Raw genomic sequence first — 143,372 nt, 5'->3', positions numbered from 1 at the left:
CTTCGTCTCATCGTCCTTGATACGCTTCATCCAGCGCAGTCCGAGTTACAGGACAAAAGTATAACCTTTACGCGATCTATTCACTCCTGATGGCAACAGACATCATAAAGGTACTATAAACGGAGACAGGTTTACGTTTCATTGAGCTGTATATATTCAGAAAGCACAGGATAGTTTTGTAAAGAAATGAAGCATTTTGCTTGACTCGCTCACTAGTGCTGTACAGCAATACAACCGATGTAACAAACACAGCAATTCATTTCTAAGGCCTTCACACCAATGTACGAGCCAGAAAAATGCAAATTATTCATCTTTGCAACATCATGGCCAGTTGTACATATAAGACAAATGATCCTTTAAATCGCTTGAATTGTTTTCTTTTTTGCTCTTGTAAAGTTTAGTTAGAGAGTAAAAGCCATGAAACTGCATTGCAGACGCGCGACACACATTCTGCCATGTCTGCTTCTGTATCACTGCACGCCATTTATCTGATGAACGGCAATATTACAAAAATATCATCTGCTGAAAATAATCACCCATCCAGATACAGATTTAGCATTAAGACGACACAAACAACGCTGGGTTTGTAACCGCAAGCGAATCATTGCCAAATGAGACTGCAACATTGCCTTGATGTTTGGATGAATATTTTCTCACAATCTAAAACTAAAATGCTGGTATTGAAAACATGCAGGCTTGAACCTAAAGACTTGGTGTAAATATAAAGATTTTCCTCGTGGGGTATTACGAGGCCACAACTATACACAAATGTTCAATAGAGATTCTGAAATAAAAATGTAATGAAATGAAGAAGCAGTGGCGTATTTTGAATGTCTCATGTCTTGATTTGATCTTCTAATGCTTTTTCTACATGTCGAAAAGCAAACTCTGTATGAATATATAGATGGCATGCTGTAAAAGTTCCGACAAGACTGTAAATATGGTGTTTTTATTCATTTTTAATTGTTCAGTGAATCTGAATTGGATGTGTGTTGTCTCTAAGACCATCGGACTTGCTGTAGACATTTGTTCCAGATCTTCGACTTCATATCAGCGGGGTGAAAAGAGAAACAGGGCCGGGTGAGGGTGGGGTGGGGCTGTCCATTTGCTTGTTATTTTGTACATTTTGTGCAAGAAATAAACTTGTCATTTACTACATTCAACATGGAGTTCTGTCGTAGCTTTTGAGTCCTCAATCGAAACGTCAAAGTATAAATGACAGCATTCTGTGTGCTGTGAATCAGACTCAATGAGTGTTGCTGTCCATGGTGCTGTTATAACAAAGCTGAATGAATGCTGTATAATAACTGATACGGTTAACTTATCAAAACATGTTTTATGCATTATGCCTTTGAACAACAACCAGCTACACATGTACATTTTAAAAGCAATATGATGAGATAGGAACTTGTTGCCATGATGTACAGTATACACTCAAAAAAAGGTTGGGTTATTTTTAAACCAGCGTTGGGTCAAAATGGGACAAACCCAGAAAAATGTTATTTTTGACCCAACAATGGGTTAAAACAACCCAGTATAGGTTAAATTAAAACCCAGTGGGTTGGGTTTGTCCCTTTTTAACCCAATCCTAGGCTGAAAATAACCCAGTATTTTTATTGTACTCACATCAAAGGTAACACTTTACAATAGATTTACAATAATCTTGTAGTTTCTTACTTTTAATAAAAGTCTCTGTTAAAGGAATAGTCCATTTTCTTAAAAGAAAAATCCAGATAATAGTTTAATCCCTGTCTGGGAAACCGCCCCTATATGTAATATGCACATAAAGTAAAGATTTTTATTAGATTTTTTTTTCTGATGTGGCCCTTGAGTAAGAAAACTTTGCACAACCCTGTTCCAAAACAAATTATAGTTTATAATTTCAATTTCATTCAATTTTTAAACAGTTTTTCCATTTTTCAGGGTTATTTAGGCAGGCCTAAACGGAGGCTTGGTGACGCACTTGAGCTACCGCGCGTGGCCCCGCCCCTTACACAATCACTAGCATCCATTCAGGTTGTAGCTGTAGGCCTATTTGAAAGTTAAAGGCGCTCTAAGCGAATCTGTGCGACGTCACTTTTTGTTGATGTTTGAACTGTTTTAAAAAAAACAGAGCGTAGCTAACTCCTCCCCCTCCCTTCCGTGCTTTCATGAACACACCCAACCCCCACCCCCAAATCCTTCTTGTCGTTTATTGGCTGGAACACTTTGTTTTGTTTCGTGGTGTTAGGTTTGGCCACTGTGTTGTTATTGCCATTTGTGGAGCCTGGGCTGCCTACAGAGACCGCATTTTTTTACAGTTTGATCAGCAGTCAGGTAGCAAGCAGATAGTGAGGAGATATTTGCTGTATGTAACAAAAAATGTTTTATGTCTTAAAACGCCTGAATTCACTTGGAGCACCTTTAAGAGAGATGGCAGATTTCCCGCGAGTGGGCGTGGTTTCAGCACCGACAACGAACACGCATCCAGCGTTTAAGAGCAGGGAATCATGCCCGTAACTTATTTTCTTTAATTGCCATTTTTTATACATCAAAGCCTGCTGGCCACATCTCTCACGTCAGAATCTTTCTAAGCAAATGTTCAAATAGGCGCTATCTTTACAAGACTGCAGATTTGAATATTATACATATATATTTTCAACTGAACTAATCTTAAAACTACACTTTGTGACCAAGAACCGGTTATATTGAGAAACGGCTATTCAGTCTATTGAGTAATGATGACATTTAAAAACAAACGGCACAAAAAGTGTTACCCGTCACTCAGAGCTTTAAATCCGTGGCGGAAGAAAGTAGTTCCCCAACAAAGAGGCTTTTAAAATCACTCCATTTGTTGTTTTCTAGTTTTCTTTTTTCAAACTTTCACCATCGAATTGTTGTAGAAAAGCATTGTCGCTCTCGAATTCATGTGATATAGCTCTATATCATCACAGCCACGAAGATATAGAGCTATCACACTTCTACTTGAGCGATATTGCTAAAGTATCCTTTTAGAAACAATGAAAACATTTATTCACAAATAGTCCGAAACAGAGAGGGGATAAAATTTAGTTGCTGTTAGAAAAAGGTGAGAAATAAAGGTACAAGAAGTTTTCACTGGGGCAGTACCTTTCAAAAGGGTCCCAATATGTACCATTTTGGTGCAGATGTACCTTTGATGTACCAATATGCAGCTTTTAGGTACTAAAGCGTACCGCCCCATGTGACAACTTTTGTACCTTCTTGGACCTTTTATCTGAGAGTGTGGTCTACACAGTCGTGGCCAAAAATGTTGAGAAATATTAATTTCACAAAGTCTGCTGCTTTATCTTTTTGTTGAATGTTACTATAGCATCCTGAAGCATAATTAGAAGCATTTTAAGTGTCAAGGGCTTTAATTGACATTACGTTTATGCAAGGAAAGATTCAATACTTGCAGAGTCGACACTTCTTGTTCGAGACCTCTGCAATTCGTCCTGGCATACTGTCAATCAACTTCTGGGGCATGTCCTGACTGATGGCAGCTCATTCCTTGTATAATCAATGCTTGGAGTTTGTCAAAATGTGTGTTTGTCAACCCACCTTATAAATTCACAATGGGATTAGGAGGTCTGGGGACACAACATTTTTAAGTTTTGTTCCCCAAGTAACTTAGTTCTCACTTTTGCCTTAATGCAAGGAAGGATGCTGGAAAATACATTTTATATCACCTGTTCTTGGGTTGTTGGAGATGCTCTCTTAGGATGTTTTTGTATTTTAACCAATAACTGTTGCAAAGACTAAAATGTTAGTTTGGAGGACTAATCTAATTCAAAGGGGTTTTGAAAAAGGTGTTTAACAGGATCTTACAAAACCACTGCCAGATTAAACAAGCAATTATATAAACAAGTGCACTTACGTACAAATTAAATCTTTGATGGACAGGCTTTGTGACATGACACATGACAACCCCACCTTAGAAGAGTCAGATGTGTTTTGATCATTCAAAAAATAAATAAAGTAAAACTATAAGAGTAAAAAAATCCCTATAACAAAGTTTAGAATTGTATTAGTTTTATATATGACCACAAGGGGGCAGCATAGTATTAACATTGCTAGTATTCTGTTATCTACTTATAGCCCTACAATAACAGGGGCCTCAAATTTGTATAGCTTCATTTTGGCCATTATTAAAACATTTGAAGAAAATATTGTACAATACTCGAAATTATGACTATTACCACACGTTTACGCAATGATGTACCCACATAGTTAAGCAATGGGAGAATAAATGTAATACTCAAAAATGTATCCAATAAAAATATATTTACCATTAATAAAAATGCCTATTGTTTTTTTGTCTCTTAATTAAATATGACAACTAGCAACAAGATGTGTGAGAACCAATGAGATTTGTTTGATGTTATCTATCTGACCCCATATATGAACTTAGGGGTGTTCACACCAAAGCTTTTAAACGGCAGGCGGATGCCGAATGCCAGCTTTCTTCAGCTGAACGCTTTGGTTGGTGTGATACTCTTGCACTGTTTATCAATTGTTGTTGTAATTGTTGGTTGTTGTGATATTTGTCCCGCCTCTCCTCCACTGTGATTGGATGGCCTATGAGAACTGACATTGGCGAGCTGAGCTTTTCACTCGAAGTTCAGCACGAAAAAATGCTGGCTTTTTTAAAAAACACTGCTCTTCTAATTGGAAACAATTGAAAACAAACGCCAGCCGTCGGCGTAAAAGCTTTAGTGTGTACACCCCCTAACACCTGTGTGGCTTTATGGATTGTAATGTAAAAGGTACACTTTACTTTTCTACATTTGTGATGTATTTGTTAAAAATAAAGAGAAAAAAAACTGCTTGTCATTTTTATACTATTAAGGTTTTATTACATTTAATAGAAATATGTATTATATTTTTATGGAGCCCCTAAGGAAAATTTTTAAAAAAGTTTTGTTTCGCGTGCGCACGTGAAACTATCGCGTTTAGTAACTTTCGCTTTCACGTGCGCACGAGATAGATTCAAGTGCACACGCGAAAGTTTCACGTGAGCATGCGAAAGTTTCACGTGAGGCGACAGGGCGTTCCACACTGCATGACTTTACCATAGGAAGAATCGCAGCTCAACTTTGTCCCAGTCCGCAAACTCTTACAACCAAATGCATGCGAGAAGTTACAAGGAAACACGCAAGGCCACGTGTGCAAGACCGAGTTCTTACATGAGTAGTTGAGAAGCTTGCCATAAAAATTGCATGTGCGCTCATTTGCGGCAAAAAAAAAAAAAAAAGATTATAAAGGGGAAAATGTTTGAGGAGACTCCTCCCTGAACTTCCAGCTGCCCTGTATGGTGCTCTCTCATTGGCTGTAGGTCATCGCTGATGTTATTTTTGGTCAGAACACATTTCACACGGCATGATTTTGATAAGATCGTGTCTTTGATAGTTCACACTGTTTGATTGTCACTCGCGTGAACAATACTGATATGCGTTCTGAACGCCCCTCCGCCGTCATCGTTGTTGGATAACTCCTCTCCTGAAGATCACAGGATAGCAAAGTGTCCATCGAATGAACACTTCAGGATCTTGACGGAAGTAGGTAGTCATTCCGGGACTTTTCGCCTACTGTTTTTCGAATACTGTAAATTCGGACATACTACTCGCCTTGCATACTGCTTTTCACCTACTGTATAGTATGGAAGTAGGCGGTTTCGGACGCAGCCCGAGTCTACATCGAATGTACCCTCAAAGTCAGAGTGCATTGTGGGTAAAAAATAGTGAACAAATGTGGGGAATAAAGTTGTTCGCCCCTGCTTCAGACGCCAAATATACTGCACTAGGAGATGGGAGCGGTTTCGGAGATACCCGAACAAGTCTGGCTTTTGACCTATGACGTAATCAGAACAACCAGAACTATCATTTACACATGCATTGTAAAATTAAATAACAAGGAGTTTCTTATTACCAAAATAATTTTTTCAGTATTTTGTAAACATAAAAGTGATTGACTTGTGATGATAAATATTTCATATGTAACCGATGATCCCGTTATAAACGAAATTGACTAGTCTAGACGGATCTGATGCTAAAGATGGGCATCATCCATCATCTCACTGGAGCCTCGAGAGCGCAATATTACAATGACTCACATCAGACCAGGATCTGCCGCTGGCGATATTTTTGGGAGTTTTCCAGGTAAATTCAGGAGCTGCCGGTCGGTTGACAGGTGTACAGCCAAGCTAAACAAACCGGCTCAACGCAGAGCAGGCCGTCCCACCCCAGCAGAAGAAAGAGAGGGAAGAACAGTGTAAGTTTCTCTAGCCGGAGGGGAAGGTCCTGCCTGGTGACGGTTACCGGCCGGTTTCCATGACAGGGTCGAGGTGTCATTTAACCAGCGCTGGGTCAAACTGCTTTGTCCAAATACTCTCTAACACGCATTTAAGTAACCGATGATGAAGTCGTTGTGTGCATATCCTTTTTCTATTGTTCAGTGTTAAACTTGGCACAATGTTGTAAAGATCTGTGGTTATGTTTCCCAACCGCCATCACCTGCCCGGTTCACGCCCAGAGCAACAGAGCTATTGCATTGTGTATCCAACTCAAAACATTAACAATACACAGTTGGTATTGTGAGGACATTGGGCATACATAAAACATATGACATTTCTCTATTTTATATTATTTGTGAATGTTTGTATATTAAATACTGTTTTTTATTAGTTCAGACAATATAATATATTTATTAAAATGTTTATGACTGTCCAGGGCCTGTCCTACTAAAAGGTCCTGCAGCAACACAAATGCTGTGGGTTCGATTCCCAGTAAAAACACATACAAAAAAATGTATATCATAAATGTAAAAAAAACATTTTTCATGTATCCAATATAATCCTACAAAATAAATGAGGATGCATTTCATGAAGCAGCATTAAGAAGTTTAGGAACACAACATTAACAGATCTGAAACTGAGAAAAATGCTTAAATTCATTCAGACCCATAACTGTCATTAAAACCATGCAAACTTTCCACACCAATGTGTTATAACATCATAACTCCAAGCAAGCACATTCATAAGAAAAGTAATTTTCATGCATGTTAAAGCAATAAACCTGTTACCTAAATTAAAAGTGCACAGGGGACATATATACATGTGGGTTCGAGTTTCTTGGACTTGCATAACATGAAACATAAGGTTGGACTATGTGCTTATGTAAGCAGTCTGCATGGGTTAGGGGGGTTGTGTATTCTGGCTGTCAGCACTGAAACGGTTAACAGTGCTGCAAACGGTTGCAAGCCCCTCCCACCGGGGCTCATTTGCATGCGAGGCATTTGGCGGGAAAGCCTCCTATGCTGTCTTTGTGCCAAAGCTCCTCCCTCGCAGCCGGCTCAGATGGCGGGAAAGCAGGCGCGCTAAACTGCAGCAGACCGGCTCTCTTGCCACTCCCGTCTCTGTCTCCCGCGGCAACGACCCTGCCGTACCCATGCAACCGGTGAAAACATTCAGCCTTGATCTAGAAACACACACACGCAGGCACGATCAAGCATGAAGAAACCCTGTACAAGCATACATTTAAAAGACTGCGGGATTGATGCGAAGATCAGAAACACGATGCAGCAGTCTGTAGAGAAAGCTAAGGGTTAAGGAGAGATCCTCACACTTGTGTTCGCGCCACGGTTTTGGCGCGAAACGCCCTGGGAAATAAAAGATTTGTTTGAAATGAGAAAAGAAATGAGGACACAAAAGAGACTGCTGAGCTGTTATTTAAGACGGATGACACACACAAACGCATACTGTGTAGTGCTTTCACATGGTATCGACATACAGTATATTGACATAGCTAAACATAGCCGGGCAAACTGATTAGGTAAACACAGAACAAACACTGTGATGTCTCTAACAAAAAATCTGCCTTTTCCCAGAGAGTCGTTTTTGCTGTGTCTGTGTTTATTTAATGACTAGGCTGTGGAATGAAGTGAATTTAACACATGTCGTACCTTTTCCCCACACTTTCTAGCCACAGGGCCAATGATGACACAACCAGATGAACCACCACACCTGTCTTACCTCATCAGGTACACATTCAATGCATCTCTACTGTCTTATTAAACTTTCACCTTACCCGTTTCTCAGTATCTTTACAGCACAACTCCTAAATATTCCAGGGAGTTTAGTTGCCTTCCAAAAATAAAACTTATTTATCTATCTGGATAATCTGGATTCATGTTCTGAAGCAAACATGAACGGTTCTCTCTCACGCTAAAACTCATGCCAGGTTTCTGGGTGCTCAGGTATTGCCACCAATCTTTTAACTTGGTTTCTATTCAATATCGATTAGGTAAATTTCATCAGTAAAATTGGCAGAGGCTATTTAAAATATAGACATTTTTCCAGCTAAACTTAGTGACAATATCAGCATTTTCTAAGCAATATGCCATTTAGTAGGTGAAAATAAATTATTTAATAAATAGGCTTTATGCCCAGCTGCACTACTTCCTGAACTTCAGCCAGCTCCTTGTTTCCTGTCTGAAATTATTGGACAAACTGATTAATCCAGGTGTGTCTGATTATTGTTGTTGTGACTACTGAAGTCAGGCACACCTGGATTAATCAGTTTGTCCAATAATGGCAGACAGGAAACAAGGAGCTGGCTGAAGTTCAGGAAGTAGTGCAGCTGGGCATAAAGCCTATTGCAATAAAATTTGCAATGCGTAAATAGTAATTAGATTCCATTTATATTGGCAGATATTATTTTCCCATTAGTATTTTTGTAGATTAACCGGATACAATAATAACATTACATTTAGTAATTTAGCAGAAGCTTTATCCAAAGCAAGGTAAACAATTAAAACACCACAAGAACAGCAATACATAAGTTGACTAATCAAGTCTAACACGGTATACATGTTTTTCTTTAAGTACAGAAAAGATAATGATAGAAAAAGATATTAAACTCTATTAGTAAGTGAGGTGTTGGAAGAGATGGGTTTTTAGCCGATTCTTAAAGACAGCTACACAGTCAGCAGATCTTGTTGTAACCGGCAGATCATTCCACAGATGAGGAACAGAACCAGAGGAGGTACTGTACGCGATAGTGATTTTTTCCATTTTTTGGGATGGCACCACAACCGTTAGCAGAGCACAGGGATCTACGGGGTACATAAGTCTGTATGAGCGAGTGAAGGTGGGGGGCGTGGTGGTTTTGAAGGCCAGGAGCCGATATTTTTGATGCGAGCTACTATAGGAAGCCAGTGTAACCTGACAAAGAAAGGGGTGACTTGCACCCTCATGTGTAAATTATTTATTATATTTATTAAAATTATTAAATTGATGTGCCATTATTGGGAGATTAAAAGCCCTTTCTAAACCGACCCCTAACCCAACCCAATAAATACTTTTTTCCTTAATAAACAAGTCGTTAGGCACTTTATTTCCATTTTTCAAACAATTTCTTCATTTTTATGTAAAATGAATGCCTTTTGGATGTGATATGTGATAGTAAAAAAGAGAAAAGAGAGGTCAGCAGTAGGCGGTTCCAACCAGCGACATCGCGTCAAAAGTTAAGGACTCATTATAGTTGTGCGTAGGTCCTACGGCGTAGCCGCGACGGCGTAGGTTCCGCGTCGGTTTTCATTTAAACTTTTGGCATCGTCGTCCGCGTCGACATGCAAACACATGTTAAAAATTTTGGGAGGTGCACATGCTCACACATCATGGTACGGATAACCTACCTCGTAGCTACAGGCTAGCGTAGAGCTTACTCCCCAGTCACATTAGCTACAAGAGACAGAGACAGAGCGACAGGCTACCATTCATTTTCAATGGGAGTGGCCGTTGCGCAAGCAAGGTGTGGCCAAAATAGACAAGGCGGCTATTTTTGCAAATGCTGAGCGATGCAACAAAGCGAGTACCAATCGGAGTGAAGGGGCAGCGTGAAGTAGGTCTGTGGCCGAGTCTATGAAAATAATTCAAGATGGCGGAAAAAGCATATTTCTGTATATATTTGACAAGTTTGGCATTTTATCTCATATTTTGTTACTTTTATCGAGAAATACATACTTTTAAATCAAATCCAAAAACATTGTTCTTGTAACTTAACAATACCGCTGAAGTGACCTAAGATAATACCGCTTTTACATATTAGCCAAGGAACGCCCATGTCGCTTGGTGTCGCTCACTTTTGTAGCGAATGTGACTGTAGGGTTATGCACGACTCTAATCAGGCTTAAGTTATCACAAGCTCTCCGCTCTACTGAAGCCGTTGATTTTAGAGTGTTTTTGTTTTACTTTTGTGCTCAAACCAAGAATTGGTGGGCGGAGCTAAAGTTAATAGCATTTGAAATCAGTAGATGCTATTAACACTCAGTGAAGATTTTACTTTTGCAGAAATTGAATTTATTTGTTGTACTGACACACTATTAGAACGGATGTTTTAAAAACAACACATTAATGTTGATTCTGGGACAATCAACACATTTTAACACTAAAATCAACACAAAATGACACATAATTTGTTAAAATTACACATAATGTGTTAAAAGATTAACACAAAAAGATGTGTAAAAAACGAACACATCCTTTCTAAGAGTGCACTTAAAACCTTACACGACACACTAGTTTATGCGGATAATCGTGTCATTTTGAAAAATGAGAACATTTGTGTAAATATGTTCGTTCAAGTGCAAGAAAATGTAAACCCAGTATTTGGACACCGTCTGAAGCCTTGCGATCTGGCGTTCTGAGATCGCGCACGCACAAAACTTCTCAAACAGTGTGTGATTAGCGCTTTCAGATCAGTTTTGTGTCCTGTTTGTTTGAATGTTTAATAGGGGTGTCAACAATAATTGATTCGGCAATGCATCGCAATGCGCGCATGCACGATTCAGCATCGATGAGGCAAAGTGCCATAATCGATTATGTCACTGTTTATTTTCTGGCCTCGAGTGGACAATAAAGTTGTGAAGTTTCAATTACTTCCGGGGGCATAACAACAACAATCAAGATGGCTGAGGCGGAGAGAGATGACCGTGATAGACGGGTAAATAAAAAACGCACCCTTTTCCATTAAAAGTGGACATATGGGCACATTTCGGAGCATACGCAAATGATAAACTTATGTGACAGTGTAGCATTGTTCACTCTTGCCCTGAACCATCAAGCACTCCTTATTATTGAACCAAAGAACCACCCGACGCGAAGCGGAGGTAAAGACGGCATTGCTTGTCTCGAAGTCTTTATAACTTATGATGTATTTTGTAGTGTGACAGTTTATACCTGCTCTGAGACACATCAAACTTGCAACACTGTATTCGCATCCAGCGGTAGACTGAACAGACGCATAAAACTCCTGCAATGTCTCATTTAAAAGAGAAGCAGAGTAGATCTCGAAATCACAATTCTTCTGTCTTTGGCGCAAAGTCACTGAAAGTGTTAACTGCCCATTTTGTTGTCTTTTTCGTATTGACCTCATCTTCGTCGTCTTCAATCTTATCCCGCTCTGCCGGTGTTAATTCTTTGTGCCGCTTTTTCTCATTCAACGTCTTCTCCAAGTCTTCTATTTCGTCTTGTGCCTGGGCGTATACCAATTAAACGATATGCAAAAATCATCAATTTAACCTACCTAAATAAACATGTGTCTCTCACTCTGTTTGCAAGTGTTAATATGGTTACCAATGTTTATAGTAGCGGATTCATTTCGAACTGTAATCAAACTGACTGAAACTACCTGTGCATTAAACGGTTTTAATGAACACCTTCCAGCCAATCAAAATTGAGTATTTAAACAGCCCATGGTATAAAACAATTTATTGTAACACTCAGTTAAGACAATATCATCACTCAGGTATAGATGCTATAAGCACGGGGCATAAATCCAGGTTAAGGTATGCCGAGCATTCACGATTATTAACTTAGTGGATTATTTATAATACATGCAGAAAGGAAGAGCAAGACTCTGGGGTATTGGGGGAAAACCAGTATTGTGTGAGTCATGGTGGGCGTGTCCTCCATCTGAGCCCCTCCTCTCATCCTGTGTTTGGGAAAGGGTTCAGCGGGCCACAGAGAAAACAGGAAGCAGTGGAAGAGAGCAACAGAGCGGCTCAAGAAGAAAAAACAGCTGCCCTCGGATTACATAACAAGGAAAGAAATTTGCAGAGCTGTAAGACTTTACACCAAACATTAAAAATGAAGGTGCTTCACAATGGCTAAATTGTTCCACCTAAAAAACCTTTAACATCCAAAGAACCTTTATGTGTTTTATGGTAAATAAAGGTTTTATATATATTATAAAAAAAGAAATGTCTCTTCTATGGCATCGCTGTGAAGAACCTTTTAGCACCTTTATTTTTAACACACGATTCAGCATGGATACAAGCGAGCCTGTGATAGCATTTGAGATGAATACTGTACCCTCACAGAGACCTTTAAACAGCACACAAACCAATTAAATTCAGATATTTCTATCTGAATACAGCCCTCTCTACTGTACTTCAGATATCTCTTTATTCACATCAGATCTGCTCCATGTGTCCTCCTCTAAATGTGACCTAGTCAGAGAATGAGGTAATCCACTTCACCCAATTAAATAACTGCTTTCCTAATCAGAAACAGTTCACCCGATAAACCCAAATTCATTTTCTCTCCCTTACAGAACGTCGCTCTGTTTGACTTTCGTTCCTTCATGAAGCTCAAAAGGATATTGCATATTTTGCACAACGTTTGATATTACCAAATAATTAAAGTATAAGATGACTAAACATTATGTAAAACACTGCCGGTCCTAATAGCTCATAAACAATCACAACACAGCAAGTATAAATGTGCGATTTACAATGCATGACTGAGATCTAAAAGAACAGCTGAGATTTAAGAATTGTATACAGTAACTGTAAACTTCACTTTTGTCTGTCCTTCACACAAAGCTATTATATTACTACAAAAAAATTGTCAATGTTGTCATGGTTTATACAGTAAGTATATGTAAATATATGTGACCCTGTCTGTGATATCCAGGCTAAAAAAAAATCGAACACATTGCTTTCTATGAGTATACGCACACCGGAGCCGAAAGGTGGCGCCTGTCCGCGTTGCCCAGCTACGACAGGAAGTTCAGGAAGTTGCTCACATAGTTTAACATTAAATAACATCATATTTGTCCTAAATCATTAACGATTAACATTGGCTGCATTTTGAAGCAGACGCTATCTGACGAAGCTCGCCCTATTTAATGTGCACTTCCGGTTTACGACACCTCAGTTGTCCTAGACGCGACACGACGCTGAGCGGCGCGGCCGGTGTGCGACCCCCTTTAGAGCTCCACTTTATTATAACAAAGTGATTTCATGAGAATACGAGTTTTTTTTACGTAAAAGTGTGGTTGTACATTTACACACACTGAAACGTATAATATCGACATGTTGACAGGACGTATGCGTTAAATATTGACTGCCTTACAGACGTACAGACTGAGATGTTTTATTATTCTTTAATTTTAAAATTGCGTATATTCTGAATTATTTATTTAAGACAGTTTACTCATTAACCTAATGAAATGTTCATGACTTTTAGAGAAATACACAATATTAAACAATACTACACTTTAAACCATAAAATGAATAATATTTCTGTAATCATTTAACCATTTTGTAATAACCATTTAGTTTGTTTGCCATGACAAACAAAAGGTGTTTTCTCGCTCTAAAAACAAACAGTGCTTAATAGCACTAAAAGTGGTTCTTGGCTCGTAATCATAGAGGAACCATTTTTAGTGCTATATTATATAGCACCTATGAAGAACCATACGGGGGTCATATAGTGCCACTGTAGCACCACATATAGTTTTATAGACTGTTTCAGCAAAAACAACATAAAAAAGCGGCTGTCATGGTCCGCACGTAACTTCTGGTAAACTCCGCTAAGAATAAATAACAACAAAGTTCTTTAAATGTAGTTTATTTATATAACAAGCAAAAAATCAAAACATAGATTACCTAAGAAACCAAAACATTTGTTATTTTCGACAAGGTATTTGTTCAAGAGATCAGTTTAGCAACTAGTCAGACCTTTAAAAACAACAAAACCGAAAGTAAAGTTTGGATCCAGACGTGTATCGCGCCAGCACACGTGCGTCCGATGAAACTGTCTATATAGGGCTGGGTATTGATTCAGATGTTCCAGATCGATTCGATTTCAATTCACAAGCTGTCAAATCGATTTGATTTTAATTCTCAACCCGATTCTCGGACTGTTTTTTATACTCGATTCTGGATTCAACTCAATGAATATAGATTTAATACAAATACTATATTTATAAAAAAGAACAGTGAACAGAAGATATTTAAAAGCCACACCACTATCGTCTTTGTCTGCTTGCGAAATCTAAAATGCTTCCATACCTCTGACCTTTTACGTGAAGATGGCATCAACGTCAATGAAGCACCTGAAACTGCCATTTTAAGCACTGAATGAATGAATGACAAGCTCGCCTCTCGCTCCTTGGTAACATTGCGCAAGGCAAAAAAGAGGGTGACATCTAGTGGAGAAGACTAGTAATTAGATTAACGTTAATCTTACGTTCAATGTATGCGGAAATAAAAAAGAAAAAAAAAAGAATTGTGGCCTTTGAGAATCGAGTTTGAATCGACCACGTAAAAAAACTATTAATCTAAAAAAAAAATGTTTTGCCCAGCCCTAGTTCTATATAGCACAATTTGGTTCTACACAGGTGCTTCATCTGTGCTATATGGCACTTAAAATGGTTCCTCTATGATTTCGAGCTAAGAACCATTTAGCACCGTTTGTTTTTTGAGTGTATGCTGTCGTCTTCTATGCAATAATAATTACATCAAAACACAGCATAAATTCACAAAAGATGTTAATTTTATTCACTCGCTGTAATCCACATCTTTAAAATTCAACAGATCCGAATTCAGCCCTTTATTTAGCGTTATGGATGCCAATTGACCGTAAACGTCAAATCGCGCATTCATTAAGCATTGACATTCAAATGTTGCGCCTCAAGAAGCTTTTCAACACATTGGTTTACGGCAGCGATATCAAACGCTCATTAGCTATTGCGTGCTACAGGTCAAAGATTTGCAACATTTCAGTCGATGTACTTTGAAATGTGCGCAATGACAGAGACAAACCGGATTAACGTTTACATAGATTAATAATTTTAATATTTCTCATTTTAACTACTTTTGGTACTGCTTTTGAAATTTCGCAATAAATAAATTAAAGTGATTACACTTGGTTACCTGTCATGCTTTTTATTCTAACAGTACATGATTTTAATAAACTGTTTTAGGTAGGTTTAGGGGTAGGAGTGTATTAGCGCCGCAAAAATATATTTTTAAATGTATATTGTTACTATTGTTACAAAATTTTACTACATATTTCTGTCCGTCTATTACGTTGAATATATAAAATAATACATTATATATATAAAAAAGAATACATTATATACAGGGCTTAAAATTAACACCCACCAACCTGCCAAATGTGGGTCGAGTTCTGCTGTGATGGGTTATGCTGCGTTCACACCAGCCGCGGTAGAGGCGTCAAGCGCGAGTGAATTAAATTTTAAGTCAATGTGAAGACGCGTTGATGCGCGTCTGGAGGTCTCGCGGCGCGAATGAGGCGTTTATCGCAGCGCGGTAGATTGAGCGTCTAGCGCGGTAGATTGAGCGTCTGGCGCGGTTCGCGTGAATGGTGCTTTTTGTGCATTTTGCGTTTGACGCAAATTTGCGGCTGACGCCCGAGTAGAAAAATTTTAACTTTAAATTTTAACATCGCGTCGCGTTAACCAATCAGGAGCCTGCTTGCTGCTGTGGCGACAGCCCTGCCCGGAGTCACTCATTCAACATGAAGGAACGCTTGATATTGTCCGTGAGCAGTCACCAGAGACAGGAATATTCTTATTTCTACAGACAACCGCATAGCACTTGCCCCACCCACAAGAAGCGGATTTCGCCTCTGACACGCATCAAATGCTTGCTTTTCCATTACTTGCTGAATGCATTCAAAATGTTCAAGCGGCAAACTAGAGGCAGTAGATGCGATTTTGCCGCCTCAAAAGGAGCTGGTGTGACCCCACGGTAAGACAGCCAAATCTCACTAGCCACTATGGCAGGTTGAATTGAATTTTTCTTGTAGTTTTCTTAAAAGTTATGTGAAATAATAAACAATGCGTAATGTGACACAGGGAAACTAAAACTCCCATGAGCACTCCCTGCACACAGCGCAACGTATGTATTGTAGCTGTAAAAACGTAATACTGCTACGATGATTAAATGTTGCAAATACGTCTACATTGTACGCTTCAGGATCTATATAAACGTACAAAAATACTTATTGTGTTTTTGAAAGTTATGTATTAACACTACGTATTAACACTGAGACCAGGCTGATTATAAAAAATATATATATTATAAGGTATTAAAATGATATGAGGGTAAGTAAATGACAATGTTTATTTTTGGATGATCTATTAAATTATTTGACACCTCCAGAAAACAAATTTACACCAGAGTCTCTGCTCCCCATTTTATTTGTATAGCACTTGATCCGAAGCAGCTTTACAGAAAATCAGTGCCTAATGTCTATAAGGCTCCTAAGCATAGCCAAAAGCATCAAAGGCAATAATCATATCTATCAGACTATACTACAGCAATATGTGCTCAAGGTTTAAAACAGCTTCATAACTGAAATACTTGATTGGTCAAGCAGTGCATTCTATAAAGAAAGCAGACGACTCCGGGCTGGATGCGCGCCAAAGTCAGCAGCTCCAGTGCAGATCTGGCCCAGAGTCGTCTGCTGTCTGAGCTGTGATTTCGTTTAAAAATTAAAAAATGGCTCCAAAATGATCGTGTGCTCAGTTCTGCTTCACTCTCACTTAATGAACGGCAACAGTTATGTGGAATGCGAAGAATGCTGACGCAAGACAGAGTTATGTGAGAAAGTGACTTAGTCATGGGGTGACATGAAAATCTGTAATGGGGGAGTGTTTATCCTTTCCTTTTCTTAAAGAGAAAGAGCAACTGAGGAAGAGAGCTACAATGTCTCTATAGGAAAGAAAGTCATTGCAATTTCAATCTACAAGAGTCCTATATACACCCTTCCCTTCTGACCTGGCTTTACAATACTTCAAAAAAAGGAATGTTAAGAGGCAGCGTAAAACATATTTAACCTCGGTTAAAGAGGAAACCACTGAGAGATCATTTAAGGACATCATCTTTATCTCTGCGAGAGATAAACATCTAAATGCTTAGACAGTTGACAGTAAGAAACAGAGAGAGACTGTATGTGTTGCTTCCTGTCAAACAAATCCAGAGCGAGTCAGTGGTGTTCAACAGGTGGTTGCTTCCTGTAAGGACTCCAGAGACCTCCTGCATTAAACCCAACAGCCTCGACAATACAAACTGACCACAGGGACAAACAGCAGCCTGAGAAATGCAAAAGTACAAATGGTATTACGGGAAGGAGGCTTTGCTCGTAAAAGACATTCTGTAGAAGCTTAGCCCAGGCTCGTGGTAGTGCATTTTACTGCACAATAACTATTCAGTATTTAGGCTAAACTAAAGAAATCTCTCAGTTCTTAACCTGCGAACAACAGCAGATAGTAATCACGTGCGCTCCAGCAGGGGTTTCCCTAAATGCGTGACGTCACGTAAAAACGATCAATTCCATACAAATCTACAGTATTTCCAAAAAGACAGACAGGAGATTTTGTGAGTGGCATGGTTTGGATTTGTGTTAATCAAACTTAAGTCGAAGTACTCCCAAAAGTGCTATTACGCCATAAAATATAGTTCCTCTTTTAAATCCGCTTAGAAAAGCGCTATGTTTTATTTTGTACCACCAAACTTGCTCGTATAACTACTCGTCTTAAATAGGAAAAACGTTGATGTGTTTGGTCACTTCTAACTTTATCTCTAAATGGTACCATTGAATGAATGGGGCTAAGCTAAATGCTATCGAAGCTTCGCAGCGCGCTCCAGCGCTTACGTGCACGCACACAGATGATAGTGGGATGTATCAACAATTCTTAGTTAAGGTAATAACATATTTTAATATTGAAAATGAGTAGACTATTCCTTTAAAGGTGTAGCGGAGGATTTTCTTGAATTTTTATAAAAGAACTGCCTTCACTTTTTTAAAAAAATGCAACTGCGCAACACTCCTGATTGACAACTAGGAGGACCAATAGTCTTGATGATCCACCCGGAAAAAGAAAATCCTCCGCAATACCTTTAATATCACGACAAACTATATATTGTTGGAAAGGTCTAAGAATGTAGTTTTCATATTTCAAAACCTTTTAGCAGCAATAATAATGCAGTTCCTGTAATTTATTCCTTTGTGACAAGTAGGGACGTGCATTTATGTCATTTTTTATTTCGATTAATCCATAGGTCTAAAAAAACGAGTACTCGATTAACTGGGGGCAGGCAATCAAAGGGGCGGGGCATAAACGTCATGGTGAAAATTATATATTTTTTTATTAAAACACTCAAATAAAACTTAATTTTGAAGAAAATATGACAGAAAAATTAACATACTAGATTATTAACAGTGATGGTAATAACAGCGTTACAAATAAACGGCGTTACAAACTGCGTTATTTTTTTCAGTAACGAGTAATCAAATAAATTACTGTTTCCCCCATTATAATGCCGTTACCGTTACTGACATTAAAATGCTGCGCATTACTATAATTAATCTCACTGAAGCGAGTAGGCTCTCATCCAGACATGCAATGTTTTTCTCTAGTGTGTGTGAGCGTGGTTGAGGGGTGAGAGACACATAACTGATGATGATTGGTCTCTGTGTGTTAGAGAGGGTGGGACAACCACATAACTGATGATGATTGGTTAAATTTCTATCGTTAGCCAACCAGAGGCAGGCAGAGTTCATACACAAACACAACACTGCACTGCTGCTCGAACTGTGCATAGCCGTTTCTCAATATGCGTTCTTGTCTGTACTTGCGTTCTTGTGGACTTGTGAATCGTCATCAGTCGCGGCCCAAGTACTGTTCCAATTCAAAGTTCGCATCAAGCCCAAGTTCACATAAAATCCCCGGATGTGTTCTTGATCCGCCCATTTTATCGAGGATGCATCAGAGGAGACTTGTGTGGACTTATGACAGCGAAGTTTCCCAGAATGCATTTCGCGTCAGGAGTTCGTTCTTCCCAGTCTGAACTTGCAAGTTCGAACTACGAAGGACACAAGTCCGAGTTTGGTGTACTTGGTATTGAGAAACGGCTCATGTCAACTTGGTGACTTTGTCGCTAGATTTAGCAACTTTCTAAACCCCTTTAGCGACTTTAAAAAAAGCGACAAGGACAAATCTAGCGATCTTTTCTGGTGTGATTGAAGACTGACGCGGGGGCATGTATCGCTCTCTCTTCTCGACGAGCAGCGGATGCTGCTGCTAGACACTCATAGGCAGCCCGGTCCTCGCCTGCAGTCCGCCCGAGTCCCACACCCCCAAAACGACAGAGTGATGGCAAGTACAACAAGCTCGAAGGTAGTGGTCGCAAACACAAAGTATAATAAGCACTATTTTTATACAAGAATGTTATGTAAGAAAGACAAGAATGTTTATGTAACGTGCAACTTATGCCGTGTAAGAAAGAGTCTCTCCACGTCTGTAATTCTGATAAAGCACCTCACATCATCACATGCTGCAACACAATTAGTGGTTTCTCTTTAGTAGGCCTGGCAAACTCGACTCCTTTTAAGGATCCGGGTTATTGTGAGTCACTCACTAAAGTGATCCGGGTTGTGTGAGTCACTTGAATCACTTGAGTCAGTATTGCTAAATCGCCAAGGAAACTCAGTACAGACCCACTTAACCGGCTGATCCACGCGACTCGAGATTCTCAGAGCCGGAAACATTGCAGACTCGCAGACCATGGGACTCGCTCTACAGATCCACTAACCGGCTGATTCGCGTGGATCAGCCGGAGCCGGTTAGTGGATCTATAGAGATAACATGCTTATAGGTTTTAGGTTTGGTGTGTATGGTCGACCATTTAAAAAAATAGGCCTAATAATAATAGCATAATAATATAGAAAAAAACTGTGTCCTGCTTGCAGCCCCCAGAGGCGGAGAGACAGTTCGCGCTGATCAGCCGGTTACGGATCAGCCGGTTACGGATCAGCCGGTTACGGATCAGCCGGTTATGAGTTGAAAGATTCTCGAGTCAGAGCAGATTCGCAGATCTCTCGAGTTTGCAATGTTTTCGGCTCTGAGTGAGAATCTCGGGTCAATTCGCGGATCCGCGGGTCTCTCGAGTCTGCAACGTTTCCGGCTCTGAGTGAGAATCTCGGGTCAGTTCTCGCGCAGATCAACCGGTTACGAGTGGATCTGTAGTTGAGCGAAGTCTCATCAATAATGTTGAAAGAGGTTTGTGTGTGTGGTGGCGCTGTTTATGGTTTTACATTGAATTGTAGTAGGACTCAACTGATCCGGGTAAATGACACTAGAGACTCGCGACTCATGAGTTAATTTAAAGATCCGGGTTAAAGATCCGAGTGAGTCGCGACTCATACAGGTCTACTCTTTAGTGTCCAAGTCATTAATTTAACAAATTTAATATTGGGGCATCCAAGTTATTTGATATATTTTAACTTTTTAAAGTAATGCAATAGTTACTGGTAATTAGTTACTCTTTTAATGATGTAACACAATTACTAACTCAGTTACTATTTTTGAGAAGTAACTAGTAACTATAACCAATTACTTTTTTAAAGTAACGTTGCCAACACTGATAATTAATGATTTAAATGTTTTAACAGAAACCTCTAACAGGAAAAGCTGCGTGATAAAGTGAAACTAAAGGGTTAATTAACACAAACTGATGCGCTTTCTATATGACGCACTCGACATAATATTAAGCCTTATATATAACATAAATGTATTATACAACGTGCATTTATCTGCACAAAATATATAACTTTTTCGGCGTGTTGCCGTGGCGCGGGTGCACGGACTTTATCTGTTTGTTTTTGAATCAATGGTAAAGTTACTGATGTCATACGCCGGTCTGCGTAGCTCAACACAACGTCAAACACGCACCCGGTCTTTACTACCAAAGGCGCTTGTAATGCTAACCAGACATCCAAATGCTGTCATAAACACACACAAAAATAATAATAAATAAATAAATAAACCCACATGATCATTGTTTGCGTGATCGATCATCGATGCCACGTACAAGTATTCAAGCAATCGATGGCAAGATTATGCAGCAAACCTCACAGCAAATCAACACAAACCTCAGTTTTTTATAATTTTATGTATTAAAAATAATACTTATTGCATTTTTTTATTTATTACAAATAAATGTAAAACACTATAAAATATATATATTTTCACCTCCAAAAAAACGTTACTGTCTTCTTTAAAACAAGACCAAAATTAGGCTTCTAGACAAAAAAAAGCCAGAGTTATATTAATTTGAAGGTGTACATCACCTTTTCACCACCCCCCACTCCAAAAGGGCCGCACCAGGTAAAGGGTGCAGACCTGCCGGTGGGTCCAAAACTACATCATCGCATTTATTTAAAAAAACTTACAAGTTATAGAGAACAATGTTTTCTTCAAAATAAGACAATTTTATTAATTTATTCCAAAGTATGTTGGTAGGGGACTTTAAATTCGGGCATGCCCAAATCTGCAAAAAATGGTAATTATACTGCTGATCAACAGTGATTGGATCACATTCAACAGATTTTCACACTTGCAGTGCGAATGGACAAATTACATGCTACATGCAAAAAATATGTGCTTTGACTGGTTTAAGCAGTTTGTTTTAAGGACAAATTAACCAGAATTTATGCAGTAGGTTAAAAGTCGAGTTTAACAGCAACAGGTACAGCCTGCTCTTTCCCGCTCACCGCTGCAGATAATCTCGAACATTCAGGGTGTGTTTGTTCCTAGGAAGCCGTTCAACTGTTTCTTTATGGTTGCAATCAGAGTTATGCAAATGTAGGCTAACTAAACAACCAGGGGAAGACCTGAGGCCGTTTTTAATGGACTGATACAGTTACAGGAGGCAACGAAGAAGACATTTAAAACACAATCGAAATAATTTTTCAAAAAAGACAAAATCGGCACAGATGATAGACAGAGAGAAACCAGTTAATGCTTCTAGTATTACCAGCTGTACCACAGGGAACAATGTTATGGAGAGCTGATAGTGGCCTCCTATCAAACAGATCTTCAAAGTTAGAGATGTATGCGTGATGGTGTTGTAAGGATAACCATGTAAGGTCACACCAGTGTATCACTGTTGTTGTTAATTTTGAGTCCGCTCCAGATATTTTGCATGACATTTAAGCTCAGAGATGTTTGGAATTCGAATATGGTGTATTTTTATACAATAACCCACAAGGCCTTCAGATGAAGATCCTTTATGGGTCTCTTTAGGGAATTGGTCAGACACATTCAGGTGGAGTTGCTTTGTTAACTGGTAGGACCTATATGGATCAAGTTCAAACCGGGGCACACAGAAGAGCAGACAGGCTGACGGCCAAATCAAACAAGGAAACGGGTCATGCAACCGCCCTGGCAACCTCCCTCTATCAGACTACAACACTTGTGCTTTAAGAGGAAAGCAACAGTGGTTTAAACGTACCCTAGTTTTCGCCCACCAAACAAAACTCAGTGACGAAATTAACGTTCAAACCAGACTAAACAGCCATCAAACACGCTTGGAATTTAGCTGAGAAGCATTTCAATGGCAAGAAAAACAATGGCACAAATTATAACCTTGAATGTGAACCGATAACATGCCAGACCTTCTGTAAACTACAGTCCTGTGTGTTTGGGTTAGGGTTAAGACTCTGATATCTGCTTTAAAATGATAACGTGGTGTCTCGTGGCAGAAAATAACGTGTTTTTACGATGACAGCATAGCGTTAATCACCACAATAGTGTCGAAAACATGCTGTTTTGGATATTTTGAATGTCAACACAATCCCGCATTACTGGCTCACAAACAAGTTTATGATAAAAACAAGATTACAAACGGCCGTGTTTGTCTACTACTTCATAACATTTATTACTACTACTGCCACCCACGTTAACTGCTAAAAAAAACTATTCACACTTTAAAGTAAGCATAAAACAGGAGCGAATGATGACAGTGTGCACCTTTAACATTTGGCTATCAAATACATTTTGCATCACGTCACTTTTATAGACAGCTGCTGTGGTGTGCTAGCTTAAATCGACACACGCACTGAACAAATGTTTTCGTAACATTTGTCAAGCGCAGTTGCATTTCTTACTAGCCGAGGCTGTGCTTGACTGGCTGTGAAAACCCGTTTATTAGCTGCATTTGTCAAGCCAGCACCAGATGGCCTGGTGTTTTGTCTAAGGGGATTAAGATTATCTTGTAGACTCTAAAAGAGAGTTTAACAGCGATCACGCTGCTTCTGTCTACACAGATTTAATCCAAACACCCAAACACACAGCAGACTTCACGCAAGAATCACACACACTTAGGCTCCCTTCCAAAACGTGATGCTTTGCTGTTTACCTTTCTACATAGGCAGCATCCTAAGCATCATAAAACCTCATACAGAAAGTGACCAATTCACAATATATATTTATTTTACACAAACCTGTAAAGTTTATATGCGGTTTGGCTGTTCGTTTGCACTACAGCATTTTGGGGTCCTAAAACGTTAAAGACAGAATCGTGAATTTGTGCTAATGGTGACTAACTTGTATCAGTCTTAATTTAAGTCTATAGGCATGATGGAGTATAACCAACACAACAAGGGCAGCCTACAGGACGGTGTTTGTGCTGCTCAAGATACTTTGAGTTTATTAAAAACACTTCTCCAACCATGTTGCGACTTTATACTCCATGGTCACTTATAGTAATAAATCTACCTCATCGTCCGTCTTAACAAAACCACTCAATGCTTTTGCCATCTTGATTGTTTGTATTTATCACTGTAGAAGTATATTTGCGCTGGCGTGTAGGGTTTCTTTACAAAGTAACATCATATTCTACTGGCCTAGCACGCGTAATACAGCATTTTAGTTGTTCGAGGATCCGTGCAAACTTGGACCTTTTTGACAGTGTCGTCATCTGCATATACATTTTCAGAAACAAAGAATAATCTTTTCAGTTTTTTGCTACATTATTAAATGTAAACGTACACTTGGGGGCGGTTCACATTTCGTGTCTTATGCACTCGCAAATACGTTATTTTCAATGTAGATGCACGAAAAACACGCTCAAATAGAGGGCCACACGGTGCGATAAGGTGTCACACGTTCTTTTTTTAAAGGCGCGCCAGCGCCGTGGCCAGTTGAATATATTTCAACTTCTCAGAGGTCCTGTACGCACTGCATATTCACTCAGTTGTCAGTTCACATTTTAATGCTTAATGCTGTTCTGTACACACACAGTTCAGTAATTTACGGGACTGACAACCACATTCTACAACCGAATTAACTCCTGCAAAATGCAGGTAGTGACAACCGCATTTACAGAAATTCTGCTTAGTGTGTACATAACCAAACTGAACAACTAGTAGTTAATCAAGTGCTTAAATGTGCATCATGGACAGCACAGGTCTCTCTTCTGAAAAAATAAATGTCTAGAAGGGGAAAAGTCTTTTGTATGTGCGGTGCAGAAAATGACAGAGGCACGAGCGTTTGCTGACAAAGATCTTGCACGAGAAAAACAGCAAACAAGAACAATCCAATAATAAACCAAAATAAATTCAAATGCTTTACCTCAAAGATCAAAATATTGGGGCCGGCACCTTCACACTTTATTAACACCAAAAACTTGATCGCTTCATGAGCGAAAAGCCTTAACAGTTATCCGCCAAAGCAGTATGAACGTACAAAAAAGACAAGGACCTGGCAACACTGCAAGACAATGCGTACAATGCACAACGCCAAAACAGAGGTTTATTGCAAAACAATGCTGTTAATTATTTTGGTCAAAGCTGTGAGTGATAAGCACGAGAGACGGCAGAACGTTGCTATGATTAATATGGTTAATAATTTTTTTTCTCCTAGGGTTTTTTTTAACCCAGGGAGGCAGCCTTTTTGGGCTTAACTTAGCTTCCTCTTCTTTACGTTACATTAGTAATACGCTCGCTTATACTGTTGAGTCATAGCCGCAGCAAATTTAACTGCTTATGCTATCGTGTATTATGTTGTGCTATCTGTCGTTTTTATGTGCTTTTCACTGCTTCTATTAATGTAAAGCTGCTTTGAAACAATTAACGATTGTGAAAAGCGCTATATAAATAAAATTGAATTGAATTGAATATGGGAGTGAGTCGTGTTCCGTACAGACATGAAACGAACATTTAGGGGATTCACTCCCGCATTTAAATGCAGTTCTCATTTCCGAAAGTTTGCAGTGTGTACGAGGCCAGAAGGACGCAACTGCACTGTAGGTCATGTGACAAGAACCAGCCAATCAGCTTCACCCTTTAAGTATGAACATTGGATCGCATAAACATTATTTATGTTTATCACAAAAAAAAAAATTTTTCCACATACTGTACATTTTTGTAGCTCCAGATTTTACCCTCTTCCCGAAACGCACGGATTTGAAAAACTTGGTCTTGTCTACATCACCAATCCAAGGAAGTAAACTGTTGCCTACAATCTGTGTGTTTGTTGTAATCCAAGAAAAGAGATTTATGTTGGAGACGATAACTTGCATCATCATTTACTTTGGGGTTTGTACCTTTTACATACAGTTAACATGTACTAATAAACACTTACACACCAAAGGAAATGTAAAATCGTGAATCGTACAATAGGTGCTCTTTAAACTCAAGCTGGAGGAACAGCTGATCATAGAACGAAGACACAGAACGAACAAAACTGTCAAGTTTGACACAAATAAAAGAAACAAGCCATGAAGGCTCAATGTTGCTTAGCGACAACACAAGCTAACAAAGCGAAATCGCCCAAGTGTGTGTTGGAAAGGAAGAAAGTGGAGCGGTTGTGTTAAGACAAGAAATGTGAACCGTCCCTTAGTCTGTCTGACTAAACTGAATAACCACAACGATGGCGAGAAAAACTGAGATTATACAAATGTTCATGAAATACATCTTTCCACAACCATGCACTGAAATTAACACATCAAAGACGGCCCTACGCTGTCAATCATAACTACATTTTCAATGCAAAGAAGAGTTACAACAGTGACTGACAGGAACATAAACATTCCAGAATGTGCCCACGCCTCTGAAAACACACAAACACACAGTTAACTGCGTGGTTAAAATATAAAGGTTCAAAAGTATGTTATCAGCGTTCTTGGTTTATGCAATGCATTATATACTTTAAGTGGCACTAATCCTCCGCAGTGAGGGAATGTGCTTGAAATGCAGTCAGCTGCTGGGTTATTACTTAGACAGAAAGCTGACCTTTGGTAAGGACTGCGTGTACCGACTGTTATACAGCACTTCAGAACAACATGATTCATTTCTCTACTCTATCATTACACAGACAGACAATAAGAGATGGAGACCGGTAGTGGGGGAAATAAGAGAAAAGATTAGAGAGCAAAAGACAAGAATAAGGAATGATATCGCCATTTAAGATGATATTCAGGTAATAGAGAAGAAAGGTAAGATGAGAGGAAAATAAAGAAGTGGTATGAAAGAAAGTAAAGGAGAGAGATAAGTTGATGAAGGGACCGACTCAAGCATGTCGGTTTGGTTCCAAAGGTTATCGGACCTTGATGGGGGACAGGAAGGGAAAAGACTGTGCCTATCTTTGACCCCTATTCAACCCACTGACATACATGTCAATCCCTAAAAAAAAGGACTGCAAGAGTTTAATGTATCAAAAAGTATGCACTAACAGAACAATGATAGTGTCCTTTTAAGCATTAAGCAAAGCTGGGATTGGCACATTCAAAAACATCAAAATTAAATCTTGAACAGGGAAAACTATGCAAATTAAATTCTGTGTAGTGCAAAAACTAAACACAGCAATGCATACTATGCACACTCCAAAAAAAGGAAAATGTTTGTGTTAAAATAAGCAGATAATTAATATCGATACTCCAAAAGTTGTACAAAAAATTGACCCGGCTGACTTACCCATTATTCGGTAATATGTATTGTGGATAGTATGAAAACAGGGTTTAACTGTTGACAGACTACAGTATGGTCAACAAACATTGCACAATCAAAGCTTTCTCCATGACTGAACATAACAAGCCTATGTAAACAAACTTGACCCAGTTCTCCAGTTTACAGCGTAGGTTAACTTGTGCCACTGAAACATTACATCAGCTGCTTCTCTTTAATAACACATGAATCAGCACTTCGGATGGTGAAAGGGAATAATTACGTTTATAACCAGCGAATAATTCCAGCACCAGATAAACAAACACACCCCACATTATGTCAACAGCAAGCCGTGCGTTCAACAGAGAGTGACCGTGTTGTAGTCTACATCAACTACAGCTTTAAACAGTTTAAACCCATCAACACCTAGTATGCTTCACAGATTTGATCGTAAAAGGGCAATGGTCAAAACACCAAGCAGGTGAACACACAAAGACCTCTACTAGCTAGCAAAAGCTCAGATATGAATTAGCTATTCCAGCCTGATCTCACAATAATTTGTACGTATTTTACGAGTTGGCTAATTTGTATGAATTCATACAGTGAATCGTACAAAAACATATGATTATCATGAGTAAAAACAATAATGAAACCTTATTAGGGATGCACAATGATTAAACATGATCGTTTGCAGGAAAAATGTTTTTGTTTACATCATATATGTGTGTTTACTGTGTAAAATAATAATGTACATATAAATACACACTGATGCAAGTATATATTTAAGAAATATTACATGTGTATATACATTTTTATATTTATATATATTTTATATTATATATAATTATAAACACTTAATATATAAATAAATATTTTTTTCTTAAAATTATATGTGTGTGTGTATTTATATATACCGTATTTTCGGACTATAAGCCGCATTTTTTCCCATAAATTGGCTGGTGCTGCGTCTTATAGTCAGGTGCGCTTTGTAAGTCAGTATGAATTAATTTTGGCATTTATGAGGCAAGAGACAACATTACCGCCTACAGCCGCAAGAGTCCTCTATATGCTGCTTCTGTATTTATATAATTCAATGGATTCAGTGATGTGGAATGACGAGTCTGCGAACTTCACGCTAGTTGGTTTGTTCGGTTAATTTAGCCTATTCAACCTTCCAGGTAAGTTCTGTATGCTTTGGTTTATCGTTTAAATAACTGATATTACTTTTAACGAACAGACATCTATTCAGCCTGCTGTTCTGTCTGCTATTGTTTAGTTAAATAACTTATCTTTCCAGATTAAATGTCAGTTCTTCGGCGTGGATTTTGTGAAATAATTTTCTAAAAAAAAAAAAAAAAAACGTTACATATTTGTCCACTGCGACTTTATATATGTTATTTCGTCTTAATGACGCATTTTTAATGATGCACTTATAGCCTACTCCGGTGCGGCTTATAATACGGTACATAATTATTATACACAGTAAACATACATATACGATGTAAACGATTAGTCGTGATAAATCATTTTGCAGCCCTAATGCCTAACCTTGCAACGCTTCTAATGCCAACGTCACGGGGCAAAAACAAATTGTACAAAAATGTACGAATGTGGTTGTTTGAATTAATACGAATTAGCTACATCATAAAATACGTACGTAATGCCATGAAATAGCGTTGCTGCATTGTAACCTACGCTGCAGCCTGACGCGCACCACCCCAAAAATGTAACAACACATCAGTTCTAAAGGGACGGTAAAAAACGGTAACAAATTTTTTACCACAAGTAAAAAAATCTGTGATATATAACGACTCGTTTCATACACTTTTCTGCCTGCGAAGGTATAAACCAAGATCATCAAAGTTGAGGAGCAATATTTACCAACTCAACAAAAGTCACTGTCTATTTACCTCCATCACTGCTGACCCTTTCCACCAACGTACACAACAAGCTGCTGCTTCTTCGGCTTTCGTCTCGAGTCGATACGGTGGATTACACCAGTAACATGCATTTGAACTCTGCCTACAAACTAGGGCTGCACGATAATGAGAAAATATGCGATATGCGATAGTTCTGTTGGTGGGTGCGATGGCGATATGGCTTGCGATATGTCTTTCTTAGAGAAATTATATTTTTATTTGCTTTTATTTTTATCATTTAGATAATGAAATAAACAGGTAATGCATATTCTAAAGATGTAATTAAATCTAATTCAGGCAAAAAAAAACTATGCTATACATGTGACGACAAACTAGTAATGTGTGACCATAACACAGTACTTTGATTTATTGAATATTTATATTAATTTCATAAATCCAACCACTCCAAACTCTTTTTGCTTTCTCTTTGACATGAACAAAGCTGAATGAACTTGTGAATATGATCCCTTTAAAGGGATTTATTAACATTGTGAGAGGTGTAGAAAGACTAACTTTATACAATAAAATGTATAGTATATTAATGATAGATAATGCAGGTCTATGGATTATAAATAGGTCTAAAGATTATAAAGTTGATAGGTTTGTGTAGAAGCAGTAAAAGTGCCTCTCTTTCTATTCCTTCAGTGCAATGGGCTTGGCATTAACATTGGTTATTTGCTACCATCTTTGTAGCAAACATTTTAGATATAAAAAGACGGTTCATTGATAATAATACTATAAACATGGGAGAAAGAAAGTGCAGCGCGTGGCCGTGATTTTATATAAACAAGAGTCAGTTTTCACTGCCATAGACCCCGGAGGCACGATTGAGACTGCACATGCGCTGTAGCGCTTTAGCGCTGACTGACTCTGTTCACGGCTGTTCTCTGATCGACTCGGGTTTAAACAGACCCGATACCTGAAATAATTAAAATGGAACCGACTCGGATCCGATTGACCTTTCAAAATATAGACCCGTGTCCTTCCGTGAAGACCTCTAATGGATACAACTATGATCAAGTTCAGGAACATGGAAGGATACAATGTGACACTGAGCTTTGCGTCGCACCCAATTCAGAGCACGCAAACGCACAGCGAACTCATCGGAAAAGACACAACGTGCTCGCACGCATACTGTCATTATCACGGACAAAAAGACAAAATTTGATGCCAGATATACGTGGCCGGTTGTTAATATACTTTAGAGAGCCGCCCAAGTAAAGTAAGTGTGTGGGAAACACCTTCTGATTGGTGTAATTTGGACAATCTAAGCATGCAACACACAAATGATAGACACGTAAAATAAATGCAAGTTATCGCAGCTCCCTGCGATATGCATATCGCACACACACTGATTGCGATACATTTTCGATATATCGTGCAGCCCTACTACAAACAACCTGCATGTCGACGCGAACAACAACGCCGAAGTATAAATTAAAAACTGATGATTAAGCCCTGGGTATTATGCGTACATGCACAGCCTTGAATAGTTTGACGCATGTGAATTGCGACAAATTGCAATACCTCTCCTGGTATACAAACTACATACTGCTGTACGCGCATGCACCAGTTACGCGTACAACGCGCGCAAGGTTTCAAAAATCTGGTGGTGCACATACTAATGTTGCGTGATATGCAACATAGTGGGATCGTCCTATCGTCAGCCTGTAAGATCCACGTATCACAATAGAATCAGGGGGCGGGGCAATAGTTTACTCATTTACCTATTTGTCTTATTTACTTATACCTTATTAATCGGAGCACGTCATTGATGCCCAGCCGCTCTGAAATTTCCTGCGTGCCAGGGAGGGGGAACAACACGTTTACTGGTTTTAAAACGCTGTCCGCATAAAAACCTCTCTAGTGCACGGAAATGTCAGAGCCACGCGTATTACAAGCTTAGGTGCGAGAAAAAGTCCAAGACGCAAGCATTACAAGATCAGGTGCAAAAAGGAGTCCGTCCCACACACATTACAAGCTCACAAGCTCTCCCTTGCGAGGACAATTTGCATGTTAATGTAAAACTGCAATGATAAAAATAAAAATAATAATTTGAACTATAATATGCAAACCTCCCAAGTATCGTCATGAAGGCCAGCTATTGGCCAAATGTCTGACTCTCGTCGATAGATGATATTCTCGTCTATCGGCACAACCCTAGTCATATATTACATGCGCAATCTTCTGATAACAAAAACTGCGTCATGTGCACTGTATGCAAGCCCTAGCGTAAGCGCCAAAAATGGACTATTGTTCGGTCTTTAGCATACAATATGGAGGATCCATCGTAGGTCTGACACAGAAGTATAAATCAGGCTTAAAGATGCATTTTAAGGGCGCCTAAAGAGCCTCAGAGTCTCAAAATACAGCATATCAAATTTTTAACCCGCCAAGCAGAAATTCCCACTGCTCAATGGATGCCGACATCACGGCACACCGCTGCAAAATAAAATTCATTGAGCTTTCAGTCGGATGATGTATCTTTGTGTTAAAAAGGAGAAAAGTAATTTGCAGTGAAGGAAAAATAACTATGGATTTAAAACTTTCTAATATGTACCCGCCCCTAAACAGTTGACATTCAAGGTAAACACACGGCAGATGACTTGCTTCCTTTATCCTTTCATCCTTGAAAACGTCTGATCTAAAATAACTGCTGTCCATCAAAAGAAAGCTCCGCTGAACTACAAAGACTCTTTCCCACCAAGCCTAAAATAAGACACACAGATGAGAGGCTGCCAGTCAACCCCGCTCCTACCGGAATTCACAGGCACCCGCTTCGTCCAAATCTCTGACCCAAATCAGTGCAAATGTGGGCCAGCCACTTACTCACTCGTACACTATGTAAACACACTCCCTTCCAGCTATTGTAAGTGTGATGTATATTTAGCCTGGATATGAGGGCTAATGAGCATAGGTTGCCATCTTGCTGAAAATCCACATTGCAGCACAGACCTCAATGCAAAGATGAGACAGAAAGAAAATCAGACAGAAAGAAATGAAGTAGTTTGTGGCTTTCAGCCAAGGACCATGAAGTTAAGTGCTGGTATGAGGAAAAAGTACCCTGATGACTTCACGTTAAACGTTTTTCTAACCCATTTCATTAGATAAACACACGTCTGCTGAGAATTGTAATATTTAAATCATAAAAGCTCTTTAATTACATAATTTCATTTACATAATTTATGCAATAATAGACGTCATTCTGTGATAAAATGCTGTTAAAAGCTCAGACAAAACAGAAAAATCATCATTTGTTTCTTTCTAAACCCACATGACTTCCCACAAGAATGTCATATAGGTTTGAAACGCAAGTAAATGACCATTTTAGCTGATCTTTTCCTTGAGTGTTTTGATTCAATTTCTTTAGTAAAAGCATTGAAACCAGAGAAAAGTCCCAATAAAAAATATCCAGAACTGACAATTGGGAAAAATATAATCCAGTAATCCAACAAAAGTGGCACGGAGTTCAGTCAGAAATGGGTTAACACCGCTTTGTGCACCCTGTGGTAAAAACTTGTTGGGCTAAGCCACGACAGCAGTGGAAAGACATCTGTCCAGCTCCAAAATCCAAAAATTAGTGGTAACAGGCGATGGAAAACCATCAAATCCGGGTGTCCGAACATCACAGACCCTTCAGTGTATTCTGGTCTTCCACGTGGACAGAGCAATGACTATTGCCATCTCCTGTTCATCACAAAGGCCAGAAAGGGTCTTTTCCCGAAAGATTACTATTGATCTTAAAAATACATCACGGTCCACATCAGAGCTCTTAATTTCTGGGCTCCATCTGTGAGCTTGACCCCATAAGCCACATCTGAGACGGGGGACTAGAGCACTGGGACCTGACTGTCACTCACATTTTCTGGTTTGGTAGGCTTAATGTCCTGTGACTGATCTGTGACCTGTTCGGTTTTTCTCCTTTTGCGGACTTGATAAAGATGATTTTTGGACTTCTGATGTGCTGGAGGGTCAGAAGAGGTCAAATATTAGATATTAGCTTCTTTAAGATCACCAGCTTAAAGCGATACTTCAGCCAAATATCAAAACTACCCCATGATTTAAATCAGACAGTTCATTGCAATATGATACAGTATCAATTATATCCGCCAGTGATGCAGATTTGCAGATACATAATACAGTTCTTCGATGCAATTACGTTTTGATTCGATTAATTTATCAATACTTTAATATTACGAGCCTAGTTTAGCTGTTACATTTTTTAATAACTCACAAATGCAACCAAAATATATACTCTTTAAAAAAGGCACAATCTTTTTCCCAATTGGGACATTTACAACAACAAACTAAGAAAACATTTTTTTTTTAAATAAAAGAAAAATAAATAAATGAGGGAAAAAAGTCTCACAAAATCATGCTTACGATGGCAACAGTCGAAGTCTTTAGTGTTTGAGCTGTTTAAGGATTTCTGCCAATCTGTTTGTCCAATCCATTTTCCAAATACAAAATATTTACAAACCCCTGATTTGCATCCGATAGCGTCACAACATCTTCTGCCTCTTACGCTGTGTTGCTACAACCGCTTTGTTGCTGCACTGCATTGAGACTAGCACATGAAAAAAATGAAAATGCGCACTTTGGCGGAAATACGTAGATTGACGTTACATCAAGAAATGAGGACGCGGAGAGTGTCAAAATAAAGGTACCTCTTATCGGTATTTTATGCATGGCATTCGATGCATCGTATCATTAGAAATGTAATTGATGCATCGATCCATATCGATTTATTTTTACACCCCTTTGATTTACTCACCCTCAAGCACAACCGGCGCAACGTCATAGAATGTTTCTGAACAGGTTCACGCCCACTTTTGGGGGAAAACAAATGAGATTTCCCATAGACTTCCATATAATATAGTGGAACAAAGCAACTTTCGTACATGGTTGCTTTGTTTACGGCAGGCGTAAATAACTTTAGATTAAACATGTCAAGTTATTATATGTCCACCATGCCTGTCATAGAGCGCGAAAGATACATCAACAGATTTAATTTGGTCAATATAAAAACATGTCCCTTTCATTCTCCCAGCGTCAAATTTGTGTAACAGCGCTATCCAGTGATTGCTCGAAATATCGCTAAACCAGTTGTATGGCTGGAAGGAAAAGTGCACTCAGTACTCTAAAAATAAAGACATACATATAAATACGAAGTAACTTTCAAATACGAAGTAAAATCATTTACCGGACTTCCCTGTTGACTCAATGAGGTACGAGTAAATGTCCGGGTAAGACACCTCTGGCCACTGTGTAGCGTTGTTACACAAATTTGACGCTGGGAGAATGAAAGGGACATGTTTTTAAATTGACCAAATTCAATCTGTTGATGTATCTTTCGCACTCTATAACGGGCAGGCTGTACATATAATTACACTACATGTTTAATCTGAGTGATTTCTTAAGTAATTTACGCCTGCCGGCTTTGTACGAACGTTGCTTTGTTCCGCTATTTTGTATGAAAGTCTATGAGAAGTCTAGTTTGTTTTCCCCCAAAAAGGGGCGGTGACGAAATTGACAGTCAAGTTCCCGGATGAGCCGGCAGTCTGTATGCGAGAAACATATGTCCATTATCTTTCAGTATGTCGGATTGCTTAAGGGCGAGTACATCATGGGGTCATTTTCAGATTTGGCTGAAGTATCGCTTTAACTGTTCTTGAAACTTACCTGTCCATTCCAAGTCGCCGATGATCACCTTATCGCAAAGTTCGCACATGTGATGACGCCGCTTGTTGCGAGTCTCCACCCCATCTACTCTGATTGGCTGGACGGATGGCTGCTCTCCCTGGGAAAGTTTCAAAGAGGAGGGGCTTACCACACTAAAACGTACGCCAATGAAAATACAAGAAAGGCGGAGAGAGTGAACGCGAGAAAGTCAAACCTTTTGAAGGCACTCCAGTATCTCTAAAGCAGGAGTCAGTACAGTAGTCTCCCAATTGGTCACGTCTGTCACATCTAGACCGTAAACAGGTGGCACATTGCTAGCAGGCCCTGAGGATTCAGAAAATAACACCACATTAATGAGTTTTATCTTGACTGCAATTTGCTCAAAGTGAGAATGGTTAACAATTGAAAAAAAAAACACTGAAAAAAAAACTGCTACACAAAATACAACTCATTTATAATGCAGAAATAAACATTCAATGCAGTGACAGAGAGAGAATAAGGAAGGTTGGTGCAGTATGGAGTGAAGTGTGGCGGGGTCTGCAGCAGTCTGAACCTGCTGAATCACTGCTGCTCGATAAACTCCAAACGCATTCTGATACTGTCAGCGGAGAATATCTCAGTTGACCCAACCCTACCCAACCCCATCCGCATAGCATTGATCAACCTACAATACGCAGATTACTTGAGGGTACTTTTTGGATAATACAATTATAAAATTATTCTTGTGTCTAGCTAATGGTGTAATTTATAATAAAGCATGTAAACCAGAAAGCAATTTTTGAGGTGCAGGTGACATAGAATGTAAAACTGTATTAACCTAGGCATAAATGATTAATAAGAGTTCTGTACATGGTAATAACATATTGTGAGCCTCAAACACTATTTTTTCCTCCTTATGTAAACCTTGTGCATGCAAAAGACTGCTGGAAAACAGGCCAAACTCAACATAACACTGACTGTCACTTTACATTTGAGATCTATGCCCCCCAAAATTAAATGAAACATTAAATTAAGTACAATGTTATGACAATGCTAAAAACAAAGTTGTGACTGCTGAGTTAGCGCTATATGCTAGTTAATGCTATATGCTAACGTTTAGGCTGAAGTTCTACTATTGACGTTACAGTTACGTTTTGCAGGTCCATACTGAAAAAACACAAACTTACCACTCAGAAACATCCAATAAAAATCTCCAAACGATTGAATATTCCTTAAAATCTGTATCTTCGTTTGATACAGACTCAAACATAAGGTCTGTTTGCACACACATAGAGTAGAGCTACTGAAATGAGCCGCTCTGAGAAACAGCCAATCAGAGCAGAGCTCAACATTATTATTCATGACCCTTCCAAATAAGGTTATAATACACCATTTCATTCTTAAGGCAAATCCTAGGGTTGTAAATGAACATGTAAAACCATCTCTGGATATTTTTTGCACTTAATAAAGCCACATATCTTCTATGTAGATATCAGAAAACAATTTAAAATATTTCAATGCATTCTTTGGCACTTTTAAAAGATGTCTAATAGCTGTCCAAACACAGCCCAAGCATCTAATAATAATAATAATAATAATAATTTTTATTTATAGTGCACTTTATACATGAAGGACATGTCTCAAAGTGCTACAGGTACACAGGTAAAACAATAAATCATAAAAACAATTAAGAGGCGCATAAGAACAAGATTATATTAAGAAAATGCAATAGAAAATAAATAGGTCTTTAATTTATTTTTAAAAATCTCTAAGGACTGTGGTGATCTCAGGTAGTTGGGGAGGGAATTCCACAGTCGAGGTGCAACCACCTGGAAGGCCCTATCTCCCATAGTACGGAGTTTGGACTTAGGGACTATCAGCGGAACGGAGATGTCGGATTGGATTATGACCATTGATTAGTTCTTTTAGGTAACAATGGTGCACTGCCGTAGACACACTGATAGGTAAGGAGACAGATCTTGTACTCAATCCTAAACCTAACAGGAAGCCAGTGGAGTTTATGGAGGATGGGTGTGATGTGCTCAGTTTCACGCACCCTCATCAGGACCCTGGCAGCACAATTCTGGATGTACTGCAGTCGCTGAATGCTACTGCCAGGGATCCCGATGAGGAGTGCGTTACAATAGTCAAGTCTTGAGGAGACAAGAGCGTGAACCAGCTTCTCTGCATCAGAAAGAGAGAGAAAGGGGCGAAGTTTGGAGATGTTCCGGAGGTGAAAAAATGAATTTTTACAGATATATTGAATGTGGGTGTTAAACGATAGGTGGGGGTCGAATCGAACTCCCAAGTTTATTATAGAGGATGTAAGTGGAATATCGTGACCAGAGAATGAATAAACAGTCAGAGGGGAGGATCGCAGTTGGTGTGGGGTCCCAATGAGGATACCCTCAGTTTTAGAGCTGTTTAACTGAAGAAAATTGTCAGTCATCCATGCCCTTGTCTCCTCCAGACAAGCATTTAGAGGGGAAAGTGATGAAACGGGGGATGTGGGGTCCAGCCTGACATAGAGCTGGGTATCATCAGCATAGCAGTGGAAGGCAACTCCATGCTTGCTGATGATGTGGCCCAGGGGGAGCATATAGATGGAGAAAAGAGAAGGGCCAAGGACTGAGCCCTGAGGCACTCCACATGTGAGTGTGTGTGGCCTCGAACTGGCTCCACCTAGGGTCACATAGGCAACTCTATCAGTCAGGTAGGAACGAAACCATTGAAGTGCTGTATGTGAAATACCAATATAGTGTTGTAGCCGATGGAGCAGGATGGCATGGTCAACAGTGTCAAAGGCAGCTGAGAGGTCCAGGAGCAGAAGAAGAGATGGAAAGCCCTGGTCAGCAGACACAAGCAAATCATTTGTGACCCTGACCAGAGCGGTCTCCGTACTATGGGCAGTACGGAAACCAGACTGGAATTTTTCATAGAGACTATGTGAACGAAGGTGATTATGAATTTGAGTGTCAACGACTTTTTCGATGACTTTTGAAAGAAATGGAAGGTTAGAGATGGGCCGTAATTTGATAAAATATCAGGATCTAGAGAGGGTTTTTTGAGCCGAGGGTTGATAAGTGCAGTTTTCAGAGAGATCGGAAGATAGCCAGTTTGCAAGCAAGAGTTTATAATGGCGGTGATGAAAGGGCTTAAGAGGGTCGTATTTGATTTGATAAGGGAAGTGGGAAATGGATCCAATCTGCACGTTGAGGATCTCATACTGTGTATGAGAGTCTCAACCTGTCTGTGTGTGGGGAGAATAAATTGAGACAGTATTGGTGCAGGAGTTAGAGGGGTCGATGGGATGATCTTACCAGGTATTAGGTTAGAGCGGATGGTAGTTATTTTTGTGGTAAATGAATCAAGGAATTTATTACACTGATCATCCGTGTTATTATTCTTTTGCATTGAATTTGGTGGGCTGAGAAGATAATTTATTGTTTTGAAAAGCTGTTTTGAGTTTCCTGGATTATTGTTAATGATGTTAGAATAATATTGAGAACGTGCCTGACTAAGTAATTTGGAATATGCTCTTTGATGCTCCCTATAGGCGATTTTATGGACAGTAAGCCCAGAGGCAACATAGCGCCTCTCAAGGACCCTCCCAGCTGCCTTCTGTCTACGCAGTGCACCAGTGTACCATGGAGCAGAACGTGTAAATGTAACAGTTCGTGTCTTAAGGGGCGCATGGACATCAAGTATATCTTTTAGTCCAGTATTGTATTGGTCGACAAGCGCATCGGGAGCAGAGTGATGGACGGACAGGGTCAGGTTTTGTAGGTCATAAGACAGGTGTTCAGGGTTAATTTCTTTTGTTTTGCGGAAGCAGATATTGTATTTGGGCTTAGTAAGTGAAGTCGGGACTGAAAAATCGAATGATATGGCATTGTGATCAGATATGCCTAAATCATGCACCTGAACATTATTGACAGGAAAATTTGTTATAATGAGGTCTAATGTATGTCCTTTTGTATGGGTAGGTACTGTCACGTGTTGTCTGAGATTGAGGGTGTCAAGAAGTTGTAATAGATCAGCAGTATATAAGCTTGTGGGAGAATCAACATGGATATTAAAATCTCCAAGAATTTCAACATTGTTTGATGTAGTACACACTGACAGAAGTAGTTCAGTTAATTCAGAAATAAAACATGGATGTGGTTTTGGTGGCCGGTATATGAGGATAGTTGTAAGAGGAATGGGTTTTTCACATGTAAATGCCAAGCATTCAAATGATGACAGCTTTTGCAAAGTTATTACAGACATGTGCAAATCAGAATGATAAATAACCGCTAAACCCCCTCCACGTCCATTACCCCTAGCTTTTTCCAGATATGAGTAGCCAGGGGGACACAATTCATTTAGTGAAGAATATACTTCAGATTTATGCCATGTCTCCGTGAGGCACATAATGTCAAGGTTCTGATCAGATATATAGTCGTTAATAAAAGATGCCTTATTGGTAAGTGACTGACAGTTTAACAGATCAATTCTAAAAGTTGAAGATGGTGTCCACTTTACCAACGAGCGCAGAACAGTAGAGTCCACTCCGTGTTTCCCAGGGCACCCAGTACCTTGTTCCTCCAGCAGGGGGCCTCGTTGTGGTTGGTCGCAGGTTTTTAGACCTGAGCCAAGAGCGCTCTGATGACGTGTCCGATGATGACGTTGGTGCGCGCCGGCGCTAGCAGCTGTCCAGAGGCTCGGGATTGAGCTCTCAGTAGTGGTCTCAGAGTAAACAAGGCGTCGACGCGACCCTCTATGAACATAGCGGGGTCGGCGAAGGATGCCTAGTTGCTTCAGAGAGGAGAGGTTTGATGGGGCACAGCAAGTGTTAAATTCCAAGAGTTGGTTCGGCAGGTACCGGAGCATGGTGGATATGGAAACCGTTGTGATGCTACTGTTGACAGCTATCCATGGATCCGGCAAACGTGGATGAATGGTGGATATGTACACCAAGAGAAATGGCAGTGCCCGTAGTAACAGAGAGGACAAATGTGGCATAAATTGGAGGTGAGGGGAGCCCATATGGACTGTAAAAGATTTTGTTCCAGGACAGTATCAGATGATAGCAACCGATTACGTTAGCCTAGCCGCAGACCAGCGCAGCGTCGGCAGCTACTATATTATGACTGTCCGAGGGGTTATACCAACAATATGTTCAATTTAATGAAGCCAGTCCAGATGACAACATCTCAAAACGATGAATAGCTCCAAATCGCTCAGCACTCCAATAGTCGCGGCAGCTTCAGGTAAGAAACATCCAGGTCTAGATGTTTTTTTAATATCCAGACAAATATGAGTAGGGCTTAATTTTGCTATCAGTAACAATCAGAAAAACAGCTAAAAAAATAAATAAATAAATAAGTAAAGTCAGTTTTAAGTTTTCCAGCAGGATGAGAAGCGGCGAACACACAGCGCCTGCGTCCTCCCCCCCTGCCGTCTAGGCTAAAACAAGGTTGTCAGTGAAGATTTTATAGATGAAAAATAAAATAAGTCAATTAAAAAAACTTGTAATCTTGTAATCATTGTTGACTTTGCTTACATGATGTAATATCACACATCTTGCAAGTAACCAAATTCAAAGTTATTGTATATTAGAAGTGGGTTACTCATAGCCAGACTATTTCGGGTCTATAGTTAACCTAGACGGTGAAATTATGGCTATTGCTTGCGGGCAAGTCTAGACTAGGGTTTTGTTGTGAAAATTTTTAACCTACAAAATGTATATTAATTGTTAATAGTACAGATTTACGGTATCTGCCAGAGTGACAATTATGAGCCATAACATAATTACAGCTTCATTTTATCGACCATAATTTCTATAATGGCTAATCCCTAAATCACTGGAGTGGAGAAAAGCACTTGGCTCAGCAATAACTAATAACTAATTTTTTCCCAGTAGCGTGGTCAATGAAGTGTCACGATGATCAACTGCAGTGGTTCGGCTCACTAAAGATTCATTACGCTCTTAAGGAAGTGATGAAGACGTGCAGTCTGAAGTTCTCTAAGGTGATAATCTGTTTCAAAGCAACATCTATGCAGTGGGATATTTTTGGAGCCAACAGTCTTGTCAAACTATATAAAATGACATGCGACACTTACAAATTTTGGTTGTTAAAATTATGTTAAAGGAATACTCCACTTTCATGAAAAAAATCCTGATAATTTATTCACCCCCATGTCATACAAGATGTATATGTCTTTCTTTGTTCAGTCAATTTTTTTTTGTTGAGGAAAACATTTCCAGATTTTTCTCCATATACCTGTAGTGGACTTTAGTGGACCTCAACAGCCTACAGTTTCCATGCAGTTTAAAAATGCAGTTTCCATTAGGCATGGGCCGGTAAAGATTTTGGCGATATGATAACCTTTAGCAAAAATTGCCGTATTGCCATTGCAACACTAAAATCTGTTATTTTCAAATGGCAGGTAAAAATAAAGCCTTTAAATTATGATATGCTTGCAAAAATATATCATATGTAAACATCAAATCACATGACTAATGATTTAATGAATTTGTATAAACAGCTCCCGGAGACGGTATCACAGAACATTTTAGTGGTTTTGAAACATTGACTGTTTAAAAACCATGGTATACCATAAAACCGGTAACCGGCCCATGCCTAGTTTCAATGCAGCTTCAAACAGCTCAAAATGTTTTATCTAGCAAAACGTTCAACATTTTTGCCAAAAAAGTACTTTTAAACCATAACTTCTTGTCTTGCACTAGCCTTGTAATGCGTCAGCATGACCTTAAGTATAATGTAATCATGTCGAAAGTTCTGAAGCTATCCTCATTTGTACAACTGTACCATGAAAGTGGACAAAGATGTTTACATAAGTTTTCCTTATTGCTCCTCACAGCCCCCTTTAGGCCAAGAGTGGTACTGCAGCAACAAACAACTATAATGCTGCATTTACACCAGCCGTGGTAGAGACGTCAAGCGCGAGTGAATTCAATGTTAAGTCAATGTGAAGACGCGCTAATGTCTTGTGGCGCGGATGAGGCGTTTGGCGCGGCAGACGCAATTCCGCCTCGTTCGCGCGAATTGAGCGTCTGGCGCGGTATGCGCAAATGGTGCTTTTTGCGTTTGACGCTAATTTTTGTCTGATGCCCGAGTTGACAAATTTGAACGCGGATTTTCGCGCCGCATTAACCAATCAGGAGCCTGCTTGCTGCTATGGAGGCAGCCTGACCCGGAGTCACTCATTCAACATGAAGGAACGCTTGATATTGTCCGTGAGCACTCGACTGGGAGCTATATGACAAACACTCTTATTTCGATAAAGACAGGAATAAAAATGACCTCGCTTGGAAGACTGTCAGTGAGGACATTGGGTAACCTGGTAAGTTGTAAATACACATTTCACTTTTAAGTCACGTGTCGTTTATCGACCTGCGCCATTTATTTTCCCCATAGTAAGGTAACTAAACAAACTGGTAACTCTCTCTATAAATGCACAATCAACATCAGCCGTCTTGCAAACAGACAATCGCATAGCACTTGCCCATCCCACAAGAAGCGGAATTTGCCTCAGACGTGCGTCAAATGCTTGCTTTAGATGTGCGAATGCATTCAAACTGTGGCAAACTAGGCACGGTAGAGACGATTTTGACGCCTGAAATGTGGTTGGTGTAAACACAGCATTAGCGTTTGAGTCAAATGAAGTCTGCTTTGCGAGGGTGTGTGTTCGACTGCGTAAGCAAAAAAAAATTAACTGTTTTCCAGCTTATAGCACATAACTCACGCAAATGCGTACTTCGGATAGTGTGCAATAGATCCAAATGAAACGTTTACATGCTTGTTTATTGCATACTCCACACGTTTTAACACAATTATGCTTGCTGTGATTATGAGCTTAATCACATTGTTTTGATCGAAGTGTTGTATTTAAACGAGGTAGAGTATAATTGCAATATTGCCAACATCTCAAATCGCATTATGAGGGTGCATGTAAACGTAGTGAATGATAAAGGTATATTACTTTTTTGGGGAGCTTGTTACAATGTGCCACAGGCATTTTGACAATTTTTTCACTAATTAAAGTTATATCAAACAACACTAGCACTTTATGCATTTACATTTATGCATTTGAAAACAACTTACAGTGCATTTAATCCTATCTGTATGTGCATCCCCTTAGAATTAAATCACAATACCCTACCAACTGAGCAACAAAACACTTTACAATAAATACAACTTTTTTTTAAGCAAAGCATGTAAAATAATTATGTACATAATTATAGCTTTGCTCTTTGGTGCCTATTAAAATATTATAAAGGACTATGTCTGTTACGTTAACATTACAAAAATCATCATTTTACAAGAACACTACTGATATTAGTTCAGTCCTTACATCGGTTTGCCTCAGGTGAACATTATGCAACTCTAATGTTTACATTTTAACAATACGTCTGTATTTTAAACAAACTCGACTATGCAAAACACTCCCTATTCATAACATATGCAAATTATACCTATACAGTGCATTGTCTGTAACTGTGGTTAAACATTTATATGGGGAAAAAACAAATTCTTCGACAAACGGTTTCTCTGTATCGGACAACAAAGGAACTGACAGTTCATATTGTATAAAGTACCTCAGCCAACTGCTGGAATGAAGCCAAACGTACTTTACTTCCTCATCATCCACTGTTTGTTGACAATTAGAACGAACACAGATAACACACATATCACTACAACATAATTCAATGCTTCCTGAATATTCATTGAGGCACCTTCAAATAAATAAAACGTTAACTAAAGCCCCTGAAATAACAACATTGCCCAACACAAATTAATATTAAATGCTTTTTATTCATGAAAATGTGCCTGTACATGTTTTGTATTGCCATCAAATCCACAGGTGTTCCTGTACACAAGAGACCAGCGTCCCAGCTGCCTGCTGTAAAGCATTTCTTTAACCCCACACGAAACCTTGTTGCCTCATGCTTGCCGTCACTCCCAATCAAAGACAGTCTGCGGTCTTTATGTTCCCTATTGTGCCTTACAAAAAAGAGAGGCAGCAGGTGGGCTCGCGCTGAGACACCTGGCCTACCTGAAACATGTGGGGAATGAAGCAGCACTTATCTTTTTATTTTCTTCACTGTAGCTCTTTTCTACTTCTCCCTCTCTCTCTTTTCAGTGGCGTATAGAAATTAGGCAAAACAGGGCAGTGATGGCCATCTGGAGGTAAACAGATGCTAAACGGAGGTCTTAACCCCTTCCCGAAATTCAAATCTCAGTGAAATCTAAGTAATCTTAGAATGGTTGTAAAGAGGAGAGAACAAGGGTTTTTAACCACTGCCATCTCAAATATCCGCCTTGGAGGTGGCGCCTGTGGCAGACAGCCGTACGGCTGCCGTCTTTTGAGGGTTGAAAAGACCCTTCGCTAACCAACTGACAGACCCTGGGGAGACTTCACAGTCTTCAAAAAACACTTTGAGGGGTCATACCTGCCGCTATTTGATGTCATAGAGGGCCAAGGGCAAGGGAGGATGAAGTGGATATGGATTTCAGCACAGGGCACCTCTGCTGTAATGTCGTACACCTGTAGGAGTTTGTCTAACATTGTTAGACATCTCAAAACACAACAAGTTGTGTTTTTAGTATGAAAATACCTTTAAAAAATTCACCCCAGATTGAAAATGTTATCATAAATCACTTACCTCCATGTCGTTACAAACCCATAAGTCCTTCGATTTTCTTTGGAATTTATTTTTAGATATTAGCACTGTCAAAATTAACGCGTTAACAATATCATGAAGCGACAAGAACACTTTTGTTTAGTTGCTTGCTCGTAGTCTGCTCGTGAATCCGCGAACATGAAAACAAAATGTTTATTTTGTTCAATAAATTAGTTAGTTTGGTTTTCTTTGCGCACAAAAAGTGTTCTCGTCGAATCACGATAATATTTGGGGCTGTTTACATGTTGTGCCTAAAAACGCGTTGAAAACGCTAGGCGTGTAGGTTCTTGTCACATGACCTGTGCGCTTGCGGCATTCTGAAAAGTTTAGATGTTTTGATATGTGATACGTGATACGTGATATGTGAACAGCCCCTTATTGAACCATTGATGACGCATGGACTTTTTCCTCCCGGTTTTCGTTAAAAATATCTAAAAATGTATCCCGAAGACAATCGAAGGAATTACAGCATTAGAACGACGCCAAACCTAACAAAAATGTAATTCTGGGGTGAACTTTAACTTTAAAGGTGCAGTGTGTAAATTTTAGCTGCATCTAGTGGTGAGGTTGCAAATTGCAACCAACGGCTCAGTCCACGGCTCACCACTCGCTTTTGAAATGAATAGAGTCATCATGTCATCATCGGAGGCACATGGTTAACAAAGTTTGTCTGTTAAGGGCTTCTGTAGAAACATGGCGGCACAAAATTGCGACTTGCATGCAAGGGGACCCCCTGTGCATATAGATAACACGTCTCATTGTAAGGTAATAAAAACAATACAGTACATTTTGTAAGGTCTTTATACACCACAGATAATATATTTATGTATATTACATTGCATTGCATTTCTGTCAAGAGATCCTTTTAAAAGTTACCTTTAAGCAAACTGGTTGGAGACATGATTGTATAGCCCCATGTCATTTTATCTGAGCTTTAGACATACAAGTAGATATTTGTGACTACAATCTCAAGGTGAAAATAGATATTTGTGACTACAATCTCAAGGTGAAAATGGAGTTGAAAGAAAACGGGGAAACGCCTTAAAAATAAAATTTATTCCTTTCATCTTCTCACAAAAGTTCAATAGGAAGCCTAGAGAGTTGCCTGACCATAATGTTACAACCTACGTTTTGTAACTCTCCTCATGTGAACTCAGATTGTGTAGCTGAAGGTAAACACAATGTGTCACCTTACACTATGCAGCAGTTTCTTCAACACGCGTTTGTATACATTAACACAAGCACGTCCGCACACAGGTGTTTTTTAGCAAGAAGGTAGTATGTGGAGTGTGGGGGCGTATCCAGATAAGTGTGTAGTGTAAGTGAACACTTTTGCATGTCGCACCTGTTGCGCATCCCACTCAGGTTTCCCCTATCGTTGACAAAAGACAGGAGGCTATTATTTAACGTTCACGCGGCCCCGAGAAGTGAGGTAAGCTGTCGTCACGGTTACCCCAAGCCGCCTGCCCAAAATCTCTGGAGAATCACAATGTAAATGGAGGAAATTGATCCTTGAACAGTGAGGATCAAAATAGCACAACTTTACCAAATAATTAAAAACACAACCATGCTAAAACACAAAAAACACCCTTAAAGGGGCCATAGCACAAGACTTTATTAAGATGTCAAATAAATCTTTGGTGTCCCCAGAGCACATATGTGAAGTTTTAGCTCAAAATATCATATAGATAATTTTTTATAGCATGTTAAAATTGCCACTTTGTAGGTGTGTACAAAAATGTGCCATTTTGGGTGTGTCCTTTAAAATGCAAATGAGCTGATGAAATTCAAACACTGATCACAATGATGGTGGTTTGTTGCAATTAAAACTCAATTGTGCTTTTCTCTGCACTAAATGGCAGTGCTGTGGTTGGATTAAGGGGTGGTATTATTATAATAAGAGCTCCTTATGACATCTTAAGGAGAGCCAAATTTCAACAACCTATTTTTTCATGTGCTTTATGGTTTACCAAAACTAAGTTACTGGGTTGATCTTTTTCACATTTTCTAGGTTGATAGAAGCACTGGGGACCCAATCATAGCACTTAAACATGGAAAGTCAGATTTTCATGCCATGGCCCCTTTAACAAAGACATACAGATGCGTGCATAAAAGCATTTGCCTCTGTATAGACATCATTCTGTTCCTGAAGCTCAACTGGTGGGGCAATGCATTAGCAATGCAAAGATCATGGGTTCCATCCCAAGGAAAACACTCAAATGCATGCAAGTCACTTTGGATACAAAAATCTGCCAAATGCATAAATGTAAACGTAATGTCAAACTGAGCCATTCTCAACATGCTCCGCTGTGAAATAAAGTAGTTTATGAACTGATGCAACCGAAAAACAGATAATGTTGTTGTGGTTTTGCATCAAGTCCAAACTATCTGAGGTCAGCCGCTGTGAAAAAGTAGTTTATGAACTGATGCAACCGAAAAACAGATACTGTTGTTGTGGTTTTGCATCAAGTCCAAACTATCTGAGGTCAGCCGTGGCCAACGAGATTTACATACTGATCTGTTCCATTCATATTGCTTCATAGTCCAGGTCAATTCACAACTGGACAGGCTCCATCAGAGGCAATAAAAAACAACATTTTTTAAAAGATTAGTTGATCGCCACCTGGAGGCCCGGGGGACCATAAATCCTAAAAGCTCTGCCCTCAATGACCTCAGCCGTATTTATCCTCAAAAGCCCCCAGGAAAGTCTCCAACCTCCTGCCATCTATATGAATTCCCGTCAGCATGCTAATACCTGCAGGATTATGCCAGTCAGCTGAGGGCCCCATGAGGCTCTAGGAGGTTTGGGGTGTGGTGGGAGGTGCTGGTAAAACCACTGATGGGCAGTCACAAGAGCTTAACCAGACTAAAAGCAGGTCAGGAGTCTAAAGCAACAAAGACTTGAGATGACTTCAGTACCACAGATCCGGTGAACCTGTTAAATGGAGTAATGGCTTACCTATAAGAAGTGACGTGAATGCAAGTCTAAATGCATCTTAAGTAAGCTATCAGAGCTATTGAGAGATGCACGGTTTATGATGGAAAACAATGCTTTGTGTCCCACACCACTACATTTCTGAAGGTGGTTCAAAAGAGAGTCTGGTACACTGTTCACTGTCTGATGAGAGAAGTAATTTTGTAAAAAGGCTCAATTCAAACAAACATCACATTGAACGGCTATATTTTTGACTGTCACCTAATGCGAACCTCCCTAGCGTGTAGGGACCAGATGCGTATGGAGGGACGCAGCACAACACTTAATGACCGCAGACTCTGGCTAATCTCATTAGGGTTAACAGGATTGCTGGTGGCTTGTGCAGGGATGGGGCAGAGGGGTAAATCCAGGCCAGAATCCAATGGAAACACTGAGATAATAATCATTAGAGTAATATTGTGAGGAACTAGAGAGATAAGGGTGTGAAGTAGTAAAGATAAATGGACAAAAATATAAGACACATGGCTATCCAAGCGCACACCCTCCTTTTAACCTTATAATCATTTCGGTATGTTCCAGTTCTTACGAAGTGTCCTTCAACCTTTTTCTATGGGTTAAACATCACACTGGATGTCACGAACACACACTTACATGCGCAGCTGTTTAGCCACTAAAGGGCTCGCCGATTTGTCTGTTGTCGGTCAGGGAGTAAGAGAACAAATTGTTCAGACTGACCGTGTATTGAAACACCCGAGCCTTACAACTGTTTGATCCTTTATCAACCCAAGGCCAGTAAATACTGAACCCTGAGCCTTGGAATTCAGCGGCTGCCTGTGAGGGAGGAGCAGCCTTCGAACCAACACACACTACATTTCTGCTACATTGTTTGTGTGCTTAATGGTCTGTGTGAGGTCCATCTTGTTAAATCCGACTGCGATTACCTGACCACTGGGCTGATAAAAAATGAAAAATGGACACCCCTGCAACTTCTGGAGGTGACTGAGGCCAATACACAACACAAGAAAGGGGCGTTCCTTAATCATTAGTCAATATTTAACACGCACCAGTGCATTTAAGACTGAACTATACAAGATGCTTCACCTCGCATTAAGGCAAGTATGTCTTAGAGCAGTGGTTCCCAAACTTTTTCAGCGTGCGGCCCCCCTTGAGACAGTGCATTCCTTCGCGGCCCCCCAAAGAAAATTTGTGACAAAAAACTATTCTAAAGCTTAACATTTTAATAAAAAAACATTAAATTATACTAGGGATGCACCGAATCCAGGATTCGGATTCGGCCGAATACTGGGCTTTTTGACGGGGTTCGGGTTCGGCCGAATCTTAGATTTTTTTTTCACCGAACCGAACCCTGGCTTACGCTACGCTGGTTGACGTCACGCGGCCATTTGAATAAGTGAAGTGAAGTGTTTACATGTGGACCGTTCGAATGTATAGGCTGTGAGAATCTGAAAATGGAACTCGTAAGCAAAAAAAGTTTTGTTTGGCAGTACTTTCAACCAAAAGAAGGCGATTCAAGTCGAGCTACATGTTCAATTTGCAAAGCCGATTTGTCTCGTGGTGGCAAGGACCCTAAGCAGTACACAACATCGCCGCTGTTAAAACATTTGCGTCTAAAACATCTGAAAGAATACGAGATGTGCATGAAGGAATCTACAGACAGCAGGCAAAATGCAGCAACTTCAGGTACGGCAGAGGAAGGACAGTCACAGCTAAAAACGTGTGTTAACCAGACGACCATTACTAGCTTTGCTAGCCCTACACCGAATAAACAGTGGCCCTCAGATCACACACGAGCTAAAGCCATTCATGCAGCAATTGGGAAAATGATAGCCATTGACTTGCAGCCCTATAGCATAGTGGAAGACACTGGATTTAACGAGCTACTCCATCTGCTTGAGCCACGTTACAAAATCCCCTCCCGGCGCTTTTTTGCTGACAAAATCATCCCAGAAATGCACAAGTCCATCACTTCCCGCATAAAAGAACACGTTGCCGAAGCACATGCTTTAGCATTTACATGCGACATATGGACTTGTGAGTACACTACACAGTCCTACATCAGTGTTACCTCACATTGGATTGATGCTGATTTTAAGCGCACACATGCTATTCTTCAATGTAAAGCATTCGATGGAAGGCACACCGCATTAAACATTGCTGATGCACTGCAAGAAAGTATGAACGCGTGGGACATACCTGTTAACAAGTGTCACCTGGTCTTGAGGGACAATGCTGCAAACATGCGGAAAGCCATGTCCGAGGCAGGGGTTCCAAGTGTTGGTTGTTTTGCGCACACGCTCCAGTTGTGCATCCACGACAGTCTTTTATCACAACAAAGTGTCTCTGACCTGATCGCACTGTCCAGGAAAACTGTTGGTCACTTTAAGCATTCTTCAAGTGCTCAATCAAGGCTTTCTGATCTACAGCAGGAGTTGGGGCTGCCAAATCACCATTTAATACAGGACGTGTCAACACGATGGAATTCAACATATTTGATGTTCAATCGTTTAACAGAACAAAAACGTGCCATAAACATATACGTGTCCGAAACAGATGGTATGCAGCATATTCATGCACAAAGGTGGACTCTGATGGAGGATGTTCTCAAGGTGCTCAGACCCTTCGAGGAGTTGACTCGAGAAATAAGCGGAGAAAATGCATGCATATCCACTGTCCTGCCAGCTGTGATGATGCTGAAGCGCTATGTCCACAACGAAACAGACGATCATGGAATCAAGCAGATGAAAACTCGCTTGCTGAAATCTCTACAGGATAGATTTGAGGGAAGCGAGCAGAATAGCCACTTAGTTGTGGCAACAAGTCTGGATCCCAGATACAAGGCGAAATTTTGCGGGAGTGACACAGAACAGTGTCGATCAAAGTTGCTTGTGCAGGAGGCTGTTTCGCATTTATCTGAATTCAACCAAGACGCATCTGCTAGGCCTACTACTTCAACTGAACAGCCTGAGGAGGAACACAACGCAACAGTTTGCAAAAAGCGATACTGTTCAGGAATCTGGAGTGGCTGGGACGATCTGTACCGTAGCAATACAGACTCAGGTGCTGACGTGGAGATAAGAGTTTTTTTCCCTTAGAGAGGATCCTCTTCAGTGGTGGAAGACAAACCAGCAGCGATTTCCACTGCTGGCAAAAATGGAAAAGATTTACCTCTGTGCGCCACCAACATCTGTGCCTAGTGAAAGACATTTCAGTACTGCTGGGGACATTTGTTCCCACACTGGCACCTGGCTGTCACCTGTTAATGCAGAGTGTCTTGTTTTTTTTTAAAGGAAACTTTCATTTCATGTGAAAAGTTAGAGGTTATTTAATTATGATGCAGGAGATGTGTGTGATCTTCCGTAATATTTTTTCGTTTTTGGCTACTGTTCTAATCGTAGCCTGGCCTACTGTTATATAAAAAAAGAAAAAAAACAGCCTACTATCCATGTTCATTGAATAAATGTTCAATAACAAAGTTCAGTTAAGTCACCATATTTTGATTTAAAATTTAAGAAAAGAAAAACACTTTAATTTGCATTGTTGCACTTTTATTAAAAGTTTTTGGTTTGTACTTGGGTATGCATAGGCTTGTTATTATCAAAATAGTTTTTTTCACTTGTCATCCTGGCATAATTTTGCCAATTTTTTTACAGTTAAAATAAAATAAAATAAAATGAGAAATACACGGCTGTGGACGTTGTTTGCTTCATTAATATGTTTTACTGTGTTAATGTAATAAGGATGCCAGTAGGATTCGGTATTCGGATTCGGATTCGGCCGAATCTTAAACGGTGGATTCGGTATTCGGCCGAACCCAAAAAATCTGGATTCGGTGCATCCCTAAATTATACAAAAAAGTAGTGCTTTTGGTTAGTAGCCTTATTTTTTTAAGTTTAATTACACAGAATTCATGATAAATTAATATATTTCATAAAATGTCATAAAACTGGGGCCCCCCTGGCACCATCTCGTGGCCCCCAGTTTGAAAACCAGAGCACCCCAGTAGCAAAACTAGTACACTCACAGATCATTAAACACTCAAACACAATTCAGAGGATTAGGGGAAAACTCACACCACATTGGACAACAGCTTAGTCACACATCAAATGGAGAGGAAGCAGTATCATTGAACCAACACTCAGTATTGTCATAGGTCTCCAAGTTACTAAATGGATCGTTCAGCTGGAGTGACTCAGGGTTAGATGTCTGACTTAAAGGTGCAAAGGCAACTCATCACTCGCCCTTTATGAGGATTAAACCAGCTATCTTCTGGTTACTAGCCCTGAGCTACGTTAACTATGACTGTGTGTTTCAGAGTTGCAGGAGACTTACTTTTGAGGAAGCGGTTGCGCACCCATTTATTCTGCTTTCGGGCGTAGCGTCGGGTCACTTGCTTGAGAGACTCGATTCCTGTGGGTGAAGAGATAATGTCACTAATATGTTAGGGTTTCGGTAGCACAATTAATAGAGTTTGACACTAGCATGGCCAAAGTAATAGGGTTGATGTGGAAGTTTGGCACTGGCCCGACATAGGGATGGGCAAAAATATACATTTGATTCGATCTTCAAATTATCAAAACAATATGAAGAGTTTGGTTCCAAAACGCAATAAATCCATTTTGACTAATTTCAGTAAAAACGTGTTTTCTATACCTAGAAAATGACAAGATGAAAACCACTATTTTCTGTTACAAACTTTCACATAGCATCTTTAGGTTATAACAACATTAAAAATTCAAATACATAATTTGATTTTGAAAGATTTATTTTAAAAACTTTTTTTTTCACATTTATATATTGAATCAATATATAAATGAGCATTCATCTTTACCATGTTATATTCATTTAGTTGACTAGGTATGCACTGATTAAAAAAAAACATTAAATGGCATTAATCAAAACACTTACTATCATATTAATAACACAGTCATTGCTGTGGTTATACTTGACGTCGTCGCTTAACATTTTTCACAGCGATCAGACGTAAAATGTTTTGGTCCTGCTCGATTTTCATTGGCTTTGCGTAAAAGAATGGAAAGTTTTTCATAAGATCCTCTGGGGTCAATGTGTTAGCTTAAGAGAAGCTTGATGCTGTCAGGAGAACAAGCAACCAGGATTTTCTCCCGAGTGCCTCTCGCGTAAATTATGAGATTTTGATGCCTTACATTTCTTTCATGTCACAAAAACCACCACAGGTTTATCAATGCCATCAAAGTATTATTTTGTTTTTGTTTGTTTGTTGATCACGAAGTACAAGATGAGGAAAACTAGGATTTCGTATATTCAACGCGCCGCCATTATTGTTTACAATGCGTGGAATGGTGCGCTGTGATTTGTTGAGCGGATTTATTGCATTCTACAGAAAAGGAGTGGCGTTTATTACGTTTTGGGAAAAAGGGAGACAAGATGACAGAATAACACGGCGGATATTGTATTTTGTGTAAAATGAAGAATTTACTTTTAAATACTGACCTGATACAATACTGATTTTGGCAGCAACTCATTTTTTTTGAATGCACGTATCGCTTTGAGATGCAAGGTGGCAACTTAAGTATGTAAAGCGCTCAGTCAACACCTTAAAAGAACTTTCAACAGCGGTCCCAGTTCAAAAATATAAAATGTCTTTAATTTACAGTCTCCTGCATGAGAAAGAGACGCCAACAAGAGAGATGGATGCATGCGCGAGCACTGCTTTTTTTAAAGTCTCCAAACTTTAAATTATATTATATTAAAACTCATCTTTGAGCATCATAATAGCATATGTAAAAGTTTTTCTGTGATAGTAATTTCTACGTGCTTTAAAGCTGCTTCAGTGCAATTCCCTTTTTTAGTTTACATGGATCTATGAATATGCAAATTAGGCTCCACCTCTACTCATCAGCACAGCTCTGACCATAGATATATGAATATGCAAATTAGTCCCCGCCTCCATCCTTTTGCACACGTAAATCGATGCCAATTTCAGTAGTTTCGGGCACGTAACTGCCAAGTCCAGTTTCACAATGTACATGTGAATTGAGCATTTGCAGCACCAACTGTTTTTAGCGCTGATGTTCACAGGTTAGACTATTTCACACTTCACGTTGACTTCAGTACGTGCGGGTTCAAATGTGATGTTACAGGTGTGTGATGCCGCAAACCAAAGGGCAATTTCAAACCACGGGAATGAGACGTCTTGGAAGTCTCAAATATTATAGATAACTCGTCATTGGTGTTGAAGATGAATTTGCACATGGTTTTGTATTAAAGCATTTAAAAAACACCACAGTATAAACAACAATAAAAACTTGCTTTTAACCACAGTGGAATCGATTATTTGCTTATAGGCATCGATACAGTAATCGCTCACATTAGCATCGCGATGCATCATAAAATTCAACATATATTCAACAGCAATAGTTCACACTTGCCTTGCACAAAAAAAGTGAATAAAACGTTGACCCTGAACAAACACGAGGCACTGTTAGACCTGACAGAGTGAGAAATATTTCAGACTGCCTGTCTGAGATTGTGTTTTCTCTTTTAAAACATTTCTTTAGGAAAGGTTTTGTAGCCAAACAAAATCAAGACCACTCACTTTCATTTGAAAGGACTAAACAGAATCCATCAATATTAGCAGACATTCAAGTTCAAGCTAAAATAAAGGTTTGATTCTTACCCTTGATCTTCAGTTTCTCATGCTCTTCCTGACTGATGTCTTGACTCGCCGTCAGATACTCGTGAAACTCTTTAAAGCCGATAGACTGGAATATGCCATGCTGATAATCCTGGCTGCAACACAAATCAGACAAACTAAGTTTCTAATTTTTAATAAATTAGTATCACTATAAAGTAGATTTATTTTTTTAACATTCTAGAATGAAGAAAAATATGCAAGCATAATAAAATCATAAATAGATGCCATCTAAAAAACCAACATGAAGGTTATTCATAGAAATTATGTTTTATTAGGGCTGGGCGATTTGACCTAAAATCAAAACCTCGGTTAATCTAACATTTGACATCGGTTACGATTAATAAACGATTATTTTTTGCCTCATAGTTCACTGACAAGGTTGGAAAGTTTATGGCACACCTTAAATCAGCCTGCAATGCAATTATTCACATTTTTCCCAAAATAACTGCATTAGCACTAGATGATCCTGCTGCTCAGTTAAACAGTGTTTGAGTTCTCCTCCATGTTTCGCTGTGCCACTGACAGGACGGGGCGGAGTTACGCAACATCACACGCAGCAGTTTGTTTTTAAAGGGAAAGTATTAACAGGATTAAAAACCGAAATAACCGACATGATAAAATAATGTCGGTTAGAGGTTCTGAATTTCGGTTTCGGTTATTTTTCGATTAATCGCCCAGCCCTATGTTTTATTACTTTCACACTAATCAGCCATCAGGTACACTGAGTACATGAGAGAATATGCAAACAGAGAAGCCATTGAAACAGGTCTTCTAGGGTCCAAAGAAATGAAAAATAACCCAAATCACTTTATACCCAAACCTAACGTGCATAAATTATTTTTTTTTAAAGTAAGACCTGAAATGAGATAAACCCCGAGAAAATTAGACTTGAGTCCAACTCAAACTAGTGGAATATTTTTATACCCGACTGGACCCGAATGTTAAAGCCACTGACGTGAAACCCCGTTGGTCTCTCATTCAATTTGGGCCGCTGCTCTATTTATTCTGATTTGTTATCTGACAACGACACCAAGTTAATCGCTAATGTGCTTTCAAAACTGATTGACAGGTCTAACTCAACAAAAATTAACCTACCGCCAGCAACACGATGTCACAAGTGCTCTTGGCAAACAGAGGAGAGGTTGAAAAAGGTCTCGATGCACACACGTGAGATAGTTTGGGTCTTAGGTCCGTTCCGCAAAAACACATTTAATTCAAATTACCCCAGATCTGGTGACACTATTATTTTACCCAACCTGTGTTTAAAGCACACGTGAAACTTTTAGACTAGGGCTGTGACGATACATTGCGTTCCCCATTAAAAAGACCTGCCTGAAATCGATTCTGAATCGCAAGGCTCCGATTCTGTGCTTTATGCACAGCTTGTGCGTGTACTACAGCTCTGTGATCAGTAGGAAGTCCTTATTAATCTAAAATCACTACGAGTTTAAGTCGTTTATAAATGTGAATTTAAAAAAGTAACACTCGTCAAACACAATCATTCAAAATATTTTTATTATCATGAAAATACCTGAAACAATCTGAAGAACAGCGATATAAATAATTCTTTAGACACTTCCTGGAATAGCGTTTGTAATGGTACTTCTTCTGTGGCACAAATGGCGTTTTTTACATGAGAGCGCCCCCTGGCTTTTTGATGTAGCGGCATTTCACCGCAATTCATTCAAATTCATTAATTGAGAAATCGCGCATTTGCAGGATTTATCGTTACAGCCCTATTTTAGACCCGAACCCGCTCGGTTTTCAATTTAAGTGGACCCGTAAAGACCTCTATATTGCACAAACTGTCCAAGCTGTGATTTTATCTTGTGCAGCATTTTCGTTTTTAGTGTGGTCATACAAATGGTCATGCCTGTCGCTGAAATCTTTTTGGGTGTCTCATCTGGTCACATGTACAGTGAGGAACACCCTGCTATTTTGCAAGTTCTCCCACTTAGAAATCATGGAGGGGTCTGAAATTATCATCGTGCATGCATGTCCACTGTGAGAGACATAGTAAAAAAAAAAACAGAAATCACAATATATGATTTTTTAACTATTTATTTGTATGATACAGCTGCAAATAAGTATTTGAACACCTGTCTATCAGCTAGAATTCTGACCCTCACAGACCTGTTAGTCTGCCTTTAAAATGTCCACCTTCACTCCATTTATTATCCTAAATTAGATGCACCTGTTTGAGGTCTTTAGCTGCATAAAGACACCGGTCCACCCCATACAATCAGTAAGAATCCAACTACTAACATGGCCAAGACCAAAGACACTAGAGACAAAATTGTATACCTCCACAAAACTGGAAAGGCCTACGGGGAAATTGCCAAGCAGCTTGGTGAAAAAAGGTCCACTGTTGGAGCAATCATTAGAAAATGAAAGAAGCTAAACATGACTGTCAATTTCCCTCGGACTGGGGCTCCATGCAAGATGTCACCTCGTAGGGTCTCAATGATCCTAAGAAAGTGAGAAATCAGCCCAGAACTACACGGGAGGCGCTGGTCAATGACCTGAAAAGAGCTGGGACCACCGTTTCCAAGGTTACTGTTGGTAATACACTAAGACGTCATGGTTTGAAATCATTCATGGCACGGAAGGTTCCCCTGCTTAAACCAGCACATGTCCAGGCCCGTCTTAAGTTTGCCAATGACCATTTGGATGATCCAGAGAAGTCATGGGAGAAAGTCATGTAATACTTTTTGGTCGTAATTCCACTAAACGTGTTTCCACTAAAAGTGGGAGAACTTGCAAAATAGCAGGGTGTTCAAATACTTATTTTCCTCACTGTGAATATGAGCACTATTACACTAGGGGTGGGCGGTATATTGAGTTTTGGTGTTATAACAGTATTTTTCCTAACGGGATATTGGAGGACAATAACACCTATGTTTTTGCGGTCTGAACAGGCCTTTGCAACAGAAGCTCTGCCAGAAATGTACACTGATGTCAGGTGTTAGCTTTCCGACCAGCTAGCCTGCTGAGCAGCTGTTTTTAAACAGGATGGTCTTTTTTATTACAAGGTGATTGTAAAATCTAACACGAGGCTTTCACTTGAATGTAAACATTTATTCCACTTTGTAAAAAAAGATATTTATTGTATATTGCAACTTATCCCAAAATCAGATATATAAATTTTGGCCGTATGACAAATGCTCTTTAAATAAGCTCAAAAGGTAAAATCGTAAAAACATTCAGAATATTAGGAGGGAAACACGGTCACAACATGGTCACTAATGCATCAGAACACCAGCCCGAAGGCAAAAGCCAGTCAGCTTGAATAAACAAAAAGAGATCAAGCGGTCACAGGGACACAGACAGCGTAGACGGGACGAGGGGGTGTCTATTGACAGGAAAAGGAGAGAGAGAGAGAGGAAAGAAGAGACAGTCAAAGTCTGACCTTGCTGCCTTGCGACTGCTACCAGTGTAAGGTGAGAAGCTGGGCGGAAGGACGGCGGATGCAGACAAGAAGAGGAGGAAGGGAAAAGAGAAAGAGAAGAATGACGTCAAGAGAGTGGAGAAAAGTGCTTGGGTGGCGAGTTTGCAGAGCAAGACAGTCTGAGCGGGACGTGGGGGGTGCGATCGGAGGGACGGAGAGCTGGGCAGTCGGCCACCGGTTCATTAATCACCAGAAGCCACACCCCAAAGCTGCCCAACCCCAGACACTGCTGTGTCATCAACATCCATACACACAGACGCACCGCAGTGCAGCCCATCCGCCAATATCCCTGCACAACTCAGCATGTGATAGCACTAACAATCAATAATTAATCATCTTATCAACCTAATATTGTTAATGCACTGGTAAATGCAGGACAGACCAAAGCAGCGTCGCATGATCCGATCTCAATCAAGATCCCATCTAATCCTTAGATTACGCTCAGATAACCTTATAGTACTTTATTCAGCCAATAAAAAACACAGCAAAATATAGTTTTTAACCTTTTCTTATATGTAAATGTGTTCAAATGATCATGGATTGATTGGATTATTGCAAATTCAGATTTTAACATCCACTGAGAAGAGATCCAGTTAATTAGGCCATGCGTTCTAATTTGCATACTATCTGTCCTAAATAGTATCCGAGATTATGTCCCAAACAAGACTGCAACTAACAATTATTTGTCAAATTGATTAATCAGCAAATTATTTCAACTAATCGCTTAACCTACCAACTATTATAATTATGTAGGCATGACCGTAGCAAAACCTCATATGTTGGTTGACAAAACATACATATACATGAAACACGTGAGAACCAATGTTTGTCTTATGTGAAGCAAGCATGCCGCCATTTCAGATCTAGATGTGTTTATAATCAAACATGATGTATTTATCGATACACCAAGGGTGGCTTGTAAAATATTATAGAGTTAAATATTGGCAAATTTTTTAAGTCCCCATATAGTCAATTAGTTTATAACTAACAACTCATCTTTGAGCATTAATAGCATATATAAAAGGTTTTCTGTGACAGCAATATTTTCATGCTTTAAAAAAGCTTGAATGTAACGCTACATCCTTGCCTCATTTAGTATAGGCAGATCTATTAATATGCAAATTAGTCCCCGCCTCTATTCAATCGCACAGCTCAGACCATAGATATGAATATACAAATTAGCCCCTGCCGAATTAGTCGCAACCCCTCAGACTATAGATATATGTGAATAGATGCTACATTCTGCACACATATCTGCTAAGTCCGGTTTCACGCAATCCATACGTGAACTACGTGCTTGCCCTAATTTTAGCGATGATGTTAACAGGTAACAGCATTCACACTAGTGTTGGGCGATATGCCCCATTTTGAGACTGTCCTATTGTCAGCCTTTGAGATCGCCGATACGCGATAGTATCGGGGGGCGGGGCAGTAGTATACTCATTTATTTTTTCATTTTTTACAAATTTATGACAAGTCACTTGATTGGTGGACAAAAAAAGAAGCAAGGGCAACACTGTCATGATCGCATCCTTCTTAAAACTGATGCCATTAATCCATCTGCGTCATTAAGTCCAGTTGCTCTAAAATTTCCTGCGTTCCAGGAAGAGGAAACAATGCACTGGCTGGTTTTAACCCTATGCGTGCGAACATCCTCTCTAGTGCAAGGAAATGTCAGAGCCGCGCATATTACAAGCTCATGTGCGAGAAGGAGTCCGAGTCATGCGCATTACAAGTTCAGGTTCTAGAAGGAGTCCATGCCGCGCGCTTTCAGGTCCGAGCAAGAGTAAAAGACGTGCAAGAAGGAATCTGCGGACGTTAAAAGCTCTCCCACGCAAAGTTAGGCCAACAAATCCTCTCATGCGAGGAAAAGCATGCAGTGCGCATGTTAACGTGAAACTATGATGATGATAATAATAACCATCGGCAACTATCGTCATGAAAGTCCGCTATTGGCAATATGTCTGACGATTGTCTATCGGCACAACCCTAATCGTACTGCACGTGTGAGCATCACAGAAGTAGAGCTAAAGCAGCAGTGCTGCAAACGTTTCAGCACTGACTCCATGCAGAATCCTTACATATCTAAAGCTTAAACTACTAATCCACTTGTTCAACTTTGATAATATGATAGGTTAAATGTTTGTGCCACAGGAAACCAACGCAATTTCAAATCGCGGGAATTAGAGATGTTGCGATGACGGAATTTTCCTAATCGGCATAGGAGGGGCTTTAGGGCTGGGACAACGCAAAAATTAACTCGACGCAAAATATGCACTTCCATTCGTCAGACCCAAAATGGCTCCGCCGTAGAGTAGTAGAAACGCGAGTGGCTCCAGTCCACGCCGGTTTCACACCGCAAGTGTGAGCGCTGCGTAAGCGGCGCATGTTTTTTTCAACGCCCATGTTAACAAGCATGCACTTGCTGAGATTGTTTCTGCGTCTGTTCTATGTTTGCTGTGCTGCTCACGCTCAATTAAAGTGACAGTGCTTTGTTTATGGTTTAAATGCTTGTGGAGTGACGCGAAAAAGTGTAATTTTACCATAAAATCATGAATGTGATGCCAAGTGTGTTTTAAACAATGATGAGTTTGAGCAATTTAACAGAAAGCAATGAAATACGTAAAAACACACTGTTGCCAGAAGACTGCGCTTTCAGTCAACCTCTGCCCAGCACTAAATTAATCCTCATCTATCTTAACAAACTTAAGAGAAAGAGATTTAATAATGTATGTGCTTCTTAAGTCTATAATTGTGTTTATATATGTCATTACATGAACTACAACAGCAAGAAAACAATGTGGATAAAACAAATCAAGTTATAAAAATTACAATAACCATCAAAAGGCACATTGAAGAGGTTTTGCTCATAAATGCATGTAAAATAAAGTAATGTGATGTTGAGATTTTTATACTGTTACTAAACTGCACCGTATGCAGTAAAAAGTATTTTGAAGCTTTAAGAGCAATAAACATATATTGCAATGTTAAGGAATTCATGTTTTTTTTCCATTCAGATATGTAAATCAACATCGAAGTCGAATCTGACTGATAAAATGAATCGTTTAATTAATCGACTTCTATCTGGGGTTAACTATTCCTTTAAACTGAAAGAAGTTACATCAGTCGTTTGACTTGCTCGGTTGCTTTGACTAATCCAAGTGTTATGTACATCTGTTACTGGATACAGTTCAGGATGTCAAAATCCCGGATTGTCATCATTAAATTATTGACTAAATATGGAGCAGTTTGCGGTTTAAAAAATTCAATTCATTCAAGGTTGCCTCCCTTTATGAAGCTTCAAAGTCAGACCTGCTGAAACCTCCATACCCCCCAACCAGCCAATAGAAGAACATCAGGCAATGAACCTGCTGGAACACGTTGACTGAAAAGGTTTGATGTGCAGAACAGGTTCAGCCTGCAAAACTTCGCTTTCTTGTATTTCTAACAGTTAAAAAACAGCTGTGTAGCTATTGTGTCAGTCAGCATGAGTGAATTAAATTTCACAGTTCAATCAGAGGTAATACTGACTAAGGATTAGTCATTGTGGAACATCTGACCCAATTCAAAACACCAAATAAAGGATCTCCAAGAACAGCAAACATCAATGCTTTTTGTTCATAAAAATCTCATTTAAAAATGATCTTGTTTCACACAACCAAGATCTACCTGCTCTCTTTGATCTTCTTCTCATTAAAGCGTTGATGAAAATCTTTCAGCTCATCAATCAGCCCAAGGGACAGCATCTCATCCACACGCTTGTCCAACCTCTCATCCAAAGCTGCAGGAGAGAGAAACAATTAGGAATTGAATACTGAAACATAAGGAAGTCCCATTAAAACGGCTGAGCTCATCTCCTACAACTGTCTGATTTTCATACCGTCCATGTCAGAATGTAACCAAAAGACGCAGGGGTCACGAAACCGCAACGGACCACCGAGACAATCCCCTCCATCCTGTCCTCGCTGCTTCTCCAAAAGTCGGCTGTGTGGAACCCCGCTGTTCATGTACACCTGCAGGCTCCTCGCAATCAAACAAACAGCTGTTAAAAATCTGTTTCATAGCCAAAATATTAAATGACTCAAGGCAATTCTGTCAACAATGCATATTTCAAATGCATTTGAAAGGGTTGCACCTGAAGAATTGTGTCTCGGTTGAACATGACTTGGCAGTAACAAGCCACATATCTAAAAGGAACATGGGGAAAAACAAAAACCTGTTTTCCTGTCATGTTAAACAGAAGGTGCTCATTGTTATCATGCGCTTGGAGTTCAAGGATTTTTTTATCAGGTAGAAACATTAGAACTGTAGATTGTGTGTTTCCTGCCATTTACCACAAATGTGAAATTTTAAATGGAAAATGTGCAGTACAGTTTATAACAGTAATGAATATTGTAGAGCTGCGACTAATGGTTATTTTCATAATCGATTAATCAGGCGATTATTTTTCGATTATTCTAGTAATCTGATAAAAACAAATATTTTCTCAATAAGATTTTTCATTCATACTTTTAAAAATGCACTACTACAGTGGTTTCCTAATATAACCTTTTTGATTAATATTTTAAACCTTAAATGGAAAGTTTGTGCAGCTTTTAAATGGTAAAACATCTTTCAATGTCAAAATAATAATAAATAAAATGTATCGAGTTTACAGTGATGTGCTGGTGAATAAATGTAGCCACAGATTAATAAACTAAATCTTCAACTTTAGACCTTGATGAGAATTAACATTACTCGGTAATAACAAAATAAATAAGCCATATGATATGAAAGTGAAGTGATATAGCCTACATTGTTGTTACAGTAATAAAAACCTGCATTTCCCCTTACTTTAAAACAGATGCTTAGTTTGTAAGGGTGTAACGATTTTAATTTAAAATCGAAATTGATCGAAATTAAAGCCCGGTTAATAGTCGTGCGTAAGCTCTACGCCGTAGCTACGCAGTGGGTTATCCATAGCCTGTGCGTAGTTTTGCGTAGCCTGACGTGCACCTCGCAATTGTTTTAACAGCGCGTCAGTTCTACGAGGACCGCAAGCGCTGTGATTGGTCCACCAGAACCCCTCCCTTCAGGTAAAAAAACAGTGTCATAGGTATTTCCGTTTGTGACAGTGAAAACAAAGATGAGCCAAGTTGAGGAGTGATTTAACTCAAACTGCAACAAAAGTCACTGTTTATTTACTTCCATCATTGCTGGTCTTCTCAAATCATACACAAGTTGCTGTTTCTTCTTCATTTGTTGGTTAACTTGCCAAGGTTCTTTTTCATTGACGGTCGCCCTGCTACTGTGGTTACACACGTGGATACTGCCTACCAGCGGTCTGCTCGTGTTTGCACGTCGACGCGGATGACGACGCAACAGTATAAATGAAAACGACATGGGACCTACGCACAACTATAACGAGCCCTTAAGTCACAACCTCGAACTTCGAATTAAAAAATGGAATCGTCGATGCTGCCACGCCCCCATATCATGTCCAGGAGCTTGCCAAGCGAAAAAAAAAACACACGCATTGAGTGCTGCGAGTCAACCTCCTCTAACTTCGCTAGCTACAGACAGTTAAAAGACAGCATGGCAGATGCAGGAGACAACACGCGAGCTGCTCTTTACATGGGAAACAAAAAAACAGCACACGCCTCCCGCCTTCAGCTGAACTTAATCAGAGCACGCACGCGTGCACAGCGTCTGTGACAGGACCGGTTGGAGATCCGTTTAAGTTTCATAACAACTTATTTCACTTGCTTAAGAGTTATGAAAACAACATTTAAACATGACTTGGAGCATAGCATAGTCTCACAATCTCGTCTGACGGTAATAAAAGCATGTTTTTAAGGTGCAAAGTACTGACAGCAAGTTTTGTTTTATCAGGAATGTGCGTGTACCATATTTTTCCACTGGCAGCACGACTAACATGGCAGGGCATCTCTGGGTTCAAGGTCAGATATTATATTTCATAAAAGTCTAGTCTAAAAATGGCATAGCAACCTGTTCTTAAAAAAAAAAAACTAAAAACCGAGAATTGAATTGTGACATTAGAATCGAAAATAAATAAAATAAAATATGTAATCGAATCGAGGATTTGGAGAATTGTGACACCCCTATTAGTTTGTGGTTCATTACTATTTTTATGAAAACAATTAAACTAATATAAACTCACTTATACTTCTGTCTCCGTCATTGTCCTGTCAGGGTTGCCAGATCCTCGTAACAAAACCAGTCCAAACACCATTAAAAATTTTGTCCAAAACCATCCCAATAACTACTCACAGCCCAAATACCAACTAAGAAACCAAATTCGTCCATCTCCAACCTGCTGAAACAGTTTAAAAGAAGCTTATTTCAGACAACCACCGAAATGCCGCGGATAACGCAGGTCCTCTGGTCGCGCGGTGAGAAAGTAAAGCACCTGATAAGCGCGCGTTGTATGAAAAAACAACACCTCAATTTAATTATAAGTGCACAATTGCCGCTGTATAAAGCAGGCTTGTGTCTGCGCTGTCCGACAGTGGTGCTGAAACATGTGACGTCACAGACCAACTAATTGATAATGAAATTTGTTGACAACCAATTTTATTGATTAGTTGATGCAACCCTGGAATATTGCTTAGTTAAAGTTCCGGTAGCATAGGGCCCCCAAAGCTTAAATCAAAATACAAGATCAAACTCCAAGACCAAGAGCAAGACTTGAGGTTATACTGAACATGCATAAAATGTTAAGTGTAAAGCCATATTAATCTTAAACCCTTTCTCCATGGAGTAGTCTATAATGCTGACCTGTGCTTGAGGTAATCACCACATTTCACACGCTGGAAACACACTGTGGACATCTCTAAGGCCATAGGCCACAACCCACATCCAGGCCAAGCCTTTAAACTTAGATTGCAAGATCACAAAGTCAAGTTTAACTATTCGATGATTATCGTAACGTCTTGTGGTATCATAGCAGCAACTACCTCGCAATCTTGCGCGCATCATTAGGATGCAATACGGCTGCCATGTCAGGATCCACCTCCATCAGGCGTCTGTGAAGTTCAGGACCACCCAGTTTCTCAAGCTCCGCCTTAGAATCTGAAAGGGGTGGGGCTTCTGAATCAGTGTCACTCCCCTGCTGCAGGCCAGACAGAGGTGAACTCGTTTACATTATTTCTGCCAACAAATTCAGAGAAAAACGCTAATAGCCCTGTTATATTTCACAAAATCTTTTTGGACAAACCCAGTTTTATTTTTCATTTTACAGATCTTTTACAACATGCAAGTGTCTGCTATAACACATTGTAATATTTCTCATGTACTGTAACTAAAACTTAGCTAATATAAAAAACTGATTGTGTCCAAACAGTGTTTAAAATATAATTTCCAAACAAACAGGATGCATAATTTATATTTACCCCAGAGTCAATAAGTATTTTCCATAAAATTGACTCGATGTAGTAGTTGGTCCCTCCAACAATGATGGGAAGCTTTTTACGATGATGCATGTCCTCTATGTTTCATATTAAGGATATCAAACGCAATGATTTCTCCCAATAACACCTCAATGACCTCACAGCACTTCTGAATTATGTATGATGCTATGCAATCACATTAGTTTAGACAAGTCAGACTGCACCGCTGCTACAGTTCTCAAAAGAAACACAATATCAGATTCTCAGACATCAAGATAATCATTATCACTAATGTAGACTGTAATGTGATGTTATAAATCTATATGTGGTGCCATGAGAGGGCAGCTGGTTCTACTGGGATATAAAGACTCTATAAAACGGCATTAGACGCCGTCTCCCTGGAGCAATTACATAACTGCTTCTATACATTGTGTATATCAGCACAGGCCCTAATACATGAAGAACAACCCCAAGCCAAGTTTTACCTCAATATCAATCATCATGCTTTTTTACATAACATCATCCTACATAATGTAAAAAACATTCTGTGAAAATATAACCTTGATATATTTAATATAGACTCTGTAAGGGCATAAGATTGAAAAAATTATTTCAGATTCAAAAGCCTACTTGCTGTCACAGAGACAGGTGACTTTACATTACAGCTTAGCGTTTTTATTTATTGAGTCATCTTACATAATAAGGACTGTTTGCCCGTTTGAGCTATAATTGCTTGCCCAGTGCAATGGGCTTGACATTAGCATTGCTTATTTGCTACCATCTCTGTGCTCTCTGAGCAAACACTTTGGATATAAAAAACAGTTCATTAATAGGGCTGGGTATTGGCAAGGGCCTCGCCATACGATACATATCACGGTACATGACACATGGTATGGTGTATCACGATAAACTTTTTTCACTAGGAGCACAGTAGCCCCAACTGAAAAATTTAGGGGCGCAACCAGAAAATTTAGGGGCACACACCGTAAATCAACATGCTAACCAAATATTCACATTTCTACTAATTTCCACTGTATTACTAATAAGTACTTTCATGATAGATACAGAAAGTACAATGTGCTGTTTTCAAATTCAGTGTCACATCACAAAAAAAGTGTCAAATTTACTGGTCACACATGTGCGACTGGATGTAAAATTCAGTGGCACACTCTCAAATGTTGGTGCCAGTCTGGAGCCCTAATACAGTACGTTGCATGTTGCAATAAAAAATAGAGAATTTTTTAAAACTTTTTTAAAGCCAAAGTGCTTCCACATGTTGGATTTGAAAGCTGCAAGTGTTTTTTAATTTTCTGCCATTTTTTCACTGCTAACTTCTGAGACATTGGCCAAATGGCCGTATATGACAGACAACTGGACAGCGACAACTACAGCGGCGGCGGCGGAGGTCTTTTGATGCACACAGAAGAATTTGATGGGCTTTTAAATATCGATACTAAAGATCGAAATTCCGATACACTATCATGGATTTTTTTTATCACGATAGTTAGCTGTATAGATGTTTTTGCGCAGCCTCATTCATTAATAATATTATTATAGAAAATGTGAGAAAGAAAGTGCAGTGCATGGTTGTGACTTTCAAATCAAGAGCCAGTTGTTATCGCCATAGAAACCGGAGGCACGCTTGGGACTGCACATGCGCTTTAGCGTGTTAGCGCTGACTGACTCTGATCACGACTTTCCTCCGATCGACTTGGGTTTTACACGCATTGTTAATCAGACTCGGGACCCCAAGTAAGTAATCTGGGACTGACCCGGACCCGACTGACCATTTTAAATAGGGATGATGTCCCGATCCGATATGCTGGATCGGTATATGGACCGATTCGAGCTTTTTGGCTGGATCAGACATCGGATCGAGGACCGACAACATGACCAATCCAATTCCGATATGTGCGTTAGCGTGGTTGTTACTGACAAGCTTGAAGCTATTAAAATGACAACATATTATAAAAGCACCATAAACGTTTTATGCACTATATTCAAAGTCTTTTAATACACTCAATAGCTTAATGTGAAAAAACAAACGCACATTTAAAGATATTTTAGTTAACAGAAACTTGCGGTAATTGTAACTTACTCGCAAACTGGGCTAATCTACTGGTGAAGCGGTAGGATGAAACACGTCATTCACACACGCACACACAAGATAACTGTAGGCTATATTAAAGACCTGATTTTATAAAGTCTTAAGCCGTTTTTCAATATGCGTTCTTGTCTGTACTTGCGTTCTTGTGGACTTGTGAAACGTCATCAGTCGCTGCCCAAGTACTGTTCCAAATCAAAGTTCGGATCAAGCCCAAGTTCACATAAAATCCCCGGATGTGTTCTTGATCCGCCCATTTTATCGAGGATGCATCAGAGGAGACTTGTGTGGACTTATAACAGTGAAGTTTCCCAGAATGCATTTCGCGTCAGGAGTTCGTTCTTCCGAGTCTGTACTTGCAAGTTCGAACTACGAAGGACACAAGTCCAAGTTTCGCGTACTTGGTATTGAGAAACGGCTTTAGTAAGCCATTGGATGGTTGCAATTCACTTTGTGCTGAGCACACGATGCATCTATTCTCTTTGTGTTTTAACAGTTATGAATTTTCCATTGCAGTGCGAGGATTCCCATGACAGGATGATTCAAGAGCATCAACTTTGCACCCAGGAAGCCCATAAGCGTAGTGTACAGGATGATTTAGGCGCATCAATTCTGCACCCGGAATGTGCATAAAAAGTCCAGTCAAGCGCACAATTCCCAAAATAACCATCTGCACACTAAAGCTTTTTTACTATGACAGTTTTACGCAATTAAGAAAAAAATATTTAGCATACTTAATTGATCAAACATACCTATTATATGTTCCCCTAAACATTGTCATGATTAATATTTACTAATGTTTCCTGTAACTTGTAAATCATTGTAAATTATTGATATTAACATTTAAAATGATACTAGATGTAGCAGAAAGCACCAAACACAATTAATTACAATAGTATCGGGCAGATATCGGTATCGGCTGATATTCGCAATTCTGGTATCGGAATCGGAAATGAAAAAGTGGGATCGGGACATCCCTAATTTAAAATATAGACCCGTAACCATACAGGTCCCAGGTATTTCGTGAAGACCTCTAATGCATTCAAGTCGGCTCAAGTTCAGAGACATGCAATGATAAAATGTGACAAAGCACACCAAACTCATTAAGAGAGACACAACGTGCTCGCACGCAAAATGTCATTATCAAATACTGTCATTATCACGGAAGAACAAAAAAGACACAGTTTTATGCTATATATACTTTGTTAATATACCTGGGTGGGCGGCCTGGCCAAGTAAAGTCAATGTGTAGGAAACATTGTCAGTTAATAGAAATGCTGTCAATTCGTAATAATTTTTTGTCGACATTTAGAAAATAATGCTGAAGTTGTGTGCAAATATTTAATGGAAACGCAGCTACAGACAGACTATTTTTAAAGAATTTAAAAACATTTTTACCAGAATGTACACATTTCACAAATAAAATATTTTTTTACACGACTACACTAAAATGGGGGATGTGGATAAACTAACGGCTAAGAAGCACATAAGTATGAAATTATTTGGTGGAAATACGATCTGGATATTTTGTGATCTACCACACCCACATCACTCTGTTCTCTCTGGGGATGAAGGTACAAAAACCAATAAGAAGAGGAGAGGGGAGCAGGGAGGGGCAGATACAGACTGAGATTGTGAGGGACTGAGAAGTAAAGATGCAGTGAGAGGAAGACATGAGGGGTGTGGACACGATCCTCACAAAGATTAAAACACAAAAAGACGGCTGAGCATCTTTGACCCATATGGCAGTCATGTGCAGGCTTAATGACACAAGTTTATGATCACGTCCCTTGATATTGTTACTGTAGTTGTTAATTTTAGATAACAAAATTTTAAAATATTGTTTTTGTGTGTGGTTACTGCAAGCCATATCTACTGCCGTTTTTATGTGCCACTATAAACAAAAATATTTTATGTGCCACTATAAACAGAATTTTTTTTACATAAGAAGATAAAAAATCACTTGAATGCTCTTAACAGTTCTTCACAATAATCCCAACATTCGTAATGCAAATCTGATTTTTTTTATTAATAGCGCAGCCCTATTTCAATTCACAATTGGCAGCAGATATCGCTCTAAGTGAGGTTAGCTAAACCCATCAGTCGGCACTCATGGAGAAGTGTGCGAGGTGAACGAGTGCACTTATGTCTGGAGGAGTGATGCTGCAGACACAACGAGAGCCGCCCCACCTCTACACACACAGACGCAGCAGCAGCATCTCCCTCAGCTAATAATATCCTCCTCATCTCTCACAGACATCTGCAGCAGGCGGGCGAAGAAATCGAGGACAGTCTCTCTCCCCTCGTCTAATGCGTGCTTTTCCAGTTATTCCCTTAAATTTACAAAAAGAGCGTGTCGCAAGTGTCTGGAGAGAGTACAAGCTAGCGTGACACAGAAAATGCCACAGCCATTCACGTGGTGCGCTGACAAAATGCCAAATTCCACAAAAGTTGAGAAATAAAAAGATTACATACGAGAGACAGTCGCACAAAAGCCAACTCAAAGAGACAGTGACATTTTAGAAGAACAATTAGTCAGAACTCCCATTAAGACTGAGATCTTAAAAGGCTGAGTAATGGCCCATTAATTTCATCTATACAAAGAAACAAAATAAAATGAAATGTGTATATTTAGGAAGGGCTGTCAAATAAACTTAATCGATTCATCACATCTGTGGGTTATAGGAAGCTGGTTAATAAGGTCGGTTCTGGCTTGGCCTATTAAAGTGTTTTTAAATTATTCTATGCTTGGGTAACAGGAACAGTGAGATGTTAAGAAGCAAACAAACTGGTTTTAATTCCAATTCTCTTTATTTTATGTAAATGCAAAAATCATCTTACACATTTCTAGTGTATTGATAAAATAATATAAGATATAATTAAATAAAGATATATAAAAAATATATATCCTATTCAAACTGGGGAACACGTGAATTCTTACATTTTGAAAATATACACATAAATTGGCCATGTTATATATCTGTACTTCGTAAATTAAACTTTACATTGTAAAGGAAGGCGATGCCTTACTGCACTACTGTTAAGTCCAACATCATTCTATGCTGTGTAGAAACCAAAAATGCGTTCCTCAATCAAGATCACTGGTGGGATTTACCTTAGCATCATGCAAATTCTCTTCTTGAGTTGAACTTTTTCCAACTTGCGCGAAAGACGTGTTTGAGATAATTGATGCACGTTTGCGGCAATAACAAACCCCAAATTTGTGTCATCTGCATTGCCCCATGCAAATTTGCATTTTTACATTGATGTTTTATGTATAGACTTCTCTGCTCGTGATCACCATGTTGTGAGTGTGCGAATGAAATCTGACACCGGCATTGCAAAGCAGAGTTAAACGCTAACAGCTAGCGCATAGTGACTGAATATCAACTCGCTGTAAGCATTTTTAAGTTAAATATCCCAAATCATGCCGGCGTGCACACAGTAACCAAAGTTCAGGGAATATAAAACGGACAGATTTGGATGGATAAATCGAACAACTGCAATTCACTTGCGCGCATTGAACCGTGGGGGTCGAACCGAACGGTTCAATATTATATCGAGAATTGTGGCATCCCTAATACATACCAAATGCGAATTTCGATTTGCATGAGTAGATTGCATACAAAGTCTATACTAAGATAAAAACAGATGCGAACTCGCACAGGGAAGAGCGAATGGCGCAAATCAGGGTGCACGAATGACACAAAATGAGATGACGCGAATGAAGTATACGGCCAACGCGAATGAAGTAAACGGGCAATGCGAATGAAGTAAACAGGCAGCGCGAATGAAGTAAACGGGCAATGCGAATGAAGTAAACGGGCAACGCGAATTAAGTAAATGGGAAACACGAATTAAGTAAATGGGCAACGAGAATGAAGTTGCCTGTTTACTTCATTCGCGCAGTCTCATTTTGCGTCATTCGTGCCCCCTGACTTGCGTCACACATGCTATTCACCTCAAACACGTCTTCGCGCAAGTTGAAAATCTTCAACTTAAGTGAAACAATTGGAAGTTAAATCCCACGAGTAAGGAACGTGATGCTTCGTGTTAGGTGGGTACGCAGCATTAGTGTGCTTGCTAGGATACTAATGCTAAGTGCACAGTTCCAACGATTCTGTCTCTGTGTGTCGCCCGTATCTTTTAATGAGGTCGTTAGAAGGTGTTTTTAATTTTGTTTGTCCTAGTAACAACTACAACGGGTTACCGTCCTCTCAATAAATGACGGAAGACGTAAAATCCACTGCTTTTCTCTCATTGGCAGTCGCTCCAAAAAGTCACTCATCATTTGCATAAATTTGTCACGTAGCTGGACACTGCCACTTCCTGTCACCAATAGCCACTGTTGCCCGTGTTGCCGAAAGTCTCTAAACTTCCAATAAAATAAACGAGATCAAGTTTCTCAATTTGACTGAATATCTCCAATAACCACAAATGACTGACATTCTTTTTTACTGGGGCAGGATTTTGATTTGTATTTCTGTTACCAATTGTTGGAATTAACAATTATACTTGGCCTTTAATGAGACATTGCATAAAAATATAGGAATTTTATTGTAAGTTTACTTTAAAAAACACTCAAGAAATGTATATGCTTTTCAATTACTTTTACCTTCAGAAATATTATATTTGACTTAAAATAGACGTGGATACTTCTCTTACAAAATCGCATCGATTACCCTCAGAAGTTCTTTTTTAACCCACTGGAGCTGCGTGGATTATGTCTCTGGGGTAAATCATGGGGTACTTTAATTTTTTGATGGAGTATTGTTTTAACATAACATTGCTTGTGCTTGGCTGAAGAAAGTCACACACACACCTTAGATAACATTAATATGTGCATTTTTTTTTTGTGGGGGACATATTGCTTAGTCCAAGACAAATATCCTGAAAATGTGGCTTTCAGGAGCATGACGCTACAAAATATTTTTGTGTATAGCTTAAAACTACCCTCAAAATGCAGACAGATGATATAATAAAAGTGTGGCTTTAAGACCAAGCTGCTGACTCATACCACAATCAGACCTTTAAGGAGACAACAAAAAACCTTAAATAATTTAATTTGATGTAGTCTGATATTTAACTTTAGTGCAACGTTGATGTAACAGAAAGGATATGAGAGACAGAGCTTTATTTCTGAAGTCCACCACCGTGTATCCACTGACCAATGGATCCACAAAGCTGATCATGTGATGGGGACACTGCGCTTGTTCCTCCTCTGTAACCTTATTGGTGATGATATTCAGCCCTTTGTATACCTGCGGTGAGAGATCAACCACAGCCAATCAGTGATCACATCAATGAAGAGGTTAGAAGGTTATTCCAGGTCATCTTGAATTAAAATTCCCCAAAAAGAGATTCTCTAACACGCTTCATTTGTTTTTACTTGTTTTGACATTCATTATGACATGATTACTACATAAATCCCTCAGGCGACTCATTTTAAAAACCTCAGTGAAATAGAATTAAAACAAAGATTGCTGGCACTTCCTTACACCGGTAACACTAGACTTCTAGAAAGGAAAGCGAACTAAAAGCTATGTTTTATAATATAGATAATAAGCGTCTAGGTAGGTTGGTGATTGAAAAAGTTTGGGAAACTTTGTTTTGGTACCTGAACTTTTATATTAAATAAAAATGGTAACAATTAAAGGCCACTCTCAAATCTTAAAAGGTGCCTGTCCCAAAATCTCTATGATGTGGCCGTTCATGGCACTTCTGAAAGCATGTGAAGAATTTCACCTTCAAGGACATGCATGCCCAGCTACAGCTACATTCAGAGCAGTTTGCCAACTCCTCTGCCCTTGCGTGCCAATTTCGGCAAGTTAGAAAGAAACTGCTGAATTATTGAGATCCTTTCCCCTGTGTTCACCACAGGACATCCCTGCCAGGAAAATCTCAGTGGGGTGAAGGAGTAGAGCACACGAACAAAGACAGACACTTGCCCTATTCTTTCCAAAACACAACAGTAAACACTAATAAAGTTGTGTTATTAAAACCCGAAGAGGACCTTAACAATCGCCCCGGCACTTGGCAACGTACAGCTGTTGTTTTATTACTGCATGAGAAAAAAACTCGCTTTTCAGAGCCTGCCTTCTTTAACAAAATATCTTGACTTTAACTCTGTAAAAACTTGAAATTGATAACAGCTGTTTATGATCTTGAAATAAAAGTAAATGCAGAGTTCAGTTGGGTCAGTAAACACAATAAAGGTTTCTCAGTCGTCTGTATGGCAGGAAGAGTTTTTAACAGCCACATAAATGTTCATTATTGTAATGTAAGAAAACAATTCAACACTTTTGCTTGCTATATTGTTTGTGCAGTAAAACTAACAGAAAAACACCACCAATGACCATGCTACATAATAAGAAAATTCGCAAGAATTTGCCGTTTTAACCAGCACTCCACCCATGTTAATAGGGTCACCTGATAATAGCGTTATTTACACACCAAATGCGCACTCAAATTAGACCCAACCAAACTGTGCCCCAGCGCGAGTGTCCCCCCACTCTCCCAAAACCCCGGCGCACCTAACAACCTCTCTAGTGCAAGGAAATGTCAGCGCCTCACTTATAACAAGCTCAGGTGCAAGGAGTCCCTGCTGCGCACGTTCAGGTGCAAGCAAGAGTCCGAGACACGCGCATTACAAGCTACCTCGTGCAAATGAAACCGACAAGCCCTCTCATGTTAGGAAAGGTTTTTATAAAATAAAAAAAATAAAAAAATTAAATAATAGTAATAATAATAATTTGGAATAATTTGGGGGCCAAGTTAGTACAGTGAACTCATTGTCATGTTCTAGAAACCAATTTGAAATGATTTGAGCTTTGTGACATGGTGCATTATCCTGCTGGAAGTAGCCATCAGAGGATGAGTACATGGTGGTCATAAAGGGATGGACATGGTCAGAAAAAATGCTCAGGTAGGCAGCGGCTGTGGCATTTAAACGATGCCCAATTGGCACTAAGGGGCCTAAAGTGTGCCAAGAAAACATCCCCCACACCATTACACCACCACCAGCCTGCACAGTTGTAACAAGACATGATGGATCAATGTTCTCATTCTGTTTACGGCAAATTCTGACTCTGCCATCTGAATGTCTCAACAGAAATCGAGACTCATCAGACCAGGCAACATTTTTCCAGTCTTTAACTGTCCAATTTTGGTGAGCTTGTGCAAATTTTAGCCTCTTTTTCATATTTGTAGTGGAGATGAGTGGTACCCGGTGGGGTCTTTTGCTGTTGTAGCCCATCCGCCTCAAGGTTGTGCGTGTTGTGGCTTCACAAATGCTTTGCTGCATACCTCGGGTATGTTATTTCAGTCAAAGTTGCTCTTCTATCACCTTGAATCAGTCGTTCCTAATAATCCTTAAGGTGAGTGTAGTTATAGTTTCACAACTATGTGTTGTGAAACTATAATGGGCAAACATGCCAACTATCGTCATGAAGGTCTGCTATCAGCCATATGTTTGACTATCCTCACTAAAGATGCACTGATTCAATGGCCAGAGTTCGGAATAGGCCGATTTTATGCATGATCGGCCAAGACCGGTAACTGGCTGGTCAGTCTCACGTCATTCCAATTCAGAGACGTCTTTTTATTGGCAGCTGCGCAAGCAAAAACGTCACAGCCACACTTGCAGTGGAAGTAGCTTTTTGAGCCAAAATCCAACAGTTGCACTAATTTTAATTTAATACGTACCTGGAAACGTGATCCGTTTTACATAAAGACCGTTACCCAAACCGCCCGTGCAGTCCGACCATGCCTATATTGATTCCTGCTCTGCATCTGCAAATAGCCGTTGATATTATTCCACCAGTTCACCTGCCCGTGTGCAGGACGCTGCTCAGGGGTGCATTTCCTAAACAACGACATAACTCACCACTAAACCACCATAGTTACGATGCATAGTTAGAGAAACTAACTAGCTTGTCACAACGGTTTCCCAAAAACATAGTAACTGGGTTCAAATGATAGATGTGGGACAATGTTAGTTCAACAATATAGTTGATGATGTGATAATCTGTTCAGATCGATTTAATGTCAGATTATGTCAATGTCAGTGTGAGTTTGAGAGCACTTTAATTTGAGATCTTTTCAAATGAAAGATCATCATGTACTTTAATGCAGTTTGGGAAAAAGTACAATGTTAAATAATTTCTTCGAAGAAAAAATATTTTTTTTAAAGAAAAGTAGATTTTTGTTTGTAGCCTATACAGGGCTTGACATAAACTTTTTGAGGAACTTGTCCTTCGGACAAGTAAATTTATGTTTCACTTGTCCATGCACAAAAGTCACTTGTCCGGGTAAAGATTTATAATATAATGTATTTTTTGTGTTTTGCTAATCAGTGGCGGAGCAAGGGATTTTCAGTGGTGGCCAGGCAGGGGCCAGCAGTTACTCTGGGGTGGCACATAAAATCTCTATCATCCAACCTTAAAATACTATTAAGTATTATAGGTGTGTTAATCACAATGATGTATAACATACAATTGCTACAATACTTTAATTTTAATTAAAATGAATTGAGACTAACATACAATTTATAGTCATAATTCAACCTCATGTTTTTTCAACTATTTAATCAAATAAAACTTTTGAAATTTACTTTGAAACCAGAATTTATATTTCCATTGCTGAAAAAACTATAGAGTCCAGAAAATCACGTGAATTTTGTAGGCCACTGAAATTAATTTGGCTGCTTCTTGCTACTCTTTCTGAAGAAGGATGCTATATCTGCTGCCTTTCTCTTCATTTTTCCCACATTTCAATGATTGTCTGACATAAAAACACTAAAGCAAAACATTAAAACATTACCATGTTTTAAAAAAACTTATTAGGGTAAATGTATCTAAATTATCTGTTATATATACAATCAATCTTAATAGCAATTTACGCTGTAATGTTTGTGTGGAATTTTTGAATACAGTTACGAACTCTGTCAGATTCAAACGGTTGTCGCGCGGCAGGCACACACATTGACGCGCTGGAAGAGAGATTCTCATTATAAAACAGATTCTTAAACAAGATTTTAAGCCCATTATGTGTTTTTACCGAACTTTAGAAGAGAAAAAATAGGGACTTAAATCGCCTTTTTTGACACACAGGGATGAAAACTCGGTTGAAGTGCCTATCATTTATATATTCACCCTGGAGCCTGAAGAAAGATCACTCTCTACTCCATGCCGTCCCGCGACTCCCGCCCCTCCGTGTTTGTTTGGCCATCAGGTTTCATGCGCAATTACAATAAACAGTAAGGTGTAAATGTGTGTGTGTGTGTGTGTGTGTGTGTGTGTGTATGTATGTGTGTGTGTCGACGCGCTGCGATCTCTGTTCAATATTTCGCTCGGTGTTTGCGTTGCGTGTTCTGCTCTGTCGTTAATGGCACATAACGTTAAGTAACATTGTTTGAAATTTAACTTGTCCAGTCGGACAACTAATTTTCTCTTACACTTGTCCTTCAAAAAATCCACTTGTCCCGGACAAGCGGACAAGCCTTAATGTCGAGCCCTGCTATATGCTGTCAATTATACTTAAAAAGAAAATCAGAATCTGCAAATATCCGTATCGGCAGGTCACACCTACAGAAAAATCAGAAATCGGTCAAGAAAATTGCAAACGGTACATCTATAATCGTCACAGCCCTATTGGAGCCCTCTCTATTTTTCCAATTATAGGGTTGTATAGGGCCCCTTTGAGCACCCATCCAGGACAAAGCTACAATGACATAAGAGAAAAAGACTGTGAATGTGTGTGGTACGTACAGACAGAAGGCCCTGTGAATTCTGAGCCTGGTCATGTGGCTCTTATTTGGGGCCACGTTTCTTAAGTGCCGCCAGCATTAGCAGGTTTTGTTCCCTGCACCCGTTCATTACCCCCTTTTTTAAGCCTTGTACCAGCTTCACTGATACACAGCCCACCCTGAGCTCCAGGCAGACAGCTCGTCCCTTCTGTTCTCAATTTCCATTCTCGAATCGCTCTCTCTCTTTCTGTCTTCACACCAACATGACATGAACAAAAACAAGATAAAGCCACAAGTACAGTTTTGAAAATATTAAGTTTAAGCAAAGTTGCATTATCTGTTATTTTTTAGTGAACGATGCTTTTACTAGAAAAAAATAAACACTATATATGCTAAATAGGCTCAAAATATAAATCCCTTCACAAACCGATTGATTCGCTTTAAAAGACATCCTTCCTGTCCTCCTTTTTTTTCTCTGGTTGACAGTGCACTGATGAAATCTTGCTGTTTTGGTCTGATGTTCCTCCACTGTCTTGTACGACAAGCATCTAACCCCATGCGGCAGAACCCAACCCCATGAGGTTGCCTAAATGTGTGGATGAACATGTTTCTAGAACGCCAGTGTTTAATTGAAAGTCATTATTGATGAGGACTACTGGTCTGCAGAGAAAAGGAGCAGAAAGACCAAACAAAACAGGAATGAAGCAACATTAAACTGTGGTTGGTTTTACAAATGAGAATCCCAGAACTTGTGCTACACAAGACGCTGAAAAACAGAAAAGGGAAACAGGCACGACACAGTGGTCACAAGGCGGTGTGCTCATCCACCACAGCACCAATGGGAAAAGGACAATTTCTCTTTGTGTGAGACTGTGTGAACGACTGAGTGTGTATATTAAAAAAAGAGAAAATGAAGGGGGGCCAGGGAAACGGGGGTGAATTAAAAGAAAAGGGGGTAGTGAATCCAGTGACCCACCCTGCTACAATCAGACGAGTATCCAGACAATGGCTTTAGTGTTGATCCACACAGTACCTCAGGCCATGCACGAGACAGCTGCTCCCCACTATTCATGAAGGAGGAGGGGGCGTCTGATGGAAAGACCTAACAACGACCAAGTGACAGTATGACCGAAAGCAAGCCTGACACATCAAACATAGGCTACAAATGTCCCCTGTCTGAAACCTAAACTAACAACACAAACTATGATTTATTCTAATAATAAAACGGAGTATAAAAAGTAAGGAAAATGCAAGTTGGGCTTGCCAAATGCAATACTTGACAGATGGTTGCCAAGTGATCCAGGTCAAAGCAGCCCACCTTCAAGTCTCAATGACATTCTGGTCTCTAGAATCCAGTCCAGTCCTCGCGACTAGGGGTGCACCGAAATTTCGGTCGCAGAAAATTTCTGCCGAAAATGGCATTATCGGTTTCGGGCCGAAATAAAAAATCCAACTGAAAATGAATGTCAAACGCGCCCCTCCCATCTGTGCGGTAGCGCTTGGGTTTCACTCACGGTGATCAGTCGTCACCCATCCCTCCCCTTCGTGCTCAAGCAGGTTTCACTCACGGTCGAGTTGTTTGCACGCGTCTGCAAAGATTAAGCATGTCTTGATGTGTAAACTTTAGAGAGAGTCGCTGTAATGTGTCTCATACTGTAATCAATTAACATACATTTGGCGAATAAAGCAATGAAACACATCGTAACGTTTTTATGTGGAGCAACTGTTGCGCTGTTTGAGATTCACCCTCCTTCTCTGTGTGTGCGCGCGTTTAAGTGCCCTTAAAGGCAGAGTCCACGATGTTTGAAAGCCAATGTTGATATTTGAAATCACCTAAACAAACACGCCCCTACCCCAATAGAATCTGGACCTTCTGTTGATAGACAGACACACATACGCAACCCGGCAAGGATGTCGGTTAGTAGACACGCTCCTTACTGCTGATTGGCTATAAGTGTGTTTTGGTAGTCGGCCCGTCTCCTTTTCCAAAGCGTTTTTCAAACATCGTGGACTCCGCCTTTAATAGTGCAAAAAAAAGCAAGCAAACATAAAATCTCTCTGTTATTGATAGGGCACATATAAATAAAATTAGAGATCGACCGATACTCATTTTTTAAACCGATGCCAATAACAAATATTTGGATGCTTATGTGCCCGATAACCGATATGCTAAACCGATTTTTATTTACTGTTATATTTCTGTTTTTGACATAATAATTACTACAACACTACTGAACTGAACAAACCCTTATAATAATAATCATCATCACAATCACTCCCTCTTTGCATACAAAGTAATAAATAGAGGGGTCTGAAAGAGTGAAGAATAATATTAATTTAATGAATAATGTAGAAACTATATTCCCAATACATGGACCATTCCAAACACCCCTATCATTTCTTCAGAAATGGACTGATCCAAAGGTCGCGCTGGGGTTGGCAGCGGGAGAGAGAGAAAAGTATAGCGGAGTTGGCTGCTTGTTATACAAAGTTTATAGAGTAAAACAGGTGGATTAAGTGCCTTTTTTGGGATATAATATGGTTGTTTTGACCAGCAACATGTAGCCTTTAGCAGTCCAACAAGTAGTTAGCAAAGAGGTTTTACAAAAATATCACTGACTGGAATACTACATTCAGGAAAGTAACAAACAAAACGGCTTATATATCACTGAATTTCTTAACTGGTAATGTTATTTAATGTCAGAATAATTAATATTTTGTTGTTATAGCTTATGAAATGGCTGTTGACAACGCTGTTATCTATGCATTTACTCGCGCATTAACTGTATCAAACTGTGATCGCTTGCGGAGGTAATAAATAATTTATTAATATCCACAGACATTTATATAGATATTTTAGCAAAATAATGTTTATCTGGTAAATGTTAATATAACTTAGGGTAAATCTTGTTAAAAGCTTCAGCCTTCAACCCCGGTAAGTGAACAGCACGTGATTTTGTGAGTTCGTCTCTATTCTTGGACAAGCTGCATATATTGCTTTTAATATATCAACTTATTTAACATAACATACATTAATGCACAAATAAGATGTGTTATAAATGCCTCATATGTAGGGCTGTGCCGGTTTCAGAATTGGTGATGACGGTTATGACGTGAGTCAAATGTGACGGTTCGTCACATAACCGTCTGGGGGGGGGTGCGCTTGTTTAAATGCTTGTGGATTGACGCGAAAGTGTAATTTTACCATAAAATCATGAATGTGATGCCAAGTGTGTTTTAAACAGTAATGACTTTGAGAAATTTAACAGAAAGCAATTAAATATTTAAAAAACACTCTCTGTCCAGCATATATGAATCCTCTATCTATCATTATCTTAATAATCTTCAGAGAAACAGATTTGTGCCATGGGCTTTTAATGTCTATAATTGTGTCTATATCTGTCATTACACGGACCAGAACAGAACGAAAACAATGTGGATTAAAAAGCGTCTTGAAGAGGTTTTGCTCATAAATGCATGTAAAATAAAGTAATGTGAACTTGAGATAGTTATACTGCTATTAAACTGCGCCATATGCGCTGCAAACGCAGCCGGTTTAAAAGCACAATGGCCACGCGCGGCAAACGCTCTCCGCATACGCGCTCCTCAGTGCTCATGCTTGCGATGTGAAACCAGCATTTGAATAAACTAAACACTGATTAGCTACGTGCTCTACGTTTATTTCCAATTAACAGCAAGACAACTAGCAGTGAATGTGCTTTCAGGAGAGTTAGTAGATTAACATGGGAGGATTTGAACTTGAAAAGCGGGGCGGAGCCTTTCCGCGGTTAAAACATCTTATGGTCGTTCATGTTTATTTGATTCTATAAATGAACTAGAAGGAAGAGATGATTTGAAAGGTGAGACTTTGATTAATATGTTTAATCTCAAAAGTAACCAAAAAGTGCCCTGGTCTCTCCTGTATGTCAGCGCGTTGTCAGTGTCTGCTCCGCTCTGTATTTTTCATTGCGTGACGTGATAACACGGTGGGGGCGTGTAACACAGACAGACTGTTGACAATTGTTTTAATTAGTATTTAAACATTCTTTATGATATATATTTTTTAATATTTTAATAACACTGTTTTGTCGGTTATAGAGTTCTAATGACGGTGTTCAACTATAACCGTCGGTCTCACGGTTATATAATAACCGTCACACCCCTACTCATATGCAAAGTAAGTACACTCAAAAACCTTTTAATGAAGTCGCGTCACTCCGCCGTCATATTTGCTGTGCACAGCGCTGCTGCTGCTGCTGTGAGCTCCTCTCCTCAGATGCGTCCAGCGCGCAATTCTCAATTCTCTCGTTTATCGGTCAATCCGATATTACAAAACCGATATCCGATCATCGGAAAATGCTCAAATATCGGGGAAAATATCGGAAAACAGATATATCGGTCGATCTCTAAATAAAATCGTCTCCACAGTATTCTTTTTCTAATAAAAATATTTGTTTATGTCTTAAGTGTATGTAGAGATTACAGTCAGATTAACCTACTGAAGTCTGTGTCATTAATGTTAATCAAACAACCCATGAAAAAGAGACAAATAGCTCTACAAATAATAATATATTTAATTTATTGTGTTATGATTCATTTAATTTGATTTCTGTACCTAATGCTAATTTCAGACCTTATTAATGTACAACTCTGTTCTTTTTTGTAAATGTTTGCAATTTCTTTTTTGTTTATTAGATTTTTCCCACCTGCTTTTTGCTGATCCGAAAAATAATCTGATCTGTGCCTTAAAAAACTGTAATGTGATCCGAACTGTGAGTTTTTTATCAGTCACACACCCCTAGTAAAGTTAGTACACAGTGATAGCCAAAATGCAATTGTACTAATAATTGGCAAAATAATTTCTTTCGGTGTTTCGGTTTTTCGGCCTTGGTTTCCTTTTTTCGGTTTTCGGCGAAGAATTTTCATTTCGGTGCATCCCTAATAAATATTGATGTCGACTAATTATTAGCGTCGACGCAGTCAATTGTTTGACCAATCGCAACAGCTCTAGAACATATATCTGCAAGTTTGTTGCAAATGAACAGTTTCTGCAAATAAGTAACGTGTGGGGTGAAAGCCATTGAGGGAAGACCGAGCAACAATTCAAAGATTGCTATAGAGTGGAAACTATCAACTTCAATTTTTCACCCTTCAGTTTCAACACTCCATAGTCAAAGGCTTTAATACTTCCAGTATCTCCTGCACCTTTTCATCCCTTCTTCCTCCTCTCTCCCAAAAGTTGCTTAGTAAATCTAGCAAAATAAATCATTCATGATGTCGTTTTCCCCATCACTTTAGCGCAATCATATTGTCATCATGGAGGAAGCTTTCGCAATCGCCCAGTGCTGCACTCAACGCCCCACCCACATCTCAACTCTTTTCCTCACCTTCTTTCTTTAGTTTTGTTTCTAGGAAGGTAGATCAAAGGGAACGTTAAAAGTACAGCAGGGTGCCAAAAGAGATGAGCAACTCAGACTGCGTCAAGAGACCAGTTTAGGAGTTTAACTGGATGGCAGGCAGATCTTAGGCTCTGGCAAGGTTGCTTATGCGCTGGGTTGAACACAGACATTACAGCGGGCATGTGCTCTGCCGCCAGTCCTAGACGGCCAGACAGACAGACACACACACATATGGATTTTTATCCACTTAACTCAAATTGAATTTAGCTGCTCGTGTGTTTGGCAAAAGAGGGAAATAGTTTCTTCCAAAAGCATTTAACGCATGAGCAAACGCAGACATACTGGCTCAATCACTCAATGCATAAAGAGCAACATTAAACCCACTTCTCCTGAACCATCTCCATCTTTGTGTTGTTATTAAACAATCTGAAAGAGAATAAACCTGCAGATATTTATAATTGGTTTGATCTTTTGGTGGTCTACGCAAGTGCAGGAAAAACATAAAACACTGGTCTAATTTAAATGTACATTTTTAGTCTGATGATCCCTCGTATGGCACACATGGATGTTTCCACACACTTCTGTTATTTTATTTTAAATTCAAAATCTTACACAGTGCTATTCATATCAGTGAATGTGTGAAAAGTGTGAAACTAAGATGACAGAATTGGCGATGTCTGCCTCTAAATGCAGTTTTAAAGTTTAAAGTTACTTTAACTGATCAACACAAATACAAAGCGGCATAATACAACTGATTGCTTAGCAAAATTAAAACCACTTTAAATTAGTGCTGCACAGTAAAATTGCATGCGATAGTCATGCGTATCTCGTCAATAAAGCCGGTTCCTTGATAAGGCGATTTTTCTACTAATCAAGAAACTGGCTTTACTGACGAGATGCGCATGACAATCACATGCGATTTATCGTGCAGCCCTACTTTAAATAAAAACCTTTAAAGGTTTTTTCTTTGTGTATATCCGCACCGTGGATGAGGGAGTTGTAGCCAATGTAACGCCGGTGGATTTACGGTTCGTCCAAATACCTCCCCTTCCCCTACATTTTTGCCCTAATGGCGCTTTTCCATTGCATAGTACTCCATGGTTTGGTTTAGTTTGGGTCGGGTCAGCTTACTTTTGGGAGCTTTTCCACTGGGTGCAGTACGTAGTACCCGATACTTTTTTTGTACCACCTCGATTGGGGTTCCAAGCGACCCGAGCTGATACCAAACGTGACGCAAAAACACTGTAGATCACTGATTAGACGTGTCGACGCTGCGCGTGATGTAGGTGAGCACGTTTGCTACGCTAATTTCCATATAGTGGTGCCCCATTTCATAGGGAAAGACTTTAACCCCCACTCCCCTCGTTGAGGGGACTTTATTGTCGAGGGCACACAAAACCAAGTGGAAGTTTTAAGGGGGTAGAAATGGGACGGGCCCTTATTGTTGACTGACCGAAAACTTGACTTTCATTTGGGCATTTAGATATGCAAGTTTTTTTATCAACAATATCTGCATGAAACACTATAAACATGACAATCATCTGCAGACTCACCATCTCGTTTCAGCATTTCCTTTATGTTATTACAGACAGTCTGCTTTGTTAACCTCCTAAGACCTTGTGTGTCCACATATTTTTTTGTTTTTTGCACCATAATATTTAATTCTGTGTAACTGGAATGGTCATGGTCAAAGAAAAATATTTGTTTTTTATATTTATTTGTTCTTCCGAACCCCAAATAGCCAGAAGAAATCTAAAATGCAAGCCAAACTAAAGCTCGGGTCTAAGGAGGTGAACAGCTTTTTGTTTGCACTGTGTGAGCTAAACATATTCGTTCAGTACTTTTTTCTCGCATTTTTTTTCTACATATTTTCAGCCAAGGAACACACAGGATATAATGGAAGTTGTTATGGATACCATTTATTCTTGTTCTGAAATGATGCCAAAATCAAAATGAGCTAAAATAGTGATTAATTCCCTTTCATACTTTATAGATACTAGGGATATGCATTTATGTCATTTTTTCATTTTTATTAATCCATAGGTCAGAAGAACGAGTACTCAATTAACTGGGGGCGGGGCAATCAAAAGGGGCGGGCGTACACATCATGGTGAAAATGAAAATATTTTTATTAAAAACTTTTTTGTAAATATATTAATTTTGAAAAAACTATGACAGAACAATGAACACATACTAGATTATTAATGAATTAAATGTTTTTAACAAAAACCTTTTACAGGAATAGCTGCATGATGAAGTGAAACTAAAGGGTTAAGTTAATATACACAAACCGAAGCACTTTCTATATGACGCACTCTACATAATATTAAGCCTTTATAAAACATAAATGTACAACGTGCATCTATCTGCATAAAATGCAAGACTTCAACAAAGTTTTCAACTAAGTTATGTACAGAAAGTTTAACTCCCTTTGTGGATGTGCATCATAAACAGCGCGCTTTTAAACACGTCCAGTCAAAGCACAAGCTTCATAACATTAAGCAGCTTTAAGTCTTTTGCTATCATTTTAGCGATTAGCTGTGTTGTGTCATCCCCTTACCTGTTCTCAGTCAAGATGTAATGTTAATGCTCGTATGGCTCTCTGGTATCTCTTGACATTTTATGTTTAAATATGAGATGATAACCCATTGAACTTTTGACGGCGCTGTACATTATGCACCTGACTGACTGTATTTCCAAAAATCACAGCATCCTTTTAAACCTATAGTTTCTCAGTGATGTGAGGTGTGGCCGGCTTCACGGGATCGGCGGGCTGCCGCGCATGGTGCGGATTGGCGGGTTGCTGCGGGTGTGCGGAATTATCTGTTTGTTTCCATCCAAATGCCGCCATATCCACAATAAATTAATAAATCGAGTACTCGTGCCCATCCCTAATAGATACATGTTAATTTAACTACTTGTATATTATTGAAACCTAAATTTCATTTCATTAAAGGATTAGTCCATTTTCTTAAAAATCCAGATAATTTACTCACCACCATGTCATCCAAAATGTTGATGTCTTTCTTTGTTCAGTTAAGAGGAAATTATGTGTTTTGAGGAAAACATTTCAGGATTTTTCTCATTTTAATGGACTTTAATGGATACCAACACTTAACGGTTTTAATGCAGTTTAAAATTGCAGTTTCAACAGAGTTTCAAAGGACTCTAAACGATACCAAACGAGGCATAAGGGTCTTATCTAGCAAAACGATTGTCATTTTTGACAAGAAAAATAAAAATATACACTTTTAAACCACAACTTCTCGTCTATCTCCGGTCCTGTGACGCGCCAGCGCGACTTCACGCAATACGTCATCACGTCAAGAGGTCACAGATGACGTATGCGAAACTACGCCCCAGTGTTTACAAGTGTGGAGAAAGAGGACCGTTCCGATGTTGTTGTATGTCAAAAGACACTAATTAATGTCTTTGTGTCAGTTTATTGTTTAAAATGGTTTGCAAATGTGCGTTTCATATATGTAACACGTGACCTTTCCACGTTACGCAATTTCGTGAGGTCACACTGGCGCGTCACAGGACCAGAGATAGACGAGAAGTTGTGGTTTAAAAGTGCATATTTTTTATTTTTCTTGCCAAAAATGACAATTGTTTCCCTAGATAAGACCCTTATGCCTCGTTTGAGATCATTTAGAGTCCTTTGAAACTGCAATTTTAAACTGCATTAAAACTGTTAAGTGTTGGGGTCCATTAAAGTCCATTAAAATTAGAAAAATCCTCAAAAAAAAAGAATTTCTTCTTGACTGAACAAAGAAAGACATCAACATTTTGGATGGCATGGTGGTGAGTAAATTATCTGGATTTTTTTTAAAGAAAATGGACTAATCCTTTAAGACACTGGTGTGTTCTGTATTGACCGAGGATCTGTAAATTTGCACTTAACAAGCCTAAACAATGTTCAATTTATTTATTTATTTTAAAATATATATTTAGCTTGTGTTAATCTATTTCTCATAATGGGAAAGACATGTAGCACCTCACGTTCTACCTCAGTGCACCTCATTTCTGGATTTAAATTATAATTTTATTTTAATGAACAAAGGCGGTAAAACTGCATACCGCAGTAGTAAGCCATGCAAAATCACGACAAGGAAAATTCCTTCAGCCATACCATCTAGCATACTAAAATATTTTTTGTCTGAAAAATAAGGTCATTACTGTATGGAGAACTACTGAGTGCCCTATGTTAATAGCTGAAATTCAGAACAACTGGCTTACACACTTTTAGCACGTCATTGTATCTCAGACGCTACAGCGTGGGTGTTTGTACAGGCTCTTTCGATTGGCGTCTTATTACTAACTAATCCATGTTATCATGATACCCTTAAACCTTTTAGATTGCTTTTATGATGATCAAAAGCTGACGCCAGCAAGTAGTAGTAAGAATTGGTTCTGCATCATTAAGCTCAAACACACGCAAAACTCCATCAATAACCATTTGGTTAACAACATCTAAACTTTTGCTGTTCTGAATGAGCTATTAAAAGGCTACCGGGACCTCATGTGAAAGGTGGGGTTCTCTATACATCTAAAGTCTTTCTGCCTTTTCTCTTTCTCTTACTGCGCTTTACAACCTCAATGACCCTGGCCCTGGTTCCCACGAGTGGTTTGTCAACACAAGGTCCACTGAATCTTGACCTTTCATGTCACGTCTCTGCTTGCTCCAGTGTCAAGACCGTGGGTATTTGCTGATCAGATCATTATTCAAACATTCAATCCTAAACAGACTACATCTACAATTGGTCGCTCTCTGTGCTCAGTCCTATTCTGCCCTTCTGTACAGTACTGCCATTCAAAACGTAAATGGTCTCCTGTGTAAGCCCCATGGCTGCTGAATGGTGAATAATGTTTAATGAAAGCTACTGGGCACAATAGGCATGTAGGCACCAATTCAGCACGCTCATAGGAGCCTGCCAATAGCTTGCCGGCAACAGTCCAGTACAAATCGCATTTTTAACATGTGAACAAATGCAATACTTATCAATATACTCTACAAAGGCATAAAACGCACATTTACACCAGCTAATATCTTGTTCCAGTGACCAAAAAAATTTGTGAGTAGTTTTACCAAACCACGAGTTGAAACAACCCAGAGTGCAATTATTTAGTGTGTATGACCAAAATCTGTTTTGTAACTTGAACAGCAAAAAAAAAAACAAGTTTGCAAACCAAATTAAAATGACATGCACAGAAATAGATAGATAAACAAAGAGGAGTATTGTGTACAACTGCATCTAAATTTACCCATGCACAGATCTGTCAAATGGCAACTATGATTAATGTTTATCCCCTGCCATACTATCAGACCATAAACACTGCTTGTCAATTTAATTTGACAATTTTCCACATCCCGAATCAGTTTAAATGTATGATTTTATTGAGCCAAATTTAAGAACAAAAAAGATTTTTACAGAACACAATAAACAGGCCAAAATGCAAATGAGGCATCAAATCTTCACTAAGCCCACCCTGTGAGATCACAAGCCTTTCTTTCGAAGGGTCCTGGGAGCACAAAAGTGGTCCGGTCGAGGCAAGAACCTTTTATCTAACGCACTTGTGAAGTTTGTGATTTACTAGTAAATTACTGGCAATCTTTCAACCTCTCTTACTGGTAAATTGGCAGCACCGATTTACCAGATATGTTCTGTTCACACATGATCTGTTAACTCCAATTTACCAATAATTTACCAGTAAAGACTGTATAACCTCATTCACACAGGACTTTGGTCCCAAAAAAATTCGTAAAATTGGCAGAGAGGCTTTTGTGTGACGGCAAACACATTCCGTAAATGTTCTGGGATCGCTCCCAGAAAGAGGACCTAGTAACATTGCCGTAACATACATGGAAAGCATTGTGTGCGAACAAGATGTAGAAACAATGCCGTGAGGGGCAGCATGACAGAACAGTGCATCACGCGCTTTAAACTTCAGACGCTGTGGAAAAAACCTACCAAGTGCAGGACTTTAAAGAGCCGCTAACCTAAGTGTTTTAGCAATATAGAAATAGTCTCTGGTATCCCCAGAATGTGTCTGTAAAGTTTCAGCTCAAAATACACCATTTTATTATACGATGTTGAACATGGCCATTTGTGGCTGCAATGAAAAACGCGCTGTTTTTGTGTGTGTCTTTAAATCAAGCGTGCTGCACAAGCCCTTAAGAATGAAGCCAAAACGTCTCGATCGCCCCCCAGTGACTGGTCCCAGTATAGGTCATAAGCCCGCCTCCCCATGTTATTCAATGGGACTTGAGAGCAACTAAACAATTTTATTACATTTCAATTATCTTTTTTCCGAGCCTGGTTTCTTTCATTTACTGTAGTTTTTATCACGCTGATGTAAATTCAAATGTTTGTTTTTAGTTTGTGTTTAGTTAGTAATTTAATTATATAAAAACGATGGTGTCACGTCATGATTGACAGTTATGATATCGTGTGATATGCGCATTCTGCGAGGGCGAGGTCTTGATTTCGCGGCTTTACTTCCTGCTCACTACTACGCAGGACTGGTCCCGAAATCGCTACTGCGCAGACTGGTGGCTTTACTTTTCACCAAGGGAAAAGAGCGAACAGGCGTCGTCCATCTTTTTTAACAGTCTATGCTTTAAATGCAAAGAAACTTCGTAAGAACCTTCGCATAAGGTTGAACTACACGCTCATAAGGCAGAGTCTGTGAGAGGTCATGGGTGGGCATAATTAATGTGACATCACACTGCTAGGGGATCCTCAAGGGCCTGTTTTGTGTGATTGCTGTGGTTTAAAGGAGATTACACAAAAAAAGAGATGAATTTGTATAAACAGGATGTTTTTTGAATACACACAGCCGACTCATTTTCTGCTGAACACATTTTCTAAAACACATTTAAAGGTGCCTTTTTTAGGTTGGGGGCTTTAAATACCAGACATGGGGACTTGTGACTCGGAACTTGACTTGAGACACGATGACTTGAATGACTTGAGTGTTAATCACATCATGTTTTCAGTTTGAATATAAAATATCTAAACTATTTTAAAAAATAAAGTTGACCCAGCTGGAGCGCAGGCTGAGAATGGTGTTGTCATGACTGAATCATCAGTCATGCCCTCTCGTACCTTACGCATACCACGCCCACTTAGAACAGATATCAACATGTCAGCCGGAGGGGTCCCGAGGGTCATCGCCTTCGGCTTAAACAAGATGGCAAAAGACGAACAGTGCGTTGCAAGACATGCAACATTAAAATCATGGGCAGCCAGACGACAACCTCCAATTTTGACCCGTCATTTGAAGAGCCATTCTGCCCAGTAAGTGCTTGTCAATTTGTTAATATCTGGTTAGTTGGTAATATCTGGTTACCTAACCATAGCTAATGTAATAATAGCTAAAGTAGCCATTAACCCTCATCATACCGTGTTGGGGACAAATGTGGGCAAAATAAGTTTAATTTATTTTTTAAAAATACTTCCCTTGATCTGAGGGGTACGAGACTTGGCTACTTTTTCTAAGTTTGTCACCTGAACACAAACACAGAAAAATGACTGGATTCTTACAATTGTAAGGGCCGGTTTACATATCGTGTCTTTTGCACGCTCAAGTTCATTATTTTAAATGTTGGCGCAGGAACGGAAGAGATTACAATTTTGTTTAATTCCATGATGTATTTTACTGAACATGAGTATTTCTTTATATAAGATCTTTATTAAGATCAGATTCTGCAGGTAAAATTACAATAATAAGGTGACTTGACTTGGACTTGACCCATTACAGGACTTGACTTGACTTAGCCTGTGACTCGACTTGAATTGACTTGCCCAAGAAAAAAAATACTTGGGACTTACTTGAGACTTGAAGGTTCAGACTTGAGACTTACTTGAGACTTGCACATGTGTGACTTGGTCCCATCTCTGTTAAATACGTGTCCTTAAGGGATTTTTATGGTATGTGTGTGAAAGCACGCACAGATTCTGGAAAATTATTGGCAGTGTGAATGAACCAAAAATCAAACTATCAATCCCAGAAGCATTTTCCATGTATTTTCTGTAATTTCTGTGTGAAAAGGACTTGTTTGAAAGGGACCCATTTCTTTAATGCCTTCTCTGGGCCATAAAGGCAGGGTGCATGATATCTCTGAAAGCCTATGTTGACATTTGAAATCACCTAAACTAGGGATGTTAACAATTAATCGATCTTCGATTAATTGTCGATAAGAATTAAATCGACAAAAATTAACGATTGTCGACAAAGCAAGCATGTGTGTCCGGCGCCTGCGCAAAGCACATACACAGCTGGTGAAAAAATTAAACAAGCGCAAAGAAGTTAAACTAGCCATGATCACAACGATGCTTGATGCCAAACACTCACTTGGGCTTTATAACCTCATTCGAGACGAGGCTGGCTGCTAACGCAACGAAATGGCATCGGCAGTGGATCTGAGAGGTTCCGATGCCGAAAATCTAAACACAGTTAAAATACTGAAAGCAAAGACCCTCTTCAGGGAAGCCTGCAAGATTAGCATAGCAACGCTGCTAACGCTGCTTTACACAGGGAAGGAGACCAGAAGCCGTTTTTAATAAACAGATTAAAATGTAAAACTTACAATCTGGCAAGAAACTGTTAAATTTAAACTGTAACTGACTGTCGTTACACTCTGAACGCCCACAACACATATCATTGATCATCATCATTACTGGCTGAGGCGCTACACGCTAAACGGTTTTTCTAATGGAAGGTTAAAGTCTTCATAATAAGCATCTTTGCTGAAAGTACGCCGCAGGTCTAAACTCTAAAGCTGAGGTGACGACGGGAAAAATGCCCTTTGTGTGCTTCTTGGATATAATTACAACAAGTGATGTATCAACGACTCAGAAAGCAAGGTGAACAACTAGAAAAATAACACTTGATGATAATGAAAACTTATTTTGTCATGGACGCACAGACTTTCATCCGACTGTGCGGAGTGCCCGTTATGAGGTGGAGTTTACTGTGTCTATTAGTCATTATATTTCATTACGAAATTCAATTGATGATTTTTATCAAAACACCAACTACATTGACTCATTTTACAATCCCACTAGCATGTTATTTAGACAAAATAAAAACTTTTAATTCGCGTGAGGAAGCTGGCATTTTTACGCACACTTTTATGTCATTGGCTATATGTCTCTGCTGTAATGGCTTATTGCACTATTACTGTTAACGATTATTCGATTGATTGATCGTTAATTTAAATGATCATCGAATATGGGAAATTGCATATTTTGACATCCCTAACCTAAACACATACGCCCCTACCCCAATATAATTTGGACCTTCTTTTGATAGACCCGCCCCACACATACACAACCCAGGCAATGATCTCGGATAGTAGACACGCCCCTTACTGCTGATTGGTTTTAAGTGTGTTTTGTTACTCAGCCCGACTCCCTTCTCCAAAGTGTTTTTCAAAAATCATGCACCCTGCCTTTAAAGTTGCATTTCTCTTTTTGGGGGGGGGGCTCAAAAAGTTCTCAGATTTCATCAAAAATATCCTAATTTGTGCTCCAAAGATGAACGGAAAAATTACATGAGGGTGAGTAATTAATAACAACATTTTAATTCAGGGGTGAACCAACCCAACATATGGCACTCTGATAAATAAGTAAAATCCTTTTAACTATCCTATTACACAATATATATAAATGAGAATCTTTCAGTTTGGCCTCATCTATGCACATGATGATGACAAGACAAACAAGTAAAGATGGTCAACTCTGTTCCATCAAACCATCAAAGAATTTGTGTGAAAATATCAAGTCAACCAATCACTAACTAAAACAACGTGCTAATAATGGCAAAAACAGTGGGCAGGACTTTGCCTTGGCTTTATGACAAATATCCGAATCAGATCGCGTGGAAGGTTTGTCAAATATGGCGACCAGTGAAGAACACGAAGAAAAAAGTGCAAAATGAAAGAAAAATCAAACTAATTCTTAACGTATACGTTCCGCTGTGCAAAAAACATTGCGCTAAAAAGTATTATTAGCCAACGACAGCATTTTATTCTTATTTCTTTTGACGTTTGGCCTACACGTCTGCAAAATGCGACATAAAACGGATTTCGTTTAATTTCACACCTAAATCAAAGCGTTGTCAAAATGAATTACAAAACAGCAACGATTTTCACACCATTGTGCAACTCAACCATATGAAAACTGACCTGTCATTTATCAGTACCAATGTCCTTTCACGTGCCTGCCTCATTGACAACGATTATACAACAGATCGGTCAACTCACCTGCATGGAATCGGCGCTTATTATTTCCCCCTGAAGCCTTTTTCCGATCTCGATAGCCAGTTTAGACTTGCCAGTTCCAGTGGCCCCTAAAATCACAACCAAAGACGGGCTGATGCCTTTACTCAGCGCACGCTGCACACTCAAAGTGGCGGCCGCCATGACAGCAACCTCTTGGTACTCTGGAAGCATCTGCGCATGCGCGTAGTCTTGGAGGAGGGAACTGTAGCCAAGCAACTAAAACAGTTTCTATGGAAACGAAATTAGAGTAGTCGGCTTCAGCAAGAAGGACAGACATGAACGTTTCATTTAGAGATAGGACAAAAGTTTTCATAATAGGAAAAGAAAAGTATTGATGTGCGATGTGTAGAGGTATAAACACATGGTACAAAATGCATATTTTTTTTTACAAAATGCATCTCAACAAATTAGAAAATATTCCGTTTTTCTTTACTTTATCTGGTACACAAAGATTAATGTTAGATGCAATAATATTATACTAGCTAATTGTAACATCGTGACGTATTTTACACGCTTCTTTATGCAATTGTATACTACTTGATGACAATAGCACATTTTAATTGGTTAACCTTCCAGCTTTCACAACACTGTTGACTTTAGCAGGTTGACTTGTGCACCTTCTGAAAGACGCCAGTATGAATAGCTCACATCAGTCTCCATGGCAACTGTGTTCTGCACCAAGGAGAAGAGAGATGAGCGTTGCCATGGCAAAGAACGTGGTGTCACGTGGTGTCAACTAAAAGTGGCTCCCCTAAGGAAACTATTAAATCGAGTTCACACATACCCGGATAGGTGTTGACGGAAAAAAAAACCTTGCCACATAATCTGTCCTAGCTGGGCCAATATTAGTACTGTTTTAAAGAAGGATACAAAAATGGAATGACAGCCAGATCTTAAGAAAAAAATTTAATTGCAAAGAACATTTCCAACATAGTAAAAGATGTATTTTTAAAAGCATTTTACGAGTTTGCATTAACATGTAATTAGAGATAACAGTATTATATTATATATAATATAGACCGTTTCATCGGATGCACGCGCGTTGTCGCGCTAACGCGTCTGGATGGAACTTAACTTCCGGTCTCGGTTTAATGTTCTGGGGCTAGTGGCTAACCTGAACTCTGTAACAAATAACAATTAAATAACAAAAACTAACAGAAAATAACAAATGTTCTGGTTTCCTAAAGGACGAGAATTCTCTGTGAGGCAATGAGGTGGAGGATGCCTACAACAGGACCGTTGTTGTGTCGAAGTCTGTTCCCCGTAGTGTTCCCCCTATTTTTCCCTTCAGTGTAGTGTTTTTATGGCGTTTTTATCACGTTATAGGTTTTATTATTTATATATTTAAAGTTTTAATGGCTACTGAGACGTAGATATGTGTGCATTTCTGTAATGTATCTGTATTGTTCTTAATGGTAAGTCAATTATTTTTACAGTATGAATCATATTATATGTATAATATTTATTTAATTATGTATGCAAACATTACATTTTTAAAACAACCAGTAAAGGAAAAAGAAAAGAAAAAGACAGGCTATATTTAAAAAAAATACCCTGATAGAAAACTGTCAAATGTATGAAATATTTAATAAATTGTATTATCAAATACATGATATTGTGCCTTTTTAGTATAACCAATTCAAATCTTTAATCTTTCTAAATGTAACGTGATGAAAACGCTATAAAAGCACTACACTAAAGGGAAACATAGGGGGAACTGAGTTCGACACAACACCGTCATGGGACAGAGGTGAGAGCGAGGTGGCTGTCTGTGTGTGCGTTCGTGCGCGTGTGGTTTATGTAAACAAATCTGAAAGCATGTGTGTTAAATGCTTATTAACAAAAAACAATAGACTGGCATGATTTGAACTGAATTTATTTATCAAATTTCGACTTGTTATAGGCATATGAGGTACAGAACACAAAGTGCTTAAACAATGCTGCTGCCATTCATCTCCCAGTATGACACCTGACGACAATGGACCAAAAAAAATTTACAACAGTAGGTTACTGGTGACATATGCACACTTGCTGTCAATTTCTGACTGCATTTCAACCTTTCATACAATTTCTTAGGTGACACATGCCACTAGTACTTAACTTAACAATAAAATAGAAATCCAACAATGATACAATGAATTCTGTAAGAAAATATAATTAGTACAAAACTCTTAGCAATATGTTTTCCCACAAAAGAGATATTAAGCCAAAGTAAAGTCAGAACACAAGGGAATAGGCACTCAAAACAGCATAACAAAGTGGCTAGTGTTGAAAATGAAATGTCGATAGTGTTGTTTTATTTAAACTTTGAATTTTTAAAACTTTTCTTAACAAAAATAGAAACTTTAAGATACTCTTAGGGAAGGCATAGGCCAACCAAGTTTTAGGACAAATGACAGAAAAATAGAAAATAAAGTCTATTAACAGTGCTGATTTTTTGTATTCAAACAAAAAGTATGTTTTTTACATTATTATATACATATGTCCAGAGAATATGCCACAGTTTATATAGACCGCAAGCCTGTGCTGGACACCATCCTGAATGTTCATAAGAAAAATAACGTTCACTGAAGAAAACAAAAAGCATGGAACACATAATGTAACAAAGTAACAGTGATGCAACTTCCTGCCTGTTAATCTTGCAAAGTCATCAAGTGGAAATGGGGGCACACAGCTCTCCTTTTGAGTTAAATTAAGTATTACCCTTAAATAGAATTAACCAGATAAATTTAACATTCTTCCGCAAATACCTTAACAGTTTACGAGATCAATTAAACATGCATTTAAATTGCTACCTTTCAAATAATGCTTAACTTAGCATGCTAACTCGAAGGAAATATATATATACCCACCTAAATACTTTATTTATCTGTAGCTTTAGAGAAAGAATTTCTGAAAACACATTCAATTATTCACCTTTAAATCTTTTAGGTCTCAAAAACAAAAAAACAAAAGTTCTTTGGGAACATGTTTGAAGCTTAGTGGGGTCCACTTGAGAACACCAGTACCACAGCTTCCATACATATGTGATTTGTAAAGTATATCTCCACCCGGCTACAAAGGCAAATGTGCAAAGAACAAAAACACAAGAACTAAACTCAAACTGAAGTCCTTTCCATTAAATATCCCCATGTTTGGACCAAACACGCAGCTCTACAAAGTTCCTATTGAAAATATGGCTGGACTGGCTGTAAGGGTTCGACGGTGCTATTTTATGCACGTTTTAGTTCAGCGAGCCTCCGTAGTAACTGCTGTTGCCTGCTTTTCAACCGCTTCTTCTCTTGGGTCTTCTGTTTGTCATTGGCATGCAGCGTACGCAGGTAATCTGTCGCCCTGGTCAAGATCACAACCTTGGGCGTTTTCGGACAGTCAACCAGGCCCGGGATCTCATCCCGAAGGGCCAGGAACCGAGAACGCAAGTCATTACGGCGCTTTCTCTCCAAAAAATTGTGTGTCTTGCGCTTATCCGTGTCTTCACAGTCTGAACTTTGAGGGCTGGATGGCTGAGACTTGGGGTGGTAGGACGAATGAGTCGGTGAGGCAGTCTGACATGGGGCGGGAACTGTCGGGGAGGGTAGTTGGCTTCTGCTTTCGAGGGTTTGTGGTGTGGAACACAGCCGTGGCTGCAGGTTCTCTTGCCTGATCTTTTTGGCAGGAGGCGGCTCCTCCTCTTCTTCTTCTTCTTCAGGATAACTGTCTGGCGAGCGAGCGGCGTAGTTGTGTTGTTGCTGGTGAATGGAGATGTGGAAACGCTTCATGCAGGGGTCATAGGGGTCTGCGCGGACTGTGATGGTGACTGGTTTACGCCCGTTTACCAAGCGTGACTTGTTTTGCTTGTGTTCCACTGTCACTACATCGATCTCTTCATCATCTGCAAGGACAAAAAAAAGATATAAAGCCCATTAGTTTTGCAGGTGTCATTTACATATCTTGTAAACAGAATATTTAGTATCCAGGTCCAGGGGCCTCATGTATAAAACTGTGCGTAGGATTCTTACTAAAAGTCTACGTACGCACAACAGCCAAAAATGGCATACACCAAAAATTATGAAGACTTATAAAACAAAGCAATGTTCCCTTTATAAATCACAGATCACCTGCAAGTGTGCGTACATGAATCATCCTAATATCCCACCCTGCAAGCCCATTCTCCCATCAAGTTTGTTTTTTTATAAATCACAACCTTTGCGTGGGAACTGGCGTACGCACGTTTCCAGCCCTGTTTTGTGCGTACGCATGATTTATACATGAGGCCCCAGGTGTTTTTTTTCAACTTTTATCCAGACTTTGGTTACTTAAGTCACCATTCAACTATTAAAGGCTGTTATTTAACTTAATTCAGAATGAAATATCCAGTAAGATCCAAAACAACATTTATTTAAGGATTTAATTTCTTCCCTGTTTTCAGCTAAACAAATGCATGCGAGGCCCTTCTGTAACAAAAACTGATTTTTGAGTCACATCTAATGACGTGCTTTCATAACAAAAACATCTATTATTCCAAGAAGGCTATTATGCATGACAAACCCTAACCAATGATAAGAAATTCACTATTAAGCATTTAAAGGGGTATGAGTAGTTCACTAAAAAAATAAACATCATGTCATCATTAATTATTCATCGTCAAGTTGTTCTAAACCTATATAAATAGATATTTTGAAAAATGTTTTTAATCAAACAGATCTAGGGCAACATTCACTTCAATAGTATTATTTTTTTCCCTTCTATAGAAGTCAATGGTGCCCCAGATCTGCTTGGTTACAAACAATCTCCAAATGTATACAAAAGAAAGAAATGTATACAAAAAAATATCCAATAATAATAAAAGAAACATAGTAGAAAATTCATCTTAAATGACTTCTCCATAGCATCTCTAGATACTGATTTGGACAATTGAGTGGCCTTGAACACTTTAGCATTCAGACACTCTTATCATTGGTTACTGTGGTTAATCATGCACTAAGCACCACCCACAAGTGAAACAATTTCTCCTTTTCTTACACTTGAGGAATGCTAAACCTAAGCACTGCAATAAGTCCACACTATCACATTCCACACATATCAACACAAATACCAACCTCAATTCTAAAGCATTGAATACTTTCCTAATTTGCAATTTTGGGTCAGTGCCCTTACACCTAATAGTACATGAATGAATGGTATTTGTCTAAAAAATAAACATAACTGCACAACATGATCTCAGAGATCTTTCCATATCAAAAAAGGGAGGTCTGGAATAAAACCCTAGTACAAGTCACACAGCCTTGCACCATGTTGCGTTTAGTTTCTGTTTCTCAGCTTACCAGATGAGTCTGTTCTTGATTCTGACCCGGACGACACCTGTTTCTTGCAGCTGCCGCTCGTAGGGAAGGGAAGGACAGCTGCTGGATCCACGCAATCTGTCGCCAGGCTGTTGACACCCGGCGCGTCCACGGGGACGCACTGCGCCTTACCGGCGAGTTTCGACTGCGCCGTGCACGACAGGCGCTCGTTCACAACTTTCTCCAGCTGCCGGCTGGCGGAGAAACTGCTCCACATACAGTCCTGAATAATGATGGAGCTCAAATTCTCCAAAGTCTCCTCCGCATTCAGTTTGCACTGTCCTTCCTGCTCGTCGTCCTGTCCCAGGAATTGGGAGACCCACTCCAGTCTGTCCCCCGGAGATGGGCCGGTACCCTCCAGTATCCAAACAGGAGACATGGGCGGGGTTGGCACCAGCTCGAATTTTTTCCAAATGTCCTCGCTCGGTGCGGTGGATTTGAAAAAGTCCTCGTCCGAGTTGTGGTCGTCGTAGAAATAGTGCTGATATTGGTCGTATTCCTCCATCTCCCACTTCTTATTGCGCGATGCGTTTGAATTGATCCCTGGCATTTGTGTGTCGAAGTCTCAAAATCTAATAAAAGATTTTATTTTTAAAAATTATAAACAATTTGATTATGTTGTACATGCAGCAATTTTTTTTAAGTCTAGTTAACTTTCTTAAATACACTAATACAGTAGCTATGTTTATATTGACGTTTTGATTAAACCAATGGGAAACGATTTGAGATGCAAGATGTGATATTATTAGGCCAACAAAATAAATGCAATGCCACAGTATTGCGTCTGTATGTAGTTCCACTTTTATGGTTGAAACCTTGAAGTTTCGCAACTCCATTACATAACACTACGTTGTAACCCATCATGTTAGTTGATGTATAAACTAGCATCTACACCAGTCCTCAAGAGTTCATTTGGCCATCTGCAAAATTCCTTCCCCAAAAACCAAATAAAGCGAAAAAATATGAACCACTTACCGTAGTACAGTGCCAGGAGTCAGTAATATTGCATGTCATTTGAAACGCGACAAATACAATCTTGCAGTTCACCGGTAAGATTCAGCAGAAATCAGTCCTCCACTTCAGTATTTACACGAAAAGCTTTCATGTCAACAAGTGAAGGAGGCGTCAACACCCGTGTGCTAAATAATCCTAATATTTTTCCAAGTGTAATTTCTTGTATCCAGCTGTTGTTGAAGATGTTTTCTGATTTACACTCCGGCGGTAACTTCGCGTCACTCTTTATAGCGGCTGTAATCTCCTTTCGCCCCGGAGCTGGCGCTCACTATGGACACCTGAAGCGAGTACCGCACTATATTATTATCAGCCAAGTAGTGGGTAAATTTGCATACGAGGCGGGTAGTCAGTTAGTCACGCCCACCGCTTAAAGTGACAGTGCCTGGTTTGGAGCTGCAGTGTCTGTTGTTTTAGGTTGGGGGTTGTTTTCTAGTAAATGCAACAGCAAGAGCTAGAATATTTTTTGCTTACTTTTAATTAGTGCTGCACGATTACGACAAAAATCATAATTGATGATTAATCACATTTATATTGTAATTGCAATTGTTTTCTTTGTCAGTTAATAGATTTAAAATTGAAAAGATTTAAGTTTTAAAATGTTTTATAACTTTCAGTATGGTAAATTCTCCAGTAAATCCTAAAACAAATAGCTAAAGGACATGTCAACTTCTCAATTTTAAATTCACCACTGTATTTGGTGTCCACACATACTGCCGCACGCAACGCAAAGAAATGAGCACAAATGGACAGCAATTATGTAATTTTCTTACCCAAAATTGTATTCCCGATTAGCTTTTCGATTAATTGTGCAGCCGTATTTTTTATAGTTTCATTTAACTTTTTAATCATTTCAAACAAGTTAAAATCCCATTTTTTTGTCTTAAAATATGTGACCCTTCCAGTGAAAACCCAGCGATGTTCATGTTTTGTGATTTACAGTTTTTTTTACATACAATTATCCTACATAAAGAACATTCTTTAAAAAAAATTTAACCTTGATTTCTTTGATATTGACTGAGTAAGGTCATGTCAAAGATGGAAATCAATCAGTGAAATAAAATTTTGATGCTCCTAGTCTCATCATTAGATTATAAAATTTTAGCCTGGATTTCACAGACAGGGTAATAAATATATAATAATTTTATGACAACTTTATCTGCAATGAAAAAAGGCTTGTTAAATAAAAAAAATTCAAAATCATCCCTTTGTTATTGTCCAGAATGATCTGTCAGAAAAGGTTTATAGCATTAAACCATTATTTAAAAAGAGAATAAGTGAGGTTTGTTGCTGTTTCGCGTTTTGGGAGAAAAATTAATCATTATAATATATAGAATATGAAATGATTAGAATAATTATTCAAAATTCTGAATTTAGTCCTGTTCTCACTGTAAAATTTTTATAAATGTTATGTTATTTACTGGCAACAGTTTGTTTAAAGTTAAATGAACATTAAACATTAACTTCTTCCACCCTGAGGCTATTTTGGGGATTTTCGCCTGGATTTAGCCCAATTTCAAAACCTTCCCATTCCCACATGCAGAGGTTTACATACAAAAGTTTGATATCATTTTACAGAAAACCCTTTCAAATTACATAAAACACTGTTGAAAGTGCTAAACATGGTTGTATGTGTTTGTCAGTCCTCTAAAAAACAAAAAATAAATAAATTGGCACTTTTTGATGTTTTTTATCTAAAGTCTGAGTGGTAATGAAACCTGCAGACAGTTTTGCTTGATTCCAGCAATTGTCAGCTTACAGAGGAAAAAGGATTTTTTTCTCTATCATAATCTATGCAAAAGTTATTTTACTCCAACTGAAGGGAGGAATAATACTCTTTTTGTATACAATTTCTGCCTAAAAACATTTGAAGTGTCCTCATAACCACATACAGTGGAATAAATGCAATATCTTTATATAATTTTAAAGAAAACCCTTTAAAATTACATAAAAAGCTGGCAAATATTGTTATTTATGTTGTTTTTCATATGATGAACCACCAAATTTTCATTTTTTTTGTTGTAAACATTGTCTTTGAAAGTAAATATCTCTGGTTCTGGGTGCTCTAGCAGTCTGCAGACAGTAAACCCCTAAAAAAAGAATGATCTCTTTAGCATGTCGAATTCAAAAGTTATTCTTATTTTACTGAAGGGTGCACATAAATTTTTTATATAAATATTAATTTTTTGTTTTGCACATATAATAAATAGCAAGGGACTAATTATTCACACAACCAAAGAAAATGCTGTGAATGGACTCATTGTTTAGAGTAGGACCTTAGATAAAAGATGATGTAGCATTTGTGGCTATATGTGCTATCTGAGGCAGTTTACGCTCAAGTTTCAAGTAAATTTACAAAAGACCATTTTTTTTACCTCATTATTAGTTCGACGATTGATGGATATGTGTTGATATTGACTTTCATTTGATATAAGACTTGCCCATGTTTGTCATACTTGAAAAATATGAAATATGTGAATATTAAATGATATAAAAAAATATGGGGGTGATACTGTAAATTAAGTGTAAATAACTTTCTTACAGTAAAATATATCTCAAAGTGATGCATATCTGCAGAAAGTAGAGATTCTAAGCTTTTAAACAGTATCTCATATGTGTTACTGGGGTTCATGACAGACCATTAAATATTAAAGGAATATTTTATATTAAGTCATAAGCAATTTTGGACCCGGGACAGGGTCCTAGGGTTTACAAGTCTTTATCTTTACAAAATAAAACTTAAATAACAGCCTCATGCAAAGCATTCTTGGAAACAAAATCTGAAGGAAAAAACGGAAAAAGGTTGATAAGGATTTCTGGTTCCCAGAATGCTTTGCATGATGAGGCTGTTATTTTATAGTTTTATTCTTTAAAGACAAAGACTTGTTAATGTTTAATGTTCATTTAACTTTAAACAAACTGTTGTCAGTAAATACCATACATTTAAATCTACAGTAAGTTACTGGCAAACGGCTGCATAAGCATTTATTTTTTTATACAGTATTTGCATTATTGTGCAAGATTTCATACAAGTGAAGTGCAACACTTGTCAACATTATTTTGCTAGATTTATATCTCCTACACAGCAGCATCCCTATTTTTTTGTTTGCACGTGCTGCATTTCATTGAGCATATTGAGTAGATTGTTGTATTATTAATGTGAATGAAAGAGTAAGTAATACTCAGCATGTGCATCATGTCCGTGCTAATTTAGCTGAGCATGATAATCAGTTTTAATGAATTGCTGGCACTCAAGCTGACTGAAGGCTGTTTTTATGGCTTTATGCTTCCAAACATGTGTCTAGTCCCATATGGCAAATCTGTGCATTATGAAACAAATAATTGCAGACTAGTATCTCTTCATTTAATTTATCGTCTTCTTAATGTAAGACCATGACTATACGCAGAACGAAAAGACCTTTCCGCAGTGATTGACACATTTCCCTGGAGAGATGTACCTCTCCCCCCATAGCTTTATGGTCTTTTTCTAAATGAAGTTTTCTTTTGACCCATGCTTTTTGAACAATTGTCATTAGCAAATGTTTGGAGGTAGGTCAATAACACCAGACGTGGTGAGTTTTTTATTTCGAAATCCTCTTGCATAAGGCCCTCATAAAAATCTACTTTGTTTCCTTATCAGATGACCTGGTGGCAAAAATATTTAACATGTGACTCAAAGAAAATCTCTAAAGGAATGTATAGGGTGCAGCAGGACCCCTTACAGGTACATGAATGACCACACTGCATCTATAAACTGGTCGTATTGGCCCTAATTTCCTTTTTCATCAGAAGAATGACAACTATGTGAGATGGAGCTGATGCATGTGTGACTCTGGGGACAATGACTTGAAGAGAAGTGTGTGTTTGCATGTAAGTGTGTGTGAATGAGTGGCAGGGATTCTTGTACATTAACATGCTGTTATAGAGGTGCTAATGAAGAAGTCTGAACTTAAAGCTGCGCACTGGTAACCCATGGAGAAAGAAAGAAAGAAATTTGATGTGCATTACAATCAATATGACTTTTACAGTTTTGCTATATAGAGGACGATAAAATGCAATCAATTGTCCCAGTTGTACTTTGAAAGGCTTTTTTTTTTTGCTGGACCTGGGCCTGTAAGCAATGTGGAAAATTGCATTGGCCATTCATGATTTATTCATAACACATGTTTGGATCTGTAAATTCATAAATTAACATTAATTTATGTCTGCTGTTTTAAGAGTCTGTTCTGAGCAGAATACACATTACTAACAGATGGCTTTGTTGAAACTGCTGTGAAAATTTAGTTGCCATCACTGTTTTGCTTGATTTTATCAGGACCTGATTCCTTGAAACAATGACGTGCTATATTAAAACTTAAATAAGACGTCTAATGAAACTGCAAAAAGAATATTGTGAGAAAATGTGTATGTGCATGGGTTTCCAAAAGATAAGCATTCAATATGTAATACATTTATCATGGTATAAATATACAAATATGAAATCTGTCTCATAACATTCTTAAACTCTCATTGCTTACTGAGTTGCATTCTTAAAAGGCTGGCATCATGATTTCCCAGAAGCTTGACCCTTGAGTAACTAGGTTGACTGAACAGGTTCAATAAACCTATATGCATTTTAATCAGACAAGGAAGAAAACAGTGCCTAAAGTTATGTTTACATGACAATGATTTAGTGAAAAACATCAAAAAAGGAAAAAGAATTTGTTACGTGCAATTCCCTATAGCTTATATTAAATATTTGGGAATATATGTTTTCATATTTTATTAGGTTCTTTTATAAGGTGATGTCCTTAAACCTTTAACCTCATGTCACGAAATCGCCAAGCAGCTCCCGCCACCAGCCTCAATAACAATACAAACGTAGAAAAAAGTGAAGATTGAAGACAAGGTGCAGGGAAATTAAGGTTGGGAATTTACATAATTAAAAAAAGAAGATTAAGCTGCTAAATGCAGAAATACGAACCATGTGTAGCACAAAAAACACTCCTGTAGGCCGCCATTGTTGATGTAGTTCATCGCAGGTACTCACGCTGTCGTGGTTACGCACCTGAACCGAAATGAACTTCCGGTCTGTATGACTAAACTAATCTCTGAAACAAATGCCTTGTTGAAAATAAAATGTTTTGGTTTGCTATAGACGACTGGAAACGGCAAGCGTGGAGCACAACTGCGCGCAAATGTTTGACAGCCAGGCAAGAATTCAAGGAGCTGTAGCTAACATTGTATACATTAATTTTACACAGTAACGTTAGCTCAGCATGAGATATGATATATGAACGAAGGTAATTTAGTGCTGGGCAGAGAGTGATGAAAGCTGTCGTGATTATAATCCAGGTAGGACAGGATGCGGATCCAAATGCAGTGAAGTTTATTAAAAATAACAACAAACAAGCAAAAACATGGCAGGTAATTCAACAAGACAGGAACACGAAAAAACACCAAAACATTGAGTAACGATCGACATCAGACACTGGAAACACTAGGCTTAAATACACAGAGTAATCAGGGAAAACAAGACACACCTGGGGAACAATCATCACACGGACCAATGAACAAAAGAACTACAAAGAACTACAGACATGGATGACACAGACATGACTTCAAAATAAGAGTACAAGACAGGGTACACAGACGGAGTTCATTACATAGCCCCTCCCCTAAGAGCGGCTTCCAGACGCTCCCAGAGAGTCCACAATAAAGTCCAGGTTGGTGGAGGAATGGAGGTGGAACCAGGGGGAGGGACGGTGGGCTCGGACCATGAAAGTTCATAGGCAGGAGCCAGGGCGAAGCCGCGGGCGGAGGCTGGAGCCAGGGCGGAGCCGCGGGCGGAGGCTGGAGCCAGGGCGGAGCCGCGGGCGGAGGCTGGAGCCAGGGCGGAGCCGCGGGCGGAGGCTGGAGCCAGGGAGGAGCCGCGGGCGGAGGCTGGAGCCAGGGAGGAGCCGCGGGCGGAGGCTGGAGCCAGGGAGGAGCCGCGGGCGAAGGCTGGAGCCAGGGAGGAGCCGCGGGCGGAGACAGGGACCAAGGAGGAGCCGCGGGCGGAGACAGGGACCAAGGAGGAGCCGCAGGTGGAGACAGGGACCAAGGAGGAGCCGACAGAACTGGCAACCAGGGCGGAGCCGGCAGAGCGGGAACCCAGGGCGGAGCCGGCAGAGCGGGAACCCAGGGCGGAGCCGGCAGAGCGGGAACCCAGGGCGGAGCCAGAGGCCAGAGAGGGACTGGATACCAGGGTGGTGCTGGTGGTATCAGGAACCTGGGTAAAAGAGAACAACAGAGAGAGGCCCTCTGGGCCAGGTTAGGCAGGGCAGTAGGTTCACATTTAGTCATCTCGGACCAGACAGTGAGGGCAAGGAGCTTGGGGACTCCCATCTTGGGACAGGCCGACAGTTCAGCACTGGCCATAGTCTTAGCGACAATAACGAGTCTCTGGAGCTTCAGGGTGACCACACCAGCTGACCAATGTGGCTCAGATGACTCACTCGGCTCAGATGACTCACTCGGCTCAGATGACTCACTCGGCTCAGATGACTCACTCGGCTCAGATGACTCACTCGGCTCAGATGACTCACTCGGCTCAGATGACTCACTCGGCTCAGATGACTCACTCGGCTCAGATGACTCACTCGGCTCAGATGACTCACTCGGCTCAGGGGAATCAGAAGACTCACTCGGCTCAAGGGAATCAGAAGACTCACTCGGCTCAGGGGAATCAGAAGACTCACTCGGCTCAGGGGAATCAGAAGACTCACTCGGCTCAGGGGAATCAGAAGACTCACTCGGCTCAGGGGAATCAGAAGACTCACTCGGCTCAGGGGAATCAGAAGACTTGGGGAACTCAGAAGATTCAAGGGACTCAGAAGATTCAAAGGACTCGGGGAACTCAGAAGATTCACTCGGCTCTGAGGATTCAGGAGATTCACTCGGCTCGGAGGACTCAGGAGATTCACTCGGCTCGGAGGACTCAGGAGATTCACTCGGCTCGGAGGACTCAGGAGATTCACTCGGCTCGGAGGACTCAGGAGATTCACTCGGCTCGGAGGACTCAGGAGATTCACTCGGCTCGGAGGACTCAGGAGATTCACTCGGCTCGGAGGACTCAGGAGATTCACTCGGCTCGGAGGACTCAGGAGATTCACTCGGCTCGGAGGACTCAGGAGATTCACTCGGCTCGGAGGACTCAGGAGATTCACTCGGCTCGGAGGACTCAGGAGATTCACTCGGCTCGGAGGACTCAGGAGATTCACTCGGCTCGGAGGACTCAGGAGATTCACTCGGCTCGGATGCAGCGGCAGCCATCTTGTGAACTGGCTCGGGTGCAGCGGCAGCCATCTTGTGAACTGGCTCGGGTGCAGCGGCAGCCATCTTGTGAACTGGTGCAGGCATGGCGGCCATCTTGATAACAGGTGCAGGTATGGCAACGGCCCTCTGGGGAACAGGTGTAGATATGGCAATGGCCCTCTTGATAACAGGTGCAGGTATGGCAGTAGCCATCTTGAAAACAGGTGCAATCATGGCGGCGGCCATTTTGGGAACTGGTGCAGGTGTAACTACTGCACCTTTAACAATGGGTACAGTGATGATGGTGGCTTTCTGACAACTCGGAGCTGGTATTGTTGCGGCAAACTCGAAAACTGGGGCAGGTTTAATAACAGCGGACTGAAGCATGTGATTGGATGAAGTGGCGGCCATTTTGTGCACGGAGTCGGGCATTGACACGGAGAGAACAGGACAAGACAGGGCGATACCCGGGACAACAGTCCTTTGTGAAGGAGCAGCAGACATTACTTCCCACAATTCAGGGACAACCTGCGCACGCCTCCGACCATGCCCGTCCACATAACGGGTGAACCCCCAGAAGTCTAAAGACTCGAGCCTGGCCATTTTCCAGCGTGGTATGGGTTCGTCCAGACAGTCATTAAAAATGTAGTTTAGCTCCATGTCACGAAGACCCAAACCAGACGCCAATGTCCAAAAGACTTGAGCAAAACAACTCACAGTCTGCCCCCGCTGATGGAGGGCAGTAAGGTCCGCTAGTCTGTCCCACCACTCCTCCTCCGTGGAGGGAGGACAAACCTGAACACCGCCACAACGAAGCATACTGGAATCCCCAAGACACACCTGGGGAACAATCATCACACGGACCAATGAACAAAAGAACTACAAAGAACTACAGACATGGATGACACAGACATGACTTCAAAATAAGAGTACAAGACAGGGTACACAGACGGAGTTCATTACAAAAGCGCAGTCTTCTGACAACAGTGTGTTTTTAAATATTTCATTGCTTTCTTTTAAATTGCTCAAATTCATCACTTGGCATCACATTCATGATTTTAAGGTAAAATGACACTTTTTCGCTTCAATCCACGAGCATTTAAATCAGGAGTGGGGAACCCTGGAGGGCCACTGTCTTGCAGAGTTTAGTTCCAACCCCAACCAAACTCACCTGAATTTCATTTCCAAGTAATCATGAAGACTTGAATAAAAAATTCCAGGTGTGTTTAATTAGGGTTGGAACTAAACTCTGCAGGACAGTGGCCCTCCAGGACCCAGGGTTCCCCACTCCTGATTTAAACCACAAACAAAGCATTGTCACTTTAATTGAGCATGAGCAGAACCGTCACATAAACGATCGCAGCACTGCTGCTACAGCGCCGCGAGCTCATGCTGCTTATGCATGCAGTTATGAATGCTTGTTAACATGGGTGCTGAAAAAACACGCGCCGCTTACGCACTGCTCACACTTGCTGTGCGAAACCGGCGTGGACTGGCTACTACTCTATGGCGCCGCCATTTTGGGTCTGACGAATCGACGCACATATTTTGCGCGTTGTCCCAGCCCTAGTCTGAATACCTCTGACTTCAGCCGGAAATGTGACACTCCTCACCATGTTTAAAAGACTCGGTTGCTAACAATAGTTAACTTACAGGCTGTGAGTCCAAAGCGGGAGGAATAATGTCGGTCTTGTCAACATCACCAATTCCAGGAAGTAAACTGTTGCCTACAATCCGTGTGTTTGTTGTAGTCCAAAAAAGAGATTTACGTTGGAGACGATAACTTGCTTCATTGTTTACTTTGAGGTTTGTACCTTGTGCATATCGTTAACATGTATTAATACACACTTACACACCAAAGAAAATGTAAAATGGTGAATCAGACCATAGGTGATCTTTAAATCTAAACTGGCAGCTTCAGACTATCAGACAATTTAGCAAAAACTGAACATCGAGCGAGACTGAAAGGCATACATGCATTAACAATACTGAATCATAAAAGTACATGTATTATCTTTAAAAATAGGATATCTGAGCTTGTAAAGGGAATTCATGCATTTTATGTATTAGATAACTCATAATTTAATATTTTACTTTAAAGTCACGTCAATAATGTCATTTTGCACCTTTTATGGCAACTTATAATTAAGCATTAAACAGGTTTTAAATTGTATTTTTTCTTCTGCAACACAAAGTTAACAGTTTACTACATTTTTGCAAAGTACATGTACAGTAATTGTATTGAAAATCCCTCCTCAAACAGAGACCACAAAGAAGAGCATGAATTAGGATTTGGGACCCGAGCCGTTTCTCAATGTCAAGGATACTTCCTTGGCAGGACTAGTCCTTACAAGTCACTTCCTTCAGAGGCGAGGCGAGGCTCCTTTTAAGCATTCGGAGAACACGTTAAATGGAACAGGCTAACAAGTGCACGTCATTACGTCATTGCGTGATTGAAAGGTGTGCTTTCGGTGCTCCGCGCATAGGATTGTGGGTGATTTCAGCGCGTGAAGAGCGCGAAGGATACAAATTTGCATCCTTTCCTGTATATGGGATATTTCTCGAACGAAGGACTCAGTCCTTGGCTGAAATTTCGAGGATCCTTGACATTGGAACAGTCCTTCGACGGACGTCGATGACGTAGCATCCTCGAAATTCTAGCTTCCGAGGATCCTTCCTTGACATTGAGAAACGGCTCCGGTGTCTCCTTGTTGTTTCCTATTGGTCGGATTTTAAAAGATGCACGAGCCAATCCTGAAGCATCCATCGCCCTTCTGTGTGCAAATGCAAATGAGGGTTGTTGGTGGGTGGCTTGACATCACTTTGAAATGTATGTGAGATGGATGGCTGAGGACAAGAGAGTAAAGACTATGCAGAAATTCTGTGTATAAGCAGATTTTGTGGAAAATAAGTATATATGTTAATATGTGCAATATGTTAATAAACTGATTTTTAATTAAGAAGTTAAACTTTATATATTTAAATGAAAGCCCATTCCACTAATCTTTTCTTAATATATTTTATCTGTGATGCATTGCCCCTATACTTTTACAGATGCTCATCATTAACTTTTTAAACTTTATTCATTAATTAAATATTTTATTTATTTATTTATTTTGACACTGCATGTATGTTTAAAAGTATATTCACAATACAAAAGGGCTGCACGATATTGACGAAAAATGTGAAATGTGATAACTTGCTAAATGATGCGACATACATTATTGCTTTAAGTCTGCAAAATCAATTTAAATTATAATAAAATATATTTAATTACTTAAAATTATACTTAAAATTGTTACAATATTTATCTTTTACTTGATCAGTACACAGATATAATTATAGAAATATATATATTTATATCTATAATAGATGCCATCCATTCTGATGCTGTGACCCTGTAAAAATAGTCTATGTAGCATCTGTATGTAAATCACAATTGTAACACCATTCCTTTCAAAATGTCCATTTTGGCATTTGTGCTTTTTAAAATGTTTTCTTTTGCTCTGAATCCAAGAAAAGACATTCAGAGATGCTCTTTTTCACACTCCCATGCTTCTCATGAATATATAAGCAACCCAACGAGAGGTCTGGGCGTAGAGGTTTTGTCCAGCGGGTTTCAAAGCGCCGGCTATTGACCATCGAGACTGAATGTGAGTGGGAGGGTCACGTGGCCCCAGTGATTGATAGGTGCTCATTAATCGAAAAGGGTGTGGGTTTTTACTGCATTCTTATGAGACTCAGCCCTGGGAGAAAGCCGGCTGTCAGCTCGGTTCTGGGTACGGCTTGTACTTGTTGCAAACTGCACGTTGGCTGCAGAAACGGGGTGAGAGAGAGAACGAAAGAGAGAGAGAGAGGATAGATGGAGATGAAGAGAGAGAGAGGTGGTGCATTTCACAACAACAGCCACAAAGTGAAAAGATTTCATAACCACTATCTGACAGTGAGAAATGAAAAGACTTCAAAATAAACAAAATGAGCACTGCTATTCGACTATTTGCATATTTCACCGGGAAGATGTGGAGATAGTAAAACTTTCATTGCATTCATTTGTTTTAAATATTAGTTCTGCATCGAGTGAACCCTTAACTTCTTCTCGACTCCTAAAGTTCAGGATGCATGTAAACATACCGGTTAGATCCTGTCTATTGTTGCCGTTTACTCTGTTATGGTATGTCTTTTAACATCAGTTAATAGAGGATTTGCATGTGGGTATCTATTACATCCATCAAACGCTTCTCCTTTCCATGGTGTAAAAGAGGAAACTGAGCACCATATATGTGTTTATTCACTTCACTTTTCATTGGACTTGTCTCAGAGTACTGACACCTGCCAGATAAGATATTTAAACTGTGACAGTAACCAACCAGCCGGAACAATCTTGCAACAAACAGGAATGCCATATCACATATCACATGTAAATATCTTTTCTCTGCACCTTTATGCAATGTATTCAAGCTGCCTTTCGCTTGATTGTTTTACATTAATAATTGATAACAATAATAAGATTGCATATTTTGGGTCTTTAACCTTAAGTAAATTAAAAAAAAATAATAATTTAAAATTAATTAATTCAAGGCTTTTTCCCTATTTAGTTGTTTGTGGCTTTTTTGCCCAATTGACTTCCATTATAACGAAAAGATTTTTGACACCATATTATCATGCATTCTGTATTGTTGGTGTTTTTGTTGTTGTTGTTGTCATTTTTACTGTTGATCACCATGTGGCACCATTAATCTTTTAGTAGCCCTGTGCAAAAAACAGAGCTTAATTTCTGGCTTGTACATTTAATTATATGGAGTATAACAGCATATTATTGTGTGTGTCTGTATCTATGGGCTCTATCATACACCCGGTGCAATGCAGCGCAATGCGCGATGCAAGTGTCTTTTAGTTTCAACCCGGTGCAATTATAATTTTAACGTTTAGCGCCATGTTGTTTAAATTGCAAATGCATTTGCACCCAATTTTGCACCCATGGGCATTCTGGTCTAAAAACGAGGTGTGTTCAGACACATTGTTGGCGTGTTGCTATTTTGAGGCAACTAAAATAGACAATGCCATTGACCAACTAAAACCTGCTCTAAAGTCGATTTTTGTTTTTGTTATTTAATGAGCGCATTAGGATAATATGTGCCTATGAATGGGACGACAACACGTGTTTGCTTATCACATGGATGCGCAGCAGCACAAAAACGCTTTTAAATATAAAAGATTAAAGGATTGAATGTAAAAGATTATTATTGAGTCTCTAGGACATAAATGAGGACCGAGTATGAGACGTTAGAAGGCGCAAAGAGCTGCTTCACCTGTAGCCTGGTAAATAATTAAATGCTTTGCTTTAAACAAATGGATCTATTTTTAAATGTTTTTAAATGCTGCACGGATTTATTTTACATGATGACTCTGTACCTGTGGATATCCTGAGATGAGAAACATTTTAAGTAATGCTTTTTAAAAAATCCATGGCCCTGTCCGAGTGCTGAAACGCTTCGGCTCTCCGTGCTTTGTAAATTCTTTATCTCTTGTTTGTATTTTTAGTACAAACCTTTTCTTGCATATTACAATGATTATCTACGATATCAATAGGCTACATTCAGAGCAATTAAAAAAGCCTGCTATTTCTTTGACTGAAAGAAAATGGCTTATAAAGGTTTTAATCTAAAAAAAAAAAACAATTTTAATAAAAATGAAAACACATTTTTTTAACATTATTCTTAAACTGGGGGTCTTCTTCCTCCACTTGGTTTTTCAGTTTACAAAGTCCATCATCTAAATAGGGATTAGACATAGCGCCACTCTCATTGGTTAATTGCATGTTACGCCCCAAACACACCCATTACTCATTAGGAAACAACCCTTTTCGACAAACCATTTTTTCCATCGTTAAATTAGCAAAAGTGGCATCGGACACGCCCATTTAGACCGTGCACTGTGCACATTAGACAATGCGCTTAGATTGTTAAAATAGGACCCTATGTGTGTGTGTGTGTGTGTGTGTGTGTGTGTGTGTGTGTGTGTGTGTGTGTGTGTGTGTGTGTTTCTCCCAAATAAGTGACATCACTCATGAGGGCATTAATTTAGTGGCTACTGCGAACAACCTGAAAGAGTAGTAAATTTGCCCACGGTATATAGTTGAGTTTTTGAAAAGTTTCAAAGCTTTTTCTCAAAATATGTCACCAAAAATCATTCCATTTGCTAAAACACAGAGAAAGTTGTGGCCAAATTAAGACTCAAAAAACCAACACTGTGCTGTTAACATCCCGAACAACACATAAGGGTTAACCTAATCCCTCTCTGGGAAACTGCTCCTACATAAATATATACAGTAGTGATACTCATTGCAGTGGGTGATATATCGGCTAATATTTGGATATTTTTAATTTATACATTTAAATAGTGTAATTTGAAATGTGTTTATTTTGTTGCCACTGAAACATCTATAAACAGAGCTGAAAACATTTTACTTTTTCTTACTAACAATTACAAATCATGTGACTGGTATATTAGATTTTTTTACTGTATATATTTGTAAAGATTACACCCAATAAATGTTCTATATGTCTTATATTTACTGTAATAATCAATAAACCCATATCAGTCTTTTCTTGTACCTTTGTCTCTAGACATACACTCAAATCAGTAGCCCGCAACGACTGCATTTCAATACCGCTCGCTTTTACCACTTGAAACACCACAACTGACTAAGAGTCTCTGACTTTGCTCGCACTACAAGTAGCTTGGATTGTACCCAGAAAGCAGACGACTTTCCGCCAAAAGTCAGCAGTTCCGGTGCGGATCCGGCCCGCGTGGCCCGGAGTCATCTGCTGTCTGAGTACAAAGCTTGTTAATTAAATTTGTGCTTTTGTTTTTTTTTGTGTGTATCCTTGTTGACATACTGTACAGTAGGGAGTGATTCCAAAACCTTCTCTGCTGCATCCTGATCCAACCTGGCTTTTGATAATCTCCACCCACTTAACTGCGTGAGCTTGTGATAGCTCTGCAATCTCTGACAGACACCTACACACCCACCTGCTTACACATACAGATTTGCATGCACAAATTAAACACTCGTACCTACTCACAGCTAAATAAACCACAATAAAAGCACCATCGAAGTAATTCCTATTTCTGTGCTATATTTTAGATAATTTAAAACATTATTTGTAATTGTTCATCAGTTTTGAAGTCATCAGTGCCAAAACACCATTGGATCTTTTGTGTGTCATAAAAAACAAACACCCACAATTCAAATCAGTTTAAATATGTGATCCAGTCTGTGAAAACCCAGCTATAGTCATGTTTTGTGATTTACTGATCATAATTTAAATAACATTCTGTTAAAATATAATCTTAATTTCTTTAATATTGACTGAGTTAGGTCATGTCAAAGATTGAAATCAATGACTAAAATCAAACTTTGATGCTATAAATCTCATGTTTAGTAGATTATGAGACTTTAGCCTTGATTTTACAGACAGCGTTACATGTGCGAGACATACAGTAGAATGAAATTTGAGGTGTGAATAAATAATGACTTCTCACAAAGGAATTCAATATATAGAAAGAGGGAAAGAAAAACAGACAGAGAGAAAGAGAGAGAGAGAGAGTCTGGGATAAACGACATCCTCTGGTGGGTATGTGCATGATAGTGATCTCTCTCCCTCTGGTCACCTCCTCCACATTCCTAGAAATCCACGGAGCAGCCAAAATGCGAGATCACGTCATTGATTTGATGTCATCTTTGTTCGATCATACAAGCCACTGTTTATTTGGCACATGGGTTGCAGACGTCCTCTTGTGACTTGAAAAAGAGAATCAAACCACAAGCAGAAGAAATGCAAAACCTCAAAAGGTCATAACTTTCATTAACAGCCCATACATGCAAAAAAAAGTGTAATTTGAGTTAAGAGTGATGTGAAGGTCATAGCCACAATTATAAAATTTAAAACCGATGCTCAGGGCCTGACGATTTCATGTATCATACATATTATATATGCAGGGGTGTCACGGTGGAAAGGTAGGACAATTCTAAGGGCCCATGCACTATTTGGGCCCCCAAAGATCCTTTTAATTTGTAATAACATGGGTGTGGTAGAGGACCCAGCATTATATTCTTTCATAGGGCCCAAAATTGCTAGTGGTGCCCTTGTATATATCTAGACATGTACTGTAAAATAATCTATACACTCAACAAATCCACATGTTTTTTGTTACTTTAACTTAACAAATTAAGTTAAGCAATTTCAACTTATCCCAAGTCAACCTATGTCAACTTATCCCAAGTCAAAACTTAGTAGTAGGTTAAATTGACATGCTGCATTTTTTTGACAGTGTACAGTATAGACGGTTTCAGCAGTAACAACATAAACAAGCGGCTTTCGTGGTCATCACGTAACTCTCGGTAAACTACGCTAAGAATAAATAATAACAAAGTCCTTTTAAAGTCGTTTATTTATATAATAAGCACAATAAACAACACGTAGATTAGCTAGGAAACCAAAACATTTGTTATTTTCAATGAGGTATTTGTTCAAGAGTTTAGTTTCAGCCTTTTCAGACCTTTAAACAAACAGAAACCGGAAGTAAAGTTCTAACCAGATGCGTTACCGCGTCACCGCACGTGCGTCCGATGAAACCATCTATATGTAAAGTACATAAAAATATATGAGAAGTTCAGATCCAAAAATCTCTGAAGCCGCCTTTCCACTGCACACGACATACGGAAACGACAGTCGGAGTTCTCCCCCTAGTGGCAGTCGTAATGAAGTTTCAATTTAATCGTATATGGGAGAGAAGCTCATTCCAGCGCAAGAGGCTTCATTCTAATATGTTTACCATGGTGGAATAAATAAATGAACGCAAATAAATGAAACAATAAACAGCTATGCATATATGACAAAGATTGCAAATATTTTTTAGAGAGAACATATAAAGACAAGATTAAAATAATAAGGTACACAAATTAAATTAATAATGTATTACTTATCAGTAATCAAAAGTGTTTTTTTAAGGATTCAAGTGTTACTAATAAAGTAAACCAAAAGGATTAATAATTTTCACCTCACACACAGTTTGTGATTGGAATACAATGAAAATCATAACTTCCGGTCAGCATATCGCATGCGGTTTAGTCGCACAATTTTTTTAACGGATCCAACGCTCAAAACGGATCCGATATTTACGCATCCGCAGATGGTCGGCACCTCACGCAACCCCTTTGCGACTCTCCATAGGAAATGAATGACTTCCGGCTTATCGGCCGTCGTTTGTCGTGTGCACTGGAAAGGCGGCTTGAGTGTGTCTGACATGTTTTCTTCTAAGTAAGCTCTTTTGTTTAATTCAGTAATTGTACTTTAATGGCAATGTAAAGGTTATTAGTGAGTAAATGAAATACCTTCATTTTCACAAATGTCACTTTAGTAATTTCATTGGTCTTTCGCTACAAAACCCTTTTTTGGCAAAAATCTCCAAATAAATTTTTTTGGACATAAAATAGTAAACAGTTGTAAAATTACTAAGGATGCTACTAGAAACTAGTGCTGGGAAAAGATTAATCGCGATTAATCGCATACAAAATAAAAGTGATTTTTGGCATAATATGAGTGTGTACTGTGTGTAATTATTATGTATATATATATAAATACACACACATTCATGTATTTAAAAAACATTTACATGTGTATATATTTATTTATATTTTATATATTCTTTATTATATAAAGATTTAAACAAATGATATATAAATAAAAAATCTAAAACGAATATATGTATGTGTGTGTGGTTAAATATACATAATAATTACACACAATACATACACATATATTATGCAATGAAACACTTTTATTTTATATAAGATTAATCGCGATGAATCTTTTCCCAGCACTACTAGAAACATAGCAAACGATAAAAGTCAGAATATAAAAATGAAGAAACTGAACCACACATTAGGGGGCCATGCATGTTATGCATGTCACTGCTACATTCGGGTTGTATTCAGGTCCAAGTACTCACAAGGGACACAAGTTTGAATGTGATCCACAGTCGTTTTGTATGCCGTTTATCCATTAAGCTGTCGTTGTGTTATTAGTTTCAGGTGGTTGTTATCTTGGAATAACAAACCTCTGATTTTCACAACTGACCTATCAACATTCCACAATGTTGTCTAATAAATATTTACATGCATGACTGGTTGGAAATCGAAATACTTTACAAATTACAAATACAAACATTTCTCATATATCTCTTATATTTTCCTCCTGGTTAAGCTCATCAGCCTCTTTTATAGCTGAATGAATGAATAGCCTCCATTCCAGCAGTGAAACAGCCTTTCAGCAGGGACCTGTTGGAATGTAGCAGGCGTTCACAAAGGCACAGCACATACTGGTCTCCAATATGCTCAAAATCAAGATTAGCAAGCAGACCTTCACAAAGAACAGCCTTGAGCTGGGATGGTCCGATGACCTGACATGACCTGCAGAAAGAGAGGATCACTTCAAAGCACTGGACCCTCATATATCAACACTTTTCACATCATGCCAGAAGAATCTGGCTATAAAGAGATACAGCAATGCTCATTTGCATATGCAAATCGTGCAGTTAATCATTTTCACCTCGACCATAAAAATTATTCAAGTTGATACAGTGATATTTAACAAATAAATATATTTGACGTGAAACCTTAATTAAATGATTGAATAAAATGTTAAGATGCAAACTTAAATAATTAACACTAAACTTCCTAGCTGTTATTTGAATAATATGATGGGGTGTCTTTGTAGTGCAGAAGAATTGATATTACTGTCATCGATGTATCGCCCTATTTGAACTTACCGAAGTGATCTGTGTTTTTCATGGATACATTACATATTGATTGCAAAATAAGCTGAAAAAAAATTAGATAATGATATTATCCGAATGCACTTGGCACATATTATAAAATTCATTAAATACTTTCACTTTAAATGCGCTTAATCCTGGCCTCAGGTCATTCAAAAATACCAGTTTGTTGGCAGAATCCAAAATCTGATAAAAAATGCTTATTTACAAGAAAACATGTCAGATGCATATAAAGGGTTTTATACATTAAAATACAATGTATTAATATATTATATATTAACCCACTGGAGTCATATTACTTTACAATATGGATGAATATGTTTTTGTCGAGCTTTGCCATGTTGCCCCCCCCCCCCCATATAAGAAGATAACATGACTGCATTTATGTAACATATAAGAAAGCTATATATACACACATATGGGATAGATAGAATTTGTGAACCATTACTTAAAATTTCAGTCTATGTATATTATGTCTATGTTTATGGCAAATTTCCAACGTTTAGTCTATGTATAACCAAAAACCTTTAAACTCATCAAACAGCTTTTGCACCGGCCCTGAGATCAAACATTTTTATAACTCACAAGGATTTTATCACATCTGTTCTGTTTCTGTTGCAGTCTCGTGTATTACTTAGTTTATCCTTACATTTGAATGAGAATACTTTGCAATTGACCCCCTCATTTGATTGAGCTTGTGGTTTGCCTTCATTGTAATGCGATTCAAGCACAGCTGGGCCAAAGAAAACAGCTGTTGTGTTGCCAGCGACTATTGCTTCCTCTGTCTGTGCACACAGTGGGAAGAAACAACTGTTTGGCTGGCTGATACTTAACTGTTTTAAAAGGGGAAATCTCTGGGAGTGAGTGTATGTGTTTGCATTTTAGCAAGGAGGATCAAAGCCGGAACACCAAAATTGTTGCAAATTGCTGTGCTAAAAACAGCACCAGTCATGCAGGAGGTCTGACTGGAAGTTCAGAACGACACAAGTTGCTTATCTTTGAAATGACTAAGACAATTTTTAGATCTTGAGATATTTTTAGAGCAAACGAATGTACTTAAGACAAACCTTAAGAACAAAAAAAAAAAGGTTACAGTAAATACTGATTTCCAATGCAGAAACAAATTTAAGACTTACAGAGATCAACATTCTTCACCAAACATTAACCTTCAACATCCACAGAATTTTTCTGTTCCACAAAAGCTTCTTTGTAGATAAAAAGCAACGGTACCTTACTGTAAGAAACTTTGTCCAAAAATCGGTTCATCTATGGCATTGCTCTTACCTTTATTTTTAAGAGTGTGGACAGACAGACGGACAGACAGACAGACAGATAGATAGATGGACGGACGGACGAATAGACAGACAAATAGATAGACAGACAGATAGGTCTCTTAGTGGGTACACAGATGGATGGATAAAAAAGTAGACAGACAGACAGACAGACAGACAGACAGACAGACAGACAGACAAATAAAGTGGACACACAGACAGGCAGATAGACAGACAAATAGATAAATAGACAGATCTCTAAGTGGGTAGGCAGATGGACAGACAGACGAATGGACGAACGGGCGGATAGACAGACAGATAGACAGATAAAGTGGACAGACGGGGACAGATGGGTAGATAGAAAGTTAAATAGACAGACAAATAAAGTGAAAGGCAGGCAGAATGACAGACCAATAGACAGACAGACAGGCAGACCTCTAAGTGAGTAGACAGATGGATAGACAGACAGATGGATAGACAGACAGACAGATCCTAGTCATTAACACCAACAATTGTGTGCTTAACATCATGTAACATTCATGAGTAATGTTTTTCAGGTAGATAGACAGACAGACAGATAAAGTGGACAGACAGACAGACAGACAGACAGACAGACAGACAGACAGACAGACAGACAGACAGATCCTAGTCATTACTTCACACCAACAATTGTCTGCTTAACATCATTTTAACATTTATGAGTAATGTTTTTCAGGTAGACAGACAGACAGACAGACAGACAGACATACAGACAGATAAATAAATAAATAACATGGACAGACAAATAGACAGATAGACAGACAGACAGACAGTCAGACACACACAGTGACAGACAGACAGATCTCTAAGTGGGTAGACGGACGGACAGACAGACAGACAGGCCTACATTAGATCCTAGTCATTCAGACAGACAGACAGGCGGATAGACAGACAAATAAAAATATAGACAGACAGACAGACAGACAGACAGATCCGAGTCATTCCTTAACACCAACAATTGTCTTCTTAACATCATTTTAACATTTATGAGTAACGTTTTTCATGTAGACAGACAGACAGACAGACAGACAGACAGACAGACAGACAGACAGACAGATCCTAGTCATTCCTTAACACCAACAATTGTTTTCTTAACATCATTTTAACATTTATGAGTAATGTTTTTCAGGTAGACAGACAGACAGACAGACAGACAGACAGATAAATAAATAAAGTGGACAGACAGACCGGCAGATAGGGCGGATAGACTAACAAATAGATAGATAGATAGATAGACAGACAGACAGACAGACAGACAGACAGACAGACAGATAAATAAAATAAAGTGAACAGACAGACAGGCGGATAGACAGACAAATACATAGAAAGACAGACAGACCAATACAGTCTTACATATTTAAGCCATGGTCGCTTGGAGTTGGGGTTAGAGTTGGGGTTTGGGTTAGGATGTCATTTTTATATAACAAAAAGTTGTTCTAACCCTAAACCCAAGCGAAAATGGTAAAAAAATTGCAAAAAAATTGAGAAAACAATAAATAAAACGTCAAAAAAAGATGCCCCGTTTAAGTGAATGGGAAGGACTTGCGTATCATATGCACGCCAAAGTGGAATTTGGCGTATCTATTGCACGAGTTTTACACATCGTGCTATTTATACGCATTTTCAGGAGACTGGGCTGGACAGACAGACAGACAGACAGACAGATAGATAGATACAGTATATTCTAGTCATTCCTTAACACAACAATTGTCTGCTTAACATCATCTTAACATTCATGAGTGATGTTTCTCAGCATGAGTGTCTCTGAAGAGGATGAATAAACCTCATGAATAGCACTTTACATCTTGTGAGTGTGTCAGAATCAGTGAAGCTTTCTGCATTGTGACTCTTCTTGTCTATTGTTCTCATCTTTGACAGTGTCACTGATTTGGGACACCCCACAATCTGTTGCACTTACGTGATATTCATTATAGCTCAAGAGAAAGACGGGCCCTTTGGCCTCTCGCACAACCAGGAATCCCTCCTCATTCCCTCCCATGGCCTGCCTCCGGTTTAGTGCCAACATCTACATTTTCCTCCCAACAATTGTTAACACTGAAGCCACCATCTTTCCCACCCATGAGCCCTCCAAGTTAACCAAAGGCGGAGATACCTCAACTCATCCATGCCCATCCCACACAAAGACATCAAGACACGCCCTTTCCATTGTCTCACTAGCATATGTTTGAGAAACAGTGAGGAGCGCAGGGCAATGTTGGCTTTGGAGAGAAGTCAAGCAAAGCACATTAGCACATTAGCAGCCAGTCACCCTAGAGAATTGGGCCGCCACTAAAAAAGCATCAGGAGAGGGCGGGGCTACAGAGAAGACTACTCTTGAGGAATTCAAGACATTCAGACGATTCCCTGCATTGATCTATCGATCGCAGTCCCAGAATGCTCACTCAATACAAAACCTTCCAATAGGCCAATAGCCTCTTGACCCACAGTGGAGCACTCAACCCTTCTCTACCTCCAAAAACTCACGCCATTGCTTTTCATGAACGACGTAACGGGCCGTGGGGAAGACCTGCACATCAATGATGCAGGGGGAGTGATGTCATTTATCTTGTGGAACACCAATCAATCACTTTGTAATAGCTAAATATTTCAGTAAATGCACAAGGGGTTGTAAAAAAGCAGATGGATGAAAATGTCTAATGCGTTAGCAGATCTGGGGATTTCATAGAAAGGCTGTAGATTTGACCCCAAATAGCTGTGAACCAGGGACTAGAAAATGCATGAAAGAAAAAAATGCACTTAATTTTTTCAGTTAAATCAACTTGGATTTACAAGTTATTTCAACTATATTGACTAGTGATGAGTTACTGTAATAAAGTTGACATAACTAAAGCAAATTCAGCTTGATTTAATAAGTTATAGCAACTTACAGTTGGAATGACTTGTAAATCCTAGTTTATTAAACTTAAAAATGTAAGTGCAAAAATATATTTACAGTGTGATCTTGCTATGTCAGCGATGGGAATGTGAGTATATCACTATATGGCTTTAGTTCGCAAACTGAAAAAAAAACTTTGCGGCCTTAAATTTTTTTGGTAAATCAACTCAGATTTACAAGTCATGTCAGCAGAGATGATTTGTCACAACTTAAAAAATATAGTTGAGAAAAGTCAACTTAATTTTATAAGTTATAACAACTCACCTGTAGTTATAACAACTCATCTCTAGTCAAGATAAATAATAAGTTTAAATCCAAGTTGATTCAACAAAAAGTTTAAGGCAGCAAAGTATTTTTTACAGTGCAAGGTTTCCATAAATGTTTATTAACTCTTTCCCCGCTATTAACGAGTTAACATTTGCATGAAAAAACGTGTCCCTGATGCGGTTTTATGTTAATCTGTAATATTGCGTTTACACCAGCTGCGGTAGAGGCGGCAAGTGCGGGTGATTTACATGTTAAGACAATGCAAAAACGCGCGGCGCGAATGGCGCCGAAGGCGTAGAAGCGTTTTGCGCGAATAGAGCGTTGCCGCAGGAAGCGCGCGAGTTGAAAAATTTGAACTTCGGCGAATTTCCACGCCACGTTAACCAATCATGACCTTGCTGTAGTAGTAACGTGATTACAGGAAGCGAGCGGAGTCTCAGGAGAGTCGCAGAAGCCCCTCCCATGACGCGGATTTCCCCGTGAATGTCTCGAATGATTAGAATTTCACACGCGGCTTTCACGCGCGAATGAAGTGAGTAAACTCAAATGTTCAAGCGTCCAACTACGCGTGAATAGTGCGTTTTTGCCGCCTCGACCGCGGCTAGTGTAAATGAAGCATAATACAGCCACTAGATTACCCAATTTATTAAAAAACCTGAAGTAAAAACGTTATTTACTCATTTTAAACTCTATATATGTTTTGATAATCATGCTGAATCTGATCTCTAACAAAATTCCTTCACAAAAATGCAATTATTTTAAGAAAAATATACCCATATTTAAGAGTTTATAAGCAGAGAAAAAATATAGATAGGATAAAACTTTTTTCCTGTTTTGTTTGTTTGTTGTTTGTTTGAAAGCAGAGGGTCTGTTCTTTCATTTCATATATTTGTATGTTTATTTTTAGAAGAAAATTTCCTGGAAGGCATTATGTGAAACTTTTGTGAAAATCACGCGGGCAACTTAAAAAAAAAAGGCTAGCGGGGAATGTGTTAAGGTGCGTTGTGTAACTTATAGAATGATCTGTTGAAAAAATTGCAATATAATATACATAACTATTATCAGTGGTGTATGAAGACCTTACATAATGAATTGTATTGTTTTTATTACCTAAGAATGAGACGTTTTTATCTACATACACCGCCGTCACCTTACATGGAAGTCACCATCATGTTTCTACAGTAGCCCTGAACAGACAAACTGCTCTACAGAGAGCGTTTTCTTCCTACATTGTCTCAGACGACGACATGTTTGTCCTGTGGCGGCTACCATATGCATTTTTATTCGCAATCTCGCCATCTTTAAATGCGTGTTGATTTGATACATAATCAGAACAGCATTAAAACATAACCACGGGTCATAATTAGCTGCTTGCACAAATGGAAATGTTTATTTTTTGGAGCACATGTCTGAAGAAAAGAAAAAGCTATATGTCATAATTCATCAAACATTGGGTTCATTAAACAGTGCACAAAATGTGATGCTCACAAATAGGGTTTCACTGAAAAGAAAAGACCTTGATTCAGACTGACATTCATTAAATGCAAATTATTATTGCACTGCTAATGACTTCCAGACCACCATAGAGAGCTGCTACCGGGATCAATCAGTTACATAACACCAACAAATCTCAAATCAATCCTAATCAATAATCTCTAATAAGCACCAATAAATCATGGTAGTGAAGGCTTAATTCACTATCAATATCAGTCAATGGTCTTTAACGAATATCCATACACAACAGAAGAGTGTTGAATGAGGAAACAATGAGCAAATGCTGAGTAAGCACACTCTCAGAAAAAATTGTCAAAAAATGGTCCCAAGCTGTCACTGTGACCCTTTAGAAAGGTCCTAATATGTACTATTAGGTCAGTGCCTCTCAATTATTTTCTGTCATGCCCCCCCTAGGAAGAAGTAAACATTTCGCGCCCCCCAACTCTCCGCCGCGACTGTAAATAGTATAATTTGTCTATAAAATGACACATCTGCAAAGCATTGTATCCTTGTTAACATTAAAGAAAACACAAAAAAAGAAATATCAATCAACTTACAACAAAGAATAACTTTATTAACATTGTTTTTTAGTCTGTAACAGAAAAGACTTAAAATGCATCAATTTGCCTGAAATAAAAAAATCAATTCTTATTTACAGTATATTTTTGACCATTTAATACTGAAAAATTAAATGAAATATAATCAATAAATAATAATAAAAAACGCAAGCGGCTTATCAGCGTGTTTGGGGTGTAATGTCTTTAAGTGACGGTGCAAAAAAATCACTTCCTGAAAAAGTATTTTCCCCGGGGTCTCATGCGCCCCCCCTGGTGTCGCTTCGAGCCCCCCCTGGGGGTCCCGCCCCACTATTTGAGAAGCACTGTATTAGGTACAGATATGTATACATTTGGCACCAGTATGTACCTTTGAGGTATTTATATGCAGCCTTTAGGTGCAGGTGCACCTGTATAATAAGGGGATTATTACAGAGTAAATCATTCTTTTCAGAAGCTATAAAAAAATTCTGGATTAGATACAGACACAATTTTATTTTATGTAAATAAATTGTATTTATTTATTTATATGTTTATATGTTTTTTACTTTACTTTACTTTACTTTACTTTACTTTACTTTACTTTACTTTACTTTACTTTACTTTACTTTACTTTACTTTACTTTACTTTACTTTACTTTACTTTACTTTACTTCTTTAAAGGAACAGTATGTAAGAAATGTATATCAATTAATCATAAAATGGCCCTGATATGTCACTAGACATTAAGAAATCATTTTCATTTCAAATACTTATATCACTGACAACAGTGGTCTGGCCAGGATATTGTCATTTAAAAAGTGGAGTTGCAGCCCTCAACTATTGTTTATGTTGTCATTTTGTGTATTGGCCACCAGTTGTGTGATTGCAGTACCAGTTTTAGCCACAAGTTTTGTTATTGCAATACCACTTTTGGCCACAATCCTACATACTGTTCCTTTAAATGTTTGTTTGTTTGTTTTCAATTGAGAATTCGTTATTTATTTAATATTTTATCATTTAAAACTATAAATTAAAAAGAACACTTGAAGACCCTGAAAGACAAGATTGTTTTGCACATTTTTATGTTCATTCCTAACAACTCAATTCTATGTTTAATCCCAATTTGCTGTGACATTCCTTTCCTTAAAAAAATAATAGTTTAATATTTCCTTATATTATATTTAAGGAAATAAAATATTTTTAACAACATAGTTTAAAAAAGTTAAGTTGTTAGGGCCTTTGTAAGCCTAGACCTCTCAGTCTCGTCAAATTAAACCCGAAACTTTATGAATGCCACAGGCCTGACACACTATATAAATTATTATTATGCATGATTTATTAAAGGACACAGTACCACAATTTTTTTTACTACAATTAACAGTATATATTCATGTTATAAGTAAATGCACTCATACACTAAATTTTGCACTAAATGTACATTTTAAATATTTTTAAGATGTCCCTGTAGCTTAGTTATTAGTAGTTCATTGTGTTAGCATGCAGAGCTCCCAGGGAACCCACATACTGAAAAATTGTATAGCTTAAATATATTGTAAGGATTAAAATGCAAAAGGCATTTTCAGGTACAAAGGCTACTATTTTCTTGAGGTCCTTATGTATTTAAAGGGGGCTGTGATGGGGACGTTTCAAAGGTACCGACTATCTGTGCAGCCATATGTGTCATGTCCATGTCCCAGCAGATGGGATGGTGAGTGTATCCCATCAGGCCTTCTGCCAACAACATGATGGACCACTGTACGAGTCTCTTGGGAATCCCTGGGTATGCCCTCACCCTCAGATAAGAACTGTCAATGAATGTGATTGATCTCCCCGCACACACACACACATATGCAGACGATACACACAAACACTCCTTGTCCTGTAGTCTTGCTCTCTCAATCACACACACACACACCAAATCTCTGTTTAGCTGATCAAAGCATTATTCACCAAGAGCAGGAAGTGGGTTGGGTGTGTAGAGGGGGGAGATAGGGAAACGGACCTTCTGTCCACTTATAAAACCATTAAACTGCAGTCGTAATGACACACCCTTAACTCAGTTGAACCGGTCGTACCCACTCAGATACTTGAGCGTCAAATGACAAATGATCTCCATTTAAAAAAATGAGTTTAAAATCTTTGTCATTGTATACTCACAAAAAAATTTATTTGGCCAAAAATATGTTTTGAATATATGTTAAATACATTTTATAGAAAGTGAAGATTAATTAAAAATATTTTTGAATTTAAAAATATATTTACTTTATACCTTTATATATTAAACTAAAATTATATTTTCAAAATGTATTTCAGGGGCAACAAATACATTTCTAAGTTTCCTGGTTAAAATATCGAAGTTTGTACACTAAAAAAATGATTCATTGAATTTAATCTTTTTTTTTTTTAAAGGTAAGTTGTTGCAATCAATTTATTTAAGCTACATTTAAACGAAAAAGATTAGTAAAGTAAAATAAAATATAAAACTTTTGTTTAAATGTAATAAATTGATTGCAACCACTTACCTGAAAAAAATTTATTAAATTCAATGAATAATTTTTTTCAGTGTATATAAATTTAAACCCCCAACGACTTTCTTTATTCTACAAAACCCAAAGGCAGATTTTTTTTTAAAGAAGTGTTGTTTTGGGTTTACTATGGGAGTGGATGGTGACCGCCTCATCGAGCTTACAAAGGACAGAAAAGTGTTAAACAGATAACTCCTCTTGACTCATGCCATATATTTTAAGTGTCCTGAAGGTGTTTGGTGTAAACAAACTAAAATATAATCTATTATTTGATGAAAGTCTTGACCTGTGCCTCACTTTCAGTTGTTTAGGCAGTTTTATGATGTTTATTTGTAATTAATGTGTAACAACTGAAACAGCTGTGATATTCAAAACAACAAAGTAGAGTAAATGTCCTCAGGACACTTAAAATATTTGACACAAGTCAAGTTAAGATATTTATTTACTGTAAACGCTGAAGTATGATCCATTTGTTATGTAAATTTTTTTATTTGACTCGTACATACACGCAGATGTTTGCCGCATGCGCATTGCAGCAAAATGCAATGCATCTCCTGGGCTACATATTCTCCTATATGGTAAAAAAAATGTATCTGGCCAAAAATATGTTTTAAATATAAACTAAATACATTTTGTAGAAAGTAAAGCTTAATAAAATATATTTTATAAAACGGCTCGTTCTGGTTCTTCATTCTGATTGGTTGAAACGCGTTCTAAGCTGTGATAAAATACCCCGGTAAACCCACGGTTCAGACCGCATCACAAGTATCACTGCGCCACTGTTGCTGCGTACTGATTTTATGAAAATAAATACCAGTCTTTAATCATTTTTTAATTTTTCTACATTTGCACAATTATGGCGATATCCAGATAAATGTCATAGATATTGTTGAGTCATTTCGTCAATAAAGAGAAAACGTTCTCTGGGTTGTTTTTGTCTTAAATGGATATTTCCGCTATTGTCCACTAAATGGCAATCTTACCCAACTTAAACACTGGCGCATATACTCAACACAACAGCGTTGTGGTGGATTTAGCGTAACTTGTGAGTTTTGATGGCTCTGAATCTGATGTCAAAAGTTCTTCAAAAAAATGGAATTATCTCTGCTTTTGAAAATTTCAGGTGATAACTGATAAGAGAACAAATGAAAGTATGATGAAACGTTTTTTGATGTTGTTGGAAAGCGGATGGTCGGTTCTTTCATTTGATATTTTATGTTTATTTAAAGAAGATAGTTTTCAGTTTTTCTGCATTAAACTAAAACTGGGTCAGGCAACTTCAAAAAAAAAAAAAAAAAAAACACGGGGAAAGAGTTAAGCATGCTTCCAAGCGCATATTTGATCATCACTTCAACAGTTGCACGATATAAATGTTAATGTATAAATTAGATGAATGTTGATTTATAAAAATAAACACCACAGTCTTAAATTATATTTCATTGTGTCTTTGCTGCGTCTGTGTTGCTTGAGAATTGCGCTCTGTTGCAGCCACACTTGATTCTGAGGAACGACTTTGTTTGGCGGAAGAGCAATATTTGTACTAATATAATTACAACTTATTTGTGTTTCATTTTGTGAAACCCTGCTATGCATATGAAGTAACCGTTTTATAAACGCAATAAACCCTCGCGAAGCAGTGGGGTTACAGTGCATTTTATAACAGCTAAGGGGGTTTTAGGCACTCCGCTTCACGTCATTATTAGGGGCCAAGCCCGCAGGGCGGCAGGCCACTATTGCGTTTGATGGTTTTCTTATTATTATTATTATTAGGGGTCAAGCACCGAAGGTGCTGAGACACCTATTGTTTCTGTTAGTATTATTATTAGGGGTCAAGCACCGAAGGTGCTGAGACACCTATTGTTTTTGTTAGTATTATTATTATTATTTAGGGGCCAAGCACCTATGGTGCTGTGGCACCTATTGTTTCTGTTAGTATTATTATTTTTCTTAATCTTAATCTTAATCTTAATCTTCCCCAATGGGAGTCTATGGCAGCCCTATGAACCGTATATAGGAAAATGATGAAATTTGGCACAGTTGTAGTGGTGGTCATAAATAGTCATTTGGCCAAAAATGGGGTCTCTAGCAGTAACTCTATAGCGCCACCATCATCTCAAAAATTCAATGTTCAAATGGTTATAACTCGTGATCCATTTGCTCTATGAAAATTCTACTTAGTACACGTGATTGCTCTCCTCATGCTTATTGTTTTTAATACCTTACAGTAAGACTCCTCCCATTACAGTATCGGCCATTTTGAAATGTACAGTATTTCGTTTTTTCGCTACTCCTCCTTCAAATTTGGTTCAATTTTTATGAGATTTGGCACATGTGATCTTTGGAGTGAGCCGCATAGAAATGACTGAACAGAATTTTGATATTTTTCTTTATTCAAAAGTAATTAATGCGCGAACTTAACGAGATTGACGCAAAATTGGTTCTGAAGCTGTATCTCGGTCATTCTTTGATCAATCGAGATGAAATTTGGTACGCTTCATGTCGACCATGAAATGGGGGTCCATGCCAAATTTGGTGACAGCGCCACCTATGGGTCATTAGATAGGAAAAAAGGCTATTTTTGTGCATTACTTCTGAATCGTTTTTCAGAAAATTATGATCTTGGTGTCTACGGATTCCTTGGCTCATGCCGCATCTGTCGATGTGTATTATGCCGGGATTGACCGAACCGCCTGTCCGCCATTTTGAAATCTGTGATAAATTGCTATAACTTTTGAAGTATCGGATATATCGGCGCAAAAATCGGTAGGGAGCTTCGGCTTGACGTCCTGAAGAAATCAGAGAACAGCGCCACCTAGAGTTATAAACTATAACAGTTCTTATAGAACTGCTTATAACTTCTGAATTCTTTGTATGGCATGTAAGCTCTTTTCTGCTGCCCCTTGAGCTGTGTCTACTGAGTGGCGCATCTGTTAAATTGTATGTATAGAGATCCTGAGTTCATGGGTTCGAATCCCGCCTGAGGCAGATGTTAATTTCTTCTATTAAAGTTTTGTTCTTTCCCACCTTTTCTTCTTGACCTGTCTGTAGTACACATATGTTCTATTTTTGCCATGTTTTCTGTTGCTGCTCTGCACTGCGGTGGTTCTGCTCTGTCATTGCTACGCTTTGGGTTCTTTGCAGCGCCTTGTGTTCTTGATGCACCTTGGGTGCTCAATGCGCCCTGGGTGATTGATACGTTATATGTTTCTTGCTGTGCTTCGGGTGCTCATTGCGCTGATGGTGCTTGGCCCCGTATCGCTGCTTGCAGCTATATTTATTATTATTATTATTTTTCCCCAATGGGAGTCTATGGCAGCCCTATGAACCGTACATAGGAAAATGATGAAATTTGGCACAGATGTAGAGGTGGTCATAAATAGTCATGTGACCAAAAATGGGGTCTTTAGCAGTAACTCTATAGCGCCACCAGTAGTCCAAAAAATCAATGTTCAAACTGTTATAATTGGTGAACCATTTGATCTATGAAAATTCTACTTAGTACACGTGATTGCTCTCATCGTGCTTATTGAATTTGATACTTTACAGTAAGACTCCTCCCATTACAGTAGCGGCCATTTTGAAATGTACAGTATTTCGTTTTTTCGCTACTCCTCCTTCAAATGCGGTTCAATTCTTATGAGATTTGGCACAGATGATCTTTGGAGTGAGCCGCATAGAAATGACCGAACAGAATTTTGATATTGATCTTTGTTCAAAAGTACTAAATGCGCAAACTTAACAAGGTTGACGCAAAAATGGTTCTGAAGCTGTAGCTCAGTCATTCTTTGATCAATTGAAATGAAATTTGGTACACTTCATGTGGACCATGAACATGGGGTCCATGCCAAATTTGGTGACAGCGCCACCTATGGGTCATGAGATAGAAAAATAGGCTATTATTGCTCATAACTTCTGAACTGTTTGTCAGAAAATTATGATCTTGATGTCTATGGATTGCTTACCTCATGCCGCATCTGTCGATGTGTATTATGCCGGGTTTGACCAAACCGCCTGTCCGCCATTTTGAAATTTCAAATAAATTGTTATATTTTTTGAACTATTGGACATATCCGCGCAAAAAAATGGTAAGGAGCTTCGACATGATGTCCTGAAGGTACATGGGAAGTCAGAGTACAGCGCCACCTAGGGGTTATAAACTATAACAGTTCTTATTGAACTGCTTATAACTTCTGATTACTTTGTCTGATATTAATTTCTTTGTGAAATTGTATTCACTGTTTTATGCCGATCGCAACGATACCTTGTTTGTCATTTTCCAACATTATGTTCAGGTGTTATTATAAGGCATATGGTAAATGATTTTTTCGCTACTCCTTTTACAAATTTTGTGTATTTTATGTCAGGTTCTGCTCGTATAATGTTTGGAGCAATCCGCACAGATGTGACCGAACAGATTTTTGATATTCTGTTCTCCTTCTTAGAAATACCACTCTAAAGTTTACCGTGCCTGTGACGTTGTCTATTTGTCATAGTAATAAATTAATGTGACTGTATATTACATTGTATAGCATCACTATACATAATGATCTGCTTGTCTTCAATTTCACTTGAACTAATGTACATTGTATTTCTGTTATTTCTACTTCTGCTGTGTCAATTCTGCATCTTTGGTGATTGACATGTTAATCCTTTCAGCTCTATAATCTCTTGTCTGCTGCCTCATGAACTGTGTAAACTGAGTGGCGCATCTAGTTAACCAATTGCCTTTAGATTCTAAGTTCCTGGGTTCGAATCCCACCTGAGTCATGATGTTTTGTTCTTCCTCATCAATTCTTCTCAACCTGTCTGTAGTTCACATGTGTTCTATTTTTCCATGTTTGCTGTTGTTGCTCTGCATTGTGGTGCTTCTGCTGTGTCTTTCCTGCATCTTTGGTGATTGACATATGTTAATCATTTCAGCTCTCTAATCTCTTGTCTGCTGCTTCATGAACTGTGTCAACTGAGTGGCGCATCTAGTTAATCATATGCATTGAGATTCTGAGTTCCTGGGTTCAAATCCCACCTGAGTCATGACATTTTGTTCTTCCTCATCAATTCTTCTCAACCTGTCTGTAGTTCACATGTGTTCTATTTTTCCATGTTTGCTGTTGTTGCTCTGCATTATGGTGGTTCTTGCTGTGCTTTGTGAGCTTGCTTTGCTTTGTATGCTTGCTGTGCTTTGTGAGCTTGCTATGCTTTGTGTGCTTGCTGTGCTTTGTGAGCTTGCTGTGCTTTGTGTGCCTGCTGTGATTTGTGTAATTGCTGTGCTTTGTGTGCTTTGTGTGCTTGCTGTGCTTTGTGAGCTTGCTGTGCTTTGTGTGCCGGCTGTGATTTGTGTAATTGCTGTGCTTTGTGTTCTTGCTATGCTTTGTGTGCTTGTTGTGCTTTGTGTGCTTGCTGTGCTTTGTGTGCTTGCTGTGCTTTGTGAGCTTGCTGTGCTTTGTGTGCCTGCTGTGATTTGTGTAATTGCTGTGCTTTGTGTGCTTGCTGTGCTTTGTGTGCTTGCTGTGCTTTGTGAGCTTGCTGTGCTTTGTGTGCCTGCTGTGATTTGTGTAATTGCTGTGCTTTGTGTGCTTGCTGTGCATTGTGAGCTTGCTGTGCTTTGTGTGCTTGCTGTGCTGTGTGTGCATTGCGCCGAAGGTGCTTGACCCCGTGTTGCTGCTTGCAGCTATATTTATTATTATTATTTTTCCCCAATGGGAGTCTATGGCAGCCCTATGAACCGTACATAGGAAAATGATGAAATTTGGCACAGTTGTAGAGATGGACATAAATAGTCATGTGACCAAAAATGGGGTCTTTAGCAGTAACTCTATAGCGCCACCAGTAGTCCAAAAATTCAATGTTCAAACTGTTATAATTGGTGAACTATTTGATCTATGAAAATTCTACTTAGTACACGTGATTGCTCTCATCCCGCTTATTGAATTTGATACTTTACAGTAAGACTCCACCCATTACAGTAGCGGCCATTTTGAAATGTACAGTATTTCGTTTTTTCGCTACTCCTCCTTCAAATGTGGTTCAATTCTTATGAGATTTGGCACAGATGATCTTTGGAGTGAGCCGCATAGAAATGACCGAACAGAATTTTGATTTTTATCTTTGTTCAAAAGTAATAAATGAGCAAACTTAACGAGGTTGACGCAAAAATGGTTCTGAAGCTGTAGCTCAGTCATTCTTTGATCAATTGCAATGAAATTTGGTACACTTCATGTGGACCATGAACTTGGGGTCCATGCCAAATTTGGTGACAGCGCCACCTATGGGTCATGAGATAATAAAATAGGCTATTTTTGCCCATAACTTCTGAACTGTTTGTCAGAAAATTATGATCTTGATGTCTATGGATTGCTCACTTCATGCCGCATCTGTCGATGTGAATTATGCCGTGTTTGACCAAACCGCCTGTCCGCCATTTTGAAATTTCAAATAAATTGTTATATTTTTTGAACTATTGGACATATCCGCGCAAAAAATGGTAAGGAGCTTCGACATGATATCCTGAAGGTACCTGGGAAGTCAGAGTACAGCGCCACCTAGGGGTTATAAACTATAACAGTTCTTATTGAACTGCTTATAACTTCTGAATACATTGTCTGATATACATTTTCTTTGTGAAATTGTATTCACTGTTTTATGCCGATCGCAACGATACCTTGTTTGTCATTTTCCAACATTAAGTTCAGGTGTTTTTGTAAGGCATATGGTAAATTATTTTTTCGCTACTCCTTTTACAAATTTTGTGTATTTTATGTCAGGTTCTGCTCGTATAATGTTTGGAGCAATCCGCACAGATGTGACCGAACAGATTTTTGATATTCTGTTCTCTTTCTTAGAAATACCACTCTAAAGTTTACCGTGCCTGTGACGTTGTCTATTTGTCATAGTAATAAATTAATGTGACTGTATATTACATTGTATAGCATCACTATACATAATGATCTGCTTGTCTTCAATTTCACTTGAACTCATGTACATTGTATTTCTGTTATTTCTACTTCTGCTGTGTCAATTCTGCATCTTTGGTGATTGACATGTTAATCCTTTCAGCTCTCTAATCTCTTGTCTGCTGCCTCATGAACTGTGTCAACTGAGTGGCGCATCTAGTTAAACCACATGCATTGAGATTCTGAGTTCCTGGGTTTGAATCCCACCTGAGTCATGACGTTTTGTTCTTCCTCATCAATTCTTCTCAACCTGTCTGTAGTTCACATGTGTTCTATTTTTCCATGTTTGCTGTTGTTGCTCTGCATTGTGGTGCTTCTTGCTGTGCTTTGTGTGCTTGCTGTGCTTTGTGTGCTTGCTGTGCTTTGTGTGCTTGCTGTGCTTTGTGAGCTTGCTGTGGTTTGTGTGCCTGCTGTGATTTGTGTGCTTGCTGTGCTTTGTGTGCCTGCTGTGCTTTGTGTGCTTGCTGTGCTTTGTGTACTTGCTGTGCTTTGTGTATTTGCTGTGCTTTGTGTGCTTGCTGTGCTTTGTGAGCTTGCTGGGCTTTGTGTAATTGCTGTGCTTTGTGTTCTTGCTGTGCTTTGTGTGCTTGCTGTGATTTGTGAGCTTGCTGTGCTTTGTGTGCTTTGTGAGCTTGCTGTGCTTTGTGTGCTTGCTGTGCTTTGTGTGCTTGCTGTGCTTTGTGAGCTTGCTGTGCTTTGTGTGCCTGCTGTGATTTGTGTAATTGCTGTGCTTTGTGTGCTTGCTGTGCATTGTGAGCTTGCTGTGCTTTGTGTGCTTGCTGTGCTGTGTGTGCATTGCGCCGAAGGTGCTTGACCCCGTGTTGCTGCTTGCAGCTATATTTAGGGGTCAAGCACCGAAGGTGCTGAGACACCTATTGTTTTTGTTAGTATTATTAGGGGCCAAGCCCGCAGGGCGGCAGGCCACTATTGCGTTTGATGGTTTTCTTATTATTATTATTATTATTATTATTAGGGGTCAAGCACCGAAGGTGCTGAGACACCTATTGTAATTGTTAGTATTATTATTATTATTATTCTGCCGTTTCTTAGCCATAGGCGTCTATGGCAGCCCTATGAACCGTACATAGGAAAATGATGAAATTTGCCACAGTTGTAGTGGTGATCATAAATAGTCATGTGACCAAAAATGGGGTGTCTAGCAGTAACTCTATAGCGCCACCAGCAGTGCAAAATATCAATGTTCAAACTGTTATAAATAGTGAACCATTTGATCTATGAAAATTCTACTTAGTACACGTGATTGCTCTCATCCCGCTTATTGAATTTGATACTTTACAGTAAGACTCCACCCATTACAGTAATGGCCATTTTGAAATGTACAGTATTTTGTTTTTTCGCTACTCCTACTTCAAATGCGGTTCAATTCTTATGAGATTTGGCACAGATGATCTTTGGAGTGAGCCGCATAGAAATGACCGAAAAGAATTTTGATATTTATCTTTGTTCAAACCGCCTGTCCGCCATTTTGAAATTTCACATAAATTGTTATATTTTTTGAACTATTGGACATATCCGCGCAAAAAATGGTAAGGAGCTTCGACATGATGTCCTGAAGGTACCTGGGAAGTCAGAGTACAGCGCCACCTAGGGGTTATAAACTATAACAGTTCTTATTGAACTGCTTATAACTTCTGAATACTTTGTCTGATATACATATTCTTTGTGAAATTGGATTCACTGTTTTATGCCGATTGCAACGATACCTCGTTTGTAGGGGCCAAGCACCTATGGTGCTGTGGCACCTATTGTTTCTGTTAGTATTATTATTTTTCTTAATCTTAATCTTAATCTTAATCTTCCCCAATGGGAGTCTATGGCAGCCCTATGAACCGTATATAGGAAAATGATGAAATTTGGCACAGTTGTAGTGGTGGTCATAAATAGTCATTTGGCCAAAAATGGGGTCTCTAGCAGTAACTCTATAGCGCCACCATCATCTCAAAAATTCAATGTTCAAATGGTTATAACTCGTGATCCATTTGCTCTATGAAAATTCTACTTAGTACACGTGATTGCTCTCCTCATGCTTATTGTTTTTAATACCTTACAGTAAGACTCCTCCCATTACAGTATCGGCCATTTTGAAATGTACAGTATTTCGTTTTTTCGCTACTCCTCCTTCAAATTTGGTTCAATTTTTATGAGATTTGGCACATGTGATCTTTGGAGTGAGCCGCATAGAAATGACTGAACAGAATTTTGATATTTTTCTTTATTCAAAAGTAATTAATGCGCGAACTTAACGAGATTGACGCAAAATTGGTTCTGAAGCTGTATCTCGGTCATTCTTTGATCAATCGAGATGAAATTTGGTACGCTTCATGTCGACCATGAAATGGGGGTCCATGCCAAATTTGGTGACAGCGCCACCTATGGGTCATTAGATAGGAAAAAAGGCTATTTTTGTGCATTACTTCTGAATCGTTTTTCAGAAAATTATGATCTTGGTGTCTACGGATTCCTTGGCTCATGCCGCATCTGTCGATGTGTATTATGCCGGGATTGACCGAACCGCCTGTCCGCCATTTTGAAATCTGTGATAAATTGCTATAACTTTTGAAGTATCGGATATATCGGCGCAAAAATCGGTAGGGAGCTTCGGCTTGACGTCCTGAAGAAATCAGAGAACAGCGCCACCTAGAGTTATAAACTATAACAGTTCTTATAGAACTGCTTATAACTTCTGAATTCTTTGTATGGCATGTAAGCTCTTTTCTGCTGCCCCTTGAGCTGTGTCTACTGAGTGGCGCATCTGTTAAATTGTATGTATAGAGATCCTGAGTTCATGGGTTCGAATCCCGCCTGAGGCAGATGTTAATTTCTTCTATTAAAGTTTTGTTCTTTCCCACCTTTTCTTCTTGACCTGTCTGTAGTACACATATGTTCTATTTTTGCCATGTTTTCTGTTGCTGCTCTGCACTGCGGTGGTTCTGCTCTGTCATTGCTACGCTTTGGGTTCTTTGCAGCGCCTTGTGTTCTTGATGCACCTTGGGTGCTCAATGCGCCCTGGGTGATTGATACGTTATATGTTTCTTGCTGTGCTTCGGGTGCTCATTGCGCTGATGGTGCTTGGCCCCGTATCGCTGCTTGCAGCTATATTTATTATTATTAGGGGCCAAGCACCTATGGTGCTGTGGCACCTATTGTTTCTGTTAGTATTATTATTATTATTATTATTATTTTTCTTAATCTTCTTCCCCAATGGGAGTCTATGACAGCCCTATGAACCGTATATAGGAAAATGATGAAATTTGGCACAGTTGTAGTGGTGGTCATAAATAGTCATTTGGCCAAAAATGGGGTCTCTAGCAGTAACTCTATAGCGCCACCATCATCTCAAAAATTCAATGTTCAAATGGTTATAACTGGTGATTCATTTGCTCTATGAAAATTCTACTTAGTACACGTGATTGCTCTCCTCATGCTTATTGTTTTTAATACCTTACAGTAAGACTCCACCCATTACAGTATCGGCCATTTTGAAATGTACAGTATTTCGTTTTTTCGCTACTCCTCCTTCAAATTTGGTTCAATTCTTATGAGATTTGGCACATGTGATCTTTGGAGTGAGCCGCATAGAAATGACTGAACAGAATTTTGATATTTTTCTTTATTCAAAAGTAATTAATACGTGAACTTAACGAGATTGACGCAAAATTGGTTCTGAGGCTGTATCTCGGTCATTCTTTGATCAATCGAGATGAAATTTGGTACGCTTCATGTCGACCATGAAATGGGGGTCCATGCCAAATTTGGTGACAGCGCCACCTATGGGTCATGAGATAGGAAAAAAGGCTATTTTTGCGCATAACTTCTGAATCGTTTGTCAGAAAATTATGATCTTGGTGTCTACGGATTCCTTGGCTCATGCCGCATCTGCCGATATGTATTATGCCGGGATTGACCGAACCGCCTGTCCGCCATTTTGAAATCTGTGATAAATTGCTATAACTTTTGAAGTATCGGATATATCGGCGCAAAAATCGGTAGGGAGCTTCGGCATGACGTCCTGAGGAAATCAGAGAACAGCGCCACCTAGGGGTATAAACTATAACAGTTCTTATAGAACTGCTTATAACTTCTGAATTCTTTGTATGGCATGTAAGCTCTTTTCTGCTGCCCCTTGAGCTGTGTCTACTGAGTGGCGCATCTGTTAAGTCATTTGCATAGAGATCCTGAGTTCATGGGTTCGAATCCCACCTGAGGCAGGTGTTATTTTCTTCTATTATAGTTTTGTTCTTTCTCACCTATTCTTTTTGACCTGTCTGTAGTTCACATATGTTCTATTTTTGCCATGTTTTCTGTTGCTGCTCTGCACTGCGGTGGTTCTGCTCTGTCATTGCTACGCTTTGGGTTCTTTGCTGAGCCTTGTGTTCTTGATGCACCTTGGGTGCTCAATGCGCCCTGGGTCATTGATACGTTGTATGTTTCTTGCTGTGCTTTGGGTGCTCATTGCGCTGATTGTGCTTGGCCCCGTATCGCTGCTTGCAGCTATATTTATTATTATTATTATTATTTTTCCCCAATGGGAGTCTATGGCAGCCCTATGAACCGTACATAGGAAAATGATGAAATTTGGCACAGATGTAGAGGTGGTCATAAATAGTCATGTGACCAAAAATGGGGTCTTTAGCAGTAACTCTATAGCGCCACCAGTAGTCCAAAAAATCAATGTTCAAACTGTTATAATTGGTGAACCATTTGATCTATGAAAATTCTACTTAGTACACGTGATTGCTCTCATCGTGCTTATTGAATTTGATACTTTACAGTAAGACTCCACCCATTACAGTAGCGGCCATTTTGAAATGTACAGTATTTCGTTTTTTCGCTACTCCTCCTTCAAATGCGGTTCAATTCTTATGAGATTTGGCACAGATGATCTTTGGAGTGAGCCGCATAGAAATGACCAAACAGAATTTTGATTTTTATCTTTGTTCAAAAGTAATAAATGCGCAAACTTAACGAGGTTGACGCAAAAATGGTTCTGAAGCTGTAGCTCAGTCATTCTTTGATCAATTGAAATGAAATTTGGTACACTTCATGTGGACCATGAACTTGGGGTCTATGCCAAATTTGGTGACAGCGCCACCTATGGGTCATGAGATAGAAAAATAGGCTATTATTGCCCATAACTTCTGAACTGTTTGTCAGAAAATTATGATCTTGATGTCTATGGATTGCTTACCTCATGCCGCATCTGTCGATGTGAATTATGCCGGGTTTGACCAAACCGCCTGTCCGCCATTTTGAAATTTCAAATAAATTGTTATATTTTTTGAACTATTGGACATATCCGCGCAAAAAGGTAAGGAGCTTCGACATGATGTCCTGAAGGTACATGGGAAGTCAGAGTACAGCGCCACCTAGGGGTTATAAACTATAACAGTTCTTATTGAACTGCTTATAACTTATGAATACATTGTCTGATATACATTTTCTTTGTGAAATTGTATTCACTGTTTTATGCCGATCGCAACGATACCTTGTTTGTCATTTTCCAACATTATGTTCAGGTGTTATTGTAAGGCATATGGTAAATGATTTTTTCGCTACTCCTTTTACAAATTTTGTGTATTTTATGTCAGGTTCTGCTCGTATAATGTTTGGAGCAATCCACACAGATGTGACCGAACAGATTTTTGATATTCTGTTCTCTTTCTTAGAAATACCACTCTAAAGTTTACCGTGCCTGTGACGTTGTCTATTTGTCATAGTAATAAATTAATGTGACTGTATATTACATTGTATAGCATCACTATACATAATGATCTGCTTGTCTTCAATTTCACTTGATCTAATGTACATTGTATTTCTTTTATTTCTACTTCTGCTGTGTCAATTCTGCATCTTTGGTGATTGACATGTTAATCCTTTCAGCTCTCTAATCTCTTGTCTGCTGCCTCATGAACTGTGTCAACTGAGTGGCGCATCTAGTTAACCAATTGCATTTAGATTCTAAGTTCCTGGGTTCAAATCCCACCTGAGTCATGACGTTTTGTTCTTCCTCATCAATTCTTCTCAACCTGTCTGTAGTTCACATGTGTTCTATTTTTCCATGTTTGCTGTTGTTGCTCTGCATTGTGGTGCTTCTGCTGTGTCTTTCCTGCATCTTTGGTGATTGACATATGTTAATACTTTCAGCTCTCTAATCTCTTGTCTGCTGCCTCATGAACTGTGTCAACTGAGTGGCGCATCTAGTTAATCATATGCATTGAGATTCTGAGTTCCTGGGTTCAAATCCCACCTGAGTCATGACGTTTTGTTCTTCCTCATCAATTCTTCTCAACCTGTCTGTAGTTCACATGTGTTCTATTTGTCCATGTTTGCTGTTGTTGCTCTGCATTATGGTGGTTCTTGCTGTGCTTTGTGAGCTTGCTGTGCTTTGTGTGCTTGCTGTGCTTTGTGAGCTTGCTATGCTTGCTGTGCTTTGTGTGCTTGCTGTGCTTTGTGAGCTTGCTGTGCTTTGTGTGCCTGCTGTGATTTGTGTAATTGCTGTGCTTGCTGTGGTTTGTGTGCTTGCTGTGCTTTGTCTGCTTGATGTGCTTTGTGAGCTTGCTGTGCTTTGTGTGCTGCTGTGATTTGTGTAATTGCTGTGCTTTGTGTGCTTGCTGTGCTTTGTGTGCTTGCTGTGCTTTGTGTGCTTGCTGTGCTTTGTGAGCTTGCTGTGCTTTGTGTGCCTGCTGTGATTTGTGTAATTGCTGTGCTTTGTGTGCTTGCTGTGCATTGTGAGCTTGCTGTGCTTTGTGTGCTTGCTGTGCATTGCGCCGAAGGTGCTTGACCCCGTGTTGCTGCTTGCAGCTATATTTATTATTATATTTCTTCTTCCCCAATGGGAGTCTATGGCAGCCCTATGAACCGTACATAGGAAAATGAAACAAATTTGGCACACTTGTAGTGGTGGTCCTAAATAGTCATGTGACCAACTATGGGGTCTCTAGCATTAACTCTATAGCGCCACCAACACTTCAAAAATTCAATATTCAAATGGTTATAACTGTAGAATCATTTGATCAACAAAAACTCTACCTACTACATCTGAATCCTCTCCTCACGCTCATTACAATGACCACCTTACATTAAGACTCCACCCATTACAGTAGCGGCCATTTTGAAAAGTACAGTATTTCGTTTTTTCGCTACTACTTTTGCAGCGTTCATTGCATTGTTACGCAATTTGGCACAGAGAATCTTTGGACCGAGCCGCAGAGAAATGACCGAACAGAATTTTGATTTTTATCTTTGTTCAAAAGTAATAATTGCGTACATTTATTGATGTCGACCCAAAATTCGTTCTGAGTCATTATCTCGGTCATTCTTTGATCAATTGAAATGAAACTTGGTACCCTTCATTAGGACCATGAACGGTGGTACCATGCCAAATTTGAGGACAGCGCCACCTATGGGTCATGAGATATGAAAAATGGATAATTTTGCCCATAACTATTGAAATGTTTGATAGAAAATTATGATCTTAGTGTCTATGGATTCCTTGGCTCATGACCAATCTGTCGATATATATTTTGCCGGAAATGACCAAACCGCCTGTCCACTATTTTGAATTTTGCTTTAAATTGGGATAACTATTATTCTATATAATGTATCGGCACAAAAATCGGTAGGAAGCATCGGTATGATGTCCTGAAGGTACTTGGGAAATCTGAAGACAGCGCCACCTAGGGTTCATAAACTATATAAAACAGCCCATAACTTCTGAAAACTTTGTCTGATATTCATTTTCTTTGTGAATTTATATTCACTGGTTTAAGTCGATTGCAACGATGTCTCATTTGTCAGTTTTCAACATTCTGTTCATATCTTATTTCATAGCATATGTGAAGTAGTTTTTTCGCTACTACTTTTGCAAATTAAGTCTATTTTATGCCAGGCTCTGCTCACATAAACTTTGGAGCAATCCGCACAGAAATGACCAAACACATTTTTTATATTCTCTGCCATTCCCGAGAAATACCTGTCCAAAGTTGACTGTCCCTGTGACATTGTCTCTTCGTCATATTAAATTATTATGACTGCATTATAACATGTTGTGCATTCCTATACAACATGTTTTTCTTGACTTAAACTTTAACTCTTCTCACTTAAACTATCTGATTCTCATATAAATTGTAATTTTGTTATTTCTGCTCTGCAATGTCATGTCTGCACCTTCCTTCCTCCATTTGAATGCTTGCAGCTCTGAAAACCTTGGCTAGCTACACTGCCTGTGTAGCTCAGTCTATTAAATCGCATGCATCAAAACTCAGAGGTTAAGGGTTCGAATCCCGTCTGATGCATGTGTTATGTTTTTCTATTAATATTTGTTGTTTTGAGTTTATTCTCACCTATTATTCTCAACCAGTCTGTTTTCCATGTTCTGCACGGCTTGCAATTTGGTGGCCAAGCATCATCACCAGTTCAAAAATGCAGTAGCGGCCATTTTGAAAAGTACAGTAATCAGTTTTTTTGCTACTACTTTTGCAGTGTTTGTTGAATTGTTACACAATTTGGCTCAGATTATCTTTGGACCGAGCCACATAGAAATGACCAAACAGAATTTTGATATTTATCTTTGTTCAAAAGAAATAATTGCGTACATTTATCGATGTCAACCCAAAATTCGTTCTGAGTCATTATCTCTGTCATTCTTTGATCAATTGAAATGAAACTTGGTACCCTTCATAAGGACCATGAACTGGGGTACCATGCCAAATTTGAGGACAGCGCCACCTATGGGTCATGAGATATGAAAAATGGCCATTTTTGCCCATAACTATTGAAATGTTTGATAGAAAATTATGATCTTAGTGTCTATGGATTCCTTGGCTCATAACCAATCTGTCGATATATATTATGCCGGAAATGACCAAACCGCCTGTCCACTATTTTGAATTTTGTTTTAAATTGGGATAACTATTATTCTATATAATGTATCGGCACAAAAATCGGTAGGAAGCATCCGGTATGATGTCCTGAAGGTACTTGGGAAATCTGAAGACAGCGCCACCTAGGGTTTATAAACTATATAAAACAGCCCATAACTTCTGAAAACTTTGTCTGATATTCATTTTCTTTGTGAATTTTTATTCACTGGTTTATGTCGATTGCAACGATATCTCATTTGTCAGTTTTCAACATTCTGTTCATATCTTATTTCATAGCATATGTGAAGTAGTTTTTTCGCTACTACTTTTGCAAATTAAGTCTATTTTATGTCAGGCTCTGCTCACATAAACTTTGGAGCAATCCGCACAGAAATGACCAAACACATTTTTTATATTCTCTGCCATTCCCGAGAAATACCTGTCCAAAGTTGACTGTCCCTGTGACATTGTCTCTTCGTCATATTAAATTATTATGACTGCATTATAACATGTTGTGCATTCCTATACAACATGTTTTTCTTGACTTAAACTTTAACTCTTCTCACTTAAACTATCTGATTCTCATATAAATTGTAATTTTGTTATTTCTGCTCTGCAATGTCATGTCTGCACCTTCCTTCCTCCATTTGATTGCTTGCAGCTCTGAAAACCTTGGCTAGCTACACTGCATGTGTAGCTCAGTCTATTAAATCGCATGCATCAAAACTCAGAGGTTAAGGGTTCGAATCCCGTCTGATGCATGTGTTATGTTTTTCTATTTATATTTGTTTTGAGTTTATTCTCACCTTTTATTCTCAACCAGTCTGTTTTCCATGTTCTGCACGGCTTGCAATTTCTTGGCCAAGCATCATCACCGGTTCAAAAATGCAGTAGCGGCCATTTTGAAAAGTACAGTATTCAGTTTTTTTGCTACTACTTTTGCAGTGTTTGTTGAATTGTTACACAATTTGGCTCAGATTATCTTTGGACCAAGCCACATAGAAATGACCAAACAGAATTTTGATATTTATCTTTGTTCAAAAGTAATACATTTGTCAATAGGAATAACTTTTAAACCATTTAATCAACTAAACTTCTATGGAGAATATTTGATGGGGTAATCTATGCCTTCCCAGTAGCTCAACCAAATGCATGATGGGCATGAAATCCAGAGGTTGCGGGTTCAAATCCAGCGTAGGGCAGCAATTAGTATGGTTCATACAAATGATATATCATGTAGAGTTAAATGTTTGAACAGGTTTGACTACCTACAGGGGATTTAAAAAAATATTCTGTTCTTGAGAAAAATCTCTCCAAACTTGAACATACACATTGTCACTACAGCAATCTAGCTTAAGCAGCTGTCTGTATGTATGTCTCCCCTGTAGCTCAACCAGATGAGTGACAGGCATGAAACCTGGAGATCATGGGTTCAAGTCCTGGCTAGGGCAGAAATTGAAGTCTCTTACTTTAGAGTCAAAAGCTTCAATTCATTATTTGTATTTTACTTTATTATTTTTACAGGTATTATTTCGTTTGTGCTCTTTTGGTTTAAGTCTCATGTGTAACATGTATGATGCTTTGGTGGTTCAATTGTTTTCTAGGTCAGCATTGGACTAATCGGTCCTTCTTTCAGCATGCAAATAAATATTATACTTCAAAATTTTTATTTTTTCATTATGTTCATTCTCATCTCTGAGTCCTGTGTGCTGATAGTTCCCATACATATCTGCTACATTGCATTCTTCAATTGC

General features: G+C 39.0%; 2 protein-coding genes and 1 long non-coding RNA gene across 4 annotated transcripts; 1 reads left to right on the top strand and 2 right to left on the bottom strand.

Moving 5' to 3' along the window:
- Positions 1-7,327: 7,327 nt before the first annotated feature.
- Positions 7,328-13,624, top strand: LOC141351322 (uncharacterized). Of its 2 annotated transcripts, none has more exons than XR_012359534.1 (3): positions 7,328-7,601; positions 7,980-8,037; positions 12,006-13,624. It is a non-coding gene; the product is annotated as an uncharacterized lncRNA (long non-coding RNA). The 2 variants fall into 2 exon arrangements; XR_012359535.1 differs by having other exon boundaries at positions 7,328-7,829.
- Positions 13,625-32,077: 18,453 nt separating this feature from the next.
- On the bottom strand, positions 32,078-92,513 carry trit1 (tRNA isopentenyltransferase 1). The gene is made up of 11 exons (XM_055219976.2): positions 92,295-92,513; positions 72,001-72,141; positions 64,780-64,878; positions 64,345-64,499; positions 61,269-61,411; positions 61,058-61,169; positions 53,923-54,035; positions 51,597-51,674; positions 34,856-34,965; positions 34,642-34,759; positions 32,078-32,923 (listed from the first exon to the last, which is right to left on the bottom strand). The coding sequence occupies exons 1-11, from the start codon at positions 92,481-92,483 to the stop codon at positions 32,790-32,792; spliced, it is 1,392 nt and encodes a 463-aa protein (XP_055075951.1). The 5' UTR covers positions 92,484-92,513; the 3' UTR covers positions 32,078-32,789.
- A 1,659-nt stretch (positions 92,514-94,172) lies between these two features.
- Positions 94,173-98,940, bottom strand: myclb (MYCL proto-oncogene, bHLH transcription factor b). Its single transcript, XM_055219975.2, has 3 exons — positions 98,609-98,940; positions 97,616-98,205; positions 94,173-96,183 (listed from the first exon to the last, which is right to left on the bottom strand). Exons 2-3 carry the CDS (start codon positions 98,181-98,183, stop codon positions 95,525-95,527), a joined length of 1,227 nt encoding a protein of 408 aa, XP_055075950.2. The 5' UTR covers positions 98,184-98,205; positions 98,609-98,940; the 3' UTR covers positions 94,173-95,524.
- Positions 98,941-143,372: the final 44,432 nt, after the last annotated feature.

The sequence above is a fragment of the Misgurnus anguillicaudatus genome, chromosome 20 (genome assembly GCF_027580225.2).
Source record: "Misgurnus anguillicaudatus chromosome 20, ASM2758022v2, whole genome shotgun sequence".
NCBI classification, from domain to species: domain Eukaryota; kingdom Metazoa; phylum Chordata; class Actinopteri; order Cypriniformes; family Cobitidae; genus Misgurnus; species Misgurnus anguillicaudatus.
The sequence above is the reverse complement of the archived record's forward strand: the minus strand, read 5'-3'. Positions and strand labels throughout refer to the sequence as shown.

What these genes read in the sequence shown, in the direction of transcription:
- trit1 (XM_055219976.2), bottom strand. Translation starts at nt 92,483, where the DNA reads ATGCTTCCAGAGTACCAAGAGGTTGCTGTCATGGCGGCCGCCACTTTG. An exon ending in AAGAAGATCAAAGAGAGCAG is followed by an intron (nt 54,036 to 61,057) that starts GTAGATCTTGGT and finishes TTTGTGTTGCAG; the next exon opens with CCAGGATTATCAGCATGGCA. An exon ending in TACTGGAGTGCCTTCAAAAG is followed by an intron (nt 34,760 to 34,855) that starts GTTTGACTTTCT and finishes AAACTTTCCCAG; the next exon opens with GGAGAGCAGCCATCCGTCCA.
- myclb (XM_055219975.2), bottom strand. Translation starts at nt 98,183, where the DNA reads ATGCCAGGGATCAATTCAAACGCATCGCGCAATAAGAAGTGGGAGATG. An exon ending in ATCAAGAACAGACTCATCTG is followed by an intron (nt 96,184 to 97,615) that starts GTAAGCTGAGAA and finishes TTGTCCTTGCAG; the next exon opens with ATGATGAAGAGATCGATGTA.